Consider the following 137,766-nt stretch of genomic DNA (forward strand, 5'->3'; position numbering starts at 1 on the left):
TACACATGGAAGTAAAATAGCATTGAAAACAGTTCTGTTTTGTTATCTGGGTTATATGGATAAAAATTGTTTATTAAAAAAAAACCCCAAAACTTTGTAACATAACCAGGAACGGAGCCAGAAGTGCCCTATCATACCTTGGATGGTACTTTTTATGTTATTGGCTTTGAATTGGGCAGTTGTGTTTCACTTTGGGTCCTATGAAATTTGCTAGATCAGTAAGTGGTCTTCAGCCTTTTCAGATGCAGGACCCACCTTTAACACAAACAGGTATTTGGGGACCCATTTCTTAATCTTATACCATGCATTGCAATGGTGGCTGTGCTCCTCTTGCAACCCACCTTAGGTCAGGCTGTGACCCACCAGCTGAAGACCACACAGAGGGTTCACATGTGTCGTAGTGACTCAACTCTTGAAATGGGGATATGGCTTCACTGCCCTAGAATTCCAATCACTTACGGACATTTTGTGCATTCTATAAATTCGCTGTCAGTTTAAGCAGAATCGTATTCTACATAACAAAGCAAAGTCTGGCGTGGTAAGGTGAATATAGTCTTTTTATTGACTACTGTGAGTAGAACAAACTAAATACATCTGTAACAGTTTGGGTTCCTTTATACAGTACATTAAATAAGTTATGCACATAAAATAGGTAACAAAAACTCCTAGTATAGAATCGAATGGCAAAAATCAGATAGAAAACAGAATCCAAGGAGTCTTCCCGTAGTAGAATTCCACATACATTTTCAAAAATTGTTTTAAAATCATGAATGGTAGCATTCATTTATGTACATTGGAGTTAGTGTGTTTTCCTCTTAATACATAGCAAGCCATTGTAGTTGCATGGAAAGTTATGGAAGACTGCCTATTTACACACAATTTCAGAATGCCATCTCACTTTCTCTCTCTCTCTCTCTCTCTCTCTCTCTCTCTCTCTCTCTCTCACACACACACACACACACAGACACCCCCCTCCCCCCACCCCTTAACTCTTTGGAGCAAATCTTCTTTTCATTTCTCTGCAGAAAATAACATGGCAAGTGGGGGTTTACAAGCCAATAAGTAATTTCAACACCACAGCTTTAATTATAATTTCCATATTTTTCTGCAAAACCAAATTAGTATTCCTTGCAGTACGAGAAAAGTTTGAGATTAACAGGGCTGCTTCTTTTACTGCTTTTTTTCTTTTTTGCATGTGGCAGAGAAAGGTCTGCATCCAATAGAAGTGGCCATTTTTGATAATTTTAAAACCTTGATCCTCTTCACTCATCAATAAAACTGAAGACTTCCCTCTTTGGCACTGCATCAAAAAGTGATGGGTCGCACATGGAATTTTTGGCTTTTTTTTCTTCAGGCAGTTTAGTATCTGGGAATGTGAATGGATGGAGATGTGCCTCATGAGCAAAACCAAAGCAGCTCTCAAGCAGTATTCTAGAAGATCAAATTATTACCTTAAAAAATTGGCTACCACGGGACAGCCATTAGAAATAATGCTAAATCACATTTGGGCACCAAATGAACACGCCCTGTTTCTCATGTGCTCCTTCATCTTCTGCACTCGCAATTTCATCTCCCACAACAATAGTAGCAAAATATAACCTTCAAATGAGGCAAAGTATGCTTCTGCTGCTAAACCTCAAGTGAGTTAGGAAATTAGAGCAGAGTTGCTTCACATGGTATACTTCTGAATTAATCCAATGTCAACCGTATCAGAATGATAACCTTTCAAACACAAAAGCCTTACATAGCCGCTTTGCTAGCAGAATGCAGCTTTGGGTATATCTACACCCTCAATTTTGGGGGGTGGGTGTGTTTAAGTCTTTCCCCAATCCAAATCCTTACCCCCTTGCTCCCCGGGAAAACAAGTAAGGCTTTCCATGTGGCTGCATTACATATTAACTTTAATTTACTTTTTAATCTAATTCAACCATCAAGTTAACTTCAGTCTAGTTCAATCATATAATTTAATGGTTAATTTGGCATGCTCAAGATTTAGCATCACAACTTAATGGATTTAAGTTCTTAGTGGATTTGAATTCTTTTCAAGTGTCCTCCCAGTGACATGCTTTCAAATGCCCTGAAGTGAACAGGCAGGCTGCTAAAGACGCAACAGGGAGGCCTCACAACTCAGGAACGTAGCCAAATGCGTTGGTAAAGTCACATTCCTTGGTTTTCAATGCACAGGATCCCTAGCTGGAGGCATCAGTTTAAAGATATATACTGCTTAGAGAAGCAAAAAGATCTCATTGGCCTTGGATGTTCATGAAATCTGTTATTTGCAACTTGAACTTTGCTCACATGCACTGAGAGACCAGGTGATAGAAAACCTGTTGGAATAAACCATGTCTGGTGGGGTGGGGGTCCAGTTATTTTATTTATTTAATGTATATACCACGTCAAAGCAGTTTACAAAATTTTTGTATCAATGAATCTCAAACATTAAAAGCCAACAACTTCTCTCTCTCTCTCTCTCTCTCTCTCTCTCTTTGTGTGTGTGTGTAAGTAAATAATATCTTGGTGTTACGAGACAAAGCAATTAGATCTGAGGGAAAGACCACCAATCCCTTTTGTAAAAATCTTTGGATGAAACATTTCAATCTGTTGCGGCCCATAGACAGATTCTTAAGCAGCTTGCCCATAACTGTAAGGAATTAAAATGGATCAACAAGTGGGATAGCTGCTGAGTCATTATATGAAGTAGTTTTAAATCTTCCTTTCAGCAAACAAAAAAAGCATCCTTCTACCTCCCCCCTTTTTTTCCATGTGTCCAAATTGAGAGAGAGATGGGGGAAATGGAAAGGGGGTGAGGGAACCAATAAATATAGTCTTAGATAATGGAAGGAGTGGAAATAGCTAGAACTAAGAATCAAGCTTACTTACATCTCATTTCACTTGTTTCACTTTTGCCTGAGAAAGAAATTTTCAAATAATGGTCAGATTGCATACCAAAGATGAGAGAAGAGGATGCCCAGGCAAGCTCTGCTTTGTAGTAAAACGAACAACCATCTTGTTAGAACCTCGGGTGAGAGTACCATTTTGAGAAAGTTCGGATAAAATGAAACAATAGGCCAAAGTCCTCAGGGTCCCAGGCAGACCGTTCTGAGATCCCACTAAGGAAGGCTAACATGGACTCCTAAAAATGACATTATAATGGTATGGAAAATGCCCCAGAACAACATAAGCCTGAGCGCCAATATGCTGGAGTACAAACCTTCTTCAACATTTTGAGGCATCTGTTTTTCAATGTAGAAAACTAATAAACTGTGTTGAGCGCAATCCTCTCTTTTTTTAGAGTGCATTACTGTCTATTGCTGTCACAGAGGCTGGGGTGGAGGATCGAGAAGTGGCGGCCGACGTTTTCTCTAGAGCCGGACTTGCTACCACATCGACTGCTTTGAGGGTGGCGGCTGCGGCTGCGGATCGGCCTGCTGGTATAGGGGCTGGTTTGACTTGGCTGTGTAAGCCCTGCCCACAGATTCGGTGGTGCCTCTCCCAATCTTTGTGCTGGCAGAAGGAGCCACAGTAGCGGGCAATGTTGCAGCCGCTACAGGTCTCGCTGGCTTTGCGCCCACAGTTCCAGCAGCTCTGGAAAACCAAAGAACAAGCATTTCTCTTAAGCACAGCTCCGAACGAGGCTGACTATTGCGCATCCCAACTGAAGCCATCAGAGGAAGGTAACAAACGGTACCCCACCCCCTAAAAAAGTGCTATCGACCGACATTTCTATAATGCAGAGATTCATAGCAATCCATGCAAGTCCTACCACCCGCACCATTAGGAGAACAGCACCACGTCGTAAGAAGCCTGCAACAAATTAGCCGCACAATAGGTTTAAATGGGTTAATTTTAAGAAGCAAGGTTTTTCTGAAAGCCCATCCAGCATGTGGAAGATCTTCCCAAGGCATGGGGGTTCCAACCTGGAAGTTGGGCAGAGCCACACAATAACTTTGCCTGCCACAACTAAGCAACATGGCAGAAAAGCAACTGGGAGAAGGGAATTCTGCCGTGACAAAGCATCTCCTAAATTTGCTTTCATTCACCTGCATTTCACTGACTGCCAACACCCTGCAAATCCAACAGATGGCCTCTCCAATATAATTGCTGACATTGTCCTCACTGCAACTGTTCCCAAACAATGGGGGACAGCAAGGTGTGTGGCGGGGGGGGCAATCTCAAAGCCTCATGCAGTCACTGAAAATGACAGTGGAGATTCAATGGCAGCACCAATGAATCTGAATTAGTTGCTTGTTGGACAGAAGTTTCTCAAAACTCTAATTGGCTTTAGATTTTTTGCTCCAATCAGATTAATCAGAATGAAAAACAAGGATGAATCTGGAAGGATTGCATGTCATCTTTAAAGTTCTTGCCTTGGGACTTTTTCCATGATTGCCAGAGATACTCCCTTGGCTTCTCACCTCTGTAGACTCCTCCTGCTCATTGATGACTAGGAAAGCGTCTTCTGTAGCCTGGCGTTTTGCATCGGCAATGGTCTGCTCCATGCGGGCTCTCTCAGATGCAATCATTTCAAATGCCTTCTGCTCGGCCTCTGCTACAGCTTTTTGGACTTCAGACATGGCCTGGCGCTTCACTTCATTCACAGCTTCTTCTGAAGGGAAACAAAAGCCTCATCAAACGGCTTCACATTGGAAGGCAAAGTATATAGCATGGAAGTACCCAGTGGTCATAGGAGTTAAGAAAGTGAAGCTTTTGCATAGCACTTTAGCCTAACTTATGACAATACTACTAAATTGATGGCCATACTCTGATTTCTTATGCCCTCTACTGCATCACATAGGAGCAGCAGCAGCAGCAGACTTTTTGATCACATTTGTATCCAAAGAATTCAGCATGCTTTGGGTTACCTTGAGCCTCTGGAACTGAGCAAACTACAAATCCAACTAAATGCATTGAGATAGTTACCCTTTTAACAAAGTTGGCAGTCCATACAGAAAGTTAGGGATGCTATTTGAGTAAACTAAGCAAGGCAGTAGAAACTCTAGCCTTGAAAATGAATGCAGTCTCTTTTCCTGGTGCCATTTCACTCCTTTACTGTCCTTGACCTCGCTTGTTGGCCCATCCAGCAATTTAATTCTACTGGCTACAGAGACCCTTGTGATTCTGTTTACGAGCACCCATGACACCACATTAAGGGTGGTTTTGCTGCATCAGCATCATCAACAGAGAATTGGATTAAATGGCAGTGTCAGCAAATGAAGCAGAAGCCAATGAAAGGAGGGAGGGGGCACGAAAGGGAAGCACTAAAAAGAACAGTATCAAACAATGCAAATTTGTAGGACTCAGAAGGTCGCAGAGAGGTCAGGAGGTACTTTTCAACATGCACAAAAATTAACACAGAATGAAGCAAATGGTTTCATCCAGCCTCTACTTAAAGCAAACCTTCAAACATTGTTCAGAACCCCAAGATGAACCCCATTTTTAGTAGTGTTATCCTTTTAAAATTGATAATGAAAGACAATGGCCAAAGTCCAATAGAACTAGGTATGCTTATGCCAATGAATTTACAGTGTGACCTATGTGTAGGACCTATATTTCCATAGTGTTTTCCCTATGGAACTATCTTTTTAACTATTAAAAACATACTAACACAGACACACTTTTCAATATTTTTCCCCAGAGAAGAGGAAGTAGAAGGTTGTCTACCTTAGAAGCCAAACTCTACATAAACAGAAGGACGACATGTCTTTTAGCTTGCTTACTTGATCTTGCCAGTTTTAAAACAGTTTGTAATGCTAAAAAGAATTTGAAAATCACCATCTTTTCATAAGTAGCAGACTGCTTTGGAAACTGTTTTTAAAAGTATTCTTGAAACATTTGCTTGCAGTTGTGGTGTGTTGTTAACAGAAACACTCCTATGATTTTTTTAAAAGGGATATAGAAAAGTATTCCCTTAACATAAAATGGGATTCCTTTCCCTCTGCCTTCTCCTTTGCCCTATTTTGTCTCAAGGAGCAGCACAAAATTCCCTTCCTTTCGTTCTGCTATGCCCTCTTCCAGCTTCTGCCAGAAAGGCAAACTGAAAAACCAAGTGAACATTGTCATTACCGCCATTTACCCAGACAACCCCCAGATTAAACATGCAAGGAGCAGTGGCACATGTGGGACTCTCTATCAGCTACCTCCAAGGAAAAGAGGCTCAGGCACCCCTTCTCCCCCCACTCTGTCTGGGGAAGGTGCCAGCCCTGCCTGGCTGGCTGGCTCAAATCCCTAGGTCAAATGGACAAGCAGTGATGGGTCCAGATGGGTCCATCTGCTGGAGGCCCTGGTTGGCTCTGGCCATTATCACTCTCTAGGCAGTGAGACAGCAGCATATTTATGAGGCCTTTCCCCAGCCAACCTGTGGTGCGTAAGGCTTTCCATCTTCTCAAGAATCTCTTGTAACATTCCACAGCTTCTCTGTGTGGCACTTCTCTGAAGGGGGCCTCCTTACTTACCAGCCTTTTTCCATATCTCTTCGGTGACATAACCGGCTGCTCCTGACCTGCCGCTGAACTCCCGCTGAGAATCTGTAGAAGGAAGGGTGGTGTCGACAGTATTAGACACAGAAATATTCTCCCACCCAAACTCTAAGAATTGATAGGCTGCATCTGTTCAGCAAGAAGTAGCATGAAGAGAACAGGGTAGGATTAATTGCTAAAGACCAAGCCAAGAGACTTCTGCAGTTTAACAGTGTTCACCAAAAGGCAAAATGATAAATGGCCACTTTTAATTTAGTGTTCTGCATAATTTATTGGACAGCGAAGCCAATTTCCATCTTTTAATACTCTGTCATCACAGGCTACACACTTATAAATATGTCTTGTCAAGCATCGGTTTTGCCCTACTGTAATGAGCATTAATCCTTGCTAATGGCGTCTCACGTTTTTACAGCGCGCCTTGTATTCCCAAGGATTTCAGGCCACTGGAGCACACGCTATATTTTAAGGAGTCCTTTGAGAACAGGAACTCAAAGATACACAGTGCTACACAGAAATCAAGGAGGATTAACAGTGGAAATTTTTCTCACATACATTACATTCTCACTGTCTTCAGTTGCATAGTTAGATGAGATGCTGCATACCTTCAGACTGAAAGCAATGCATTTCTGACAACCTGATGTAAGGGTAACCTTATGCGCCAGATGGGGAAAACCAGAGGATACAGCATTTCTCAACCCAGAAGTAAGTCTCCATTCTCATCTTGCCCCCTTCCCATAAATATAGCTCACTTACAGACGTACTGCAGTATTCATTACAGAGTGCTTCTTTGTTGAATTCAACTTACTTTTTACTCAAAGTGGATGTAACTGAAATTAATGAACCTAGGCGAGTCTTGTCAATGTAAAATAAAAAAATAGAGGGTAACCAATGTAAATGAACTTAATAATCAGTCTATATAAGCACAAAATATAATAGATGTGTTGCCTAACATTTTATTACCAAAAACGGAGTATAACCCTGAACTAAAAAGGCATATACAAATACACAAATTTAGAAAACTGAATTTAGAATTTAGAAATACCAAATATAAAAGCTATGTGCTACAATAACTAAAAAAGAAAAATCTATAAACAGAACCTATATCTCCAAAACATATAACCATACAAGAAACTCTACATTGCATGGGTTATACTTCATCTGAAGGCAGCCCTGTTTAGGGAAGCTTTTAATGTTTGACAGACTATTGTATTTTAATATTTTGTTGGAAGCCACCCAGAGTGGCTGGGGAAACCCAGCCAGATAGGCGGGGTGGGTATTTATTATTATTATTATTATTATTATTATTATTATTATTATTATTAAAAATGCTATTCTTTATCACAGGATGTTCTTAATGTCCATCAACCAGATTTTCTGGATGACTGAAATATCAATACCATACATGTTCAGCTTACAAGCCTTCTTCAGTGGTTTATTTTGTTATGCTGCATCCTTTATGCATGAGCTCAGCCAAATTATGTCCAAGTGTCCCTCATGCTTGGTCAAGGTTACAAGCCAGCATCTCCAGTTGCAATCATCCAAGTAAAAGTCTAAGGCACGACATGAAGTTTTTGGGGCTCCCCCCTTCCTCCAGCATTCACCACTCAAGAGTGCTATTCCATACTTGGAATCTTCTATCTATATCTGAAGAGCCTACCTCCACTAAGCCAAGTTTTGATGGGTTATGTAAGAGGTTGGTTATTTTGCAAGCACACTTCCTCGTTCCAGCTGCCATTGGAACTTCTCCAGCCCCCAATCCATAATTAAAGCATTTGAGATGGCAGATAAAGTACCCTGGCTCAACATTCTGTTTAATGCATGGTTTTGCATGCACCCTCTACTACAAAGTAACATTCATATACTTTGTTATGAGGAAGAGATATAGAAATGCCTCCCCTGTCATATCACCAGGATATGGTGGAATACAAAAATCATTACCAATATTTTTTTACTGTTCCCTGCCCACAGGTTCACAATCCAAAAAAGACAGGACATGCAAAGAAAAAAGGACTTGTGGCAAAAACTACAGCACTTTCATTTCCATCTGGCATCATTGTTTTGAAATCAAAGTCAATGGTTGCTGCATCGGTAAGGATTTAGAAGCATTATGTAGCTGGTTTTGTACAAGGTGTAGCATCATGAAAGCAGCTGGTAGGGGATAGGCAGGCAGAGGCCACAGAGAAAGAACTGCGAATGGAGGGGTTGCCATCTTTGGAACTCCTTGGGAAAATCACCAAAATAAATCTGCTGAAACCTGGAACTGGGTGTGTGCAGCCCAGCTGATTGACAGCTGAATGGGACACAGCTGTGAACAGCCTGAGGAAGCTCTGTCCACCTTGGTGCTGCCCATGAAAGCAAGCCTAGAGGTGAGAGACTAGGGTGATGCCAGCTGGTGGCAGGAACCTTCTTTGTTGTGAGATTCTGGGGAGGTTTGTGTGTTTGTTTGGGTCTTGAGTGAGAGCCAGGAGACTGAGAGATATTGACTGGGGAAGTGTGTCGAGGAGAAAGAATTTACATGGTCTATATTTATTCGTAACTTGTATCAATTGATTTATTAATCCTGTCTCCCTGCAATAGGCTTGCTTTTGACACTATCCTATCCACCCCAGAATTTCAGAAGGTAGTTATCAAGACAAATCCTCCACCTGGATCAGGGATCAGCAAACTTTTTCAGCAGGGGGCTGGTCCACTGTCCCTCAGACCTTGTGAGAGGCCGGACTATATTTTTTTGGGGGGGGGAATGAACGAATTCCTATGCCCCACAAATAACCCAGAGGTACATTTTAAATAAAAACACACTTTTTACTCATGTAAAAAAACCAGAAAGGCCCCACAAATAACCCAGAGATGCATTTTAAATAAAAGCACACATTCTACTCATGTAAAAACATGCTGATTCCCAGACTGCCCGTGGGACGGATTTAGAAGGCAATTGGGCCAGATCCAGCCCCCGGGCCTTTGTTTGCCTACTACCCATAACCTAGATGCATGCCACAGGTTAAATATTAATGTGTGGTAAGCATCCTGTCCCATGCTGTCCCCATTTTACATGTGAATTTCTAATAAGGAAAGTCACTAATGTATAGTATAGTATAATGGGAGTCTTAATTGATTTCGTTGCAATGTAGTGTAGTGGGGGGGGGGAGAGACAGATTCAGTGAGAAAGACTGCATTGCATTTTTACACTTAAAATGCTAGAAGCAGCAGCAAAAGGCAAGGATTTCACAAATAAAAGAAATACATGATTTCTATTTATTCCTTTTTTGTTTCTTTTGCATACAACTCTACTTGACATCCATTCAGGTTCAAACTTCTGAATACCCAAGGCACACAGAGGAAGGGAAGGCACAGCTTGCTCAATTTCAGATAGTTCTATTTTTGTGCAGAAGTTAACTCAGAAGTAAGGTGCATTGTACTTAATTAATTTGTGTATAAGTAATTTGTGTGTTGAAGATTACAGACTAAGCTGCAAAAGCAAAGGAGCCCGTTGAAAAGAATGGGGACAATCTAATACTTTGGTCTTCTGGCACACTAATAATACACAGCCACTTTCTGAAAATGGTTGTTAAATGTTATTCCACTTCATAACACATATGGAACATGCAGAGTTCCATAGCTTACCACTGTTAATGGAGTCTGAACTCCCTGGGCTATGTTGCCTTGTGATCAAGTCATTCCCTCCTTTCCGTGGCTCTGTGGTTTCACTGCATCGCCTCTTCCAATAGTTGAGCTCTTCTCTATCAGCCTCCTGACAACGGCGGAGAACGGCCATAGAGCGCCTGGTCTTCTCGACCATTTCCATGATGCAATTCAATGCCTTCCAGAGAGAGGAAAGAACAGCGTTTGAAGAAGCTGTTAGAAAATGTATTTCCTCCTGCAACTTTAAGAAAAAGAAACTCAGGGGCAAAACTACAGTATCAAAATTAACAGGGCGAAGGTTTTTTGGTTTTGCTGCAGTAAATGGTTTCAAACTGTGATGTTGCATGTTGTAGTGACCCTCTTTTTAAAAAAAGAAATCAAGCCCAAACTCCTGTATATAAAAAAATACAAGCATTATGGGAAAGGGGGCTGGTCTAGTACAGTCATTGACGTGCTAGTTTTTTACATAACTGAGATTCTTTTTTAATGGAAACATTTAAATATGCAATTCATCACATGAAATGGTACAGTCCAGTACCACATTATGATGCTGGTCACATAGCCTGGCTCTTAATTAGCTGCAGGACACTCTTTTGCATGATTCTCAATCTGTACATTTATTTGTATCAAATTCTACTGGAGACACCAGGAACTGAATCTGGGACTTCCTGTATGTAAAAAGCATGTACCCGATTACTGCATTCTGGCTCATCTAGGCTAAACAATTACATTCTCTCTCTCTCTCTCTCTCTCTCTCTCTCTCTCACACACACACACACACTTGCTGCATGCACACATGCTGTTACATTTCCACTGCTCCATGGCAGTGCACACACTTTACACGCAGAAAGGCCCAGGTACAATCCATAGCATCTCTAGTTCCAAGGAACAGGCAGCAGGAAATGAGAAGAATCTCAGTTGGAGACCCTGCTACAGCCACAATACACAATACTGAGCTAGGTGGATAAACAGCCTGCCCTGGTAATCAGGTTTTCTGCAGTCCAGGTTTATTTGGGGTTTTTCCCCCATTCCAGTCTCTCACATGATCAAGATGCTTCCATTCATCAGCCCATTCTCTCTCTGTTAGACGATGGTCCACGAGTTCATCCTGATAGCCTCCATTTAACCCTGTAATGCATGGCAAGGAAAATGCTACGTCAGAAAAAGAGCCTTGACAGTTTGATGCAATACAAAGATATGGGGTGGGGTGGGTGGGGAGAAGAGCTATTATTCTATAACAGGGGTGAAGAACCTCTGGCCCATGGAAAAATCCCCTGCCGGGGAGTCAAATTCTGTCTGTAAGACTCTTTTCCCCACCTTCAAAACCACAACCATCTATTAATCCTGCTTGGTCACTATCTCCCCTCACCACCACCCACCTATCAAAGTGGGCCCATAGGGGTGAGGAAGAGATAAAAGATCTGGACCGCCAGGCCAAAAAGGTGCCCCACTCCTGCTCCAAAAAAACACAGCCCAGGCTTCTAAAACCCCAGAGAGCTACCAGATCAACGAAGGAGCTGTGTAGGTTTGTGTGCCATTGATTTTGCTATGCGAGAACTGAATCTACAGAGATTCAAAAAGCGTTGAATTTGTAGCTTTAACAGCTAAGGGAAATGCGTTTGAAAAATACATGGGACTCCTTACCTATACCATGTCTATCTCGTAATTCTCTATGCTCCAATGCCTTGCTTGGGTCTCTGTACAAATGGGACGTTGCAATGTCTTCCAGGGTGTAATGCTGGAGTGGGGGTGGAGTAGGATGAAACTGTCCCGCTGGATTTATGACGGGCAACATCAGAGCCGGGCTGTGGCGAGGGGCTGGACTAATGGTGCACACCCTCTTGGCAGGAGGCTCTGACGGGAGCGGCTCTCTCTCGAAGCTGTTTTCTTCCCTCCTGTAAGCAAGTCAAGAAAGGAAATTTTCCCTTAGTACTAAGAAACCAAATGCAGAAAAGGAGAGTGAATAAGTCTGTGTTGTGCTAGCAGTGAAACCAGTAATTAATGGGGAAAGAGATATATAGAAGTGAACTCTTGAAAAGAGATGCAGTAGAAAGCAATTCACACATACGGACGGTACACAAGAATCATGCTTCTGGATCAATCCAATGGCCTATAGTCCAGTATCCTTTTCACACAGGGAGAAAGTAGATGTGATACGGAACATGAAATTCAAAACCAGGTCAGGGTTTTCAAATAGCAGGTATGGTGATCCACAAACAAAGATGAGGGCAATTTCCCTCTCCCATTGTTGGGTCTCTAGTGAAGGGAGAGACATTAAGCTGAAAAGTGCGGCAAACGACAGATGCACCAATTCCAAAGCTCTTTTTCTAAATCATCCAGGCTATACTGAAAGCCACAACGAGTCAAACATTCGCAGAGCCAACCTAAAAAAGCCACACGTAGGCAAGTCTTGAACTACCAGATGCCTGAAGAGGTCACAACAAAAGGGACTTTCAATAGAAAGCAGCTTATAAGGTGCCAGGTTGTTAGGTTTTTTTTAATGACAAATTTGTCTGTTTTGAAACCAGCTCCTGCTACCTGTCTGGACTGTGCCTCTTTCCGTTTCCATTCACTTCCATCAGCAGCTCTGAAGAGTCAGCTGGGGACGCAGTGTTTGTGTTCAGCAAGATGTGCTCATGCTGGGCCAGGTATTGGGACGGGGTCTGTTTGGCTGCCCGAGCACAATGCAGCAGCTCCCTCTGCAGAAGGGGAAGGTTGGCCTGCAAAACAAAGTTAGGGTTGCCATTTAGATTTATTCAGCTGCTGGGATACCTCTTGCTGCTGACCATCTAATGAGCCATAGGAGCAAGCTACTTGTTAAAACAGGGTTCCTTTGTCACAGAGACACCCCACCCCCCAAAAAATCACTGTGAGCCTCCTGAAGAGCAAATAAGACAAAAGAAAGTAGAATTTGCTAGCAGTGCCTATATTTGTGATAGGCTGGGCTATAGCTTGCAGTGCTTGATGTTTGATCTTTTATCGTGTTTTTAGTATTTTGTTGGGAGCCGTCCAGAGTGGCTGGGGAAACCCACCCAGATGGCGGGGTAATAATAATAATCATCATAATAATAATGTTATTGTTGTTGGTGCTATTATTATTGTTGTTGTTGTTGTTGTTGTTGTTGTTGTTGTTGTTATTCCCATGTCCCAGACAATAAATGTCTTCTGGAGGGATGAGCTCTCATGCAACTCTACTATGAATAAATGGGAGATTCAGTCCCTTCAAACAGAAGGTGGGGAAAGGGCTGATTCTTTCCTATTCTTGCCAGGTCTCACAAAGTTCAGAATTCAGCTCCCCCTCCTGCTTCCCTGTGTAGAAGTATCCAGCTGGATCAATGGTTAAAAATAAAAAAGGAAGGAGGGAACACATGGGCCTGGGCATGCTGTAATGACGGAGGCACACTGTACAGAACACCCTCCAGAGAAAGCAAGTTTGTAAAAAAAATATCCAGTTGCTTTCATCACATCAGCTGAAACACTGAAGGTCAGGAGCAGGCACATAACCCACTTAATGGTCAGAGGTTATGTGGTGGTAGAGAAAGGGGGCTCTTGAGCATTCCTTGGCAACTACTTTTGGCTACACATTACATGTAAAAGGTAAAGGTAAAGGGACCCCTGACCATTAGGTCCAGTCGTGGCCGACTCTGGGGTTGCAGCGCTCATCTTGCTTTATTGGCTGAGGGAGCCAGCGTACAGCTTCCCGGTCATGTGGCCAGCATGACTAAGACGCTTCTGGAGAACCAGAGGAGCGCACGGAAACGCCGTTTACCTTCCCGCTGGAGCGGTACCTATTTATCTACTTGCACTTTGACATGCTTTCGAACTGCTAGGTTGGCAGGAGCAGGGACCGAGCAACGGGAGCTCACCCCGTTGCGGGGATTCGAACTGCCAACCTTCTGATCGGCAAGCTCTATGGTTTAACCCACAGCACCACCCGCGCCCCATACACATGACATGACTTTCTCTCAAATAGTCAGAATCCTCCTCCTATCAAAAATCATTGCTTGGTGAGTCTTTCTCTAGTGTGGCACACAGAATTTTTTTCTTACTGGCTCACCAGCCAATGCACAGTATTAAGCAATCACCTTCAAGAATGGAATCACAAATGGACGAAGAGGAAAATTGGTAGCCTCCTGGAGTTTGCAGTGAAATTCCTCTATTGTCACAGTAGAATTCTGTAAAGACAAAGGGGATTGACGTGGTTATTGATTCTAATTCAACAGAAATTCTACAAGGCCTTTTCTCTCTGAGAATCTGGATTTGCATGTACCGTGTGGAAAGAACCAATATTCCTTAGTGTCCAGGCCTATCTGATCTGCCTCCTCTCACATTTGGCTAAGAACCATGAGCTACAAATTCTCGCACTCAATGCATAATTTATACATTAAGAATTTATTCATTTAACTTATATGCATTTATAGGCCCCTTTCACCATGCAGTCTTAAGGTGGGTTACAAAGAGATGTAGATATAGGAGGCTGGGGTGGGGGGCTGACATCTATCACTGCATTGTGATTACTTAAGAAGATAGCTACTCCGGTTTCATAAGCTGCTTCTGCACCTTTTCAAAGTGTGACCACAGTCATTAGAAGTTATCTGGAATCGTAGAGTGCTAATGCTAGCTAGACAACCTCCAAAATATAAAGTAAATAAATAAAAATCCGAAACAGGAAAATTGGGTGAAATGTCACGTGTCAGTTCTTAGCACTTAATCAATTTTTGACCATGTATAATCAGGGTATGAAAAGCCTTGCAATGTGTAAACAGAATTCTCGAGATTACACTGAGACAGAATTAGATGAAAGTGCACCCCAGTTGTGTGTATGACTGTAATATATATGTTACACACAAACACAAATATTTCTCCTTTTATAAACTGGTTTGAACTCAAATCAACAGCATCAGAAAATTATTAATTCACCATGCTGCAATTAATTATGACAAAATGGACACCCCAATTTCTGAAAAGTTATGCAATGAAGGTTTGGGGGGAGCACACTAATCCTAGACGGGGGAGCAAATATTGTAAGAGGTTTCGCCATTTACAGAAAGCCTACTGACAAAGTCTGAGCAGGATCAGAAGGGTCTGGAAACCAAGCCTCATGAGGAACGGTTGAAGAATTTGGGTATGTTTGGCCTGGAAAAGAGGAGATATGATAGCCTTCTTCATATATATAAAGGGCTGTCACATGGAAGATGGAGCAAGCTTGTTTTCTCCTGCTCCAGAGGGTAGGACCCAAACCAATGGACTGAAGTTACAAGAAAGGAGATTCTGACTCAACATCAGGAAGAACTTTCTGACAGTAAGAGCTGCTTGACAGTGAAATGAATTCCCTCAGAAGGTGGTGGACTCTTCTTCAATGCAAGTTTCTAAGCAAGGGTTGTATGGCCATCTGTCATGGGCACCTGAGCTGAGATTCCTGCATTGCAGAGGGTGGGACTAGATGCCCCTCATGCTTGCTCCCTTTCCAAGTCTATGATTCTGCATTTCTTTGCTGTATTTGACTTACTAATACTCACCACTAATGCCAGAACAAGGGTGCGGACTTTCTCCCCTATCTCTGGTGAAATGTCGTTGCCAAACTGCTGGAGGGTGGTCAGGAAGCGTTTGAGTTTGCTGAGCTGACGGGCCCCACAGGTAGCTGGAAGCTGCTGGTTGGTCAGTGAAGATGAAGAAGATGAGGCAGGGCCATTGCTGAACCTCTGAGGCGGTGACGGTGCTCCATTCAGCGTCGGGGGAGAATGGTTCATTCCATTGGGTACTACAGTGGGGAGGGGGAAGGCGAAAAGCAATGAATATGTTAGCTTTATATTTTGAGGTTTAGCCCCAAAATGCTTCTTTTTTACATAAATTTATATACCACTTAACTACAAATAGTCTCCACGTGTTGTACAATAAATAAAATACAGAAAAGGTAAAAACCAGTTAATGCTATAAAGCAGCGGTTCTCAACCTGTGGGTGCCCAGATGTTGTTGGACTACAACTCCCATCATCCCTGAGTTCTGGCCTTGCTAGCTAGGGGATGATGGGAGTTGTAGTTCAGCAACATCTGGGGACGCACAGGTTGAGAAAGGCTGCTATAAAGTAAGTTAAAAGCAGGGATTTAAAAAGTACATGCCAGAAGTTCAACAGGGCGGGGGCCTGTCTGATTTCAACCGGAAGGAAGTTACACAAAATAGGAAATATTGAAATGCAGGCACAATTGCTGAGAACACAATTCAGGAGTTGACATATTTGCTTTTGATACTGGGTGATGGTGTTAAAAACTATTTAATATTTTAGGAAATAACATCTAGTGGGGTTGAGTAGTGGAGTACTGTATAAGCTTTGCAGGTTAAAGATCCCTTGTTAATTTCCTGGCCCCTCTGGTTTTTGTTTTTAAAGGGAGGAGGGTAGGGGAGCTGGTGGTGGGAAAGACTTCCATCCACAGCCCTGGAGAGCTGCTGCCAGTCAGAGGGAGCATTACTGGGCTAGATGAGCATTCAACCTGACCAGCAGAAGGCAGCTTACATTCCCGGGACCAGAGTGCTCTTTTTCTGTTTCTTGCAGGATGTCTGCATTCTGTACCACCCTGTACAGTACACAATAAAATTTAAGAGACCTAAGAAAACCCTAGCACTCCAGAATCTGAGAATAAATAAAAAGTTAACACACCAGATGTGCTGACAAACACACCTCTTATTAATGAGAACAGAAAACACAGATGCAAAGAACTTGATGCTCTCGAGAAATTAAACATTTTTTAAAATCGCTTCCTAAATTAAAACCCAGCTTAAACCTATATCTATATCTATATATCTATATATCTATATCTCTATCTATCTATCTATCTATCTCCCTCTCCCTCTCTCTCTATATATATAATATGCATCTCAGGAAACCTGCCTGCTAATAAAGCCACAAAAGTGTCAAGGTAATTAGGTACTATCCCAGCAATTCACCTCCCCGGACTGAAACAACAGTCCCTCACTTCTGTAATGTCTGCATTAGAAAGAAAGAACTCGTGGTGGCTTTTTGTTTTTCCCAGAAAGCTGAACAAGCCACAGCCTTACATGCTGCTGGGGTAAATGAGACAGGCCGAGGTCCACCAGGGTTGACAGGCGGCAATGGCGGCATGCTGGATGGCGAGGATCTTGACTGTATCTTCACTTCCACAGGGGATCCTGGCATTACTGGTACCCTCTTCTCACTCGCAACTGAAATGGAAAGTAGAAGAAAGAATGTTAACAATCCAATGGAACTTAGGAATTACACGGTGCTTCAGTGTTCAAACCACGTCATAGTCAGTATCTGAGTAATCCATACAAGTAATGTCAGTATTCTCTCCATGGGGGATGATAGCGAAGTTTGGCCTAAAATCCAATTAGCAGTTCAGTGGCAAAGGTGAGATCTAAAGGGTGGAGGGACGTCCTGGCTTATGGGTGGCTCTTGAAACATCATTTCAAGCTCAATTGTTTCAAATATTAACTAGAGTTTGTCAGTCTCCGATGACATGACAAGCTCTGGTCAAGAGACAGTGGCAGCTCCTACTTGCAACCATGCCAGGGACGGGGGACTGTGCAAACCTAAGGCCTGTCCCACCTTGTTTATGTCACACTAAACTATGGTTTGGCTCTATTCAAGATCATCTGCTAGTTGGCTACATTCAAACATAACACTTAAACATGGTTTTGCATTATGAGAATGAGCTTATCCTTATTCCTCCCTCCACAACCTAGTTTGCATGCTCCCACTCCCCTCTCCTGCCCAGTGAGGATACGAGGAGGGGACCAGAAGGTTCTTGGCTTGTTCCATCAATTGTAGTATGCCTGAGATTGGATAACATGGCAAGCTGCATATTATTATTATTATTATTATTATTATTATTATTATTATTATTCCCTGCCCATCTGGATGGGTTTCCCCAGCCACTCTGGGTGGCTTATAGCATATCTAAAAACATAAAAATCTCCCGATATAGGACTGCCTTCAGATGTCTTCTAAACGTTGTGTAATTCTTTATCCTTGTGGCCCCAGATGTCATGAGCCCTGTGGGGACATCATGGCTAGGAGACCAAAGGAGCACACGGATTAGTGAGCTGGGGACGGCGGCAGGGCGGGATCCTGCATGGCCACAAAGATCACTTTACAAAAATGGTTTTAGTTCAGAAATTACCAATATAGTTAAGTAGTGATAAGGAAGTCTATTAAGAAGTCTTTTTAAAAAATGGGTGGAACGATTTGCAATGCTTGGTCTGGAGCATCCCCAGATCAAGGTGGTGAGCTGCAGTACAGGATAAATGGGGAAGGGAAAGAAGCTATCTTGCAGGTGGGGTGTAAAAATGCTGAATAATTCCCAACTGCGAGTCTATGATTCCCTCTGCAACAGTGAAGGACAGAGAAGGAAATACTTCCAATGTAGATAATAAAATAAACAGATTACCCAAGAGTCACAAAACTGTGCAGGTGCCCAATGGGATTTTTAACCACCAGTATAATATTTTACTAAATATTTAAAATACTAAATAAAATATTTAGTAAATATTTTACTAAAAATAAAAAGCTTTAAATAAATTGCTTTCATCTGGGTATAAAACAACCCGCTGCGGTGCAAAACAACCTGTTGCAAGCATATATATTTTTATAAATGTTGTGGTACAAGATATATGTTCTCCATCTCATTGAACAACATATGGACCACTTATTAGTTCCTAAATAAAGGGGTGCCTGTCTTATTTGATTATTTCACAAGCAATCTGGGACTACACTGTAGCATGTCTCCATAAACATATTGACAGGTTTCCAACACATCCATCTGTGTCCCATCTCCGCTCGCCTCCCAACCTCTCCTTTTGTTAAGGGGGAGACAACTAGGAAGGGAAGGAACTGACAGTTGTCTTTCACGTTTGTATGTTGTGCACAGAGTGTGAAAGCCCAAAGGGAGCCCTCACTTCAGACCACCTGCTTTTTCAGTGATGGGCGCCAAGAGGCCTGGAAGAGATCTTAGCAGTTAGACACGTTGCAACCTTCAGGACTTGGCATAATGCTGGAATTCAGTACAGCTTACCAGCAGGCATGCTGAAATGCCTACTCAAAAGTTTAAACAGAAAACTCTCAGATTCTCCCTCCTGTTGAGAATTAGCAGTTCCTATGCTTCCATAACCACTGAAATAAGCTTCTGTGCAAGGCTTTAGGAGCTAAGAACAATAAGAGACTTTGAGAAGAACCCAAAATTGGACACAGTAGTAGAATAAACTGCAGGTCCTATTAGTACAAATAAGCTGTTACTTTCTCAATATTCTCCAACCCAGCACACTGGATGCTGCTTCATGACTGCTAACATTCAATTTTGGATTCCATGAGCATCATTAATGAGTTATCATAAAATCCCATAGACCATGTTTGGATGATCATATATCGGTTTAATAAGCAGAAATATGAGTGTGTCTTTTGGCTATGCGCACAGCCCCTTTGGGCCATTGCTTTGCATGAACAAGCAAACCAAGAAGTATTCCATTAACAAAAGGTTCTTGTTTCATTCAAATTGGGAAACTATGATTCACAGATCCAGAACAAGCAAGAAGTTAGCTTAATCTCCTGGTTTGTTCCAAAGTTATTATCAGAATGGGAACTCACAGTAGAAGACCTCCTTGCCTGTGTGGGTGCTCATGTGAACAGAAGCACAAAGGGGCTGCATGCGCAACATAAGACTCATTCATAGCTTGGCTTATTAAGTCCCAGATGTATTCATTCAAATACTCCCATAATTAATGTTAAGACTTCACTGCTGTAAGATGTGGTAACTATAAACTAGAGTAACATTTTTTCCAAAAGGAGTTAGATAAATTCATGGAGATTAGGTCTATCAGTGGCTAAACAAAAAATCCATGATTATAAAAGACAATGTGTTGGGGATCCAGGGTTAGTCGTGTTTGGCACAGAGTCATAGACCATCTGAAAATCAGTGGGACTTAAGTTAGCAATGACTAATATAAGTCCATTGATTTCAATGGGCATACTCTAAGCATTGCTAAATCTGGCTCCAACCCAGTGTCTCTAGGATTACTAGATGGAGGGAGGCAAATATGGTTATTCCATGGTTATCTATCGGTGGTTAAAGGGAAGAATTAATGTAGCAAGAAAAAGTTCATTCTGTAATATTTATTAATAAAATGAACACAGACACACCCTGCTTATGTAGGGTAATTCTGTGTTCAGTCTCCAGAAGTGCCAAGTGCTCTTATAGATACAACTATATATTCTCATAATACTTTCTTATTCTGAATAATAAAATTTTCAATGTACAGTACCCTGGTACTCTTTTAGGGTTGAACAAACTTGTGGCACAATCCTATGCATGTATACTTGCTAATATCTGGCAAGTGTGCATATGAATGCCGTTTCATTCCAGTAATTCAGCTCTAATTGATGGGATTTCATTTCCTTTCTACTCATAATTTTGAGGAGTTTTTCCTTTTTTGTGGACAGATACGTGCCCATTTGTGTTTTAGGATGTAGGTACACACGTGTATATCGTTCACACTACGTGCTGAGAGCAAATGCGCTCTCTGGAAAAGCAGGTGCATGGATAGCTGGCCATTGTCTCAATATGCTTCTTTCTGCAATTCTGTGCATCACTGCCAACATATTCAATGGACATGTTTACTTTTATGTTAGAAAGAAACAGACTCTTAGCGCACTTGGGAGCCCTGAGCACAATTTGCAACAAAAAACCACAAAATAATAACTAAAATAGCCATGAAAGCAGGGATCCAAAACTAATGATACAACTGTATATCAAATCTCAAACACATCCTGAAAAAGACAACATTATCTAAAGGCTTCCATATAATCCCCCAAATAACAAGGCTCCAATAGAACTAACTCAGTGGACCGCAAGAAATGAAACAAGAAAACAACTCTTCTTTATAAACAAAGCTTCAGAGGGCAAAAATGTCTACAGCAGGACCTCACCTGAGAATCTATGAGCTAGCAACATGAACAAATGGGCAATGCAGCTAAGAGTGTTGTATCGCTTTGAATAAAGGTCAAGGGTAGCATCTACAGCACTCCTGAGATCGTCACACGTTACAATCGGGGGCGGGGAGCTCTGAAGTCTGTTAAGTGAGCAGAACAGAAGGCCCCAAGCCAAATAAAAAGGAACTTCAGGTTTTCGCTGAATTACAATGACATGTCCCCCCACCCCCCAAAAGCCACTTCTGTTGGCAATCTGTTCACCCAAGGGGGGAGGTGTTAGTGTGTTAAAACATGTGAAAATCTGAACTAGCACAGGAACCCTTCTGCGCACAGTGCTGAGCCGAGCTCTGCTGTCCTTCACCTGAAATCCCCCGTGGAAATCTGAAGCACCTGTTTTTTCAGACACACTGTGCCAGAGTTGGCTGACTCCATTTCCATGGGGGAGGGGGGGCAGAATGGATAACAAGGCAAGAAAACTTGTTTTGGGTTCTCTCCAATGACAGTATTTGCGACAACAGTATCTCATTAAGGTTGTGTCATGTAACAGATGCCACACACACATATGGGGGAAACCAGTTATTTACAAAAGCACAAACAAAGAAGGGCATCCCATATCAACAGCACACTGGCTGCATTAATAATAATAATAATAATAATAATAATAATAATAATAATAATTTTTTATTTATACCCCGCCCTCCCCAGCCAAGGCCGGGCTCAGAGCGGCTTGCAAGCAATAATAAAAACAAGAAGAATGATTACAACTTAAAAACAAAAATAAAATACAACATTAAAATAATGGAACATTAAAATATTAAAATGTAGCCTCATCGAGGGAGAAGGAAAAGAAAAAAGAAAGAGAGGGAGGGAGGGAATCAAATTGGCTCCAAGCCAAAGGCCAGGCGGAACAACTCTGTCTTACAGGCCCTGCGGAAAGAAATCAGATCCTGCAGGGCCCTGGTCTCATGAGGCAGAGCGTTCCACCAGGCCGGAGCCAGAGTTGAAAAGGCCCTGGCTCTGGTTGAAGCCAATCTAACTTCCTTAGGGCCTGGGACCACTAGGGTGTTGTTATTTATGGACCTTGAGGCTCTCCGTGGGGCATACCAGGAGAGGCGGTCCCGTAGGTACGAGGGTCCTAGACCGTGAAGGGCTTTAAAGGTCAAAGGCAGCACCTTAAATCTGACCCTGTACTCCACCGGGAGCCAGTGTAGCTTGAAAAGCACTGGGTGAATATGCTCCCATGGCAGAGACCCCGTGAGGAGCCTCGCTGCAGCATTCTGTACCCGCTGGAGTTTCTGGGACAGCTTCAAGGGCAGCCCCGCGTAGAGCGAATTACAGTAGTCAAGCCTGGAGATGACCGTCGCATGGATCACTGTGGCCAGGTCGGGGCGGGAAAGGTAAGGGGCCAACTGCTTGATGCGGCGAAGGTGGAAAAATGTCGCCTTGGCTGTTGCTGTAACTTGCCCCTCCATGGAAAGGGAGGCGTCAAGGATTACACCCAAACTCTTAACAGAAGGCAATGGCACTAACTGGGCCCCCGCAAGAGAAGGGAGTTGGTCCCTCATCCCCATGCCATCCTGACCTAGCCATAGGACCTCTGTCTTTGAAGGATTTAGTTTCAATCGGCTCCCACGAAACCATCCAGCTACAGCTTCCAAGCATCTGGTCAGTGTGTTCGGGGCCGAGTCGGTGTGGCCATCCATCAGCAGATAGAGCTGAGTGTCATCAGCATATTGGTGACAGCCCAGCCCAAAGCTCCGGATAATCTGGGCAAGGGGGCGCATAAAGATGTTAAAAAGCATCGGGGAGAGAATTGCGCCCTGCGGCACTCCACACACCAAGGAGTGGCGTGGCGACATTTCCCTCCCTAATGCCACCCTCTGTCCCCGACCAGAGATAAAAGAGCACAACCAGTTACGGGCTATGTCCTGTATCCCCACGTCTGCGAGGCGGTGGTCCAGAAGATCATGATCGACCATGTCAAAGGCTGCTGACAAATCTAAAAGGATCAGCAGTCCTGACCCGCCTCGATCCAGTTGTCTACGGAGATCATCTGTTAGGGCAACCAGAGCCGTCTCCGTCCCAAAACCAGGACGGAAACCGGACTGAAATTGATCTAATGCCGATGTTTCCTCCAGAAACCTACCAAGCTGTTCAGCAACCACTCTCTCAATTACCTTACCCAGGTATGGAAGATTTGAAACTGGGCGGTAATTGGATAGGTCTAAGGGATCTGATGAAGTTTTCTTTAAGAGTGGACACACCACTGCTTCCTTCAGTTCCCCTGGGAATGTCCCCATGTCAAGGGACAAATTGATAATTTCAACCAGGGGGGTCCGCGCAACATCTGGACACTCCCTAATCAGCCAAGACAGGCACGGATCAAGGAGGCAGGTGGTGGGCCTACCAACTTGGAGGAATCTATCCACATCAGTAGGGAGTATCCAATCGAAATGGTCCAACACTGGACCTGAAGTCAGTCGAGGGGCCTCCAGTTTAGTCACTGTATCTAAATTGGCAGGGAGGTCACGGCGGAGCAACAGGACTTTCTCCGCAAAAAAGCTTGTGAATGCCTCACAGCTGTGGGTCGAATTTGTGCTTAAATTTGGTTGTCCTCCTAAGGAAGTTATTGACCTAATTAGTCTAAAAAGTTGTGCCGGGCGAGAACTAGCGGATGCAATGGAAGCTGCAAAGTAAGATTTCTTAGCAGCTTTCTTAGCCATCTCATAGGCTTTCATAAGCGTCCTATAAGATATTCTTGAGGCTCTGTCACAAGTCCGTCGCCATACTCGCTCTAGCCGTCTGAGATCCCGCTTCATTTTCCGGAGCTCCTCAGTAAACCAAGGGGCCCAGTTTCGACGGGGTCGCAGAGGGCGCTTAGGCGCGATCTCATCAATGGCTGCCAAGAGCCGGTTATTCCAGTCCTCAACAAGGTCATCTAATGAGTCGCCAGGAGGAGCAGGGTTCCGCAAGGCTCGTCGGAATCTATCAGGATCCATCAGTTTTTGCGGACGAGCCCAAATAGGTTCGCCACCCGAGCCGGGGAGGAGCGGGAAGTCAATCTTGGCTTTCAGAGCGTAGTGATCAGATCATGGCACTTCCACAGCGGGGAGCATGATCACATCTATGCCAGCCCAAAAGATCAGATCCAGCGTGTGGCCTGCTTGATGAGTGGGGCCCAAAACAAACTGGGAGAGCCCTAGTGTTGCCATGGAAGTCACTAGGTCCAGAGCCTGTGAGGAGGGAGCGGCATCGGCATGGACGTTGAAGTCTCCCAAAACCAGTAGGTTTGGGAACTCCAAGGCCCAGCCCGCCACCACCTCCAGCAGGTCTGACAGGGTGGATGCAGGTGTGCTGGGTGGTCGGTACACCAGCCAGACAGCCAAGCTCTCCTTGGTGCCTCACACGAGACCAACACATTCAATGCCGGAGATCGCCGGTGATGGCAGAGCTCTGAAAGAGCAATCCTCCCGGAATAACAACGCTACTCCTCCAAGCAGATCACAAGGTAGTTTACAGAAATCAAAAAATGCAAAAAAAACCAACAACAACAACAAACAGTAAACCCTATGCAGTTATTTTAAAAAAATAAAAATCCAGTATTTATTCCTTTAATTAATTGCCTCTGGCCTTCCTGCAACATGGTTCTTTAAGAAAGTGGCTAGCAAACTTATGTACTTGCATGAACGGACACTGGAAAGAAAATGCTGAATTTGTAAATCCCTTTGATGCCTTAAGACACAAATACATAGTGATGGCACTCTCAAACTATATAGATAGTTCCCTAACCGAAAGTAGCTGCTTGCTTACAACTGCAGACTACCCAAAAGAAACACTATTCAAGAAATCAAACCAGTTAGTTTCTCCATCTCTTCAATGCATTCTGAAAACACTATTTCCGGATCTAACAGCATCAGCTGTACCATCAGAGGCTTAGCATGGTATATGGGGTGCCTTTACTATGTTATGAGCTGCATATTTCTGTACACATTGCAGCATGCAGAACATTTATTTACCTGCATAACCACTAATTTAATATATGAAATCTGACAGCAATGCCTCCTGGCGGTGGAAATGGAAGCATGAATGATTCATTTCAAAGGAAAGTAAGAACGTAAATATGAAGCTGCCTTATATCAAGGCAGACCAAATGGTTCATATAGCTCAGTATTGTCTAGACCAGAGGTAAGGGCCTATCTAGGCCTCCCATTCTGGCAAAGCCACCTGCACCTGCCCTACCCCTAGTGTCATACATGTTGTCAAGTGCTGGACAGGTAAAAACCTGGTTCACCCAAAGCAGGTAGGGGGTTGCAGACACTGCCATCAGCTGTTTGGCAGTGCCTGCAAAGCCCTATGCCAAGTGCTGTGCAAGACAGCTGGAGACTGAACTATCACTGAGCTAGACTCTTCCCATCCCTCCTGTTCTTTGCACTGGTTTGCGATATTTAAAGGGCAAGGTCTCTGTGTCCCTCTGCAGTCAGATGTGCAAGCTGCCAACGCAGGGACACATTGCACATTTGACCATGAGGAAAAAGTATATCCTTTCTTGCAATACTCAAAGAGCATAACAAATAATGCACATAAGCATTATTAAAGAGAACACACGCTGCCCCATGTTTCCCTTTCAAGCCTCTCTCAGGAAGCCCTGTGCCACTCAAAGCTTCAGGGGCCTACAGGGCTCCATTAGCCCCCAGCAGCCCCATCACAGCCCACTCAAGCAGTTCAGGGGACTTGCCATCTAAAACAACCCACAAATGTGCCCCCCTCAGAAACCTCCATTCTCTTTTCTACTCTATTTTTCTGTCTCACTAATCCTTAAGCAAGTTGGAGCTATCCAAGAGCAGTGCCACTGTTTATTTTTTCTTAACTTGCTCTGAAACCTAATTTAGACCAGCCTCCACTGTTTCCCACACATGATAGCTGGCATTAGGACCCTCCTACCTAAGACCTCCTTATAGATTTAACCCCATACTGCAGTGTAAAGAGACAAATCCTTGCCTCTTCCAGATGGACGGAAGGAAGGAAGGAGACGGGGAGGGTGAAGGGAAGTAAGTGTGCCCTTATTCCTCGGCCTTACTCCTTCCTTGGGGCTACCAGGCTGAACTGCTGCAGTGAAGCAACAATGGGAAGGGTTCCCTTCTCAGGATCTCAGCTGCTCCTGACTCTAGGCCCTGTACATACTTTGTCCCAGTAGCACTTTCTCCTTTGCACCTTTGTTCTTCTACCTCATATCTTCACCCTCAGCATTGTCTGTTCGGGCTCCTCCTTTCCAGATTACTATCAACTTTCCTCCACTTCCTTTGTATCCTGACCAGTCTCCCTAGCGCTCTTTTCCTCCCACTCCACCCAAAAAGACCAAAGGTTGTAAAGCACTGAAGGGTCTCTTCAGAGCCCTCTGACAATTTTCTTTTCCCTCACAGAGACAGGACTGCGAGAGGGTTTAGAAGATGCTTAAACACTGAGCTATCAACATCAACTTATCTGATCGGTGACAGAGGCTTCACTGCTACAAACCGCAGTGACACACACAGACCCCTTTTACATAACACTATCAAAGAAAACACTGACCTAGCTAAATGTGTGTTGTTGCTTTTCAAAGCTGTCCCCTATCTTAAGAAATTCTACTCTTTGTGAAAGATACCATTCAACACCCTATCACCTAGTAAGACTACCATCTGCTTTTTTCAGGATTTGTTCTTAGGTTATTGCCACCGGAACTGTATTTTTTCCAGTAGAAAGGGAAGCAGAAACAGTCAGCGCTGCTACCTTAAATAACAGACCATTCTGCCATATGTTCTTGCCTCTATAATAGTGTGTGCATTGGTGGTGGATTGATTCTGCTTTAGTTTGTCCTGCAATGCTTCCCCAATCCCACCTCATTACTGCTCTCCAGAGGGACTATAGTGAAACCAAGGGAACAAAAAAAAATCAGAACATTTGTGGTATAAAAAGCTACAGGATCTCAGCAGGAAGATGTGGGATATGCACAGAATGGAAATGAAGCAGCGTGACTGCCCCCAAACGTTTGCATGTGCAAACAATATTGAAAGAAGGAGCATGTGTGATCGTCTCAATTCCATCTTGAGAACAAATCATGAATGCTCAATAAAAAGGATGTCTGGAGGGGCCCTTATATACAGTATATGAAAATGTCCATGACCTACTTAGATGATTTCATAGGAAACCACTGTAAGCACCACTTGTATTCCGGGCATGTATAATGAAGAGGTTCCTTGCTACGTTGCTATACCAGCATCCCAACCTCTAGCAGGAAGAGGCCATGCCTACATAATGGAACACATGGACCCTACAATTTCACTTATGGTGGTTGGTGACTCATTTCCATTAATATGATCTTGTTTCAAGGTAAAGGAAAACTGCCTCTTTTGTAGATATTGTAATTTAAATTTTTAAAACCAATGTTCCTATTCTAACCCACTTTGCTAATAGTACCACACCTTTATTAAGAAGGTGCATCAAGAACAGAAATCTCCTTTGAAAAACATCCTAATGCCTCCCATCCAAAGCCACTACAAACCAAATGACAAATTCAAGACACTCTGATCCAACTACCAGGTGCCATGGTACAGTGGTACCTCGGGTTACATACGCTTCAGGTTACATACGCTTCAGGTTACAGACTCCGCTAACCCAGAAATAGTACCTTGGGTTAAGAACTTTGCTTCAGGATGAGAACAGAAATCATGCGGCGGCGCAGCAGCAGCAGCAGCAGCAGGAGGAGGCCCCATTAGCTAAAGTGGTGCTTCAGGTTAAGAACAGTTTCAGGTTAAGAACAGACCTCCGGAACGAATTAAGTACTTAACCCAAGGTACCACTGTACTAGATATGCAGGGGGGAAAGGGCACTCTGGCCCCATCCATCAGCCAAAATAATGGAGCCATCAATTGCTATTCAAGCAAAAACCACCAGCAAAGAAGGGTCAGCCTAGACTGAGCTAGACATTAATGACAACATAAAGCTCACTACTTTATTCTGGCCTTGAAAAACTGGTGTCCCTTCTCTCCCTTCTTCCACATGCCTTCCCCTTATCTGTCTTACCTATGTAGTTGGTATTCCTGATGGAAGGGCTAGTTTCTTGCTTGTTTGTTTTTAATTGACGTGAGCTGCTTTGGGAGATACTTCTCTTAAAATGAAGGATCAAAACACAATGTAATACATAAAGAAGGCAAGATAAACATTTGGGGAGCAGCAAACATCAAGATGGGGGGGCATTTACCCCTTTAAAGTCCCTAAAGCAGACAACAGACTAGATCCATTTTGCCCAAAATTGTAAAAAGCCCTTCCCACATACATCGATCAGCTTGTGTTTTCCAGGTATCCTGTGAATTAATTATTTCAATACAGCTAAAAGTAGCATCACTGTAAATGGATGAGATATTGTAAACATGGCTTTGTCACCTCCCCAGCCTGAGTAAATGCTTATTTTCAACAACACGCTTATCTACTTCAGCTGCTCGCCATCTGTTTCAGTCTCCACAAAGCTAATATTTTTCACATTGGGAACCAGAAAAGGTGGTGGTGGGGAGATTATCTCTCGTTTTATAATTAACAGAACTATTTCAATTTGAGGTCATACTGCCTGAACCCCTTCTCTGCCTGACGAGGTTTTTGTTGTTTTTTAAATGTGCAAACCTATGCCCATATGCACTAAGATCCTCAACTGACAGTGGAAATAATACATGCAAGCATTCACAACAGACAAGCCAACGTGGAGAGGGTTCCCCAACAACAGAACTGCCCTAGCCTGGTTAAGAGGAGAATGATATGATAGCCATAGTCGAGGGCTGCCACATGGAGGCTGGAACAAGCTTGTTTTCTCCTGCTCTAGAGGGTAGGACCTGAACCAATGGATTCAAGTTACAAGAAAGGAGAGTCCGATTAAACATCAGGAAGAACTTTCTGACAGTAAGAGCTGTGTGACAGTGAAGCAGACTCCCGCAATAGGTGGTGGACTCTCCTTCCTTAGAGGTTTTTAAGGTCAGGAGGCCACCTGTCATATGTGATCTAGCTGAGATACCTGCATTGCAGGGGGCTGGACTAGATGACTCTTGGGGTCCCTTCCAACACCACAATTCTATGATTCTATACTCTTGACTAGTTCTGCCCTTGGGGAACTCCATTCTTCTGCAACTCTGGTGGGGGAAAGAGCAGCACTGGTGTATGCTTTATCAGAAAGTGGAAGCCACTGAGCCACATCTGGGTTATTAACATGGGGAGGGGGGGAAATGGGACACTTGTGAAGCATTTTGGAAACAGCTCCCTTCTCTGAAACAAGCATTCATGTTGAAACAAAAAGATCATGTCGAAAAGACACACTCCCATTTCCTTGAATGCTTTGCTAGGGTGTACAAAACACTCAAGGAAAGATGTAAATGACACCAACATTTAGATAAATGGAAGTTAAGAGTACTGATGAAAACCTGTCCTTTGGAGTTTTGATTCTGCAGAATGCAGTGGGAGTGGAAGGGATTTAACACCTCTTCTGAGCTCTCAGCAGCTTGTAGGATTGAACCCCCGAAACATGGGCCAGATACTAGATAATTCAAAAATAAATACATGCTTCTCCCACACACAGCTGTTTCATTTTATCTTCAATTTAGCAGCAAAAATAAGCACACAAGTTTGATATAACAGCGTATTTTACCATTCAAAGCCAGTTTGAAAAAGCATTTAATCCAGGGAAAATTGAATACAAAGCTTTTTCTTGCTGCAAATGCATAGCTCTTGTTTGAAGTTGATCCAAGCATAGCACTGCATCCACCATTAACATACACTGAAAATTCACAGTCTGAACATTATGATGAGTTGACTTCTATCACAATTATGATGCATTGTCAGCTTCTGCCTGTTTTTTCTGCGAAGAGCATGGTGCAATGTCTGAGTGGCCAGCCCAAGTGGCATTTCAGTCTCACAATGAGCCCAGGCACAGCAAAGCTTGTCATTAAGCAACTTCTGCAGTTCAAATTGTAGTTCACTGTGAATTCAGTTTAGCGAGTCTCTCTGCAAAAGTAGAATGGATCCACATGGTAGGAATCTATGCTTCTTTTTGATGGGGTCTAACACCAAAAGCCCCACCTGAGTTGGGGTGTTGAGAAGTGCAGGCCTTTGATGCCCCCAGTAAGCCAGCTGTTCCTACTTTTAACTTCAGAAAAGGGAGAACCCTTAATCAACAAAGAGAAACAGTGTGGGGAGTGTTGAAGAAAACAGGCCCCAACGTAAAAACAAACAAAAAGCTGCCTCCAAAAGCTTGGATCAAGTCTACACTGTTCTATGACTCTGCAGACTGTATTTTGACTGGGTAGCAATTCAATACAAAAAAACCTTCCTGGAGCAAATGGGAATCCCCTCCCCCACAATACAAATTACAAATGTGGAGGGCTCAGTCTGAATCAGGACCACAATGGGATGCAAAAGATTAAAGTCCTCTGCACCCCACACCTGGCCTTATTTTAAGCTAGCCACAGTTAATGTTAGCTGTAGTTCTAGGACCAAACTACACAGAATTCTGTGATTATCTAAAAGCAGAAGTGGATACTCCAAACTCTTCCAGAAAGAGGAAAGTAGGGGGAGACTGTGCAAGCCTATGGTTCACTGTAGTTCACTCCTGGCTGCTGCACAATGAACTAAACCACCGTTTAGTGTGAACACAGGCAGTGTTTATAAAGTGCTTTTCCAGTGTGCATAAATTCCTTGACATATATTATCTCATTAACTCTTATAAACAACCCAGTATTATCCATATTAAGGATAGTTGCAAGAGATGAGTAGAGGAAACAGTGGCTTGCCTAAAAAGCCGCAATGAACTCATAGTCAAGGTGAGGTATAACAGGGATTTCTTGCTCACCGCTAAGTTCCAAAGCAGGCCACCTCTCTAGTATAATTAGACTTGATAGTATGACTTGAATATGCCTCCTGGAAAACACACAAAACAAATCCACACCTCGTGCAGGAAAGAGTTTTGCAGCCAATCAAACTGTCCAGTTCCCCAGTTCTAATCATGTTTACTAAGAAGTATGAGCAGGCATACTTGGGACTATATAGCTTTAGCTTGTTAACACTACATACACAAACTTTTCCAGAAGTCTGCTTAGTATTTCAAGAGGTCTATTAATATTCATCTAGGCTACGAAAGTGTTAAGTGAAGTTAAAACTGACAGGAACAAAACATGCAGCAGTGTTAAGTTTCATGCAAAAAAGGAAGCTGGAAGGGTGTGTGTGTGTTCAAGGGTAGCCTTTTGCTTCAGTACTCTAAATGTTCCCGTTACAATTTAAACTATTTCACTGCAACAATGAAGCCTAGAACGAAGTTTCCAGATGTGAACATCTGTTTCTCATTTTCTCCAGCCAAGAAAACATGAGGAAGATTAACGACTCCAAGCCCAGCAGTACCCAGACATAACAAGTAAAACCTAAGAATACTCTGGAGCGATAGTTGCTCACAAACCCTCAAAAGGTGATATTCTGCCAAGTCCCTCAAGCACAGAAGTGGCACACGCACGCACACACACACACACGGAATCCAGGTACACCTAACATGAAAATCGGTGCAACAGAATGCAAAGATCATAGTTACTATTATAGAACTATGTTTTTGACTGAAGGACAAGGGTGGTTAGTATTGCTGGGACACTACCCTGCCACACAGAAATCTAAAATTTGGTACACCTGTAGCCCAAAGCCTCATGATTACAAGAAAGAAAGGAAAGGCAGACGTCTATACATCTTTCCCCCTAAAACACTCTGCGTGGGAGGGGGACATGAGCAGAGCTCCAAAATAGTAAAGATGCTTTCATACTAGCTAGAAAGCTAAGATCTGGTGCGTATACAGTCCCACAATCCTAGGACATGCCTGTGAATCAGTTCTTTTACAACCAACAATTAAAGCTAAAGGACATGATGCTTACCTCATAATTTAGCTTACTGCTCCTGCACTGAATAAGCCAAGCCATAAACAGGAACATGTAAGAGTTCACTGGTCCCTTCACACACTTGAATCAGAATTGGGGGAATTTCCAGTAACAATGATAAATATATTTCCAGAATACAAGTTTGGTTTGTCCATATGCTTTATTCCTCATTGTGCAACAGCGAGATTAGGACAAGATTGCTCAGGAGTGCCTGCTCCAACACTGTGAAGCTCGTTGTGCACATTGGTTTTCCTTGGAGCTATGAGCAATGAAGCCAGCTGCATGGCGAGAGAGGAAGTGGAAATGGCTTAAGGCCCAATATCAAGCTGACCAAACAGCAGTTAAGAGTGTTTAACCGTGTCATGTCATATGGTGATGAAGGTAGTGAAAAAGCCTCCATCGTGCCTTGCCTAGCAGAGCTCTTTCATCCAGTAAAAAGAAGTTGCTAGCACCAACTGTAATAAGTTTGCTGGGCAAACGGGGGACAAAATTGTTCACCTTCAATTAACCCAAAGTGTGCTCACCAATGATTCCTCAGGCCTTGGTCACCCTGATGAATGACCCTTTCCAGGGAACATGCAACCCTGTTGTTCCTGCTGAATCTCAGTGGCTTTTGACACCATTGACCATGGTCTCCTCCTCGACAATCTCGTGAATTGGGAACTGTAAGTATTGTTCTATGGTGATTCTATTCCTACATTCACACCAGGTTTCAGAGGGTAGCATTTGGGGACTCTGTGTTTATCCCCCGACAACTTAGGCGCAGTGTTGTAGATGCAAAGTGTTGTAAGGCACCATTTTAAACCCAGTGTTGTTTAACTTCTATATGAAGCCTTTGGGAGAAGTCATCAGAAGGTTTGGGCCTTTATTTCACCATTAAATCTGAGTCAAGAGAGGATATGCACAAGCTGAAACAGTACCAGGACACACTGGTGGACTGGATGTGGGTCATCAGGCTGAAGCTTGCTAAGATAAAGACACTGCAGGTGAATGATCCCCAGGTTCAAGAACTGAGGACTTTGCCTGTTCTCAGTGGGGCTGCAGTCCCTCTGAAGGAATAGGTATGCAATTAGGAGGGATTTGGTAACCATCTTTGAACAGTACATGAGCCTTTGTGTAAAAGAGTGCCTGCCTATCATGAACTTAAACTGGTGTGACATTTGACTGTGACATTTCCTGGACAAACATAGCCTGCTCACTGTGGTTTATGCACTGGTAATTTCATGTTTTGACTTCTGCAATGTGCTCTATGTGGGACTTCCCTTGCAGCTAGTATAGAGGCTGCAACTGATGCAGAATGCAGTAGCCTGGGGGGGGGGGGCTTGTGGGCACGTATCACACCAATGCTAAGGAATCTGCACTGGCTTCCTACTACCCACAAATCCAGTTTAAATGCAGTGTTACTTAAATACAAAGCTCTAAATAAGTCTGGACCAGGTTGTCTGAAAGATTTCCTTTCCATTGCCCAGTAATGGTATTAAGATAAACAAATGGAACATGATTAGTATTAATTTAAACCAATGTGTGGGAGGACTTGTGTGCCTATGATTTTGAAGAAACTGCCAACTATTCGGTTTATGAACTCCGCAAAACCGGAAGTAGTGTTCTGGTTTGTGAACTTTACCTCGGTCTATGAACGGAAGCCGGACAGTGGAAGGGCACCAGTGGCGGGAGGCCTCATTAGGGAAAGCGTGCCTCAGTTTAAGAACAGATTTGGTTTAAGAACAGACTTCAGGTACGGATTAAGTTCGTAAACTGAGGTACCACTGTAGTGGCAACTGTTCATGTGATCCCAAATTATTAAGAATGCAGATTCTATCAAATGCTAACTTTAAAAAAAAAACCTATTACACCTATAAAATTTACCTGAAGATTACAGTAAAATTGAACCCTTTGTATATATTTAATGCTGACCTCTAGACACATGGATGATTTACTTGCATATTTAATGTTGAACACATATTGGTCTTGATGACAATTCCATGCATGATTTTAAAAAAAACCAAAAAACAAGCCATGTCTTTTTGTACTCTCTATATATTTATAGGCAGCTTTCACATTGACATTTTAAAGTGTTTTCTCCCTCAAATCTCAGAATGTGAGTCTCAAAAGAAAGGCGGGAATTAGATCAAGGTGACTGTCAAATTTGATTTTGGATGATGTCCAGTTTTTCCTTCTCAATTTCTTAACTACCATGGTTCTATAATCAGGCTCCCGTCCCACGACCAACCAATTAATTTCAGCTTACATTGCAGATTGTAGGATATAACCAAATGCACAGGGAAACAGAAGTGCACATGAAGTGCCATGTCAAATCTTGGACCAGACACCACTGCTTATCCTAAACCATGCTTTGAGAGGATAAAACTGGGAGGGGAAGACTGAGCTCCTTGGAGGAAGAATGGGACAAACATTTAATAAAATAGTTCCTAATCAGTGACGTTTGTATATTGCCTCACAGTACCATGACGGCATTATTATTTACATTTTACAGATGAGGAAGTGGAAAGAGCTGAGAAACAGTGATCTTCCCAAATTTAATGACTTTGAGACTAAGCCAAAAATTTGAAAAACAGGCTTTCCTGCCTCACTAGGCACCAAAACACTGGTTTGCTTGCTTCTCTCATCCCAACTCTCGAGTGCCCTTGAGAACTGCCTGCCATCTCCAGGCAGATCTGACCAAGCAGAAGAGAAAGGGCCAGAAAAGAGGAGAGCTAAAGTGTTTAAATTCAGCTACAAATGAATGTAAGTTGTAGTGTCAGGTTGCAAGATCATGGGAGGGGGTCCAGAACTATTTCCCCATCTGTATGCCGAGTTTAATAAAGCTCTTCACTCACATGTATGTTACAAGCATGCCCAAGGGGCTTAATTAAAACACATTTATAAAGCACTTTATAACATTTTCCCAGATATGTAGGTGGTCCTCCCCTAGGCAAGGTCATGTCTCTAGCCACAGACAGACACCCAAATCCAGGAATCTTTTCCATGTGCGGAAGCATTGATACTTAGAAAGCTCTCACAACAGCCTCTCTATTTCCTACACACACACACAACATGCCCCCCCCCAAAGAGCCTGCTAAAGATTGCACACATAGATTGGCTCCCTCCACTGAAATAAATATGAAGCCCTATGCTTACAAGAGATCTATCTGAAACTGCATAGATCTCTGGGATTAGACACAGTGTACACTGTCAAAATCTAAAACTCCCAACATTAGTGCACACAGCCCAGGCTGAATGTGTTATATATGTATATATATATCACCACATCACTTAGGCAGCCAGGATCCATTTAGGTTTTCAGAAGATGGCATTAATATCCTGAATTTCAATCACAGCCAACTGGGAACCAGATGTAAAAGAAGGATAAGTACTTGTTGAGGATCTGGGCAAACAAGGGAAGTGATAATGAACCAAAAGGGTCAAATTTAATTTGCACATTCTAGTAATACTGAAAACATTGGGTTGGTTCCAATGCTAATCCTACTCAGAGTAGATTCATTGGAGCTAATGGACATTACTAACTTAAATTAATTTAAATGGGTCTACTTTGAGTAGGATTAGCATTGGTTATAGCCCATTTAACAAATTTAAACGATGCCTTATACATGTAGAAGTGGAACCAAGGTGCACATTCTCACTATTCTCAATTTACAAAACACCACCTTGAATATACTGAATCAAAATTGCCTGAGAAATCCCAAAATGAAAAGGAAGGAATTTGTATTTTCCCCCACTTAGCTCCTTATTTCTGAATCTTGCCAATTATTCCAATCATATTTTCAAAGATGTATCTCCAAGTATGACTGTTAACAGATGAACACAGATTCTTTGGTATTCTATGAAACCCACAATAATAGTTTATATTTATTAAATGATTATCAGTCTGCTATTGATCAATACCAATTCCAGGGCAGAGTACAACATAAAATTATAAACAACCCAATCAATAAAAATAATCATATCCTTAAAGACATCAGCGAACAGAGGCAACTAATAGTTATTTAACACAGCTGAGAAAGCTAAAAATAGTCATTCATACAAAGACGTAAAATGCGCTAAGTAAAGCATATATGCCTTAACCTGGCACTGGAAGAACAATGACGTCACTACCAGACATGCATGTAAAAGGAAGGCATTCCATAAACAGGGAGCCAGCCACCACAAAGAAGGCTTTAGCCTCCAAACTTAGCCAAGGCCACTACCTCTCACGCTTTACAAAACCATGCTTTCTATTTAACTCAGTCATCTGTCCCTTCTCACCCTAGATCAATTCCTCTAAAAAAAAGGATGGCCAGAAGTGAAAATGGAATCTACAGGTAGATCTTTGGGTGATTTGCAGTAGCTTGCCCTAAAGAACCTGTATTCAAAGTTGAGAAACACTAGAATCATAGAATCATAGAGTTGGAAGAGACCACAAGGGCCATCGAGTCCAACCCCCTGCCAAGCAGGAAACACCATCAGAGCACTCCTGACATATGGTTGTCAAGCCTCTGCTTAAAGACCTCCAAAGAAGGAGACTCCACTACACTCCTTGGCAGCAAATTCCACTGTCAAACAGCTCTTACTGTCAGGAAGTTCTTCCTAATGTTTAGGTGGAATCTTCTTTCTTGTAGTTTGGATCCATTGCTCCGTGTCCGCTTCTCTGGAGCAGCAGAAAACAACCTTTCTCCCTCCTCTATGTGACATCCTTTTATATATTTGAACATGGCTATCATATCACCCCTTAACCTCCTCTTCTCCAGGCTAAACATGCCCAGCTCCCTTAGCCGTTCCTCATAAGGCATCGTTTCCAGGCCTTTGACCATTTTGGTTGCCCTCCTCTGCACACGTTCCAGTTTGTCAGTGTCCTTCTTGAACTGTGGTGCCCAGAACTGGACACAGTACTCCAGGTGAGGTCTGACCAGAGCAGAATACAGTGGCACTATTACTTCCCTTGATCTAGATGCTATACTCCTATTGATGCAGCCCAGAATTGCATTGGCTTTTTTAGCTGCCGCGTCACACTGTTGGCTCATGTCAAGTTTGTGGTCAACCAAGACTCCTAGATCCTTTTCACATGGACTGCTCTCAAGCCAGGTGTCACCCATCTTGTATTTGTGCCTCTCATTTTTTTTGCCCAAGTGCAATACTTTACATTTCTCCCTGTTAAAATTCATCTTGTTTGTTTTGGCCCAGTTCTCTAATCTGTCAAGGTCGTTTTGAAGTGTGATCCTGTCTTCTGGGGTGTTAGCCACCCCTCCCAGTTTGGTGTCATCTGCAAATTTGATCAGGATGCCCTTGAGTCCATCATCCAAGTCGTTGATAAAGATGTTGAATAAGACCGGGCCCAAGACAGAACCCTGTGGCACCCCACTAGTCACTCTTCTCCAGGATGAAGAGGAACCATTGATGAGCACCCTTTGGGTTCGGTCAGTCAGCCAGTTACAAATCCACTAAGTGGTAGCATAGTCAAGACCGCATTTTACCAGCTTCTTTACAAGAATATCATGGGGCACCTTGTCAAATGCCTTGCTGAAATCAAGGTAGGCTACATCCACTGCGTTCCCTTCATCTACCAGGCTTGTAATTCTGTCAAAAAACGAGATCAGGTTAGTCTGACATGACTTATTTTTCAGAAATCCATGCTGACTATTGGTGATCACAGCATTCCTTTCTAGGTGCTCACAGACTGTTTGCTTAATGATCTGCTCCAGAATCTTCCCTGGTATTGATGTCAGACTGACTGGGCGGTAATTATTTGGGTCCTCTCTTTCCCCCTTTTTGAAAATAGGGACAACATTTGCCCCCCTCCAGTCTGCCAGGACTTCGCCTGTTCTCCAGGAATTCTCAAAGATGACTGCCAGTGGTTCTGAGATCACATCTGCCAGTTCTTTTAATACTCTTGGATGCAGTTAATCTGGCCCTGGAGACTTGAATACATCTAAACTAGCCAAGTATTCTTGTACTATCTCCTTAGTTATTCTGGGCTGTGTTTCCTTTGCTGAATCATTTGCTTCAAATTCTTCAGGTTGGGCCTTGTTTTCTTTATCGGAGAAGACTGAGGCAAAGAAGGCATTGAGGAGTTCAGCCCTTTCTGTGTCCCCTGTTTGCATTTCACCATCTTCTCCTCTGAGTGACCCCACTGTTTCTTTGTTCTTCCTTTTGCTACGAACATACCCATAAAAGCCTTTTTTGTTGCTTTTAACCTCTCTAGCAAGCCTGAGTTCATTCTGTGCTTTAGCTTTTCTGACTTTGTGTCTACACGTGCTGGCTATTTGTTTGAATTCCTCTTTGGTGGTTTCCCCCCTTTTCCATTTTTTGTACACATCCTTTTTTAATCTTAACTCAGTTAAAAGTTCTTTAGATAGCCACCCTGGCTTCTTTAGGCACCTTCCATGTTTCCGTCTCATTGGTATTGCCTGACGTTGTGCTTTTACTATCTCCCTCTTAACAAACTCCCAGCCATCATGAACTCCCTTTCCTTTTAGTATTTCTGTCCATGGGATCTCACCCAGCACTTCCCTAAGTTTTATGAAGTCGGCTTTCTTAAAGTCAAGAAATTGAGTCCTAGTATGCTTGGCTACTCCTTTCCGCTGTATAGTAAACTTCAGAAGAGCATGATCACTCGTGCCTAATGATCCTTCCACTTCTACCCCACTAACCAGGTCATCAACATTGGTTAGGACCAGATCTAGGACTATATGGAAAAGTAAACTGAAACTAACAAAAATTGTTTATTTATGTTCTCAGGTTTCCTCAAGACTACAGAAAGCTAGCAAAATTACCAGGCAATAAAATAATATTTCATAATGGCTAGCTTGCTGGGGACCTAGGGAGGGTGGGAAACAGCAGAACACTGGCAACCCACACAAACGTTTTAAGGCAAGACAGACACAGGATATCGGAAACTTCAGTGAAGCCAAGAGAAAAGAAGCTACCATTTGGTGCAATTGCAGTAGTTATGAAATAAAAGCGATTGGACACCAAATCTGGATGTTATCCAACAGAAAATGACCTCTCCAAGTTCAAAAATGTTGGGGGACAAGGTCCTCATTTAGTAGCTAGAAGAGGTACTTACCCAATTAACTATAATCTAATAACTAGGAGACTCATGAAAGAAGTCATTGCAGAGGATCTCTCAATAGAGCACTGATGTCCTCAAGTTCAGAAAGCCTGTGTGACTCATATTCAATATAGCAAGTCTCATCCCAGTCTCCCCCTCGCTTTAGAATTTAAAAAAAAAGACTGAGATGGAAAGAGAACACTATAGATACTATTCAGAAAATGAGGGTAATAGCATATAGATCAGGATTTGCCAAACTTCTGAATTCTTTGACCCCCTCAATGAGTTTATAAAGTTGTCATTGATCCCAACCCAGATTCTTAGGGATATAAATGAAAAAAATCAATAAATATCAATATATAATCAGCATTTATTGATCAGCAGTCACCATTACTAGGAATGATAAAATGTAAAAAAGAAGAAGTAAAACAATAAAGTAATATGGTCTGATAATACTGTTGTATTGTGGGATCCACTTATTAAGTACAGAAATTGCTCACTGGCAAAAGTGGTATGCTCTGAACATGCTCATGTCCCTTATTCTGAGCCTCATGGTTCCTAATTAAATGCTTTGCACTGTATCTTGTAAACTTCATTACTACCTTTTTCACCCCCCGTTCAGCCTCTAGGCAACAGCTTTCCCAACTTTTCATGTTGATGACACACTTTTTAGACATGCATCCCTTCACAACACAGTAATTCAGATTTACTAGCAAAATGGAGGTTAAACAACCACCCTTCCAGCCCCAGGAGGAATACAGGTAGCGTTCGTGCAACACACCTACACACTAACGTGTTGTGACACACAGCTGGGAAAGCTCTGGTCTAGGCCTTTATTCACCCCATGCCCAGTCCCATTGACTCAAGGGGGTCGATAACAACCATTCTGTGAAACGCTGGTCTAGGTGGTATTTATTCTTTGAAGATTCAAGCTGGTATGAAAAGCTGAGAAGTAGCACATGCCCACAGAGAACGTATTATTTTAAAAAAATGGAGAGAGAAAAAGCACAACACAGCTTTTAAATGTACAACTATTTAGAAAGTCGGGTTTAATTAACCAGAGAACAAGCAGTCAAGAAAATTACAGGCAAAGGTATTGACCTGGGATGAGAAAAAAGTTGCACTACAAGGTCAACTTTCCTTGATGAGAACCAGCAGAGAGTCACTAAACATCAAGGAAAATTTGTGCTCTTTGAAAATCCCAGATGTGAAGCAAAGTGCTGCAAGCAAGTCTGCCTCCAAAATGCAGGCTGGTCCACCAGGGGAGCTTCTTCACCAAAAGTTATTTTTGGTGGTGGCCTCATGCAGCAAGCAACAAGCAAAATGATGGAAGATATATAAAAAGGAATATGCTGCGACGGGGTGAGCTCCTGTTGCTCGGTCCCTGCTCCTGCCAACCTAGCAGTTCGAAAGCACGTCAAAAGTGCAAGTAGATAAATAGGTACCGCTCCGGCGGGAATGTAAACGGCGTTTCCATGCGCTGCTCTGGTTCGCCAGAAGCGGCTTAGTCATGCTGGCCACATGATCTGGAAGCTGTATGCCGGCTCCCTTGGCCAATAAAGCGAGATGAGTGCTGCAACCCCAGAGTCGGTCACGACTGGACCTAATGGTCAGGGGTCCCTTTACCTTTATGCTTATGGAAAACACTCTAATGAAATGGAGGCAAAATGGAAACACGGAGAAACAAGAGGGATATATCAGCATGCTTGGACAGAGGGGGAAAGAACACATTCCCCCACCAAAACGAAAAAGCCCAAACAGCCCAATGGAGGAAAGTGGTGGAGGTTCCTAAGCAGAAGGTGGATAGCCATTTGTCGGGGATGCTTTAGCTGCAATTCCTGCATTGCATGGTGTTGGACTAGATGATCCTTGGGGTTGCTTCTAATTCTACAATTCTGTGGCAGCATTCTCAGTTGCCATGGACGAACAAGTGTCATTTTGGGGGGGGGGGGGGAGGGAGGAAAATTGCTAGGGAGATAGAGGTTCAAGAGGAGCATGCTTTGCTGAAAGCTATTGCTGACCCCCAGTAGGGGCATTACCATTAGGGGTTTTTTTTAGTTAGAGGTTTTTAGTTTGGAGAAAAGGCAAGTAAGAGGTGACATGATAGAAATATGTAAGATTATGCATGGCATGGAGAAAGTGGGTGGAACAAGTACAGCTGGTCCCTATCTGGAATGCAGATTTGCATTGTGCTGAAGTGGCTACTTAAGTGTCACCATCAGACACTACATGAATGTGGAAAAAATTGCCTTGGGTCAGGCAGCATTTGGCCAGAGGGTCCTCCTACATTAATTTTATTATCTAATTTTACGGATTGCAGTCTAGGCCCGCCCCCTAGCTGGGATTAGCTGTTGCATGTCCCAATCTGATAGTGTTTTCACCACAAGCCAAAATAGTATGGTAGGTACCTACCTGAAACTTGGTTTCCAATGTGGTGCACCCTACTTAATTGACTGCAATATAAGCTTTTCAGCTTTGCCTTCATGACAATACAGTGGTACCTTGGTAAGAACAGTCCTGTTTAAGAACGATTCGGTTTACAAACTCTGTAAAACCAGAAATAGTGTCCTGGTTTGAGAACTTTACCTCGGTCTAAGAACGGAATCCGAACAGTGGAAGGGCACTGGCGGCGGGAGGTCTCATTAGGGAAAGCGCGCCTCTGTTTAAGAACGGTTTCGGTTTAAGAATAGACTTCTGGAACGGATTAAGTTTGTAAACCGAGGTGCCACTGTATTAGCATCACTTCTTCTATAATACTGGGAGAACCAGGTTTGTGCTGTTCCTGCTGTTGAATAACTACTTGAAGGTTTCAGTGTTGCTGCTGTGCTTTAAGATATTCCCAGCATTATGACTTGAAACCATAAGCTCAAAGTCACATAGTCTACAATGCCCACTGGAGAAATCAGAGACCCCAGGTGGAAGCTATTTTGAGAACACTTTCCCTTGTTACAAGATCACTAGCAATTGCAGAGGTTGATGGTAGGCAACTTTGGATGCTACAAATACAGTGCATAACAGAATGAGCAAGTGACTTGCACTTCCTGTGTACAGTGGTACCTCAGGTTAAGTACTTAATTCGTTCCGGAGGTCCATTCTTAACCTGAAACTGTTCTTAACTTGAAGCACCACTTTAGCTTAATGGGGCCTCCTGCTGCCACCGCGCCACCGGAACACGATTTCTGTTCTCATCCTGAAGCAAAGTTCTTAACCTGAAGCACTATTTCTGGGTTAGCGGAGTCTTTAACCTGAAGCGTATGTAACCTGTAGCGTATGTAACCCGAAGTACCACTGTAATATAAAAGTCAGAAAATTCTCATGTCTCCTATGCAGTAAGATGCAAGAGTTCCAGCTCACTTACACCTTACATAAGCACCACCAAAACAAAAACACAAAACTAGAGCATCTTCTTTCTATGCTTGTTTGTAATGTCCTAATCCACTGTGTGCTAACTCCAAAATGAAACAAGTTCTACTCTTCTACAGCCCACATTAGCCAAATGATTATGTCAGCAGCTGGAAGGAAACAACTTTCCTGATCACTACCAGCTGGGAGGTTTGTCCCATTAATTTGTAAACACAGCAGGAAAAATCAATTCTGTCCCTCCCACCCACCCACACATTCAACAACAGAAGCCAGAACATTGAATTTTTTTCTCACCAAGATATGAGTGCAATGAAGCTACTTCTCGATTTGACAGGGAAGTGACCGGGGGGGGGTGGGGGGAGAGAACTCTGAAGTGACTGTAAGTTTAACACCCAGAAGAAACAAAAATTAGAGCTTAAAGGATCTCAATGTTTTTCTAAAACATGTTACAAAATTGGACAAGCAGAGTCCTGAGGTTTGGGACCTATACACGCTATCCAGAGGAGTTTCTCTCCAAGAAAGAGAAAAATCAAAACATCTGCTAGACATTGGTGGAAAACCAAAGTACAGTATTAATTGTCCACACCCCTGAAAGTTAGAGACAGGAATTAGCAGTATTTCATGGGTTGGCTAAACAGAGGAATTACAGGATTACCGAAAGTTACAAGCCCATCTGCAAGAATAGAATGCCTACAATTTAGCTCACAGCCGGATTAACCACCAGGCAAAACTATTATATTAATATAATGTTGCTATGTGTTCAAAACACAAAGCTACCTAGTTTTTCTAAGTGGCCACTATGCTTTATAATATGCACTTAAGCACAGTACACAGGAAGTAGGTTGCTAAGTGCTACAGTGTGCGATAAAATTGAGGATCTGTATGTGTGATTTAAGATGCTCATTTTGAAGAATTAGCCTTGAACATAATGGCTCCCATTTACATGAGCCTAATCAGCTTCCTTCTTCCACCTGCTCTGCGTGGAAAATACTCGTGTGTTTAAACCTCTCAGTAATTGATGTCCATTTTCTCCACAGGATCTCAAGGTACAGTTTGAATGCAAGACAGACAGATGCACCCCTCACACACCCTCTGTCTGCATCGAAGAACCAAACCCCAAACAAAGCAATAGCTAAAGCCAACCTTTCCAAGAACATCCTGCGCTACAACAACACTAAGCAAACTATTTCCCTTTGAAACTCCTAAAACATATGTGACACAACAAAATTGTAAGTTCTGTTTTGGCAAAGGGTACATATTTTACTTCCTTCAAGAAAAGAATATCCACCTCTTACTAATCCACAAAACTGTTAGCTAGTCATGTGAGGGATAGTGCACATTATCAGTCATATGAGTTGTTTCAGTCTTCCTCCTGCATGAAGACAATGGCTGTGATCAAGATGATCATACCTTAGCTTAATAAGCAGAGATATAAATGAACTTGGTGGCTACACCATCTGCAGCTTTGCTACTCTCGTTGCAGGAGTTTGCAAAGAAACCAGGTATTGTTTGCTGTTTCACCTGCACACAGAAACTACAGATTTCCCCCCCTCCTTTTAAAAACTTGCCTCCTATATTGTGATTGCACAGTGCTCACACGCACACATAAAATTGAGGGGTGGGAAGAAACTTAAGATGTCAAGCTGCATACTATCTAGTGGACCAGCTATCCAGAAAAACAAGTTGGCTAGGAACCAAACAAAATGATTTCACGATCACTAACAAATCCTGATACCACATCATTTCCTTGTTCAAATTATAGGCTGCCCTCTAGCTCTTTCTAAACAAAACAGAAATCCTCTTATTTGTTTTTTTTTTGTTTAACCGTGCATTTTAGCTAGGCTCAACTTTGCAAAACAGAAACATATCTAAGGGTGGGGTGGGTGAGGGGACACACACAACACTTTTGATTAAATGTTAATAACTTATCTTGAGAGGAGCTCAGGCAAACCTACAGGGTTCTCCTTCAAGATCTCAGCTGAAACTCATCAGTCATTTGTTTCAATGGTGCTTGTGCTGGCAAACATCCAAGTAAATTGTGCCTTTAGATGAAGGTGGAATTTGATACAGGGAAGAATACAAATTTTCTTTCAGGCTCCACAGACTTATTTTTAGCAAACTAACAAGCCGTATGTAAACGTTACCACTTTCCTCTTGAGGCAGCACTTCCCTCATGTCATTTATAGGAGTGGTTCAACCGGACAAAAAAGTTCACTGGCTAAATACTTTCCATTGATGATCATCTAACCGCTGGCAGGGTCCTTCCAGCTAGTGAAAAATCCTCACACATTTGGCTATTTCAGAGCACTCCCTCGCTAGCCAACGCTTATTGCGCATTTGGGAAGCATTGAAGGAAGAGGGGAGAGGAGAGGGTGTAATTAGCTTCACTTGTAAAATGTTTGCCATAGTTGTAATGCTGACTGATGGGCAGCCTATGGGGGGAGCCTAATAGATTTCAGGACATTGTTCCTTGCAGATAATAAAGTGTGTGTGTTTCAGGGTGGAGAAATTGGTAAGTGGATACTACTTCCCACCACAAGCCCATATGGATGTAATCAAGCGCAAGGGTGGCAGCTGGGGCCAATAACAGTCACCTGCAGTTGAGGGACACGAGGGGCTTGGGGATCGGTTTTTAATGCTAATTTCCCCTCCAAAACAATGAGCTAGAAAGAGCAAAGTAACAGACGAGATGGGATGAATAGAGACCGGCTGGAACAATAGCTGCACCTGGTGTTAGGAGCAGAGGAACAGAGCTGGCACGCGTCAACAGCACAGGGCACATCTGCTACCCTCACAAAGTAGCCCATCCCCCTCCTTCTCCACCAGCCTGCAAAAGCCATATGAGGCCTTTAAATATTCACAGCTTGCCGTACAAGCAACAAGTTTGAGTTCTTTCAAAGGCTCCAGTGGTGCCTTCTCCGTCTAGCCTACCAGAGTGCGCCGAATGACAGAAGGCGATCACAATTCACCTCACAGAACAGGGCAGAGACCCGTTGAAAAAGCGAGAGAAAGTCAAATTAAGTTAAATGGAAAGCCCAAAAGTCTGTGAATCAAGTCGCTTCCATGGTATGCAGGATGCGTGGGGTTTTTTCAAGATCTCACAGGTTTTGTCTCTCCACCCCACCCCACACAAATCTGTGCCATTAGCCAAGCAACAGAGCGACATAGCAGAACTCTGCCCAATATGTGCCATTTCTAAAAGACTCGCTTCATATTTGGGAAGACAATCACCTACTGAGCTATCGTTAACTTGCAAAAGGACTTGGCAGCGCAACTGGACTGAATATAAAAGAACATGTTAAGTTTCATACTGCAAATATGCCACTCAGAGCAAGAGCCTTTAGTGAGGAAAATGTACACAGCAAGGTAAAGTCCACAAAAGGTCCCTTCAGAAACTTCTTTCCTGGTAGGTCTATGCTACAGTCAGGAGGCTATGAGATCTTGGGAGCATACTATCGTTAAAAGCAGAAGTGGGAATGTTTCAAGATTCAGCTCAGAAACCCACACCCATAGCCTATATTTAAATCCACTTCATCTCAGAATAGCAGAAAACTTATTCTGTGGACAGACCATCAAAGCTTTATCCAATTCCCTCTCATACAGTACGGAGATTTGAGAGGGCGAAGTCACTGCCACATCTAGCCCTTGAGAAACATGAAATATGTTAATATTTAACTTGTGGTAAAGTTAAAATATTTGGAGTGACTGAGAAAAACTAGTTCCTAGCAGTTCCTTTTTTCTTGTTGCCTTATATTCAACTTCTAGGGTGCCTGAATCAGTACAGCTGGCTAAGTCATTTTTTCCTATTTAGTCTCAAAGGTAGTTTCTGAATGGATCATACCTTCCATTGTTGAACGAGTGAAAAATGTAGCTGCCCAGAATGGCCCAGAAAAGTGATCTAGTCAAAAGAAACCACCTTCCTTATCCAAGGACAGCCTTCCCCACCCTGATGCTCTCTAGAAGTTTTGAACCACAACTCACATCTGGGTTGTTGTAGACCAAACATCTGGAGGGTACCAAATTAGTGAAGGCTACCATATACAAATTGAAATTTAGCATGAAGCAATGTATTTCAATCAGCACATCTTAGAAGCTGCCATTGCTCTCCATCAAAATTACACCTGGATTTATTTATTTTAACATTAAAATTTCAATCAAGGGGAGGGCACTCTTTAAGCTTGACTTCAGGTACAGAAGTACCCCAAACTGGCACAGCCCCTTTCTAATGAACACAACCAGAAGCTATACCATCTTATAAAAGAAACAGCGCTAATATTTCTGTAGGATGTGCTTAATATGATTGCACTTGCAAGAAATGAATTAGCATTGGATTCAAATTATTGAGTACCAACATCAACATTTTTAGGCAACTGGGGTAGTATTCAATATTACTCAGAGAAGACCCATTGAAGTTAATGAGCATGACTAACTTAGGTTCATTATTTTCAATGGGCCTACTCTGCATAGAATTTAGCTGAATACCACCCTAAGTCATCAGGAAGTTGGAAACTTTACAATTACTGGGCTGCGTAATTTCAAAAATTTTGTTTGACAGCTTTAACAGTATCCATTCAGAATTCAACCAATTCCTCCATATTTAACCTCTCATCTCCACCCCCACCCCACAAGCAGGTGGCAAAATATCTTTAAACCAACAGACATGGCACTTCTTGCATTTACAGCAGATTCACACCAATGCAAACTTGAATTAGGCTACAAACAACTTGAAAATGAATAGGAACAAAATTCAACTTTGAGTCTTTTGATATTCAACTGTACAGAGCTAATAGCATACAATAATATGGTGTTTATGATCAGTGGACTTTGGGTTACTAAATAATATTTGTCAAACAATTAGATCTGCAGAGGGAAAGGGGGCATTAGAACAACAAAAGCCACATTGGTAAGTTCTTTACAATGGGAAGTATTCATGCTGCAGCTTTTACAGTAAGGAAAATACTCAGGTCTCTTTGTTGAACTGCATTCTCTCAATTGAGCAACAGTTCTTGGCTTACTTTAATCCAGGGATGGGGAACACTTTTCAGCTTGAAGAGCACATTTCCTTCTGCACAACCTTCTGGGGGCTATATGTCAGTGGTTAGCGGGGCCAGAGGCAAAAGTGCAGAGAGAAATGAATGTGAATGTTATGCTAGTTTTGATACACCCTCACGCATCCAAGCAACCATGAAGTGTTATCAGAGTTCATAGACACATTCCCGCCATGCAAAAACACCAAGAAGGGTGAAAGCAGAGCCAATGAGAGATGCGGCCTAGAGAGACCAGAAGGACCACATCTCTCTTCTTATGTTATTCAAAACAGAGTTTGAGGTCTTTCTTCTCCGAAGTCTAGCCTTTCAAGTTACGGAAATTCTTCTCAAAGCTACTGAGAAGCTATCTGTCAATAGCTTGAGTGTCCAGAAATTCTAAAAGTAGCTTTATGCTTTTCACGTAAGAATGAGACCTCCAGTCCTATGGTCAAAAACTTACTGAAGGACCTCACCTCGAGTATTCATATCTGAAGATACTGATAAATATCTACAGGTAGACCAACATGCTTCAGTCAAATGGCTTTCTACAAGGACTTTCTAGTAAATTATATTCATCCAACCCCTAACTCTAATTGTATCTCCTCAAGATGACACACTTATCAAACTCCTGGTGCTAGATTAGAAATAGTACACCACACACAGAGACACACACAACAAACTACTGCTGGTTTCTCCATATAGCCTCACACTTCCAAGGAGCTCATTAGCAACACTGACCACTGCATGAGCCTTTGAGGAAATCAAGCTAGACACACATTGAAGATGATCACCCACAAGACATTTTATGTCATGAAGCAACACCCACTATGTTTTTTGTATGTGCATTACTGATGAGGAAAAAAGCAACACTGCCTACTTCTGTAAACTATTTCTTAGAAGCACACTAACATAAATTGAAAGAAAGGACCAAAAATGAGGTGGGAGCAAAGGGTAAGCTCACAGTTGCAGTCATTTCTTTCAGCTATGAATAATAACCACAACTAAACAGAAGAGAAAGCTTGCTCAAGTCCCTATGTTTTCAGGTTTAGGAAAGCAAATGTTGTTTGGGATGCGAGCATAGGCATTGTTATAATGCAGTATGTCAGACTGGGGGATTTGGCTGTTAGCAGTGAACACATGCATAGTACTATTTATCACTTTGCTAAAAAGGGAAGCCCCACCATTTTGCATGAACCAAACAAAAGCAAGTGGGAATTAGGGAATAAACCTGCCTTGGTCTAGGTGTCCCAAAGGACGAATGCACATCTTTAAACCTTTCCAGTCTGATCTCTTAAGTAACTGGGTGAAGCATTTAATGGAAACACAGAAAAATAAAAACGATAGTGGGTCAAGAGTTTGAATCCTGTACACAAAAAACAAAACAATAATTTGAGGCAAACAATGATTTGGCACTTCCTGGGTGCACAAAACAGAATCCAAGCTCCTGTAGCGACCCATTACACACAAATATACCTTGACAATGAAGATTTTTATAATGAGTGCACACTGCTGCACCATAAACTGCACCAAAGAGTTAAACACCGGCAGCATTAACTGCTGCTTTTTCCAGGAGAGGGAGCATGTTAAGTGTACGCAAGCCTGACAGGAATGCAAACAGAACAATATGCATTTTAAAAAAACAGCATTAAAAATTATTTGAACTGAAAACTAGAATTCACTGCTTGAGTTTATCCCATTACTGCATGACTGTCATTTTTATGCAAATATTTTAAAAAAATAAAATTATTGTAGTGTAAAGTCTATGGTATCATATATATTTATTTAAAAAAACATCCCATTACACTATGAATTACTGAAAGCTAGCATCCTTCCTAAGAAATAATGTTTCCTCATGACAAAAGAAAGACACGGCATTTGCATTGCTTTTTCTCTCAGCTACGAAAATCCATGTAGCAAATCTGCTCATCTAATGAAGTTTTGACACAGCAGAGGCACTGCAGTCAAAGTGAGGGTTGGTTAGGGAGCAGGGAAGGAGCTGTAGCAAAGTACTGCATCTGTTAACATTTTCTCTTGCATGCACACACACACACACACACACACACACAGGCACCAACCTAATGAATAAAATTGTGCTTCTGGTGCAATTTAGGCCACAAAACAGCTTTTTTAAAAAAAAATCCCAGTAAAACTGAAATCGGAACAGCCTTCTTTAAGAGGAGTATTATTTAGAGGAGCTCACTTACCGTATGCACCCAAATGCCAAACAACAACAACAACCAGGCTGCTGTCCAAAAGACACCCGATTTCTTTAAAATATAAATAAAAATGGGTCTTCTTTTGCAGCTCCTAATCTTCAAGCGGAGTCTGTGACAAACCTTCCTTCTCTTTTCATTAGCTGGACATGTGTCAGCTTCCTCACATCTGCGATTTCTCACTGACTGGAGCCGCCTGTCTGATTCCAGAGAAACACAGATGGATCCCAGATGGGAAGGTCCTGCCAAACAGACCAGCTCTTTACCTTGCCAGAATACCCAGATATGCGCTCTCTCGCTCTTGCTCTCACACACGTCTCTCTCTCTCTCTCTAGTACTCCCCCCCCCCGCCCTCCTCCCTGTCACTTGCTCTCTGTTACCAGGACTCTCTGCCAGCTGATGTCACTAAGTACACACCTACTGGTGGCTTTCACATTAAGTCTGACATTAATATGTTAAAGACTTGTAATTTGTTTATAGCCAAATTGGGGGGGGGGGGGGAGACAGCGCCGTGCTAAAAGTATCCAAGATCAACCCTGATGAGTAACGGCAACGACGATGGCACTGCATGTCCAGCGGGACTGACCATGTCAAAAGCCTCCATCTTTATCCTCCTCCAGCTCTTCTTGCCTTTTATGAAACATGCACACTGGAGACTAATATACTATGTCATAAGCTTCCTTGGGACAAATGGACTGGTCATCTCAATGAGTAGCAAGAGAGCACAAGGTGGTTGTTTTTGCTAAGTGGGTTCCAATGAATGCAAGAGGTAGGATTTACGCCACATTGCTATGCAGAGCACAAACGAATACAAAAAACCAATCAAGTGAACATGGAACCCCATCACTGCGCTTGTATGACCTGCACCCAGCAGAGGCCACTTGTGATTAATGGCCATGAGATAGTGTAATCAAACATCTAGAGAGGGACAATACCTTTTAGCAGTGCAGCAGCCACTCCCAATTTCTACATTGCGCAAATTCCAATTAAAAAAATTAAAACGCCTTCCCCCTTAATTTTGCCAAATATACCCTTTTCTGAATAAATCAGACCTTGCCTCCTCCTTTCATGCCCTAGTTAACTCTGCACTTGATTATCATAATGTACTCTACATGGGGCTACTCCATAAAGTATTCTGAAATTTCAACTGGCACAGAATGCTGCCCAGCCTTAAGTAATCAGAACCGTATTAATTTTACCCCCCTCGGGTGTTCCTTAAACAATCTGTGGACAGCATAGTGGGAAGGTATGACTTTCTGAGTGGGAATATATAAAGGACAGTTATAAGTGTATTCTGAGAGTCCTTACAGTCCTCCCCACACATCAAGAAATCTCCATTAATCACAGTTCCCCATCATTCAACTGAATGTGTTTAGTATAGGTGGAGTACAAAGGGGGCTTCTAACTTGGGCAATTATTTCAGGAATCTGACAAAATAGGCCCTGTCTGTTGAAAGCTTATGCCATCATCTTATGCTAAATCTCTAAAGCTACCACAAGACTTGTTGCTGTTGTTGCCGTTGTTGTAATATAGACCAATCTGGTTATCCTCCAAACCTCTCACTGGACTACTGAAGTGTTCATCAAAAGCTTCATCTTAACTTTCAGTTTTGATTTATTTATTTCTAAACTGAATTTGGAGAAATTGTTTGATAAATTAGCACATTAATTTTCTGAAGCTTTCCAACAGCATGTAAAACTTCCCTGTAAACTGTCTCTCATATCTTGGCCACAGGGTCTGCAACAATACAAAATGTGGCATGTGTTAGCAATTAGAAAGCAGCAGCGCGGGGGGGGGGGGAGAGAGAGAGAGTGAAAGGTTTCTGATGTTACAGGAGTGATAAACTAGATCTCAAATCCCCAACACAGGAAGTGCATGTTTATAAGGCAAGCATTCTCACAAGATGGAAGAAATGATCAAAGAAGGGGGAAAGCCAGTAAGAAGTCACATGGTTTTTTAAGTTATGCAAGTGTGCTTCAGATGGCAGCCTCAGAAAAGCCTTCAATTAATTGCCTAGTACATATTGCTGTGGTTCTTGAACTGTTGCAGAAAATGTGTCATGAATGAGAATGATTTGGCCTCCATATTTTTAAAGATGTATGCCAATGCTTAAAAAGTAGGTGTTTAAAATTCCCAGAGTCAAAATCATTCTACTGGATGCTGAAGAGATTTTCAAAAGCTAAACCAGAGAGCTTAAAAACCCTGTGGACAAGCAGGAAGAGAAAAACTCCCAACAAGGTAGCAATATCCCCAAGTTCTCCAGATTTCTAGAGATCACAATATACATGGCATGGGGCTGAAATCCTACATTCTTGTTATCTGCATTCACACACCAGTGTAATCAATGAGGCTTCATAGGAGACATGGGCACTAGCACTCTGAATCACAGGCCTTTTTTTAAAAGATCTTGGATGAGAGAAATAGTATTCCCTGATAAATTACTTTCAGTGCTGTTAAGAATACTGTGTGAAAAAAATGATTAAGAGCATATTCTAAGTCAAAAAGCAGACATTAGTTATTGCTGTCGTGAACTGCATGTGAATATTTAATACATTTTTTTCAGGAAAATTGCTCACACAAGAATAAAGACGCCCTCTTTTTCTGACACAAGTATTATATTCTTACACATATATGAAAAAATATGAAGCTGCAACACACTAAGAATCTATTAGTTGGAATATTCAAGCAAACTGGGAATTATATTGCTCCTTATTAAATAGCTTAAGTAGCTACCCCCATCCAACAGTTGCTTCCATCAACACAGAGCTGTAATAAAGCACTTGCATCTGTTGAATTTCTGCCTGTCAGGCAGCTGTTGAGGGTTCAAGAGCAATGTTCATGTGCCCGTCGAAATGTGATGGGCTCATCTCCTTCATGATAGCTGATTCTTTGGGCTGCTTCACATACTCCTTTTTCCAAACGAACCTATAAATTACTAGACGTTTTAATTTGAGCACACACATGCACACACTGGCAAATACATGTGTCTTGCAGGTACACTCATAGTGCAGCTGGTAGTGGCCACAACTCCAAATTGTGAAGGTGGCATTCCTAAGTAACATCTGAAACAGCCTTCAAAAACAATTATGTGAGTTTACCCTTCCCTTCAAAGATTCACACTTACTTGATTACCACAGGCTCTTTTAGAGAATAAATGTCCTTAGTGTATGGCAAGAATGGAGAGCCTGTGGCTCCTTCAGATGTTGTTGGACTATAATTCCTATCAGCCCTGGGCACTTGCCTTGCTTGTTGGGACTGATGGGGGTTGGACTCCAGCAGTTTTCTGGAGCGCTGTTCCCCATCTATGGTGTATGGCATTGCTTAGTTGCACTAGCGTCAATGTTCCTCATCTATAAAATAGTAATTATTACTTGGTTGGTTACCTGTGATCACATCTTTATGTTCTCCTGGTGCCCTTTTAGGTCTGATGTTAAGAGTTCTGCAGCAACTCAGAAATGAATTTGTACTTGTTATAGCAAGGTTTCCCCAATTTATGGTTTACAAGGTACAGGAATCCATTGTAATCAGCTCTTCCTCCCCTCTCCAGCTGCCATTTTTGGTACCAGTTCCAGTTGGCTGATCCTAGAGTTCTAGTTTGAAAAACAAAAGGTAGATCCTATAAGCTTGAGGTTGGTCCGATTCAGTCCTAAACGGTTATCCTCATCAGCAAACCTCCCACAGAGGAAACAGATTTAGGGCATTCGGCATATGAACTTTCTAACACAGCAAGCTTTTCACAGGAAAAAAAATGAGGCAGCAAACCAGCTTGGAGGAGGAGCAGCCAATGCCAGGATTTTGCAACCCAGACAGCAACAGCTCAGTGGAAAGAAATAATACTGCCTGCAATGACCGGGAAAATGCTTTGAAGCTGTTTTATTTTCTTCATGTAAGAAATTTCCATGCAACAAGCTAGGAAAACCAAAGTTTTGAGCACAGAAGACTATTCATATCTGCATCCTCGATGTGGTTTCCGAGTTTTAAGCCAGAATTTCTGTACCTATCACAGGCCATTTCCACAATTTCCACAGAAGTTGAACTTGTGCTGGCTTTTGTTAACTGTGATGTTGTCATACAACCCTTCCCCTTTTGCTGCTAGCTTTTACCCTGGAAAGAGGTCTCTAACTATTAGCATTTATCAAAATGCTGCCACTGGCATGGAGATTATTTAGGAATGCAATAGCAAACACTCATTGGATATCTTCCCAGCACTTTGCCTAGCATGGGCTTGTCCTTTGCCCTCCCATGCTATAAACAGGCTGTGGGGTCTACAGGACTTTCCATATCATGAGATAAATGGTACCCACTTCCTTTCACCCCTCCCTGTCGCATCTCCCCCTCACTTTTTTTTAAAGCTAAAGCATAAGATGATCCAGTGCAGAGGCAACATTGGTGTACCATTGGTGTACTTACAACATTTATTAGGATCCATACCACTAAAGTAGGGAAGTGATAGAGACCACCTTCCTGGCTGATGAGCTTTAAATACACCTTTATTGCCCTCTTTCTTTGGAATGCAAGAATCATTAGTCCTCTTCGGGCAAACACAATGGGGCAAGCATGAAAACCCCATCTCCAGAGACCCAGGCCATTCTAGTTGCATTTCAGACCTTCCTGTGTTGAGAGAGGGGGTGTGAAGGAGAGTTTTAAGAGCACTGGGTAAACATGTTTAGAAGCCTCATTGTGATAGTCAAACGCCGCAAACGCAGGAAGGTCTGGTGTAAGGTCATGGAAGGGATAGCTTCTCCTCACTTTCTGGCCACAAATAGAAAACATTGTCCACAAATGGTTCGCTGTGAAAGACCAGAAGTATTTTCTGCCTGGGGAAATAACTTCTATTCAGTACGAATGCCTCAGATTGGAAGACCTGTACAGGTATAATTACTCAGTATGCATGAGTCAGCATGCTATTAATATGTTAATACCAGCACAGCAGCAGTTAAGAGGAGGGGAAAGCTGCAACCCTATGGAATTACTGGAGAGTATATCCTAACTTCAAGTAAGCATGCAATGAAATCCATGCCCCATTGATTTTAACGGACTCAGACAGTGTGCAATGTAACTGAATACTCTTGACACTTTTACAACAAGCTGCTGTCAGACTGTTTCTTAAGCAATCTGATTTAGGGATGCAGGGTCAATTTTGCTGTGGTAAGATAGCCACTCCTCTCCTCATAGCATAAGCTCAAGTAGGTCTCTCCTTTATAACTTTTGTGAGTATTTAAACAACATAAATCAAACGCTGAGGGGGCATTTTTACACTTCTGACCCTGATCCAGCACCTGAAGAATAATCTGCTACACAAACTGACCTATTCAAAAAGACTCCTGCTCTGTGCAATAGCTGGGGCCATCTTGCAGTAAGGGTTCTACAAATAAAGCACATGTGTTCAGAAAGCAAGTTCACTGCTTCTGAACAAAACTCCTGAATCGCCACCCCACACTACATTTCAGTTAAGATTTGGTAGGGCTACTGTTAGAAGAATTTTAAGGTCATATATAAAAATGTCTGAAACCCCACAGATTAGGTCCTGAACAAATTGACCTCAAATATTTCTCTGCAAGGTCAAAGTGGGAAACCTCCCCATTGTCTCTTTCCTCACAAATCCTGTCTTAAGGGCACATTCAAGATATGAACAGGGTGTGAGCCTGTGACCTGTGGCCTAGATTCAGGAATTAAGTAGTTATAATAACAAAAGAGTGGCCAAAACACAGATAATGCAATCAGGTAACTTGCCAGACAGGAGATAAACAACACACTCAGATTTCTGTTGTAGACCACCTTTTCTGTGATGTAGGTATGATGTATCTGGGGGGTAGTCTTGGGCTACACCCCTTCTGTGATGTATGATGTTTCTGGGGGTGGTCTCGGACTACAGGGTGGGCAATTTAAAATGTCTATATAAGGGCTTGCACGCATGGCTCTGGGTCCTCCTCTCTCCTGCATGTGGGGGAGCACCCTGTTGCAACAGTTAATAAAGATCAGGCTCACTAGCTGCTTTGCTTCTCAATATTCTCTGGTTGGTCTCTGTTATTTTCTCCTACCGATAGAGAACTTACGAAAGGACTCAATATGGGCTCTTGGGTACCCCATAAGGGAAAAGGAGCTGTTTTTTTACTTACATCAGCTACCGAAGGCCAAATAAGGTCTAATGAATAAATGCTAACTCACCCTCTGTTGCTGCAATCAGAACTGTGAAATGGGAATATAATAATAATAATAATAATAATAATAATAATAATAATAATAGAAAAGAACAAAGTGCTCCCCTTGAAAGAAGCAGTTTGGAACCCTATTCTAGAATATGACTACCTCCAACATGTCTGTCTCACACCTCCAGGCATTGGTTCAACATTTGAACAGTTTTAATTTGGAAATTAATTTGGAAATGGGACACGGGTGGCGCTGTGGGTAAAACCTCAGCACCTAGGACTTGCCGATCGCATGGTCGGCGGTTCGAATCCCTGCGGCAGGGTGAGCTCCCGTCTTTCGGTCCCAGCTCCTGCCCACCTAGCAGTTTGAAAGCACCACTAAGTGCAAGTAGATACTCGTAAATAGGTACCGCTTCATAGCGGGAAGGTAAACGGCATTTCCGTGTGCTGCGCTGGTGCTGGCTCGCCAGAGCAGCTTCGTCACGCTGGCCACGTGACCCGGAAGTGTCTCCGGACAGCGCTGGCCCCCGGCCTCTTAAGTGAGATGGGCGCACAACCCTAGAGTCAGACACGACTGGCCCGTACGGGCAGGGGTACCTTTACCTTTAATTTGGAAATGGTCTGTCATACTGCTTAGGATATTGGATACCATTAATTAAACTGGGATCAGTTTACACTTGAAGTTTCAGCAAACAAATTAATTACTCTCAAACCTCGATACTGCCAGAGAATTGTGTCAGCTGCAGGATATGGGGAAAGAAAGCAGCCACCTCCTGAACTATTACTTGAAAAGAAGAAATATTAAAAATTGCAACCTGAATTAGATAGTTATGTTCTACTCTTCTGTCCAATAAGAATCCCCAAGGGAAAAAATATTGTCACCAATTAAAAAATAAATAAGCCAGCCAACAATACAACAGCAGAAAAAGCAAAAACAAAAAAACTGATGATTTGTAACACTAACCACACATTAAATAAATACAGTATTGGGTTGTATCCAACTAAGTTTTACTCAGAGTAAACTGACTGAAATTGATGGACCTATCTTGTCACACGCAATAATTACAAGTCTACTCCAAACATGGCTGAAACTGAATATAAATCACTGATCCTAAACATCCTCTGAAATAGCAGTAATGTCTAAAACTTAGCACAGAGGGAACCAAACGGCTCCACAAAGGGAGGCTTTGCAGAGCCTAGGTGCCACTATCAAAAAGGCCTCAACTTCCAAGGACATTTACTCTATTTCAGATAATCCAAGGGAGATAAAACAGGGCATCTTTGGATGAGCTCACAGCAAGAAAGTTCATTTCATCAGACCTGTATGCATATTCATGTAGATATATGAATAACCTATCTTCTACAACCCTTTTCAGTGCAAGCTTAAAACACTCTTTATTTAGGCAACCTTATACTTTGTTGCCTAACTTTATTTAGACAACATGCAAACATTGACATATTTTGCCCTTTTCTGCTGTTACTTTTAATTATTTATAAATCTTTTTAACTACGATGATAGAATCGTAATTTATAAATATCTTGTAAACTGTTGAGAGGTTTTGCTACAATGAAGTGGTGTGTAAATTTTGTTAAACAAACAAAAATAACAGGGAAACGTAATATTAGAGTTTTGTATAACTAAGTTCCAAACTTCAATCCCACCTGTGCCTAAATCAAGGGTGGTGGGGGGAGTGATCAGATGAACAGCTTAAGACCTTACTTGGGAGAGGATGTTAGTAGTGAGAAAGATGCTTCTGTGGTTAATTACTCCAATGCAGCAATTTGTTATGCATGACAACAGGGAGTTCATACCTTTGTGGAACCACAAAACAAGGCAACAAAAAGTCTTTGGCTGAATAGCTGTCTGAACAAGATAGGAGAGGAGTGAAGAATCAGATGTTGGTGGCACTACAATCCCTCTGAACTCTCACCACTGGACTCCTAGAATTAGAGTCCAATGACAACTGGAGGGCTTGGTGTTTCAAATGTATGAATTATAAAATTCTAGTTTCAAGCTGCCTTCACTACTAGTGACACAATAACATTGGTGCGAATCTCCAGATTTTTAGCTTTAAACCTAAATACATTTTTCACACACATTAAAAATAACACCTAAGGTTCCCTTACATTATTTTCGAGGTGTGCGGATGGTCTTCACATGAGCTGTAATGCAGAAGAGAAGCAGAATGTGCACTGGTACAAATAAGTAAATGTGCTTAGTCTTTACTGTTTTGGCTCCAGGAGACCTACATATTTATTGCGGCATAGGCTTTTGTGGACTACAGTGGTACCTCAGGTTACAAACACCTCGGGTTACAGACTCCGCTAACCCGGAAGTAGTACCTCGGGTTAAAAACTTTACCTCAGGATGAGAACAGAAATTGTGCGGCAGTGGCGTGGCGGCAGTGGGAGGCCCCATTAGCTAAAGTGGTACCTCAGGTTAAGAACGGACCTCCGGAACAAATTAAGTTCATAACCAGAGGTACCACCGTTTAATCAACTTCATCGGAGGCATGAAGTGTTATCTGGTGGCAGGCACACGTATGCATGGTTGTGGGGAGGTGGGAATGATAGATAGAAAAAGTCCAGAGAAAATGAAATAAGGAAAGTAAAGATAAAGGTAGCTCTCTCTTCTCCCCCCACCACTAGGAAAAACAACCCAAATTGTGTATTCAGGGTAACGCCTCATGCATGCAGTGCTGTTCAAGAAAGCTTACTACACCATAATGAAATAAAAAAATTCCTTCCTGTAGCACCTTAAAGACCAACTAAGTTAGTTCTTGGTATAAGCTTTCGTGTGCATGCACACTTCTTCAGATACAAGTTCAGTGTATCTGAAGAAGTGTGCATGCACACGAAAGCTTATACCAAGAACTAACTTAGTTGGTCTTTAAGGTGCTACAGGAAGGAATTTTTTTATTTCGACTATGGCAGACCAACACGGCTACCCATCTGTAACTACACCATAATGAATTTGCTAATTTCTAAGGTGCCAGAAGACTGCTGTTGCATTACATCTTGATCAGTGCTTTTGTTAAGCAGATCCTGTATTTATATTTAAACAAAAACCAACTTAGGATGCAACCCTATACTGACTTACCCAGGATGAAGCCCCATTGAATTTTAAAGGACTTTAAGTACAGGATTAAACTGTTATTCTATGAGTGTGTTAGTATCGGTTTTAAGGGGCTCTTCCAACAATTTACATAGTGATCCTCCTTGCAGCCAATATTGTATTATTCAAACAAAAAAAATATTAATTTGCAGGTTCAATACTGGAATGCTTCCCTCTCATCCTTTCACTGATCACAACCTTCCAATTTGTACAGTATCACCAAATATAAGTGTGCAGAGAGAGAGAGAGAGAGAGAGAGAGAGAGAGAATGAATATGGCCAGGGGAGGAAAAAAGACAGACCTTTTTGTGCCTGGCATTCCAAGCTCTCCACTCGTGGCTCCATGAAGTCTGATTCAGCAACAGTGCTGGGAGCTATTAGTTTACGAAGGACCAGCACGCCCACCCAAGCGCAGACGACTGCGAGGGGCTCCTCTTACACCACCACCATGTGCCTTTCATTCTGCCTTAGAGGAGGCCTGAAAGGTTGTGGTTTTCACTTAAGACAGGAAACCAATCAAAAGCCAGAATGGCCAGGGGAGAAGGGAGCAGAGGTCAAAAGGAGAATTACAGGATCTCTTCCAGACTGCGTGGCTGGCACAGGAGATATTAATTAATGTGCAATTTATTGGGAGGATTTGGCACCATCCCTATCCATTAGCTTAGTTCAATGTAAACTAATGTGCATTTCGTCCTTCCTTCTTTGCCCTTATTCCACCTCTCCCTTCTGTTTATAGATCTGGGGATCAGCCACTCTTGTCTGCAGTCTCGCTTTTCCTCTGCAGCCATTCTCTTTCCTTTCCCCATAGGAAGTAGGTGTCAGTAACTGCATGTTGACGTTCCTTACACCATCCTGTTCCAATAACTCTTTCAATCTTTCTCTCATATATATATATATTATTTAATATATATATATAAATGAATGTTATCTGTTGACAGAACACAACAATTCTGTTGCAGCAGTGATGCAGATACCTGCAAAACAAACTACAGCACTTCTATAGTTTTAAAACAAACAGCAGGTCTAAATACGTATCAAACAAACTAGAAACTAGCATTTCTAGCACAAAACAACTTTCAAATGACAAGCCTCTATGGAATGTAAAACCATACAATATAACCACAACTCAGACCCATGGCAACTTGAAGACCATTTGTGACCCAGGCAACTTTGTGGCAGTATTTCCTAGATAGCCTTTTTTTAAAAAGTGCTCCTGCACCTTCTCTCACCTTCAGTGTTTACAGCAGCATTTCCTCATTCATACCAGCCTTTTAATTATATTGGGTAAGCTGCTTTTGAGAGACAGGTTGACTTAATCAATGCTATTTCTATTTATTTCCACAAATTTATATCCTTCCTATCCTCCCAATGGGAATACAGGCCACCTAACGATGCAAATTATAAAAACAATCAAATCCACTGATATGCAAAGTAATCATAACAAGCAACAGAATGAGCATGGGGAAATTGTGCAGCCCAAGGTCATGGCAGAATAAGAAGTGTTTACCGTAAGTTTTAAAACAGCTGAAGGAAAAAAATAGGAGAGTTCCATATCTGGTAAAGTAAAAGTAAAGGTAAAGGGACCCCTGACCATTAGGTCCAGTCGTGGCCGACTCTGGGGTTGTGGCGCTCATCTCCCTTTATTGGCCGAGGGAGCCGGCATACAGCTTCCGGGTCATGTGGCCAGCATGACTGAGCCGCTTCTGGAGAACCAGAGCAGCACACGGAAACGCCGTTTACCTTCCCGCCAGCGCAGTACCTATTTATCTACATGCACTTTGACATGCTTTCGAACTGCTAGGTTGGCAGGAGCTGGGACCGAGCAATGGGAGCTCACCCCGTCGCGGGGATTTGAACCGCTGACCTTCTGATCGGCAAGTCCTAGGCTCTGTGGTTTAACCCACAGCGCCACCCGCATCCCTTCCATATCTGGTGGCCGGTACCAAAAATGCCCTTTCGCATGCCACCATCCAGGTATCTCATAGGCAACAAGTGCAAAAATTGGAGTATCAGGGCAATAGGATCCTCACCTTGCTGCCTCTGATAACGACCAAGCAATGGCACTCTGCACGAGCTCCTGAGTGTCCTCTCTGGCATTTTGGAGCCTGAGAAGCTCCTTGGCTGGGTCAAGACAGGAGAACAAGAGGCACAAGTCTTGCTTTGAACACTGGTAAGAACATATACCGGTAATTGTCCCTACCATGTGACAGTGGAGGCTGTGAAAAAGACTCGTCTTGCAGCTCACATTGCATCCTCTACCAGCCAGCCGTCTGATGGTCTGGAGATTACTGACTCTGAGCATGGGAGAAGGAACCTCTTGAGCACTCGAAGACCCACAGTGACCAAGAAGCTTATGCACTTTTGAGGATAAAGTTACTTGACTTCCGAGCGATTTTACACTCGTGGCATGCAGTTTCACTGCCTATTTCTACCTATTTCTACATTTCCTCAGTCTTTTACAAAAGTGTGCAAGGCCCACACTGCTCTCTGACAGCACAAAACGGAGCATAGCACAGTCTAGCACTGTGACGCCTCAGATGGCACCAGTAATACAGTGGAGCGTTCTGCCTCAAGGAGCCCAAGGAGTGCCCAGCTTGAGCAGCCTAATCATCCCTGGTATCACTGCAGAGACTGCCAAGTAGGGGGACCAACTGTGGCAGGGACACCTGTCCGATAGGAAATAGACTAAAACCAGCCATTCATTTCACACAGGCCAGTAAACAGCTGTCAGATGGTAATAACTTCATCAATGCCAACCTGGGCTGCAGCTGATCCAGTGACCTCCAAGTGAAAGGCTCCATATGCCATTCCTAATCTCCTATAAGCCATTTAGCGTTTGCAAATAATTAGTCAAGCTTTTTTTCCATTTCTTGTCAAAAATGCAGTTTAAATACAGCTGGGGGGGGGAGGAATTAGTCGATCAATTGCAACAACTTATCAATTGATTCATTAATACATTACAGCGGCAGAGGCACTAATTAAAAAGCATTGTACCCTAAAGGGAGCCATATCTACAACAGTGCTCTGGTAGAAAGGGAAGCAGGGGCATGAACACTGCTGGCATTGCCATTAACAAGCTTGATGCATGTCACTTCCTTTCTCCAAAGTTAAGCAACTGGGATGCTTAACATCTGGGCCAGAAAACACAACTGGCAAGAGGAGACAGGTTTCTAGCATCTTTTTTAAAATCCTGTTTTTACTTTATTGATTTCATTTTATTACTTACCAAGGCAGTTGTTTCTGTTCAATGTTGGGGTTTTTTTTGGTTGTATATCACCTTCTTTTCAAGAGCATGGGGGAAAGAATCTGAAGAAATTCCTGACTTCGAGAATATAACTTGTCACAGTAAAAAATCCAGTTAAGAAGCAACTCTCAAAGATTCACAGGTGTAGAAGCATTACACCTGGTTGCTCTCTGACCACACAAGTTGTTTTCCCCCCTCTTCAGCCATGAACATTAAAACCTTTTAATTAATTGAAATTAATTGCATTTAGCTCTAGAGTAGAACCAAAGGAGGAAGTTTGGAGAGGACTGTTATGTGTGAATGCTGCTGATCATCAGTTTGCTTGCCTCAAAACACTCTCAGCCTTTCTGGACAAAGAAATGACTTCTGCATGGCGTTGCTGCAAACTTAAAAACTGGCGCATGCTGAGTGTGTCAGCCTGTGTGTCAGAAGAACATGTGGCAGCCCCAGGTGGCCTTCAGCAAAATCTGCCTGCCTACAAAGAAGTTCAACAGCTTGATCTCATCTTCCTCCCTTACAGTTCCCCACAAAAGATGGTTAGCATCCAGCCACATTAGCATTCAGCTACATTAATGCTAATGTAACAGCACCTCCAGAGGAAACAGGGGAGGGGAGGAACGTTTTAATAATTTCGTAAGAACACTGGGACTTCCAGATTCAGCAGACTTGAACAAAATACTAGACTTGAACAAAAATCAAGGCTTCATTAGATATGTCTTAGGGGCTTATTTTGCCTCAGCGGCTCAACTTAAGATGACTAGAATTCCAACAAAAGAGTTCAAACACGCTGATGTAAAAACACTCTGATTCCTGGACCATCCATGGGCTGGATTTAGAAGGCGATTGGGCCACATCCGGCCCCCGGGCCTTAGTTTGCCTACCCATGCTATACAAGCCTGGCTCTGAGAGTTGCTAAGCCAGAGACCATCTGGGAATCGCATAGAAGCTGCTCCAAACAATCTGAAGTGCCACACCACACACAATGGGCAGTACACAATTTCCATTGAAAGTAGGCAGACCTACATCTGCTAAGCAATCCCACTGAGTCTGAGTATCAAACAAATTCATGACACACTCTAGCAGTGCTATGACGCAGATGCAACTATAGTTTGTCAAATACCCTGCCACACAGTTGCAAATCCTAGTTCCTATTCACCACAGCCACAAGTGCCTTTTTCGTGGGCTTTAAAGAACTCATATAATCCTGAGAACTTTCAGATCACTGATCTTTAAAAAGTTGTGCCAAGTCAAGGGTAAATGGCCATTGACACACAAATGCTATAGAGCTCAGAAGCAAAGATACCGTTTCAGTTTTTCTGGAAGCAGCCTTGTAACATAATGTTAGCTGTTCACCAGTGAAAAACCATAAATTACATCTCAGACATGATTTAGCACTTTGGAAATATTTCCACAACACAATATCCAATCCACAGGCAAACGAGAAATAAATATATTTTCAGATGGCTGTGTTTTAATGCTGAAAACTAAGCTAAAAAAAAAAACATTTTATGTATATAGGGGTTTCATGAATTAGAGCAATTGCGAAATTTTGAGCCTTTCTTCCAAAATTCTGTGGCATCAGACACTGAGAATAGATCCAACAGAACACAACTCATGCTTGCAACCTAATATTAGCACACACCAACACCACGACCAGTCCATCATAAGTACAGGATGGCTGGCAAGAACAAAGAAAAGTTATGCAGGAAGCCAGCCAGATAAGAGTGCATTCCAATTCACCCTTCCTCATAACTCTGAGAGAGAGAAAATGCCCAGCAGGAGCTGGGTGGAGGATCTCTCCACCTGGCTCTGCCATGAGGTGACAGCCGGGAGAATCCTGTTGTTTTCAGCATAGATATATTATTTCCCCCAGTGAATTTCAGTCAAAATCCATGTCAGAATCACAATTTGCCCCAAAGAACAAGCAACCTATAAATGGTTCAGCAGCATAAATCTTCTCTCTAAGCTAGTTGGATGGAATCACCATCTCTTTGACCTGTTTGAAAAGGGTATATTTCCAAGGAGCCCAGGGCTCAAGAAGACCGTGACTACTTGCCCGCTTTCTCAGACAAGCCTCGCTGAAGATTGAAAGACTGGGTTTTGTCAGATTCTAAGTGTTATGTAAAACAGGCCCAGGTATTGTCTTTTACATTTCCCTTGTGGCCTGTGCAACAGTCCACTTGTAAAAAGGGGGTCTGTTGAATGAATACATGTACAGTGTACAAAGATCTTTTTTGCTCAGGACAAATTTGCTGTTCAACACATGGCCAAACTCTCACACAATAAATTAACTGTTTGGCAGCCGCTGAGCTATTTGCTGGAGCCAAACCAATTAGGCCTTTAATGTGATCCCAATTTCCTTTTTCTGAGAATAAGAGGAAAGGAGGGGAAGAGGAAAGGAGGGGAGGGTGCATAAGTAAGTAAATCCCCTCTTGCTTTATAAATCCTTGCCAATCATTCCAGATAAACCTGTCACCCACAGCTCTCAGATCTACATTCACACTCCTAAGCTCACAAAGAGGGCATGGGGCTGATCACACATGGCGTTCAGCATGTCCGACTACCAACATGTGTTTTCCATAGTTTCAAAATTCAATCATTTAAAAAATATTTACTGAGCTTTGTCTTTAATCAAAAAAACATGGCCAGAGATAAAACAAGCTTAGCACGAGTTACTGTTTCGGTTTTTGGAATGCCAGAAAAGCCAGTGATGTCACCAGATAAAGCTCAGTTCTGCACCCTGGAGAGTATTATGGTCTGCTCTAGGATTAAAAGAGGTGAGGCAAGACCCTTTAGGCCCCAAAGCCCAGAGACACACATGGAAATGGCTTAAGAGACAAGAGGGGGGAAGAAATGGGTACAGTTACCTTTCCAAGTGTGACAGAATAGAAAGGGGAGAGGGGAGAATAATTATCTTTCACGCTTCATTTGGCAAACCTAACGCAGCTTCCATGGGGTTTGTGAAAAGTCTGCCAGCCAGGAGCTAGTCCACAGCCTTGATGAGGTTCAATAAAGTGTGGAATTTGTTACCACAAGATACAGTGATAGCTGCCAACTTGGACAGTTTTCAAAAGGAATTAGCTTTATCCTCCATGAATTTGTCTATCAATAGCCACTTGTCATTTGTGGCTATATATTAGCTCCAGTATCATGGTTGTTAAGCATTACATCTCAGCATACCAGTTGCTGGGGGATGAAACTGGGAGAAGATGATTAAGCTCGTGTTCTGCTTGTTCCAAAAGGCTTAGTCCAGGGCAGCAGGATCACCAGGGAGGAGCAAAGCGCCCATCACCTCCTCTCTGGGAACCTATTCATTCGGGTTTGCAATAAGCCATAGTTTAGCTTAGCACGGCATGTGAACCAAGTCAGTGTTTCCTGTGAAGTGTATCGAGCTCCTGTGATCCGCAGGGCAATGAAGGAGGAGTCCACCTCCTCCTAAGAGACCATAAAGAGAAACGAAGTAAGCAAGGAGCAGAAGAACACACTGATGATATCGAGTGAACATATATTGTCCAATAAAGCCCAACATTAAGACGGCTCTGCTGACATTGTAACTTGGCATTTAGAGTGCCAGGAGGATTTCTCCACTGTATTTCAGATGAAACATTTCGGCTCAGTAAAGCATGCAAAACATTTACTCAAGCTAGCTACTTCTTAAAGGATCAGTGGAGAAATGGAAAATACTAACATTTTAATCTGCCAGTTAGATTTCAGATCCAACACCCAGTAAGATAATATTATGATGGCAGTAGGTGGAGTGCCAAGATCCAAAGTCAGAGCAACTGTTCATCATCATGGATGTTTTAGCTGAGATTCCTGCAGTGCAGGGGGTTGGACTAGATGATTCACTTGCTCCTTTCTGTACCTCCCTGAATCAACTTTTAGTAGGAAGCCTAGGCAAATAATCTCCCACCACCACCTTGCATCTGCTATTATTTTATACTGCTTGAAATCAATTAAGTATTTTAGAAGTACTGTAAAACCCATCCCTGCCCAATGCAGTTTGCAATTTCCAAGGAGAATACTGGCAACCGACCAGGGTTATTGCAATGAACAAGAAATTGTTACCAGAGACAGGGCAGTATATAAATCTAAATAAAAAGAAATACTATGTATTTCAAGACAGTTTGCCAGACGTAGCAGGGGGGAGGTTATTAAAAAAGTATTTAAAAAACTAAAATAGTGGAAATGTTTTTAAATGCTTGCATGAATAATAAAAAGTGGGTACCCAACACCTAAAAGATAGCAAAGTTGGTTCTGCACATAGTTAATTCCATGGAGGACAGACCACTACCAAAACAGCCCCTTTTTATGCAAGCCTCATCTCCAGCAGAGATGTTTATATAGAGGAAAGCCCCATCTGTACTATACATTTAAAGCAGTATTCATATCACTTAAAACAGTCATGTCTTTCCCCCTCCCCCAAGAATCCTGGGAACTGTAGTTTATTAAGGGTGTTGAGAGCTGGTAGACAACTCTTATTTCCTTTACAGACCTACAATTCCCAGAGTGGTTTATCAACCAACCCCTCTTCTCAGGAAACTCTGGAAACTTCAGTTCTGTGAGGGGAAAGGGGGTCTCTTAACAACTCTCAGCACCCTTAACAAACTGCCCAGTTCCCATGATACTTTCGGGGAAGCCAGAACTGTTGAAATTAGTATGATGCTGCTTTAAATGTATAGTACAGATGGGGCCAAAGTTACTTGTCAATGACCTTAGTATGCAGGCAGGTTGGTATGGAAGGAATTGCTCCTTCAAGTACAGTGGTACCTCAGGTTACATACGCTTCAGGTTACATACGCTTCAGGTTACAGACTCCGCTAACCCAGAAATATTACCTCGGGTTAAAAACTTAATTCGTTCCAGAGGTCCGTTCTTAAGCTGAAACTGTTCTTAACCTGAGACACCACTTTAGCTAATGGGGCCTCCCGCTGCTGCTGCACCGCCGGAGCACAATTTCTGTTCTCATCCTGAAGCAAAGTTCTTAACCTGAAGCACTATTTCTGGGTTACAGAGTCTGTAACCTGAAGCGTATGTAACCTGAGGTACCACTGTACTACGGTCCCAAGCCATTTAGGCTTTTATAGTTAAGCACCAGGCTTTGAACTGGGACCAGGAACAAATGGGTAGTCAGTGAAATTCTTTGAAAACAGGCAAGATGTGAGCCAAGCATGTTGTGCCAGTCAAAACTTGGGTGGCTGCATTCTGCACTAACTGAAGCTTCCAACCCATTTTGAGAGGCAGCCTTATATATAACACATTGCAATAACTCAGATGGGCATAGCTGTCAACTTTTCCCTTTTCTTGTGAGGAATCCTATTCGGAATAAGGGAATTTCCCTTTAAAAAAGGGAAACATTGCCAGCTGTGCAGATGGGATGTTACAAGAGGATGACTAACTTGTGGCCAGATCTTCTGTGTCCAGGAGTGGTCATAGCTGGGGAACCATAGCTAGATCAGGGAGTCCTGTTCCTTCAAGAAGAAGAATATTCCTGGATCTAAAGAATATTAATCTAGTACAGATTGCTGCTCCTTTCTACAGAAGACAAGAACTTTGTACAAAATGGATATTTTGGCTCTTTGAACCTGTAAGCCAGGTTGAATAGTCTTCTTTCCCCCCCTTATCAATACCAACAAAACATTAAAGTCAATAGGTTTATCTTAGTACAAAACCATTATCAGCAGGTCAAGCAGCTGAACTGCATGAACTCAATGTATTGACTCTATTAGATCTTAAAAGTTGAAGTAACATCCCTACTTATAATGTACACTCACTGCATTTCTGGAGTTAGAATTATAACTTCGGCTAAACCTTATATATACTTAAAAGGAGACTGCACTGACCAAAATTATCACAGTTTGGAATAAAGATCCTTCCAGAAAAAGTTACATTTTTTGGTTTAGAAAAATGGCTACCAAGAGGTAAGCAACATTTAGCCTAAGTGCTAAATGGAAAACTCTTTGTTATTCATAGGACTTAAACCTTCTGTTATAAAGAGGTGACAGCCTTCACAGTTTTTGGAGTGCAGATTGAAAGAACAAGACAGCCGAAATGCAGAAGAAATCAAATGGCTTTTCTTATAAATAATTCAACAATATGGGTTCTATCCAACTAAGGTTTACTCAGAGTAGACCCACTGAAATTCAGGGGCTTTTCACAATTAGCATCACAGTTTCCCAACCCTGAAGACGGTCATCACCCCCTCCCCATTCCATCCCGCCCAAGAAAGGTATAATCCTGAACTCAGCATGCCACTTAAGGAACTTGCAACACCTTTTTAAAAAGTAATTGTCCTTAAGTAGCCAATCTCCTTCAGTAAAGAACACAGTTAGATCCTAATGATGGTCCTGCAACTAAACCACAAATTGTTATTCAAGGGATAGGCAGGTTCCTTGAGATTCCTGCATTGTAGGGGGTTGAGTCTGACCTAGATGACCCTCAGAGTCCCTTCCAACTCTTGAAGTCTATGATTCTGTTTCTACAATCAGCACAACCATCACAAAGTGAGACACATTTCAACTTCCTCTATATTCCTCTGAATATTTTACAAAGGACAGTATTCTGAGCCCAGAGGCATTATCTTTTCAAGTGCATCAGGATTCATTGTAATCAAGAAGCAGATCTCCTAAGAGAATGTAATTTACTTTGTTCTTCCAAACTTACTCCCACATTCTTAAGGGAGGACAATACATTTCCATATCTCTTCCAAAATACAATGTAATAAGTCATCAGAAAAAGGCTCATAAATAAGCCAGTCTGATGAGGAGGATAGAATGTTGAGTTTCAATAGAGGAAACCGAATTTCCAATTCCCACACTGCTTTGAAGCCCATTAGATAGCTTTGGGTAAGTTTACTTAACCTACCTCCCAACTTCTGTTCAGTTCAGGGTTCAGTGTGGCATAATGGTTAGAGTACTGGACTTTGACCTGGGAGACCTTGGGCCAGTCAGAGTCTCTTAGCCTAACCTACCTCACAGGGTTGTTGTGAGGATGATATGAGGAGGAGAAGAATCATGTATACCACCTTGAGTTCCTTGGAAGATAAAGGTGGTATATAAATGTAAATAAATAAATAAATAACACATTGCTTCCTTTTCCTCAGCAGGAAAACACAACGCAAAAAAGATGTCCTTTGCTGCATTACAGTCCAGTAAGATTCACTGGTTTTTCTTCTTCCCATTCCTCAAAGCAGCACAGCCCATTTGAAGAGGAGGAGGAAGGGGCAGGAAGAAAGACATTGCACAGATACAATGTCAGTACCTTACTGATCAAGGGACGCAGGTGGAGCTGTGGTCTAAACCAGAGCCTAGGGCTTGCCGATCGGAAGGCTGGCGGTTCGGATCCCCGCGACAGGGTGAGCTCCTGCTGTTCAGTCCCAGCTCCTGCCCACCTAGCAGTTCAAAAGCATGTCAAAGTGCAAGTAGATAAATATCTTCCGACGGGAAGATAAACAACGTTTCCGTGCGCTGCTCTGGTTCGCCAGAAGCGGCTCAGTCATGCTGGCCACATGACCTGGAAGCTGTCTGCGGACAAACACAGGTTCCCTCGGCCTACAGAGCGAGTTGAGCGTCGCAACCCCAGAGTCGTCTGCAACTGGACCTAACAGTCAGAGGTACCTTTACCTTACTGATCATGGTTAGCAAAACTGTTATCCCAAAAGATGCTCCTAGCTACAGAGGCCACTTCAACCTCCAGTAATACTGCTCAATCTAGGAGTACTCCCAAACTATGCACCTGCCACTTCAGAGGCAGTGCAACCTCATGTAGAACAGCCTATGTCAGTGGTTTTCAACCAGTGTGCCTCTGCCCCTCTTTCCTTCCCTCCCTCCTCTGATGCCCTCTCGCATCTCTGCCTCCCAAAGGCTTGCACAGCTGTTTGTTGCACCCCAGGCGAATGGTGCCTCATGGGCTGGCCAAGGGTTCTTCCCAGGCCCCTGTGGGGCAGTGTCAGGAGGCAACTCTCTTTGGGGCAGGGGGGCAGCTCAGAGACAGGGGCGACAGCTGCGGCTGCTCAGAGGACTCCCAAGCAGAGGGGAGGCTGAGGGAAGGGAGGGTGTTCGAAAAAGGGTGAGAGGTTGCCAGCTCTGCAGGCAAGGGGTGACATAATTGGGTTCCTGGGTCCCACAGGGGTGCCGCAGAAAGAATGTAGTTGGTCAAGGGAGCCAAAAAGGTTGAAAAACCCCTGGCCAGGTTTATGAAGCCCTCAAACACAGGACCATTGACTTGTCATTGGTTTATTGGCTCTCATCCAGCCTACCAATGTGTCCAAGCAGTAATCCGGGATGTGCCCAGCCTCACCCAACGCAGATGACACAGAGAAATAGAGCTCCACACTGGCAACAACTCAGGGGGTTGCGGCATTTTTAAACATTATTATAATAATCATCACCACCACCACCAACATCTTAGAACCATTTGCAAATACACTTTTTAATATGTTGGTTAAGAAAGTAAACTAGGCTATGGTCCTTGCAGAAGATATTTCTGGGGTTATCGAAGAAGACTTGGAGCCATCTGCTAGTCAACAGGAAGGGCTGGACCAAACCCACAGTTTAAGTTCACTATCTTGTTTCCAACAGAAACAAAACACCAGAGAATAGCCAGACCTCTATGCCACAGAGAAATTGGCGCGTAATCAGACCTCTGAGAGCCTCAAGCCACTCACTCATGACAGGGGAGAGAACCGTTTTTTAACAAGAAATAAAACTGTTAGAATTCATGTGGAAAGCACACGAATATAGAAAATGCAGCCATGGTGCAAAAAGAGTGACCAAGAGGGTTACAGAGTAACATCAAAGTACTCATGCACACCTTAAGTAAAATGAATTCACTAGGATGATAATAGGAGCACCCACAAACCTGAAAAGAAAATGTGCTGATAAAAAGAGATGGTTGGATCTCTCACACTTCGTCTTTTACTACCATTCTCTGAATTCTCTTTGCACACATTTCTCCTGCATAGCATGGGGGCGGGGGGGGGGGGCTATTTTAAAACATATGGATCAGAATACTGGACAAAGAAAAACACTATGGTGAAGCAAGCCACAACAGAAATGGGAATGTTTTTGTGGATGTTGGGACAGAACAGGCAAGGTAGTGAGAAACAGATGTGACTTGACTGAACTGAAAATGCATTGCAGAAAGCAGTGCTTAGGAATGTGTCTAAGAAGTTCCAGAGGGGTAGCTGTGTTAAGTCTACTGTAGCAAAAACAAAGAGTATAGCAGTACCCTTAAAGGCAAACAGATTTACTGTGGCATAAACTTGCATGGACTAGAGCTCATTCCTCAGATGTGTGAAGTGTCACCATCAACTGTCAGATAGCATGTGTGCATGAGGGTTTATGACAATTTTATGCAACTTTAAATGTATACAAGAGGAGTGCGTGGAGAGTTGGGGTCAATGTACTGGCAAATCTCTGGGCAATTTACAGTAGACAGGCAAGGATTTCTGACTCCAATGGTCTAACAAAAACTAACAAACTAAAACTAAAAAAAAACTATTTAAAAATTGCTGAAAGAGATAACACTTGGGGAAAACCAGGAGTGAATTCACGGGCTGAGCTTGTCACCCTATTCCTTCATTCTTATGAGCATGTTTGCCTGCCCAAACCACTATTTTACACCTGGTCTACCTGGTGGATCTTACAGTTCTGCTTTAAAAAACCAAAAACCAAAGTAGATCCTGAAAGTCTGGCATCGACTCTAACCCTGGCATACAAGATATGCACAGCTACTATTTCAAAGTCATAACAGGTGATCTTCCTAGTTTTGTTATGCTTATTAGCACTGCAGTGGGAGAAATAAAAGCACTCATTTGACTTGAGACCTAAGCAAATAGCTTCATGTTTACTGATAAATTCTAGTTCAGCAATTTCCTGCAGGGGACAAAGATAAAGGATCAAGAGGAAGGCCCAAAACATATTGATGTATATCCCCCAATTCTTCACTGGGCCTTAAAACATTTAACAACATGCATGTTCCTTCCAAACCAAGGAGTATTCTTCCTACCTGCCTGTTCTTCACAACTGCACATTCACTGACCTTCTTCGGTTCCTCAGTAGTGCAAACTCACACATACACACTCAATATACACAGAGAGCCACTAAAAACTATTTAATGTAACCATATACATCAGCAATGGGGAAGCTGTAGCCCGACATCACCTGAAGGGACACAACCATGGGCGTAGCCAGGATTTTTGCTGGAGGGGGCAAAACAGCTGTGAATTGGTCAGTTAAGTATTTCTACTGTTTTACTTTATCTAGGGGGTCAGCTGCACTCCTGACATCCCACAGACACAACTCCCATCATCCCTGACCATTAGTCAAGCTGGCTAGGGCTGATGGGACTGGGAGTCCATCAACTGCTGGAGGACCAGAGGTTCCCCATCCCTTACATTCAAACTTTAAAAATCAGAGCCTTGGCCTAACCCATAACATGAGATAGTAAGGTTTACAGTGTAAACTGCACTGTAAGCAGAACACATTTCTTGTGTGTGTCCCACATCCAGGATCTAACACTTTACTTTTTTCTAATGACTTCTATTGCAAAGCCATTCTACAGTTTAAATTAAGACGGGCAGTATAGTGATGAATATATACTTTTTCTTTCCCCAAAGGACATATGCAATTTCTGTATACTAAGGATACATTTGCAAAAACATGCAGATTCTACCCAATTATGCTACCATGATAACTTTAGTTAACTACTTTGCATCGGCTGGGTCTGCACACATAGTTCCACTGAATACAGAGTTATATAGAACACCACTACAATCCAGTTTTCTAATTCTGGGATACCCTCATAGTAAAAAAGAAAATATCATCTTTTATTATGTATGCTATTTATCACAACGAAGCAACAATCCTTTCAATTGCAGACAAAGTACTAAAGGGCAGCTTTACTAGTCTTTAAGAGTCAGGGGCGTGGGGAATGGTTAAAATTTCTCAAAAACATAACTTATTTTAAGACAAACCTTACCACCACCCCTATTATGGAACGAACGGACACCACACACACATAAAGCTGCACAGAGAGCGAGAGGGAGATGGAAAGAAATTAAAGGTCTCCTCCAGAAGGCGCCACTTCTAAATCCCAATGAAACTAAGAAGAATAAGCGAAATGCGAATAAGAGAAGCATAAGAGGCCCCAGGTTAAATACAACTGGAGTGGTGGAGAAAAAAGCATCCCGAGACCTTGCAGAAGATAAGAAGCCCACGGAGTAAGAAATGGGGAGGAAGAGGAATCACAGATGGGAAGCCAAGAAGCCTCCTGGAAAAGCGTGATAAGGAAGGGGAAGGCGAGGAGGATCTGACTTGGGAACGGGAGAAGGCAGAAGAAGCGCTTGCAAGAAGGGAGTTTGGGAGAATGAGAAAGGGGAAAGACATAACGGAACTGTAATAGGAAAGCGCCCCATCCCTCGAAGTCCTCCTTCCCTCCCCGCCCGGGGCCCCGGGGGCAGCTCTCCCGGGCGGGACGGCGCTCGCTCGCTCGCTCGAGCCGGAGGGGCCCGCCAACCCCCGGAATGGGGAAGAAGAGGCGCGCCTTACACTGGGAGGTTCCCGGGATGCCCACCATCGCGCAGCCGGAGCGGCTCCTTCCCTTTGTTCCGTGCTACTCGGGGCGACGAAGGCGGCGCGGCCACGACGGGAGCGCAGCCGGGGAGGCGGCGAGGGCGGCCAGCGCCGCGCTAGGCCCTTCCGCTTCGGCCCCGCCCCTGCCGTGACGTCACGCGGCTCCTCCCTCCGTAGGAACCGAAGGGGAGGAGGGCTGCCTTGGAGGAGGGAGGAGCGGGGGGGGGCGGCCTGAGTCGGCGGGCCATGTGCGCTCCAGACGCCGCATCGGCACCTCCCTTCCCTTCTTTAGGGGAGTTTTCACTGGGGTTTACCCTCAAGTAACAGCCGGAGTTTTACAGCGCGATCCGAGGCATGCTTACTCGGAAGTAAGCCCCACTTGTTGCACCGCTGGGTAGACGAAATCGGCTTTTGCTACTGCTGTTGGCAGACGCTAAGAAAAAGCATCCCAAATAAAACCGACCATTTCATCATCTGAGGCCCTTCTTCTTGTGCCCGCTCCATGAGAGGTCCAGGGGGTGGCAACATGAGAACGGGGTCTTTTATGCGGTGGCTCACCACTTGTGGAAGGCTCTCTCCAGAAAGGCTCACCTAGCCCCTTGTTTAGTCCTTTAGTCATGTCCGACTCTTCGTGACCCCATGGACCAGAGCACGCCAGGCACTTCTGTCTTCCACTGCCTCCCGCAGTTTGGTCAAACTCATGCTGGTAGCTTCGAGAACACTGTCCAACCATCTCGTCCTTCTCCTTGTGCCCTCCATCTTTCCCAACATCAGGGTCTTTTCCAGGGAGTCTTCTCTTCTCATGAGGTGGCCAAAGTATTGGAGTCTCAGCTTCACGATCTGTCCTTCCAGTGAGCACTCAGGGCTGATTTCCTTAAGAATGGATAGGTTTGATCTTCTTGCAGTCCATGGGACTCTCAAGAGTCTCCTCCAGCACCATAATTCAAAAGCATCAATTCTTCGGCGATCAGCCTTCTTTATGGTCCAGCTTTCACTTCCATACATCACTACTGGGAAAACCATAGCTTTTACTATACGGACCTTTGTTGGCAAGGTGATGTCTCTACTTTTTATCTCTACTAGCCTCTTAGTTGCATATATTTAGGTGCTAGGCAAAAGCATTCCTCTTCCCCCAGGCCTTTGGCTAATTAAACAATCCATGGCCTATTAAACTATAGGGAGAATGTTGTTTTGTTTGTTCCTATGGTATGTACAGTGGACACTCAGGTTGCGAACGTGATCCGTGCGGGATGCACGTTCGCAACCTGCAGTGGTGTGTCTGTGCACACATGGGTTGCGATTCGGCACTTCTGCGCATTCGCAAAGCACAATTTAGTGCTTTGCGCGACCGCCGAAACCCGGAAGTAACCCATTCCGGTTACAGGGGAAGGAAACCATTTGTCTGTTCAGACCGCTATATCTTTATACAAAGAGTTACATGACACAAAAGGAAAAATGATTGGGAAGGAGGAGGAAGTGAAACTCGAGCACTATTTCTTAGTTACGTGGTGCTTTGTTAAACTATGGAACTTCCTACCACAATATGTAGTGATAGCCACCAGCTTTGACAACTTTGAAAGGGGAATTAGAAAGATAAGGTTATCCACACCTACTAGTCATAATGAATATATATTGCCGCCAGTATCAGAGGCCATATGCTGCTGAACACCAGCTGCTGGGGCAGAGGGTAAACGGCAGGAGAGGGCTAATTCACTCACGTCCTGCTTGGGGCTTCCCCTAAGCAGCCCATTGGCCACTGTAGTGAAGCCGAGGACAGAATGGTGGTTTACATGGGTATATGGTCTGTTCCAGCAGAACACTTCTTAGATTCAATGTGATTTACTCTATTTAAATGTGCTGTTTTAGCCAGGGGCGGATTTAGGTTTGATGAGGCCCTAAGCTACTGAAGGTAATGGAGCCCTTTATATGTCAAGTTGTCCTTTGTCAACAACAATTGTTGCTATTTTTTGTGTTGAATATATGCTATATGGTAATTTATGGACCTAATAGGTATCTAAAGCCATTTGCACATAACAAAATATGCATTTTATCAAAGTAATTGTTGAACTGAAATACAATTAAGAAGTATATTAATAATGAAATAACAATTAAGAAGAAGTATATTTGGGGAAAGGCCAAGAGAGTGGGGCCCTAAGCTATAGCTTGTTTGGCTTATATGTAAATCCAGCACTGGTCATAACCATTAACTCCTTTTTTTGTTATTCCTGTCTCTTTCCCCCTCCAAGCCTGCCACACAGCTCATTTTCTTTATAAAAAGTGTGTTCTGGAGAAGTCGCTGTTATGGTCACCAGGTTTGATGTGCTAGTAACATTTAACTCCTTAAGGCAAACAGCTGGCATCCTTGCAGTCCAACCTTATCTTGCTTACCTGGAAGCGATTGCGCATAGGATTACAGTCTTATAGCACAATTGTTTGCCTGTTTGCTCAGAAATGTTTGTTCCGAAAGGAGCTCCCCAAAACTGAGTGAATGGGTGGTAAAATGGCAAATGCAATTCCATGTAAACAAATGTAAAGTGATGAATGTGGGGGGGGGGGGATTTCACATATATACTTGTGGGATCTGAACCAGCAGTGACTGACCAGGAACAATGTCACAGCATTGTAGTGGCTAGCTCAGTGAAGATGTCTACCCAATGTGCAGTAGGTTTTGGACTTGTTCCACTGCCCGCAGAAGCTTTGGGGTGGGGCCTGACCCAGGAGAGGGCATCCTCTATGGCAACCTCTAAGTTGCCCTCACCAGAGAGTTGTGTCTGGCCTTATACAGCTTTCTAAGAATGCTGAAGTCACCTCTTTACCCTGGCTTGTGACACACACACACACACACACACACACATATATATATGTGTGTGTGTGTGTGTGTGTATATATATATATATATATACACACACGATGCACCCTATTTTTGATTGTAGGTTGTTTTAAATTGTTTTTAACATTGAGTTTAAATTGTTGTAACCTGCCCTGGGATCTTAGAGCGCAGGGAGGGTAATTAATAATTATTAGTAACAACAACAACAAGCTATATTCCCCAGATTCTCCATGAATATTAAAGGAGTAAATAGTGCTTTAAACAGGTGGTGTGGCTGTGACCTTTAACAATCCCTATGTTTTTTTCACTATCAGAAAGCTTGGCCACACCTTTCCCCCTTTCTCTTCTATTTTTTTTTTTTAATATTTTTATTGGTTTTTTTTGACACTTAATTAAGACATACAAAACACAATACAATAACAAACAAACACATAAACATGTAAAATTTCAATTCCTTCTTTTCATAACCCTGTTCTCTCCGACTTCCCCGTACCCTCCCTTTCTGCATCCCTGTTTTCAAATTTCTTCCAGCAAATCCTCTCTTCAAATTTTAATTAATTGACCTTTAAACCCTCTTGTCATTACCAAATCAATACAGCAGTAACCTCATAATTTCCTAACCTTGGCGTTTTAGCATTCATTTACTTTATAATAGTTCTTAAGATAAACTTTAAATTTCTTCCAATCTTCCTCCACTGTCTCTTTTCCTTGGTCTCGGATTCTGCCGGTCATCTCAGCTAGTCCCATGTAGTCAATCACCTTCGTCTGCCATTCTTCCAGTGTGGGTAGTTCTTGTGTCTTCCAATATTTTGCTATAAGGACTCTTGCTGCTGTTGTGGCGTACATAAAAAAAGTTCTGTCCTTCTTTAACACCAATTGGTCAACCATGCCCAGGAGAAAAGCCTCTGGTTTCTTAAGAAAGGTATACTTAAATACCTTTTTCAATTCATTATAAATCATCTCCCAGAAATCTTTAATCCTTGGGCAAGTCCACCAAAGATGAAAGAATGTACCTTCAGTTTCTTTACATTTCCAGCATTTATTGTCGGGCAAATGATAAATTTTTGCAAGCTTGACTGGTGTCATGTACCACCTGTAGATCATTTTCATAATATTTTCTCTTAGGGCATTACATGCCGTAAACTTTATACCGGTGGTCCATAACTTTTCCCAGTCAGCAAACATAATGTTATAACCAAAATCCTGTGCCCATTTAATCATAGCTGACTTAACCGTCTCATCCTGTGTATTCCACTTCAGCAACAAGTTATACATTCTTGACAAAGTTTTAGTATTGGGTTCTAACAGTTCCGTTTCTAATTTGGATCTTTCCACCTGGAAGCCAATTTTTCTGTCTTGTTTAAAAACCTCCATTATTTGATAATAATGGAGCCAATCTCGAACTTTAGGCTTCAATTTTTCATAGCTCTGTAGTTTTACCTTATCTCCCTCTTGCTCTAGAATTTCCCCATATTTTGGCCATTTCGATTCCATATTAAGTTTTTTCAACCCTTTAGCTTCCATTGGCGACAGCCACCTTGGGGTTTTGTTTTCCAACAAGTCTTTATATCTAATCCAAACATTATATAAAGCTTTCCTAACAATATGATTCTTAAAACCTTTATGGGCCTTTACCTTGTCATACCATATATAAGCATGCCATCCGAAGGTATTATTGAACCCTTCCAAATCCAAAATGTCTGTATTCTCAAGGAGCAGCCAATCTTTCAACCAGCAAAAAGCTGCTGATTCATAGTACAACTTTAAGTCCGGCAGGGCAAACCCCCCTCTTTCTTTTACATCCGTAAGTATCTTAAATTTTATTCTGGGCTTTTTGCCCTGCCAGACAAATTTAGATATATCTTTCTGCCACCTCTTGAAACAGTCCATTTTGTCCAAGATCTGCAAAGCCTGAAATAAGAACAACATTCTAGGCAAAACATTCATCTTAATAACAGCAATTCGGCCTAACAAGGAAAGCTTCAAATTTGACCAAACTTCTAGATCTTTCTTAACTTCCATCCAACATTTCTCATAATTATCTTTAAATAGATTCACATTTTTAGATGTCATATTAATCCCCAAGTATTTCACTTTCTTAACCACAGCTAATCCTGTTTCCTTTTGAAACTGCTCTCTTTCCATAGCTGTTAGGTTTTTCTCCAGCACTTTAGTTTTTTGCTTGTTTAATTTAAAACCTGCAACTTGACCAAATTCTTGAATTAATTCCAAAACCCTTTTCGTACTAGTGTCTGGCTCTTGCAAAGTTAATACTAAGTCATCTGCGAAAGCCTTCAGTTTATAATGTTTTGCTCCGACCTGAACCCCCTTAACCAACTGGTCTTTTCTAATCATATTTAACAAAACCTCCAGGACTGATATAAAAAGCAGTGGAGATATTGGGCACCCCTGTCGTGTCCCTTTTTCTATCTGAATCACTTCAGTTACCACGTTATTTACAATTAATTTAGCCTTTTGTTCAGAATATATTGCACCTATACCATTCTCAAAACCTTGGCCTACCCCCATCCCTTGTAGATTCTTCTTCATAAAACTCCAAGAAATATTATCAAAGGCTTTCTCCACGTCCACAAATATCAAAACTGCCTTAGTGTTTCTATTAACTTCTAATAATTCCATAATGTCTATTATGTTCCTCACGTTATCTGACAAATGTCTTCCTGGGAGAAAGCCTGCTTGGTCCTTATGAATCTCACCCACCAACACTTTTTTCAATCTTTTTGCTAAAATGTCTGCAAAAATTTTGTAATCCACATTGAGTAGTGATATAGGGCGGTAGTTCTTGATCTGAGTCTTTTCAGTCTCTGTCTTTGGTATCAGTGTAATATACGCTTCTTTCCACGATTCAGGTGCCTGTTTCCCCTCTAATATTTCATTACATACTTCCTTCAAAGGTTGTATCAACCACTCCTTCAAAGCTTTGTAGTATCTGGAAGTCAGTCCATCTGGTCCTGGAGATTTTCCCAGTTGCATATTTTGAATGGCACCCTCTATTTCTTGCTCAGTTATTTTCTGATTCAGGTCTATTTTACTCTGTTGTGAAATTTTTTGTAATCCATATTTCTTGAGAAACTCATCTATTTCTCCCTCATTCACCGGGCCCTGTGAATATAATCTTCTGAAGAAACTCCGAAAACAGTTTCTAATTTCATTTGGCTTGTTGATACTCTTTCCTTCTACCTCTAAATTGGTAACCGTATTTAATTTTTGTCTTTTCCTCAATTGCCATGCCAGAAGCTTCCCACATTTATCTGCAGATTCAAAGGTCCTTTGTCCCATTTGTTTAATTTTCCATTCTATTTCTTGATTCATCAGTTCCAAATATTGTGTCTGATACAACTTAATTTCTCTCAAGATCTCCTGAGACTTTGGTTTAGACCTCAACTTTTTTTCCTCTTCTCTTATCTTTTCCAAAATTTTATCCTTCTTCTCATTTTGTTTCTTCTTCTTTATAGAGTTCTGTTGTATTAGGAAGCCTCGCATCACAGCTTTACTTGCATCCCAAATTGTTCTTCTTTCCACCTCTGTTTTCAGATTTATCTCAAAATAGTCTCTCAAAGTCTTTTGGGCCTTTTTATAGACCTCTTAATCTCTAAAAAGGGTGTCATTCATCCTCCATCTAAAAGAACCAGCTGTTGTTAACCTCATCTCCATCTTTACGGCGTTATGGTCGGAGCACGTCTTTGGGCAGATTTCCACTTTCTTTATCTTTGGAGCCATTCCACTAGTTACCCCCCCCTTTCTCTTCTAACCAGGTGAATGGGGTCAAGGTGTCGGCCTCCTCTCTTTCAACTGTCTTAGCTCCTGTAGAGACATATCAATTGAATATGATGTGCTGTTAACTCTCTTTTGTCAAGTCCTAGATACTGGCCAAGTGTCCTCTCAGGCAAGCCACACCTGATAGCCCTGCTCTCAGAAATATAATAGAACACTAGTTTTCTGCTAGTACAAAAACACGGAATTTTAAATAAATAAATAAACCCACTTAAAAGGATACTCTGTCCGTCATAGGAATAAAAGAGTCCTATGGGGGGGGGGGAGAGATTTAGCCAATTGCTGGAAGTAAAAGTAACATATTCACCATCTGTTTTATTGCATTTTGCAGAAAGAAAGTGTCATGTCAGTATGAGATTGTAAGCAAGGTATACATGTTTAAACAAATAATAATAATAATAGGACAGAGCTAAACATTTCCTGTCTATTAAACTGATATTTTGCTGTATTGAATCAACCACATTAAATTGTTCTGCTTTGCTTGATAATGCAACCATGTTTGCCTGTTTAAACAAGGAAATGCTGGCCCATAGAAAGGTGAGCTTGAGGGATGTTTTTATTTTCATTACCATATTTTATATAAAAATATAGTTTGATAGTGTTTTTAAAATAAATAAACACATAAAGGGATAGTGTCAATGAATTGAATTAGGGTCAGTGAAGACCAGCCTGTAATTTGCATATTTCTTCTGGACACTATTGATAGCATTAGAAACACAGATGTAATATTAATGCAGGGGGTGGCTTCTAAATGGGACTTAATTTGCTGCAAAGTATTCCCCCCAAAACCCCTTGCATGAGGAGTGGAGTACCAATCCCAAAACAAACTTCCATCTAGAAGCACTGACCTTTTTATTTAGCCCGATCCATAATTATACAGTATTTAGTTCTGGCCAGCTATTCAAGCATAGTCTCTGATTGGGATTTAGCATCAGATAATTGGAAGGGACCCTGAGCATCACTTAGTCCAACCCACTGCAATGCAGCTGTCCCATATGGAGATCAAACCTGCAACCGTGGCGCTATTGGCACCACGCTCTAACCAGCTGAGATATCTCCCTCCATTCAAAGTTTGTTTGAAATTGACTTCCGGAGGTGGCGCCAACGGCAATGGCGGAATCCCTCTAATCCAGAGGGAGACCGCTCCACAGAAATCGGGTCTAAAACCGCTTCGGCGCAGCGGGGACCCTTCAAACCACAGGCGGGTGAAGCCTGTGACCCTGGGACTCGGCGGGCACTGTTTGCGCCCCCCCAATCTGCAAAGGAGCCCGGCAACGGGCTCCGGAACAGAGCGGGGAAGTGAAGGCGCTGTGCTGCGAGTCGTCTGCTTCTTTTGTGGAGTGAAGCCGCGTAGCTGTTGCCGGAGAGCGCTGCCTTTTTTCCTGGACAATTCGGACTTTAAAACAAATATCCGTGAGTACCCAGAATTTGAACAAATTGGGACATTAAATGAAGACTAGTGAAAAGGACAGAATTGGACTATAAAAAAAAGAAAAATCGATTGAATTTGGTACGGAGCGGTAAGGGCTAAACAGGAAGTCACCCTTCCGTTCTTTTGTAAATATAACAAAGCAAAGACAACTTATACTAGAGCTTTGAAAATTGCTTTTAAAAGAGTGGATTCCAACATTTCAAATTGGGAATTTTTTTTTTTTTTGGACTATTTGAAGCAGTAAAAGGAAGTTATTTTCGTCCTGATCCTGGAGCGGGGAAGTCAGGACTGACGTGAACTAATCAAGGTATCTGTGTGTGACAGATAGTTAAAAGAAGAGAATTTTCGTGACTCTACTGTTCCCTTTCGCATTTTAAAGGAATATATATGGATAAAGTATTTTAAGTAACATGGAAATGTATCAGAAACAAATATAAGTCTTCTCCCTAGGGGGAGCCTTAGAAACTGTAACTAATGCCAAGGACTTGACAGCTGTTACAAAGAATCGTGGGAGAGTGCAACAATGTTTTCAGAAGTTGTGGTTTGCCTGCTCAATAAAACAAATATTCTACTGGAAGAACTACATGATAAGGTGAACCAGATGGCCAAGTCGACTGGAAATCTCAGACTGGCAGTGGAAGGCGTTGATCAAACTGTGGGAATATATGTGGAGTCTATCCAGGACTCAAACCAGGAGTGTGTTTTGACAGAACAGGGGTTTGTGGCATTAAATCAGGAGTGTGGCTTGACAGAACAGTCTCAACAGGAGCTTGATCCTTCGGATTTGATAATGGAACTTGGAAAAAATCAGATATGGGAAGGGAAAGTTTGGTGTGGTTTGGAAATGGGGGGCTGGATTGACCCCCCTATGTTGGGATATCTGGACTTTTTAAATACAGTAACAGGCTGCGACATGTTTGGAATTGTGGGGGCCCACAATTTCGGAGGGCCCTTGAAGTATGTTCTTAAATACTACATGGAATGCAGCGATGAACAGGGAAAAGGATCTGATCTGATGAGAAGGGTTAAAAACACTATTAAGTTGGAGCTACTACGAGCAAGTGACTACAGCCACAAATATGAAGAAAAGCTGCGGAAGGGCCATGGAAGTGACTTGAGGGCCTCGGACATAAGGTCACCGGGTTAGATTGAGGAATAAGGACTGACAAATCCCGAAACCAGGAGGAAGGGACGTTGGATTAAGATTGGACTTGTTTATATGCTTTTTTCTCTTTTTTCGTTGTTTTTTTTAATTAATAGAATGTTTGATAAAGTTGATGAATGATAGAATGATAGAAAAATGAATGATAGAAAAATGTTGGAAGAAATTACCTGGTTTTAGTAAAGATGTATAAAGAATTATGAAAGAACATTATGAATATAAGAAGCTGGTAAAGTTAAGATCTAAATTTTAAATTTTAAGGTTTATTTTATAATAGAAAGATGGAAAGGATTTGCTGGGATAATTAATAACTATTAAAGAATTATGAAAGAACATTATGAATATAAGAAGTTGGTAAAGTTAAGATCTAAATTTTAAATTTTAAGGTTTATTTTATAATAGAAAGATGGAAAGGATTTGCTGGGATAATTAATAACTAGAATACAAAGGAAGGGAGGAGGAGGAGGTCTAATGTTTTTTCTTCTTTACTATTATTTTTCTTCTGTATTTTTCACTCTCTCATATTTTTATTTTTTACTTTTGTATCTTTTTCTTATCGTGTGTAAGTTTTTGTATTTTCTATTTTTTGTTTTTATGTAATTTTTGTATTTTTTGTTTTTTTGAAATCTCAATAAATATTATTAAAAAAAACAAAAAAACAAAAAACAAAGTTTGTTTGAAATTATCATAACACAGTAACCAATGGGCTGTTTTACAGTGCAATTCCTGTATGTGTCTACTCAAAATTAAGTCCTGGCATTACACCCGGGTAAGTGGGTATAGGATCGCAGCCTCGTTTCCTTTAAAAGAGTCATAAGCCTGTTTGTACCTGCAGCTGCTAAAACCATTTATTTCAGAGACTATAACTCTGCATTAAACTGGACAGAAAGTAATGGTCTCCGCTGGGGATGAAATCCAATAATATATTAATGCAAATCATTTGTCATGGCAGTTGCATGTTTCAGGTAGAGGCACAGACTGAAGTGCAGTGAGTAAAACAGTTTTCATTAGGCTTGGTTAAAGAGTTGGGCACTGTGGTGTCTACGAGCTGTGAACCAGGAAATACCTGCTTCAGTCACATGACGAACTTATAGGATGGCCTTGGGCAAGTCTTTATCTCTCAGCTGTCCTCTCCTATCTGGAGTATAGAGCTAATAATACTTAGCTATCTCTCGAGATTGTTGTCCTAAAGATTACTGAGATAATCTGTGTGAAAGGCTTCCGAAAATCTCAATTCCAGTAGACCAAAAAAGCACCATCCAGACATCAGCAGGCTTCAGGGCAAACTACATTTTGCTGAATTATGACAAATCTTCAAGGTGGAACCAGGGAGAGGGGACAGACAGACCCCATGCTCAGTGAGTGGTGACAGACCCTGGAGTCCCAAATTTCAGCAGCACCTTGTAAGACACCAAAATTGAATGCCCTCTCTGCTTCTCATGCTCCATTCTAAATCATAGTTGCAGCATCCCCTGCAGCACCCCAAAGGCTTAGTGCTCAGTGAAACCAAATCGATTGTGCTCCCCTAAATCTGCCTCTGTGGTGAGCATGAAATGCTGAATCTTGCTGATTGTGTATCCTGCAAGAGAGTTCCATGAACAGAACCACTCAATGCTGCAACTTTTTTGTTGCGTGTCTCATTTCAATGCCGTATTTGACTTTCATAGGCAAATTGAGAGCAGAGCATGTCTGAGGACATCCACTTGAATGAGGGGTAGGCAACCTAAGGCCCGGGGGCCGGATGCGGCCCAATCGCCTTCTCAATCCAGTCGGGGAATCAGTGTGTTTTTACATGAGTAGAATGTGTCCTTTTATTTAAAATGCATCTTTGGGTTATTTGTGGGGCATAGGAATTCGTTCATTTCCCCCCCCCCCCAAAATACAGTGGTACCTCGGGTTAAGTACTTAATTCGTTCCGGAGGTCCGTTCTTAACCTGAAACTGTTCTTAACCTGAAGCACCACTTTAGCTAATGGGGCCTCCCGCTGCCGCCGCGCTGCCAGAGCACGATTTCTGTTCTCATCCTGAAGCAAAGTTCTTAACCTGAGGTAATATTTCTGGGTTAGCGGAGTCTGTAACCTGAAGTGTATGTAATCTGAAGCATATGTAACCCAAGGTACCACTGTATAGTCCGGCCCACCACATGGTCTGAGGGACGGTGGACCGGCCCACAGCTGAGAAAGGTTGCTGACCCCTGACTTGGATGCTCTCTCTCTGGCTCGCGAGCAATCGTGCTAGCTATAGGATGAGGGTACTTTTTAAAAAAAACCACCACTACCAAAATATCAGTAATACTTTGGGTGACTGGTGTTTGCTAAAACAGTAATGGCACATCCACAAGCTGCAGTACTTCACAACTACAGCCTTGGCTCTGGAAACTGCACACCTGGTTCATTATAGGGCTTGTGAAAATTCATAACTCATAATCTTAACAGGGAAGGTAAGTAGGCTAATCTTGGCAAAGATTGCTCTCCAGGGAGCGAAATGAGGCCAAGCGACCAAAGAGGAGGAGCCGATCTCTGTTGAGACTAATGTCCCTTAAGTATAGGGGTGAAAAGGTTCTGAGGGTTCCTGCCGAGAGTGGGAGACCCACAGTGGGGCTTCTTTTATTTCTGTAAGCGTGCATCTGTTCAGAATTACCCAGGAGGAGGGAAGGTAGATTGAGGATAAAAATAAAACTGAATAGAAACATTTCCAACTCTCTCTTTAAAGAACAAACCAAAAAAAACCAAAAACCCCTCTCACATGTGCTCTATATTATTAACTTTTTTTTAACACTGACTGCAGCCAGAATATAACATTCAGCTTTTTCACAGCTTGGTTGGATGCATCTTACCCATATTCAGTTGGTCAATAATCTACATAATCAAAATAACAATGTGAAGCAAAGAGAACAGTCACTGTAGAGTAGACTCCAATATTTTCATGGTGATGTATATTGCAGTAACTTTCTTGCTCTCATGGTTGAATGGAAGCATTTTTGACAATTTATTCTAAGCATCCTAAATATGTGTCTCTTTCTGAGTCATTATCTTACAGAGGAAATATGCAGTCTAGATTCTAGATCCTATACATGATCTCTATTCATGTGTTTTCCTGTCTGACCCACCTTCTGAATAACCCACTGAGATGCTTCTCCCTCAATCTGCGCTGCGCTCTCTAAATGTTCCAGGTTCAGCACAAATGTCACTCAGCCAACATAAAGCATGCTACTTATGCACAATATCTTTTTTTTTTTTAAATAATCTTTATTAAAGTTTCAAAAGGTTACAAAAAAACAAAACAAAAACACACACAAAAATAACACAAAACACGACATAAAAAAAAGATTCCACCTTTTAGGTCTCATTTTCAATAACTTCTTTTCATGACTTCCCCACGCCTCCCCTTATTGTATTCCAACTCCGATTGTTTATTCAAGCAAGTTTTTATCCTTAATGTCCTAATCATAATTTATTAATTTACTTAACCATAAATTATTAATGTGATTCTTTATAATAATTTTAAACCTTAATTCATTATTATCCATTAATTTAGATTATTTAGCAATTTTTAGAATATATACCTTAATCATACATAAAAAAAGATAGAAAAAAGAGATATAAAAACAAATAATAAAATACCTTCCCTAAGATTGTCCCTAATTCCCATCCACAGATTCCCCATTCTTATAATAATAAAAAGCATATAGTTTTACACTGCAAAATAAAAATCAGGCCCCCTTTGGACTTCTAAACCCCACCCTTCTCTTCCCGGTTTCAATCCCAAACCAAAGTCCAATTAGTCCATCTTTTTAGCCTGGTGACCTTACGTCCGAGGCTCTCGGATCTCTCTCAGTCCCTTTCCGCCGGCTTCTTCGAAAATCTTTCATATTGAACGCCCCAGGTCGGGGAAGTACCTTCTCCATGTTAACCATATTTCTTCCAGCAAGGCCTACTTGTTTAGAGGTGGAGCTCCAACTCTGTTTCTTAAGTCTATATGTCCCAAATAATCCAGTTTTCATCTTAGTCGAATTGGAATTCTTCTTGGCAGGTCTCCGGCTCTCTTTTATCTTCTGTAACTTTTCAGCCACCCCTTCTTTCTGCTCCTCCTGTTCAGCTGATGTCTTAGTCTTTGGTTTCTTTTCTTGTCCAGCTGCCTGTGTTTTGAGCATCAAGTCCCTTTCCAACTCAGTAGGTATATTTTCTGTTGACTTCGGTTTCGTAGGACTTGTAGACAAAACATGGCCTTGCTCTATCCTCTCTTGCAGCTTTCCCATGAGAAAAATAAGCTCTTGCAAGTCAGCTCGTATTTCCCGACCTAGTTCCATTCTTGTAATATCCAAGAATCCCCTCTAGAGGGATTCTAGTTACTTAGTATTTCTTTTCCCTTCCGATCCAAAAATCAAGTTTATTTGTATCAGTCTTTCTTTACTTTCAATATTTTGTAGCAGTATAGCCGGTTAGAATTCAAGCTTTGATTTTTCCGACTTTGACAGCTAATTTGACAGCTGTCAAAAGTTTTCTATAAATCCTCTGCAGGCTCTTTTCACGGGTTACTCCCGGGCTTGAGAAAGGTGGTACTTAGTCCAAATAATTAAACTTTTGTCCTCCGGCACATTAGCTTAGTCCTTTAAATCTGTGGAGTTTATATCTTTTATCGAATTACCCCAATTCTTCACGCAACCTTAGTTGACAGCTCCTTGCTTCAAACTGTTTACAATAAGGGGGGGGGCGGACTTCCCTTTTTTTCACCTCCCCCGCTCGTGCCAAATTCATAATCAAATTATTTGTAATCCAATTTCCCAATTACTCACGGGTTGTTGTTCTTGATTTTAAGTCCAAATTTTAATAGGAAGAAGTCAGCGCTCTCCGACAAATGGCATGCGGCTTCGCTCGGCAGGGGAAGCAGAAGACTCACAGCACCACGCCGCTCCCCGGCACCCGTTCCGTAGCCTTTAAAAAGGCTCCTTCGCGAGTCGGGAGGGCGCTTAACGATGCCCGCCGAGTCACCATGTCCACGGGCTCCTATGCCCGTGGTTTTTGAGGGTCCCCGTGTCGCCGGCACGGCAAGACCCAGCCCCTGTCAAGCCGATTCCCTCCGGAGCTCGGAGGGAATCCGCCATTAGCCGATCGCGCTAACCCGGAAGTCCTTATGCACAATATCTTGATTTGCTTGATTTATTTCTGCCAAAGGAGCACCTATAAGAAGGCTTCAATTGATGATCTGAGTGAGTGAAGATTAGAATTCCTCCTGAATTCAAGGAAGATGAAGGTGAACAGAAGAAGCACATATGTGTGATTAGCTTGTGTATGGGAAATGTACCCGGAAGACAGAAATGTATTGCGGAGTTAGTGATCTGACACAGTTTCCCTTCCTGCCTCTGTTCCCTCCCCCTCCCTCACTCTTGTTAAGTTCTTTGAAGGTGTGAGAACAGTCTTTAATGTCCTGAGAATGTTGGGAGAAGGTGAAGCCCCCCACACAGCTGCCTTAATCAGTTGTGGATAGTGCCTGCTACCTTCTTTGATGTTGGACATTGTTTTGAGAAAGTGAGGCATCGGGAGGGGTGGCTAATGGATGATCTGCACGTAGCCAGCCTGGCAAGCCACATCGGCTATCTATAAAATCGGACGGTTTGGGCAGAGTTTCTTTGAAGCTCGTGCACGGACTGATCGACCGCAGGGCCGTGCAAACTGAGGCTACCTGGGGGAGTTGCTTCGCCACTTCTTGAGGGCTTCCAAGTGGCAGATTGAAGTGCTTGCTTGGTATGCACCATATTGGCCCAAATATAAGCCACACCTTTTTTTTCTAAATTCGGGCCGTGAAAAGTTAAAGTATAGCTTATATTCGTGACCTTACTGCGTGACTCCCCCCCCAGGAAGCAGTCCAGGAGTGCGGGGCAGTGGCGCCCCACTCGCCTGCCACTCCCAAACTTCCCCCAGCTGCCTAAGGTAGGGGGAAGGTTGGGAGGCCACCGGTAAAGTGGCGTGGCTCTCCCCCCAAAGCAGCCCGGGAGTGTGGGGCAATGGCACGCGGTCCGCCCAGCGCTCCCAAGCCTCCCTCGGTGCCGGTTTGGGGAGGTAGTGCCAGGAGCGCTGTAGTGCTAGAAGGTGGGCCGCACCCGCAAACAAGCCTTTAATTTTAAAGGTGCAGCTTATTTGCAGGTGCGTCTCATATTCGGGCCAATACGGTATTAAAATATTTAATCTTCTCACTCACCTGTGTTTTGTATTGCTTCTGAATCTCATTTTAAAAGAACCACCTTGCATTTGGCAAGACAGCTTGGAGCATGAAATTATGTTGTGAGATGATATAACAGGATCTCTGATATACCTGACGACAAAGGTGGCGATTGGGCCCCAGCCCATGGGTGCTCAGCGGCACGCATGCAATGTGACATCAAGGGGGAGTGGGGCCCCTTTTTTCCTGGGTGATAGTGGGCAGAGGCAAAGGCCAAGTTTAGGGTTTCAGCACTGAATGACTGAGACTGGGGGGACATCCTTGGAGTCGGTTAACAGTGAGAAACTGAAGGAAGGGCAGAACTTAATGGGAGCTGGGGATTACAGGCTAGAACTAAGAGACACAGGAGATGGTTTTTTGCTGTCCTTTGAATCCAACGCTGCCCTTAAGGGGGAAGCCAGACCTGCATAGGATCTGAATGCTCTGCAATCCCTCCTTCTAGGTGCAGGTTGTATATACGTGCAAATAAAACCATAGATCATAAAGACACCACAGTCTCTGCTGTGCCTAATTTCTGAAGGAAACATGAACTCTGGATAAGCTCCTGCAATCCCTGGAATCTCACACCACTTGGAGATAGGGTGGCATGTATCAATATTCCAAGAGGCAGTATGCTTCTGAATACCAGTTGCTGGAAGCCACAAGAGGGAAGAGCAATGTTTTACCCAGGTCCTCCTCGTGGCCTTCCCATTGGTGTCTGGTTGGCCACTGTGAGAACAAGACGCTGGATTCAATGGGCCACTAGCATGATCCAGCAGGCTCTCATTATGTTCTGATGTTCATGAGCAGACACACAGCCTTCCAGGTCTTCCTTACTATGGTGAGATAATTTATATTTTAAATTACATTAATTATCTCTAAATATGCATCAATATGTATAAATTAAAGGTAAAGGGACCCCTGACCATTAGGTCCAGTCGTGACCAACTGTGGGGTTGCGGCGTTCATCTTGCTTTATTGGCCAAGGGAGCCGGCGTACAGCTTCCGGGTCATGTGGCCAGCATGACTAAGCCGCTTCTGGCGAAGCAGAGCAGTGCACAGAAACGCTGTTTACCTTCCTGCCAGAGCAGTATCTATTTATCTACTTGCACTTTAACGTGCTTTCAGAGCAGGGACCGAGCAACGGGAGATCACCCCGTCACGGGGATTCGAACCCCCAACTTTCTGATCGGCAAGCCCTAGACTCTGTGGTTTAACCCACAACGCCACCCGCGTCCCTATGTATAAATGAGTATAGGCCAATTTTATGCAAACCTCTCTCCTTTTCTGGTGGGGCACTTCCACTTTTTATTTAACACACGTGCCCACCTTAATTGGTGCTAAGGGACTGTTAGAAAGATGACTCCCTTCAGACCAGACATGTGATTTTGCTTTGGACACTTGCTGAGTCTCTGAGACCAGCCTATTAGCACAGCCTGATGATTTTTAGTAATTGCCTGGACTTGGAGGTCATCCCTGCACCACGAAGATAACTGCCTTTGGCTTCCATTACCACAATCAGCAGCCTTCAGGTACCCATCTTCACATTTGCAAACAGACAGGTTTATCGGTTTTGTTCAAAAGCAGGCTGCATCCCAGTCTCTCATTTTCAGAATGGCAGCAACCTATCTCAGTGCCTAGCCTAGCAGACTGCTTGCCATCTGCCAGCAGCAAAACAACATACAGTTAAATGTTAAATACACAGCAATGCCATGTGACACCCAGAAAAGAAGGCAATGGCTTAAAGCTATATGGGCTTTGTTACATAAACAGCATCCTGAAATTAGTATTTGCTTTTTGAAAAGTAAATAGACATTCTGAGTGTTCTGCCTAGCAGATGGTGGGAACAACAGTTCTTTCCTGGGGGGAAATTTGCTTGATGACCCGAGGGGAACTGAAGTCCCTCTGCTCTCCAGATTGGGGCCCAGAGACAGTTTGTTTCATTAATCAGCTGATCAGTTTATATCCTCGCCCTCTTTGCCTGCCGGCTGAGACTTCCAAAGGGTGATGGGCAGTGAAGCTAAATAGCCAGTGAGCAAAGGTTAAAATAGTAAAAGCCAGCAAATCAGTGAGCAAGGTTATAGCTCCCTGCTGCTAGTCAATAAACCTGATTTACAAGTGTATTCTCTATTTCTGGTGATCACTGGTCATTATATTTTACGTATATTTCCCAGCAACGTTTTTCCTTGCTTGATGGTGAAAGGGGATAAACTCTAACCCAACCAAAAATTATGGAAATGCTACTACTTATTTATGCCAACACATTGGTAGATAAATGTATCTTCACCACCCACACTCATTACAAGAGGTGGGTGGTATAATCACTTGCTTGTCACTCAAATCCTAAAGGTCCACATAGTTGTGACAGTCCTTTAAAAGAAGTCACTACCAGATATTGCATATCGTTGCTAAGTATGCAGTGTCCCAGTCCATTTGGGATGACCCATAAATGAATGATCCAAGAAAATAGGAATATACTGAGTCAGACAAGTGGTTCATCTAGTTCTATACTATTAATTGACTAGCAGCAGCTCTCCCTGCAGGGGCCTCTTCCAGCCCTACGTGGAGATGTCAGAGATTTAAACAGAGACCTGCATGGCCAACCTGTGATCTGTCATTGTTCAACTGTCCTTCTCCTGCCCTGGCTCATCTTTTCCCATTTCTGCACTACTTTATGTTGTGCCCTGCCCTTGAATTCTGGGCACTGAAGGCTATCTTTTGTAACGCGGCCATCCCATCCTGATCTGCTACCACTGGCACCAACATCCTCTTCCGGTGGTGGCACAACGTCACAGGTCATGATGTTGCAGAGGAACAATAATAATCATATATATCCTATCAGCAATGTTGAAATAATATTCAACTGCCAATCCAGCCAGGTTTTTTGGGGGGTGGGGAGCTTGTTTTTTTTTTACTTTGTTACCAATGCTTTTAGGACTGGCCCTGGGTGTAATTATCATCTGTACTTGCTTTGATCTTACAAGTGGAGTATATTACATATGCAGGTCAAGATTCTGTTCATCAGTGCCAGGATATTAAAAATGAAAGCACCAATATGCCATTGTTGGCTTTATTTTTCCCTTTAAAATCTCTTTATTTTCTAGGAATTGATGCATGGCCTAAGCCAGTGGTTCCCAATTAGCTAAATACTGCAGACCCCCCATTTTGCAAAGTCATGGACCCCCTACTTTTGAAAATTTTGATATCTCTATGGTAGTTTTTGTTATGTGAATGGTGCCATGGACCCCCTGAGTGGGTTACACAATCCCCCTGGGGTCTGTGGAACACCAGTTGGGAACCACTGGCTTAAACTATTCCAGGTTTCCTAGGCCTGTTCTAATCTGGATTTCACTGTAGTTTTTAATCCAAGAAAGTTGGCACCTCTGTCAATTCCTTCATTTTCATTATTGCTCAGCCCAGCAATGGGAAAGGTTAAGGGGAAAAGACTGACAGCCTGAGAGTATAAAGGCTTATTTGGACCTGCTTAAAAGTCAAAAACCTTGCTAGTAACAGAAAACTTCTGTCTGTGCAGTTTTGTAATTTGTTCTGTAGTTATTTGATTCATGACTTCTGTGTGAATCTCATTTCTTCCTTTTCTTTGTCTCTTCTCACCCTTGGCTCATTTTCTTTTCTTTTTTTGGCCAATCAGAGCCTTCTGATGTAGGCTTTCAACTATAAGATTTACTTAGGGATTCCAGCATGTAATTGTCAAATTTCAACTCTTCAATGAAATCCCAAACACTTGTTCTTTTAAAAGAGAGAGAGAGAGAGTGCAAATCAAAACCTGGAGCAAAAATATTCAGTAACAAGCATCAAACAACTTATTAGGTGCAAAAATTAGTTACTGGAATTCCTTGGAAAAACATGCCTCTTAAATAGAATAAACAGACTTGGCATGAATCCAAGGTCTGGTGTCACATGATGTTTAATCCGTCAATACAGGACATAGTGAACTCATGAGTAACCTCCTCCTCCTCCTCCTAGTCCTGCCTCCCCTCCAATGCCTTGCCCTTGGCTGCTGGGCTGCCACCTGCTCTCTCTATCCCACCCCACAGCTGCTGGTTTAGAATAACAAATTAACACCCACTTGCAGAGACCATTACCTACTAGGCATGACAAAGTAAACCTATTAACCTGGGACAGTGTGTCAGCTGGGAGTCTAAGAGGAAATACAAGCCTTCAAGAAGGGGGCAATTTTGCTAGACCAGCTGTAATAAAATAAAATAAACACTGGACCCGGAAGCGGTTTATCTAGGCCTACAAAGTAAAGAGACAAATCCGTAAGAAAGTAGGACTAAACTGCATGTCTCCCTCCTTAACTCAAAAGAGAATGGGTGGAGTTTTGTTTGGAATGAGGGGTGCTAGAAGAATAAGTCCTTCAGCCGAGTTGTTTCACTGTTCCTGTTGAAGTGAAGGAACTGAGAATACACCCTGCCTGGAACCCTGGAAAACTTCTGCCAGTCGGCATAAACAGCATAGACCCTAGAGCAGGGTAGTCCAACCCCACATGCGCTCAAGACCTGTTTTGGTGGCCCTCACTAACATTTGGTGCCTTCCCAAAGCCTAGTTAGCATTTCCCCATCTTTGAGAAGGAGGTGGGAGGGCTCTAGGACCCTTGTGCCTCCTTCCCCAAACCCAGCACCTTGCTTAGTTGGCTTTGGGAAAGCAGCATGAGGGCTGGTGAGCCAGAATTTTTTGTCCTCGCTCTCCACCCCTGATGCGACAAGGCAGTGTGCAGCCCATGGGTTCCATGTTGAAGTAGTCTTGTGACCCACTCGGTATGCAAAATTGGACCACGTTGAACTAGGTAGATCTACTGGCAGTCTTCCTATGTTCCCGAAGGTTATGCATATGAACAGTGTAGCTATTCATCACATCAGTGGGGCAGGTGAAGTATGATACCAAGAGACGCAATAGGACTTGCAAATGACTAGATTTGGTTAGGGTTAGGATGGCACTGTTAATGTGAGCCTTGCCAGCAGCCTAAGAGATAAAAAGCTTCCTGGCTATTTCCCCCCCTTTCAGGTCAGTTGCCAACAATGCATGGGGCACAAGGCCGGTTTCTCCACCCCCCCCCCTTCAGACCTTTAATTTTGGAGGGCGATACATCTAAATGAATAGAGACGGGTGCACACTGAGTTCCATCCTGCTGGGGCCCACCCCAGCTCCACCCTAATCCTGCTCTGAGCTTTGCCCCCAAATTTATGGGTTGTTGTTGTCTTTTAATTGAAGAAAAACCCTAATTGCAACGAAATGCAAGCATGGGTGCATTTAGTAACATTGATTTATTTTAATTGTGAAATACAGAGCAGGAAAACTGATAACGAATGTTTAATAGTCATGATAGCCACTTATTATTCCATGCAGCTATTTCAGGCTTCACAGCAGGGATGGCAGACAACACAGTGACACCATGCATTATACTTCTGCGCAACTACTTGCACTTATTTGTGTTCTACACAGTTGCTTTTTAAAGCGTACTTGCTACTGTTTTTTTCCTACCTGTGAGTGTGGTGTGGTGGCTAGAGAGTTGGACTAGGATCTGGGAGACCAGGGTTCAAATCCCTAGTCTGACCTTGGGTCAGTCACTGTCTCTCATAGAATCATAGAATCAGAGAGTTGGAAGAGACCACAAGGGCCATCGAGTCCAACCCCCTGCCAAGCAGGAAACACCATCAGAGCACTCCTGACATATGGTTGTCAAGCCTCTGCTTAAAGACCTCCAAAGAAGGAGACTCCACCACACTCCTTGGCAGCAAATTCCACTGTCAAACAGCTCTTACTGTCAGAAAGTTCTTCCTAATGTTTAGGTGGAATCTTCTTTCTTGTAGTTTGGATCCATTGCTCCGTGTCCGCTTCTCTGGAGCAGCAGAAAACAACCTTTCTCCCTCCTCTATGTGACATCCTTTTATATATTTGAACATGGCTATCATATCACCCCTTAACCTCCTCTTCTCCAGGCTAAACATGCCCAGCTCCCTTAGCCGTTCCTCATAAGGCATCGTTTCCAGGCCTTTGACCATTTTGGTTGCCCTCCTCTGGATACGTTCCAGTTTGTCAGTTTCCTTCTTGAACTGTGGTGCCCAGAACTGGACACAGTACTCCAGGTGAGGTCTGACCAGAGCAGAATACAGTGGCACTATTACTTCCCTTGATCTAGATGCTATACTCCTATTGATGCAGCCCAGAATTGCATTGGCTTTTTTAGCTGCCGCATCACACTGTTGGCTCATGTCAAGTTTGTGGTCAACCAAGACTCCTAGATCCTTTTCACATGGACTGCTCTCAAGCCAGGTGTCCCCCATCTTGTATTTGTGCCTCTCATTTTTTTTGCCCAAGTGCAATACTTTACATTTCTCCCTGTTAAAATTCATCTTGTTTGTTTTGGCCCAGTTCTCTAAACTGTCAAGGTCGTTTTGAAGTGTGATCCTGTCCTCTGGGGTGTTAGCCACCCCTCCCAGTTTGGTGTCATCTGCAAATTTGATCAGGATGCCCTTGAGTCAATCATCCAAGTCGTTGATAAAGATGTTGAATAAGACCGGGCCCAAGACAGAACCCTGTGGCACCCCACTAGTCACTCTTCTCCAGGATGAAGAGGAACCATTGATGAGCACCCTTTGGGTTCGGTCAGTCAGCCAGTTACAAATCCACTGAGTGGTAGCATAGTCAAGACCGCATTTTACCAGCTTCTTTACAAGAATATCATGGGGCACCTTGTCAAATGCCTCTCAGCTTGACCTACTTTATAGGGGATGATAATGGAAGGCTGAAATGAGGAGAGGGAAAACTATGTACACCACTTTGAGCTCCTTGAAGGAAAAGTGTGATATAAATGTAATAATAAACAAACAAACAAACCCCTTTCCCAGTAAGTCACTAAAATAATAAAAAAGCTGGAGGCACCAGCTAATGAAGTTTGTTCAAACTCATTATTCTGTTTTCTCCCCAAGTACTGAGAGTCTGCTATCAGTAAAAAGCTTTCTCTATGTTCGAGCTCTCGAACTATGAGCAGTCCATATGAATTATGAATTGCTGATAACTTCGCATGTGGTACAATAGCTATCCTTTGTGCAGCTCCTTGCCTTAAGCACTTTAATGGCAAAAGCCTCAACAAGGCGCGAGGGAAGGCAGTGCTGCAGAATACATTCTCGCCCAACAAGCCAAATGATGTAAAAGCTGCCTTGGATTCCAGACAAATGAGGGGACTTGTTTCAACTGGAAATGGAATGGAATTCCCTTGCAATGCACTAAGTTCCTCTGCTCTCTTGTCAGAAGAAGAGGTAGATTGATTGTGCTAAAGATCTGGTCTAAACTTAGCTCTTGGAACTGCAAATTGGTTCTTGTTGCAAAATGGGTAGGCTCTAGCTGGCAAATCCTCCTTCCAAAAATTACTAGACTCCTAGCCTGAAAGGTAGGCAGCTAGCACATCTCCTAAAATAGGTTAAGCTTTGAATAGGCCTGCCTGAAAAAATGAATAATTTATCAGAATCACTGCAACATAAGCAATTAGTTAAGAAGCCAGAGGGAGTAATACTTGCACATCATCTGTCATTCTGACTGTTTTACATAAGACACAATCCTGTACGTACTCAGAATGTTGCTGGACTGCATCTCCCATCATCCCTGACTACTGCCCATGGTGACCTGGACTGATGGGAGCTGGAGTCCAGCAACATCTGAAGGGCCACAGATTCCCCACTTCTGGGCGTGGCAGAAGCCCCACTCCACTGGCAGAACTTGAATTATGCCTAAACACTAAAAATAAACTGATTCAACTGCATGGATGTGCTGGCACACCACTATGCCAGTATATTGGTAGCACTGATACAACTGCTGCAATATGCAGCAACAACCCAAGCAGGATGGAAATTATGGTGATTGCAAATTCTATCCCGCCTTTCTCCCAAGTTGGGAGATGGGGAAGAGCAGATTAGGCCAAATCTTATAGACTCCAACCATGTTCCTGTCAGTGGTTCTTGTCTGAAAACAAGAATGGCATGAGATAAATAGTTCAGTACTCTGGACAGATCCAAGAGAAGAGACAGTTGGTTCTGATAAGGGTTGGTTGCCGACTGAGCTCCTAAGGAGTGCTGGTTTGGCTCCTTGGCTGAGACTGTTCTGAACCCCTGGCATACCTGATGGCAAGTCAGTATGTCAAAGTACATGCATCTAAAGTCCCATGGAGGTCCAGCAGCATCCAACATGGGCAGTTGAGCAGACACAGCACCTCAACTCTGCTTCCCTTTTATACCTTGCTTGCTGATTGCAGCATCTGTGCTTGAGGAGTCATGTGACCCTCACCATCAGATTCACTTGCTGCTGCAGCTGCAGCTGCCATTTTCATGCCTTTTTGCAATTTAAATCACTTTATTAATTTTCCGCCACAGTGCACATACGTGGTCGCACCTTAGTGGGAAGACACCTGTAATGTACTATGCAAATAATGTTCAGGAATCCAAGTGTGAGTTGCTGTATCTCCATTATGGTATATCACTTGCTTTGTATGTAGATTTTTTTCATTTTCAGTCGCCGATATCTCCAAATAAAGGATCATAGGGGCCTGAAGAGACCACTGACCCAAGTCCCAGGAGAGCGGTTTGTCATCTGAATAGATGGTACTGGTGTAAATGCACCAACGGTCTGACTCAGAATGGACATTTTATCCTTATAAGCTTATTAACTTTTGCTTTCAGCCAGTAGTCTGCTGAGCAGAAACTGGGTTGGGATCTCATTATTGATAATCATAGTGGCAACCAGCCCTTGCTTTCTTCACCATGCTGTTTTTAGACAGCTTGCTTCGATACAATTTGTGTTTCACGGAAGGAACACAGACTATGTTTTCTGCCATGTCTTACAAGACTTGCATATACATTTGCGGAGGCAGCAGCAAGGCATTTATTCTGCTTCATTGGTGTGACTAGGTTATTCTGGTGCAAACAAAATGTAGCAGTGATCTATCTGATCAGGCTGCCCAGTTACTCAGAGGTAACAAAGGCTTGTAGTGGGAAGGTGCGATGTTAAGCATCCAATTTCCTTTGCTCAAAAGGTGGCATAAATCACACTGAAACCGCAAAGCAGTACATTAGCTGGTGTCAGAGGCATCAGCACAAATAGATGGTGTAACAAGAAGCAGCCTTGTTAAATCAATACTGTTTTAACAACTTGGGAGCCTCAGAATATTTTCCAGCCCGCTCTTCCTGGGGGCATCATCAGCCCATGTGGAGCTAGTTTCTGATGGTGGGATAATTACATTATTTCTTCCTTTCATCTCTTCAGTTGCTACTTCATAACTCAGATGCCTGAAAAGCTTTTTCCATATGAGATTGGATAGAATTAGATAATGTGCATATTTTGACAGCTTTTCTCTAAGCCTTCAAATAGTTTTCCCAGGGAGCTTTCAGTACATTATTGTTAGGCTAATCCATCTTTCCTGATTTAGATTTTAGGGTGCAATCCTGTACTAATGATCCACCAGTTTGGGGAGTCCTGGAATGTGGCAGATGCCAGCTGTGAGGGCAAAACTGGAAATAATTGCTCCATCCAAACTCCCCTAACATGTCAGTGGAACACTCCATGGACAGAGCTGTTCCTTGCACTAGTGGAGTAGCCAGAACTGGGTGGAGACAGGGGCAGAATATGGGTAGCATGGAGGAAGAGCACACTCAAGCCAAATATTGTATATTCCAGACTACATTGAGAGCAGGCCTTTGCACCACCCTTGGATATGGTATAATGAATTTCCTTCTCCTTGGTTTCAATGTGAAGGGGAAATAAAAAATAGTCATTGTCCCCATCTTCCACCTCACCCACATTGCCATGACATACTATAGGACATGATGCGATTCAACATCCGATCACAGCACATCGCCAACAGTATATAAACCCCATATATGAAGACCACAAGTCAGATGACAGGGCACATGTCACAGGGCAATATCTTGGCGTCCTCATTGCATACACACTGTGTGCAAGGGGAAACCATAGAGAATGAGCACTTTACACAACAGGGAGCACTTTGTAGATATAAAAAAAAGCCTGGACTCATGACACACATGGAAACCTCAGCACATTGCCCACAATTTTGTGTCTAAAACCATAACAGTTGCCTCACCTAGGGACTTCAGACAATGTCATCTTCATAGACTTGCATGGGGGAAAAGGAAGGCGACATCCCCAAAAATGGCTGGGGGGGGGTAGCTTCTTGTCAAGGATTCATGGGGCAATAAGGTCCTTGCTGGGGGTAAAATCCCTCCTTCCAGCCATTTTCAGGAGGATGCCGTCTATATTTCTCTATTTTGGGAGCTGCTCTGAAGCATGTCTGAAGTTTCTGGACCACTCTACTTCAACTTGGACCATTTATTTGCTTTAAATGATGTCAAAATACCTCCAAATCATCCTGCTTCAGTTCAGTATTCAAGCGTAGTGCAAAGTGGTTGCAAATCTCAATTGTTTGGTCACAGGATGGCATTCGTTTTAGTTGTACCTGGGTGGAGTAAGCAGTTTGCTGTTGCTGTTCTGTAATTGTTTCTCTAAATAAAGGGGAGGGAGAGATGTGTGGATACTGTCATTATAAGGTTTAGCCACTAGGTGCCACTGGTCAGTTTCCTGTCCCTGTTCAATTCTTGTTGAACAGAGACAATAAAGTTCTTGTTTCACTTCCTGGTGGTGTGTCTTTTAAGCCTTCCACAACAGTGAAGATGTTAGCACACAGCAGCAGCCCTTCTGCTGATTAGCAGAGTCCTGCCCTCTGGCAGTTGATGAGACTGTCCAGGTTCCAATGGGCAGAAGGAGCTGCAGATGGCTGGTACGGATGCCAGCCCCTCTGTCAATCTGCAGAGTCTTTGGATCTTGACCAGTATGCTTCACACTGTAGCATGGCAGTGTAATGTTATACACACATCTACTCAGATGTAAGTGAGTATAGAACTGCAGCCTTAGACCACAAACTCTTTTACATTGCATTTTAAATGGGAAATGTTATAAATGCCAAAAAATGTATTGTTTTCTTTCTTCAGATTCAAAAAATGATGCTATTTCGGAAATGGAAAATCAGCTGGGCTGAAAAAAAGAAAGAACTATAACTATGGAACAACACAGCTGATCAGTGACAGATGCATACATACATTCCAAATGCTTACATTCAGGGTTTCTCAGCACTTTTTAATTGCCCAGAAGTTGCACACATTTTCTGGTTTCCTGTGGAGGATTGTTGCCCTGAGACACAGGGCTAAGCACATGGCTTTTGGTCAAGGTAATTCCAAGAAATACAAAACCTTCTGGAAAACGTATCATGCAGAGCTGTAAAATGAACCCATTGTTGCTCCTGCACCCGGCTATCTCTTGACATCATTGCTGTGTACACAGCGCTCATTAGGACCCCCTCTGGCCACTCAGAAAGAAAAGACCAAACAGGGCAAAACAGCTGGTTAGTATATGTGCAGGGGTGTGGTGCCTGTATGCAAACAGTGCTTCAAGGAGTCACAGATGAGAATAGTGTGTTGGAATTAGTCCAGATTCAATTAAGTTAAAGGGGAAGGGGGCTAACCCTATAGACAAATATCCTGTCCTGTTTCAGTGAGGCATGCTACCTATAAAACTTATACCTACTCACTCTAGTAGCAGGCCCCCTCCTTGAAAATACACATTGAGGTGGAATCATACGGCTGCTCTTATGTGCGTTTGTGTGACGACTGCAAGTTCCAAGTGATAAATTGGCCATTTGAAGCTTCCACTGTATGGCAGCTGTCCTGAACTAAACTTCTCCATAAATGCTGTTGATCACAATAAATTATGTTTTTTACAACTATGTATTGTTATCTGGTGCGTTGTTGAGTGACAGTTTATCATTCTGATCATAAGTCACTTTGGACAGTCACTTGCCCCCCAAAGTGACCTAATAATATTAATATTTGGGAGCAAAGAGATGATCATATCTAAGTATCCTGCCACATTGTAATTGTCATATTGGCTGGCCCTGTGCTACTAAGGTGGCTGTGGTCTAAACCACTGAGCCTCTTGGGCTTGCTGATCAGAAGGTCAGCGGTTCGAATCCCCGCGATGAGGTGAGCTCCCATTGCTCAGTCCCAGCACCTGCCAACCTAGCAGAATAGAAAACATGCCAGTGCAAGTAGATAAATAGGTACCGCTGCGTTAGGAAGGTAAACAGTGTTTCCGTGCGCTCTGGTTTCCGTCACAGTGTTCTGTCGAACCAAAAGTGGTTTAGTCATGCTGGCCACATGACATGGAAAGCTGTCTGTGGACAAACGCCGGCTCCCTCAGTCTGAAAGTGAGATGTGCTGCAACCCCATAGTCGCCTTTGACTGGACTTAACCATCCAGGGGTCCTTTACCTTTTACCTTTCTTACCTTGGGCTTTAGTTGAATTTTATTCAGTTCTTAGAACTTCCATGTGGTGAGGGCAATTTAGGCTGGGGAATCTGGCACCGGGAAAAGAGTTACACAAACCATCCCTCCCATAGCCCAGTGCTGCAGCTTTTCATTTGATTTGGTTCTCCTCATGACTGCTTTTCACTTACAGAAAGTGAGGGCCCATCCACACTGGAGTTTAATGTGGGTTTGAATCTGCTTGTTTCTCTATTTATTTATTTTGCAGAGTCCACACTATAGCCTCCTCAGGTGACAGACAGCCCCTGCACACCACTAAATTCAGATGTCCCCAATCCGTTGAGAATCCCAAAGGAAACACAAATCCAATATAAAATCACATGTTATCTAACTGTGAATGTGCTGAAGTGCATTGTGTGAGAGAGTTTTCTTTTTACATGTGTGGTGATGTTTCGCTGGGTATTGTCTGTTACCACACACTCCTACTTCTGGTTCATTTTAATCCTTGGCAACTCACTTGAAAACATTCTTGAAATGCAAATCTCTGTTTCTCGTTTAACCCCTAAAATATTATTTCTCATTAGAGATGAGGTTTGGAATCATTTATCAGAGATAAGTAAACTCAAAAATCTATTCCCTGCTCTTTCACAAGGATTCGGAGGAATACCAACAGGTCAACATAATTTTAGCCACAAAATGATATTTAATTTTTCCAGCCCTATATACTCTGCTGCTTCTCCAAAAGCCACCTAGTGAACTTTATGGCTGCGTGAAGACATTCCAACCCTGTACTCTAACCACTGAACCTCAAATTATCCTCTTTTATTGGAAAGGGGCAGCTACAACCCCAAGAAAGAAAGAAAGAAAGAAAGAAAGAAAGAAAGAAAGAAAGAAATTTTTCTTCTAGTTTTTTAATTAAGTCCTGAAGAGTGTTGTTGTTTTTTTTACACAGTCTTGATTACCTTGGTGATCTAACCATTTTCCAAACTGTGTTTCAGGCTGCAGTCAAGCAAATGAGATAAATGACTACTTCACGTACCATCTGGCTTCTGACAGGCTGGCGGCAGAGTTCACCGGCTCTCCTGCTGACAACACCCTCTGCATGGCAGTCTGAATTAGAACAGTTTGGAAAATGTAGAAGCCAGGACCAAGAGCAATAGGAGAATGCTCCATTTCATGTTTATGGAGGACACTGGGGCAGCCGAGGTGTGACAGCAGAACACTTCAGATCATTCGCTACCAATTAAACACTAGGTTTGTATTTGGACGCTGATGTATCTGATAAAATTGCTGTCCAGCACTGCATGCTCCTTTTGATTCACGCCCAAACGAAGAGTGAAAGTCCCAGGTTGAAATCCTCTCTAGCTGGAGAGGACCTCAAGTAGGAAGGCTGAAGAATGGGGTTACCTGGTACCTTGGAAAGCAGGTGTGAGTCACTCATACTTTCTCTGCAGCTGGTTTCTGGGAGAGGCAATAAACTGCACCATGTCCCTGCAGATCTATGTGTTATGGGCTCTAATCTGAGACCTCGTTCAACTGATTCCATAGTAAGAACTAGGATCGGCTCAAGTCATTTTGAAGCCTGAGGAAGAACAGCAAAGGCACTGCTCCTAGTTCAGGATCCATACGTACCCAAGGCCAGCCATGTTATTTTCACACTCAAGCCAGACAATCCCACAAGGACTCTTTCCTTTGAGTAAAAATAGGATCATAGGTTCTGAGACAACTAAGCCAGCACAATGAGTCTCTCTCGCACAAGAGGTGGGACTTTGCCACCTCTTCTTCCCCCATGTGCTCCTCTACCTTCCCCAAATGTGCTTGGGAGGGTCAAGAGAACACCCAGAAGGAGGAGGAGATTATTCTGTCTGGCAAGCAATTTGTTGCCCTTCCGTGACACTCCAAATCAGTTGCCTGAAGCAACCATCTCTGTGTGCCAAATAGTAGGGCTGGCCTAAAAGACAATGCTGATATTAACTTTGCAAATTGGCACATAGGCTGCTCAGAGTCTGTTATTAGTGGGAACATGAGATGAATAGTTTTGAAATAAGGAACATCCTTTAGGACCTGTGGGAATATGACCTGAAATAGGAGCTATTTCCTCTAAATATGACCAAGATTATTACCATGAACCAGTTTACACAGGGGTGTAGGAAAGGGGGTGCGGGGGTGCAGTCCACCCCAGGTGCCATCTTTGAGCGGGGGTGACAAAATGGCACACCACAGGGGGTGGCACTTACCGTGGGCCTGGTCTGCGGTGCACCTGAGCCACGCGTCTCTCCTGGGAGTGATGCAGTTGCTCGGGCCCCGTGCTGCCCAAAACTGCAGCGTGGGGCTTGCGTCTGCCAAGTGGACTCTGTGGGCAGCTTGAAGCGCCACCCTCCAGAGTGGATCACCGCCCCCATGCACAGATTGCTGCGCCACCCCTGTGGGTGGATCGCCCCACCCCCGCTGCTCCAAGTGCCAGAGCAGCTAGCTATGCCCCTGAGTTTACACACAGAGAGGTACAGTGGTACCTCGGGTTAAGAACTTAATTTGTTCTGGAGGTCTGTTCTTAACCTGAGACTGTTCTTAACCTGAGGTACCACTTTAGCTAATGGGGCCTCCTGCTGCCGCTGTGCCACTGCCACACGATTTCTGTTCTCATCCTGAAGCAAAGTTCTTAACCCGAGGTACTATTTCTGGGTTAGAGGAGTCTGTAACCTGAAGCGTCTCTAACCTGAAGCGTCTGTAACCCGAGGTACCACTGTATCATGGAAATGAGAAATAATAATAACATCAATAAAAGGTTCCCTTAAAATAAGGGGCATTTGGTAGCTTTATGCAGAAGACACAGAGTAGTACTACTTGAGACCATGGGCTAAAGGTGGCTTTAGGTGTAAAAGGTGCAGCAGTATCCATTCGGATAGTAGTCTTGTATGATTCACATCTTTATTCGGTCTAAAGCATTTGCCATGTGCCATGCTTGGAGTGCTGTTTTATGATGTTGGTTTTATGGGTTTTACGCAATACTGCTGTGTTGTATTTTCACTAATTGCTTGTTTACTGCCCTGGGATCTTCCGGCTGCACAGTGGATTACAAATACTACCACCGCTACTGCTACTACTACTAAAAATCCCTCACTTTTTAAGAGTTGGCATTTTGAGAGCCTCCAGATTCTCAGCAGAAGCTTACGGTTTAGAGAAGCATCTGACATTTACTTGCTATTCTGAGAAATGGTTAAACATCCTTCCTTCAACAGGAATCTAGAGTGTCTCTGGGATACAATAACAACTCAGCCTTTCTCCCCTCCCCACCCACAAATTCCCTGCCCCAAATTGGTTTAATTCCTAATCCTATAAAGCTCATGCATATACCAATCTGGTAGTTTGGCTCAAGTCTGCTTTGAGAGTCTCTTGATATTCTTTTATACAAAAATGATCCTTAACAGTTGTTCCACTGTTCAATTTTACCAGATTTACTGAAAACATTTAGCTCTGTTAATTGCAACATGCTTCCTACTGTATGAAATACAGCAACAGATTGAGGGTGAATAAAGATGAAGAGAGCAGGGTTTTTTTTTAAAAAAAATATTTTTATTCAGCAACAACCAAGTCAAAAATGATTTCCTGACAAACAGTGTGGCTTATTGTCTATTCTCATATACAAACTCCTCCACACCAACCATCTGATATCCATTATTACCATTGCAAACAACCACTAACTCCCCAGCTGGTCAGCTCCATCTCAACACTGCAATAACCATTCAGGGCTGCCATATGGTACGAGAGTTTCCTGAGCTGAGTTGTCACTCAGCTTTATACATTTCTGAATCAATTTCCTTCTGGGGATTTTGTAATATATAATTTGGAAACCCTATTTTCATGCAAGCTGAAAATTTGGTTTGAGCTCTCTCTCTCTCTCTCTCTCTCTCTCTCTCTCTCTCTCTCTCTCTCACACACACACACACACTCACTCACACACACAACCTGATGGTTAATCTACAGCTGTAGATCAATTGTCTAAAAATGGCGGAGGGAAGTTTCTAGCTTATTGCGAGGCTGCAACTACAGCTGAAGAGGCTCCTTGACTTGGAGAGTTTATGTATGTCCAGTTCTAAAATGGATGCTAAAAGAGGTTCTTTCAATGCTGCTGAAAGATCTGTTATTAGGGTGCTTCCCAAAGTCAGGGCTAGGAAGAAAGCCCCCCCCCCAACCCCCAGAAATTATCTAATGATAGAGCTTCTGGGGTAGAGGAAAGGTCAGCTACTGGTGCCATTTAAGTGCAATAGACATTCCTTCCCAATTCTGCTGGTTCATATGGACTAGCAGTGATAAAAATGGAGGACACCTGCTTCCTCCCCCTTCTTTTAAAATTAAATATATAACCACAGAGCCTAGGACTTGCCGATCAGAAGGTTGGTGGTTTGAATCCCCGTGATGGGGTGAGCTCCCGTTGCTCGGTCCCTGCTCCTGCCAACCTAGCAGTTCGAAGCACCTCAAAGTGCAAGTAGATAAATAGGTACCGCTCCGGCAGGAAGGTAAACGGTGTTTCCGTACGCTGCTCTGGTTCTCCAGAAGCAGCTTAGTCATGCTGGCCACATGACCCGGAAGCTGTACGCTGGCTCCCTCGGCCAGTAAAGTGAGACGAGCGCCGCAACCCCAGAGTCGATCATGACTGGACCTAATGGTCAGGGGTCCCCTTTACCTTTACTTAACCAGCTTTTCTAAAAAATAATAATATTTTTTTACTCTAGATAAAATAACGAACACTTTATTTATTTCCATTCGGTGTATTAGCACCAAGGAAGCTAAAAGGAACACTAAAACTACAACAACATTATTTTAAAATAAGTTAATAGGTAAATTGGCAGGAGCACCACCGCAACCTCCTTAATGCTTCGCCCTCTCCCTTCCAGTAAGCACCAGTGACACCCCTCCAGGGAAGTGAGCTTGGCGGCTCTGCCCCACCGGGCAAGACACTTCTGCGGGGGTAGGATTGCTGTGGACAACATCATGATGTTGAAAACATTTCAACTCCAGGTCCTGTGTTTTTTGATGATGCAGATTATCCATGTTGCTCCAAGAAGCTCTCTTGTGTTCTGGTCTCAGGAAATCTGCAGATGCAGAGGGCGCTTGCTGATGTGCCCACATATGGGGCAATGTCACTTCAGCTCATATCACTTTCCTGTGGGGGAGGGAGCTCGAAGTTCAACGCATCCTGTTTACCCCAGTCCTTAGCTTTGCTTCATGTGGGATGCAGCTGCCAGATGTCTGAGCAGCACATCTTTTTTCTCTCTTTTCCTTGAGATGCACAGCTGGTATCCCTGTGGTGGAATGCAGCATATATGAAGCTGGAAGGGCTTTAGAAAAAGTCTGGTCGTCTGTCCTGCCATCTGGACCCAATGCCCATCTTGATGACCGAAGGCAGTTAAATCATCAATCACAGCTCTCACCTAAGTAGCACAACAGCAACAGGTCTCCATCTTCTAAGCTCCCTTCCTGGGAATTGCAGCAACTACAAAACACAGTCAGTGTGGTGTAGTGGTTAAGAGCAATAGGCTCGTAATCTGGGGAACCGGGTTTGCTTCTCCGCTCCTCCACATGCAGCTGCTGGGTGACCTTGGGCCAGTCACACTTCTCTGAAGTCTCTCAGCCCCCAGCCCCACTCACCTCACAGAGTGTTTGTTGTGGCGGAGGAAGGAAAAGAAGAATGTTAGCCGCTTTGAGACTCCTTAGGGTAGTGATAAAGCAGGATATCAAATCCAAACTCTTCTACTAGGGCTAAGTTGACCACTTACAGATCGCCAAAATAATGAGGAAATGTATCTCTTTAATAAATAAAAAAGAGGATGAATGAGGATACCGATTCACATCAAATATGAAGATGGGAATTTATATGTAAAGATGCCAATTTAGAAATAATTGCTAGAATTTAAATAGAAAAACAGTGCACCTCGCCCTAGTGAGAAAAACCGGGGCCAGGCAGCCAGCAGCTCAGTCTGCTATTGTCTGATGAGCAGCATCAATGCGTCACCTAGTTGTAAAACAATGCTGTAAGGTAAGCCATTATTATTATTATCCCTCATATTGCACATGGGGGACTGAGAGAGAGAGAAAGAGAGAAGACGGACTTCCACAAGGTGGAATTCCCTCACACAGAAACATTGGGGGGGGGGGGGCCTGCATGCCAGTGGCTAGAGGCTTCTTGCAGGTGTGTGTATGTGAACACACATTTCCTTCCTCATTTCAAGAATGCAAAGGCATTGTCGCTGTTCAAGGACACCCCCTCCAGACAAAAGTGCTGCAGGAGGACCTGGGCACAGCTGATGAGGGGTGTTGCCTGGGAGGTTGTGTGACTTAGAGAGTGTCTGGATGGCTGCATAGAGAGGCCTGGATGCCTGCAATAGGAGCCAGCTCCTAGGGGCCAAGGTCCCTTCAGCTTCCCCAATAAAATATTCAAGGGGGCCACCCCCCAAGTTGATGGGCATTGCCATTCAAATGGTGAGCTTGTGCCGCATCTTGTGATCAATTATGCATGGCAGGGCTTATCTTGGGTCCCCCAATATTTTATTTAACTTGGTACGCCTGATGACTACATTTGATTCTCTGTGAAGTGCTAACTAGGCTTTGGGAAGAATGTAAGAGGACTCTAGGACCCTGTCAGAGCCCCACACCTTCTTCCCAAAACCCAGCACTTCATTTATCAGGCTCTGAGAAGGCGCCCCCCTCAAATCAGTGCCCAGTGCATGAGCACTGCTCACACAGCTTTAAATCTGCCCCTGCCAAGGCTACCTGGTGGCATAGGTGAGCCTTGAACAGGGGACATCCTGAATCATTGCTTTAGCTAGTACACCTTTCATTACTTAAGACAGGCACAGGCAAAGTTGGCCCTCCAGATGTTTTGGGACTACAACTCCCATCATCCCTGACCACTGGTCCTGTTAGCTAGGGATGATGGGAGTTGTAGTCCCAAAACCTCTGGAGGGCCAACTTTGGGGATGCCTGACTTAAGATGTGAAACATGCATAGTATCATGGGAAGCTGCCTGCAAGGTCAACCTGTTTGTTCATCTAGCCTAGCATGGTCCACACAGGTGGGCAGCAGCTCCCCAGAGACTTGGGCAACAACCTTTCCCATCATTGGCTACTGGATCCCTACTTTGTCTGGGGATGCCAGCAGCTTACCCTGGGACCTTCTGCAGCAAAGCAGAACCTCTGTCCCCTGTTTGCCTAATCTTGCTTATGACATTACACCTGAACCAATCTCTTTAAAGTGCCCATTTGTCCTGGTTGCAAAACTGCTGTGACAAGCAGAAATAGCACAACCAATGGGCTGGGGCTGAGCTGGATGGATAAAAGTGGGGCTGGGTCAGGTGTGCGTAGGAGGCAAAATGTTTGAAGCTTGTGGGAGGAAGGCTAAGGAGGCAAGGTTCTTGTCCAGAGCCTAAGAAATCCCAGAGTCCAGGCTATCAGCAGCCAGAATTCTGGAACTGTGCTTTGAACTGAGTCTTCATGCCTAACCTTTTGAGAATTATGAGTGTAAGCGGGGAAGCCAGCTGGATAATGAAAGCACTCACAATTGAACAGGTGCTAATGAGCCCAGGCCTGCTAAAGATCAAAAGGTGAGCCAGGTGCACAGGTTTCAGAAATGAGATGTTGAAGAAATACCAGCTGCAGGCACAGCAGGCTTTGGAAGATGCCTTCAAGCTTAATTTATTTATTCACAGAGTGTTCTTCTGGTAAGAAGTTGTTCCTTACCACTCTGGAAAACTATGGCCGCAATAGCCAGGTACAGGCTTTATTATTTTCTCCAAAGATTGTTAAGATTCCTGTGAAGATTTTGGATAAATACTATTTGAAATGACTGAGGTATCTAGAGCTTTGGCCAGTCCTGTGCTATGACTTCCACTAGCACAATAAGGCTCCTCTCCTCTTTTCTCCCCATGCACCCACAAATTGCCTCAGGAAGGTGGGTGGGATAACCCCCCCCCAAAAAAAAAAACATGCAGGAGGAGGAGAAGGAAGATTGTTCTATCAGACAAGTTGAAAGAGATCCCCCCACTACTGCGTATAGAGTCAGTGGCCATTTTCAGACAATTATATACTGATTTGTCAAGCTATGACAAAAACAAGCCTTTTGCCTTTGCTGTGAGTTGCAATTAAATCAGGAAGTCTGTAATTAGTTTCCTGTTGCACCTCAACTGGGAAATTATGGTTACCCGCTTCAGACATGGGTAAACCATGGTGTGAAGTTGGGTAGATATTGTGGCTTGTTCCAGAGCTGGTAACCATGGCTTCCATGGCTTCCAGGCTCAGATAGAATGGGAAACCATGGTTAATTAGAAGGGACCCAGTCAGGATCAAAAGGCTTGTGCAAAGCTCAGCTTAATATGTGGATACAGTGGTACCTCGGGTTAAGTACTTAATTCGTTCCGGAGGTCCGTACTTAACCTGAAACTGTTCTTAACCTGAAGCACCACTTTAGCTAATGGGGCCTCCTGCTACCACCGTACCACCGGAGCCCAATTTCTGTTCTTATCCTGAAGCAAAGTTCTTAACCTGAAGCACTATTTCTAGGTTAGTGGAGTGTGTAACCTGAAGCGTATGTAACCTGAAGCGTATGTAACCCGAGGTACCACTGTATATGATCACTCACTTGGGATCACTCTATTTGCAAAGTTGGGTTCTATAAAAAATATATGAGCAAATGGTTCACAAAACGGTTTTTCCTAGAGCTGCTGGGTGTGTGCACCCTTACAGATGATATTAATATGGCTTTGGAGCGTATGGTTTAAGAAGTCTGGGTATTTTCATGCACAGCTGGCTGTTACCATGTACGAACATTTTTTTTTAAAAAAAGATTGCTTTATACAGTTCATTACCATATCTGGCCGTACATGAGAAGAAGAGAAGGGTCTGTGCACTTATTGATTTTTCTAAACTGGGTTTAAATTATCTCATGGTTTGTGCGTGTTCGTTCATCAGGTTTTACATATGCATGCAGGGGAACATGGGTCATGCTTATTTTGTTAGCCGAAAAGCAAGATTACGATTACTATGAACAAGGCTTTCAAACATTCACTTCTCCTAATTGTGTGGTACATGACAAAGTGCAGCCACAAAGCAAATTTGAAAAGCACTGTATATCAAACTCAGGTTGTTTCCTTATCGGGCTTGTTCTACATTCTTGGTTTCTGCATTCATCATATACAAGAACATTTGTAACAGCAGCAGTCTCGCCCCTATAACAGCATATCCATTTCTCCAAAACAAACTAAAGAAAATCTCCGCAATACTAAACAGGTTCACACAGTCCACGCTTAAAGCATGGAAGGAAAAATAAGGCCCTGGCTTATCACCCACTATTCCAACATGCAGTACAAAACCTCCAAATAAAAACCTGGCAAGCCAAAGATCTACACTATCTAAAAGATTTCTACAAAATCAACAAACCCATACCAACACAAGAAATACAAGACAAACTAGGGGACAGCCAAATACCCTGGATAGCACACCACCAACTATACGCCACCTTAAACAAACCAGCAGTAAAATCAGCAGCCACTAGGCCCTTGACCACCTTCAAAAATCTTCTCCTGACAGCAGAGGGACACAGCAAAGGGGTGGTATCCACAATATACAAAATACTGCTCCAGAATCCCACAAACCCCTTGAAAAAGCAATGGGAAGACAGCATAGGCTATGAAATAACCCTTCCCAATGGACCAGAATGTGGTCTAAACCTCCGTTTAAATCCATCTCAGCCAAAAGAAGGGAACTCACTCTGAAACTCATCTACAGGTGGTACTTAACTCCATGGAAACTGGTGATGATATGCCCAGGAACCTCACCAAAATGTTGGAGAGGCTGCAGCTCCACAGGCACATACCTCCACGTGTGGTGGGAATGCCCCCAAATCCAAACCTTCTGGACAGCAGTCCTACAAGAAATATGCAAAGTAACTAAAGAGGTATTAGAACTCATTCCAAAACTGGCCCTACTGAACATTTTCCAAGATCATAATGACCACTCACATTATAAAGAGCTTAAAACTCACCTATTCTCAGCAGCCAGAAGCCTCATAGCCAGACACTGGAGAGACCTGACAGGAGTGAACATGGACAACTGGTACCAAATCGTATGGGGAAATTGTTGGTTAGCTTCCTAGAAAAGCTAACCAACAGACTGAAACTGACATGGGAACAAATAGAAGAGGATGCCTTCACCCCAGTATGGCTCCCCTTTATCACATATACAGCCCAACAAGAAAAGAACAAGAACCCACTGACAGCATACGAATCAATCTGGCTAACTTGACCAAACAATTTCTCCCCTCCACACACACACACACACACACACACACACACAAATCTCACTGCAGCCAACTAAAAACAATCAACCACACCCTGGGCCCCCCAACTCAACCTCTCTCACTACCAAGGAAATATAATAAACAGAAGGAGAACCTACCCAAATGACGCTGACATAAAACCCCCACATACATACTTCTCCCACCTCCTTTTTCTCCTTTTCCAACCTTATTCTGCATACAACACTAATGTCTCTCATCATATGTAACTGACATATAGAAAAAAAAACTTTACAACCTGAGAAAAGAGACAATGCATGTACTTTTGTAAACCAAGAAAATCTTTATTAAAAATAATTTAAAACAAAACAAAACAGCAGCAGTCTCTTGGTTTCCCAGGCATCTATCACACTTCTTTTTCTGAAATCACAGTCCCTTACCTGCGACATCAGTTTTCTGCTATAGGCATGATTAAGTTGGCACACACAATGGATTAGCTATCCAACCTGGATGAAAGTGAGATCAGATAAAGCCTTCAGAAACAGGGTCAATGATGTATGTCATCATTGGCAAGACACTGGCAAGAATAAAAATTAGAGAAACAAATCAACCCCCTAGAAACTTGCCCGCTTTCAAAATGTCTCCTACCAAATGTGGGCAAACCACAGTTTTGAAACGAGCCTAAAATGTTCAGTTTATACATTCTATAAGCCTCTGTACACGTCCCTGTTGACTCTTGTGTCTAAGCAACAGAAGTTCAAGACACACACACACAATTTCCTGCCATAGTATAGCAGAAATGCCTTTGCTATCAATCTGGCTGCAAATGTGAGTAATTCACAAGTACTGTGTAGATTTCAGACGCATTTGGGCTGCAACGGTCCTCAGAACCTGTGTCAGGAATGTTTTTTTGGAGGCCAGCTATCAAACAGTTAAGACACAACTGTATTATTGGAAGGATTCACTGGAGGAAGTGTAGAAAAGAGCAACTCAAATTATCTGAGGGATGGAACACCTTTCTTATGAATAAAAAAACTTTAAAAGTTGCAATTTTTTTTAAAAAAATAGGGGGAAAATAAGGCTAAGGAGGACCATGACAGATTTATAAAGTTATAAAGGTGTAGCGGGAGGGGTTGTATCCAACTAAGTCCCCTCTCCCCCCCCCCCCCAAATCTGCTCTGGGGTTTTCCTGACCCTTCAGAGCAGTTTTCGAGGGGAAGGGGGTTGACACAGGTAGAGGAATTTCTGTTGTAGGATCAGAAGTCATTCCTCTCATTACAGCAACTTAGAGATTCCAAAAAGAGTGAGCCTGACAGATCTCTCCAGGAAGGTCATTCTAATAACACAGACTCCACTCCTTGCCTACTTTAAAGTGGACAAGCCTTTGCATGAATGGAGAGTTAAATCTGTTACTTCCCCAGGCAAGCAATTATGATGTCTTCACGGCAAGGTGGGAGCCTCATCTGGCTATAATGCATCTTGCAGAGACTTATTTTGCAAGATGCTAAAGTGGACAGAAGCAAAAGGAGGGCAGGGCTCTTCTTGTATGCACCAGAGCTGCACAGAGAATGGCATCTGAAGAAGTGTGCTTGCACACGAAAGCTCATACCAAGAACTAACTTAGTTGGTCTTAAAGGTGCTACTGGAAGGATTTTTTTATTTAGAGAATGGCATTGCAGCAAGTGCAGCTGTGCTTGCTCATGTGTGGTCACATGTGTGTGTTGTTACCAGCACATGCCCTGATTGGTGCGCCGCAGAATTTTTATGGGCATTGCAGCCCTGGGTATCATTTTTATGCCATTTCTGCATTTTATGTGTTGTGTTTTTCCCTCCTAAGCAGTACACACATTGGCTACAGCAGCCACTCCTCCAGCAAAGCCCTCTACAGCGTAATGGGAGTACGTATAGGATTGCTCTGCATTTGGAGAGCTTTTGGAGCCCTGTGACAGATGGAAGATGGAGGTTGGGAACAGATTGGTCCAGCTGACCCTGCTGTCACTTAAATCTGCCACTAGCCCAGATTGTTTTCTCCTTAAAAAGCATGTGTGCAGGATGAAATCCACAAAGCAAATAAATTCTTCCAGAGAGATGTGCCTGTGTTTGCACAATGTTGTCTTCTGCTGTTATTCCCGAACCAGGGTTGCATGATTAAAATGTCAAAAATGAAGGGAATTTTTGAAAAAATGAAGGCAACTTTTGATCTAGGGAATCTGGATCCAAATGAAGTTCGGTGGTGTTCATTAGCCCTGGGGGGTGGGAGAGCAGGTGAAAAGAAAAAAATAACACCTTTCCACTATCAGCTGTGGAACTGAATTGCTATGAAATAATGTCCAAACTATTCAGAACTCATAGGCAAACAGTGAACTATTAGGGCAGTAGGGATAACAAATCTATGAAAATAAATAATCAGTCAGTGGTGGGTGGTGCCCTTGGGACTGGTAGGGCAGAATTCACTGACGCTAGGTGGAGCTACAATCAATGAAAGACGGAGTCAGCTAATTCTAGTTTCCCCCTCACCCTTCTCCCTGCTTAAGTTCTGCTACAAGGGGCAACACAGGGACTAAGGAGGAGGAAGCTGTCAGGCAGAGCCACCCCTTGGACTTGTTGTGTGAGACAGGAAGTTGGGGCCTGGTTAAGAGTGGAAGGACATTGGCTGGGCAATGCCCCATTGACCCAAATAAACCAGCCTCCATTTTCATCAATAACACATCAACCTTTACATCATCGTACTGTATACAAATCAATTAGGCTACAGGTATTATCTCTTGAAATAGAATTCACAGAGGCATAGACTCCAGTTGTTGTCATCCATCTGTCTCAGGAGACAATGGAGGAATGTGCCTTTCGGGGGTGACGTCAAACCGCCAGAGAGTTACACCACCTGCTGTGGCTGTAGAGGCTGATACAGGAGACATGCTTTGTTGCAGCTTGGGCAGATGAAGGTGTCTGGTTGTGCTGCTGCAGATGTACCATGGCATTTCTTCTCTCTGTGCTCCTTCCAGTGGTCATTCCTCCGCTGGTCACTGCTGCAGATACATGACCTGACTGTCTGTCTCCAGGAAGATTTCCACATCTTCAAGGGATTTCCACATGGTGCAGTTGATTTCCAGGGATGATCCCTATTCCTTGGTCCATGTCTTTGGTAAATGATTAGTGACCCTATTTTGCCCTTATTGCTGCCTTTGTGGGTGCCTTCTTTACATTTTGTTAATGTGAATTTACTAGAATTCAATTCAATTCAGTTCAATTTCTGACCCTCCTAATGTTGTTGGATTCAGCCAAAGATGATGGAGGTTGTAGTCAAGTTATCTCTTCTTCTCTGGCAATCACTCATAATCGAGTAAGATTGTCTTTCATAAACATGGTCTTAACAGTGAGTCCGTAAGTGACTGTGGAGGCCAATTCTGAATCCACACGTCCTTCCACAGTGGGGATATAGGTTTCCTAGCGGGAGTTGATCATGGTGAGGGTTTGCCAAGCGTGCCTCCTCTTAGCATGTTTCTCCCTTTAGTCCTGAGTTTGAGCATTTTCAAAGTCCATGACACCTTTGATAAAGCCTGTTCTCCAACTGGAGCACTCGCAGGCCAGTGTTTCCCAATTGTCAGTGTTTATACTACATTTTTAAAGATTTGCCTTGAGAGAGTCTTTCAACCACTTTTGTTGACCACCAGTATTACGCGTTCCATTTTTAAGTTAGGAACAGAATAGTTGTTTTGGAAGACGATAATCAGGCATCCGAACTACATGACCAAATGGTGTTTCCATGCGCTCTGGCACTTGTCATGGTGTTCTGTTGCACCAGAAGTGGTTTAGTCATGCTGGCCACATGACCCAGAAAGCAGTCTGTGGACAAACGCCTGCTCCCTCAGCCTGAAGCGCACCCCATAGTCACCTTTGACTGGACTTAACAGTCCAGGGGTCATTTGCCTTACCTTTAGTCAAGTAATATCTGGTAGGCCGACAGATTGTCCAACTCTGGAGTAGATGAATAGATGTATCTTCCTCTAGTGAACATGTAAGGAAATAGATGCACATGAACACTACAGCACCATGCAGCACACAGACTACCACTTCACATACTTGCAGGAGCTGATAACTTATTGCAGGACAATTATGGGTCTTAGGGTGCCATCAGCAAAAACACTTCTTGACTTTTAAATCAAGTCAAGTTGACACATGGCTACTATAGCATACAGCAGGTAGATGGAATAGTGAAGGGATGAAGCTTGCAAAGTAACCCTTGGCGTGTGTGTGTGTGTGTGTGTGTGTGTGTGTGTGTTGGGTGGAGCGGAGGGCAGGGAGTTAAAATGCATGTCCCCATTTAGGATCATAGTGAGGAAACCCTTCTCATTCTTAAGTTTCCTACTCACAAAGAACAAATACCAGTTTAGGGATCCCATTACCAAGGAAGGATTAGCTGTTGTGAGCAGCTCTCTTCCATGATGGCTGTTTAAGAATGGTTGTAAAACAAGAGAGATTTAAAGCACATTCAAAGCACATTTCCCCCCTCAAAGTATTCCAGGCACTCTCCTTTAAGAGTGCTGGGAATTATAACTCTGTGAGGAGCAAACTGCAGTGCCTGGAATTATTTGAGGGGGGAAATATGTGCTTGAAAGGTGTGTATGCAGCTTAGATGTCAAAATACTCTCCTTGTCTTTCAGACTTGATCAGCTTAAATCAGTTAGGTTCTCCAGCTTTTAGAAACTTTCCTCATGAACTTGGATTACAGTCCTAAACACTCTTATGAGGGAGTTAACCCCAATGAGGTCCCTGGGACAGACTTCCGTGTGTGATCCTTAGTTTCCCCTTTCCCTCAGTATTCAGGATGTCGTCTTTACAGGTGCTGCCCCTGCTGGAAATGTTTCCATTCTCTGCAGGCTCCCTTTTAAGTGCCTGGCTAGGAAGAGCAGATCTGCTGGTATGGCAGCTGCTGCCACCTCTATCCATCGCCACTTCACTTCAAGCTCTCACTGTGAGCTCACCCCACTGCAGCTTCCCGTCCTTCTGCTTCCTGAGCCATTGCACGAGGTCCAAACAAAGCAGGCCTCAGTGACAGGCTCCCTTCTGCAGACTGACAATGGGACACTCACACTTCTCCCATGTGACTGGCTTGGCAGCTTGGAGATGGATGATTCCGGAAGACTGTGGGGGATCGCTTTGGCTTTGCTTTCATGAATAACAAATGTCCCAGATCACCGCAGTGTACTAGTAGCAGAAGTAATAATAATAATAATAATTAATAATAATAAATTTCACAACAATAACTATAGCATTTTACAAAAAGAGAGAGAGAGAAGCGTACAGTCTACAGTAGACTAAGGTTAGGAAGAGATATGGAGATGGGCTAAACAATGGAAGAATACAAGACAACTTTAGTTAGTCATACTTATAGGCTAAGAATGCAATCCCAATCAGAGGATCAAGTGGAAGATGGAGAGCACCCTGGTGTGGCCATGAAAACCTCCTCAGACATAGAACTACTGCCAGTGGAGTCTTTGCCAGTATTTCACCTTGAAACAGAACATTCCAGGGATGGCCCAGAGGTGCTCTTGTATCCATGGCATCCAAAGCCCCTTTGTTTCTTCAGGAAATGTGTGGACATTTTGAAGCTATGGGGCTTTTGTGGAGGGTTGGAAATATTGGGTGGGTGGGTGCAATACTCATTTTTTTGGTATTTGTTGCATATTGACAGTCACTCGGCTACTTTACAAACAAAAGATGTATTATGTATAACTTGGTATACCATGGAAATGTCATGTCTGGTATATTAAAAGTACAGTTTATTCCTAGAATAATTACAAATTGAATTTGTAACAATAAAGAATAATAAAGAGCTGAGAAAAAGAGGCGAGGGGGAACAAAGCTCAAGGAACACTACACAAAATTTAATTAGTCTTTTTCTAAACGATCACTATCAGTTTATTTCTTCACATTTGTCATCATATTTTTTCATGGACCTCTAAAAGCTGAAGGTTTGCCTTAACTGAAACAAGCTACTACCTTTTCACATGCCAGTTTATTTGTTGATTTGGTGTCCTATTTCCAAACACCTGAAGATAATACGTATAGGTCAGTGACATCTCTTGTTAATGCCTTTCTCAGCTTTCCCCAACAACTCCCAACAAGGCCAGGTGCAGGGCCAATGGTCAGGCACATTGGGAATTGTCACCAAAAGCATCTAGTGGGCACCAGGTTGGGGACAGCTGGCTTTAGCAGTTCACTAATACAGTATCACAATTATTTAGGGGGAAAGCATCAGTTTTACATGTGTACAGATACTTGTTAAAACAAATCACACTATGACATCAATATCCCAGCTTTCTTCCAAGCAGCAATACCCACCCTCAATAACAACAACACCCATTTTACTCTCCCAACAATCCTGCGAAGCTGGCCTGAGAGATAGTGGCTGGTCCAAAGCCACCAAGCGAACTTCATGGCTGAGTAGGGATTCAAACCTGGGTCTCCCCTGTCAGGTACTCCAGACACACAGAACAAAACCGATGAAACCAGTTGCAAGGCAATGTGAATAACGCAGAGGGTAACCACGCAGATAGTCAAGCTAAGGGAATGCAAGGCTTTCAAGACAACCTAATGAGACCGTGTCAAGTGGCAATGATAAATCTCTCTCTCTGTGCCTAGTGCTAGACAGGGTGAAGTTAGCCATGAACTTTGGCAGAGTCAATATCTGAATGGCGGCTGTTTGGGTCTCCTGCTCCCGAAAGCCGTCTTCAATAGCAAGGCAGATTGAAGGAGGGGTGGGAGGTTGCATTATACTGCTGGGGGTTAATATCATTTTCATAGAGGGCACAGGGTCTCAAACAAACAAGGGGCCATTGACCAGATGGGGAGATGTGTCTGTTTAATCATGTGATTCAGGCCCCTATTAATCACAACAAAGGAGGGTGCCTTCCTAGCAGCTGGCCCCGAGAAAGAGGTTAAAGAGACATGTGTTGGGGCAAAGCACCGAGGAAGCAGGGTGGCAGAGTGACCAGACCCTTTGTCTCCAGGGTCATTAGCCATCTGACTAGAGGAGCAGGTGGGGAGAAACCTATTCCAAGCATGATCCTCTTTAACTCCAGAAGATACCTAGAAGCTGCTGGAGCTTGGCAGGGATTTGGGAAATGCAAGATTCAATCAAGGGCTCTGGAAGTAAAGGGGTGGGGAGCAGACAGTCTCCGGGGAGGTGGGGACGTCTGGACAATCATGTTCGGTGAATGTGCTGCCTTTGTTGCCCAGGCTGATAATGAATAAATTTGAGTTAAGGAGCCGGATCCTCCCAATTATGCACACTCAGTGTCCTCTTCCTGATCCAGCTCGCAATGCCATGGGCGCTCTTATCAACCCAGGGCCCCTGGCAGGGGGCGGAAAAGCAGCGCACACAATTGCAATCAATAACCACCAGATGAATCTTTTCCTGTGAAGAATGGAGCTCTCACTTGGCTGCCTGTAAGGAGAGAGGAGAAGGAGGACACTCTTTATTCCGATTAGGCGCCAGTGCTCTTCTTCAAGCTGATAATAAATAAAAGATGTCAGCCAATGCCAGATAAAGCAGATCTTTGGCTGCAATGCCTCAAATAAAAAGGGTGGTGGTTTTGAGGTTGTTGTTTTTTAAGGAAACAAGACTGTCCTCTGGAGATGTTACAGGACAGCTAGTTTATAACTTTGCAAGGAAGCACGTGGAAACATTGCCAGTGTTTAGGATCTCATTAACATGTCAGCATTTTACTATGGATGTTTTTAAGCCACAAAAATAACACGATGCATGATAATAGTACCTATGTATATCTGTCTACACTCACTCACCACACTGTAATTCTATTTCCCTTTCATCTTGGAAAATTACTATTAATTATCCGTGTAGCATTAAATTCAGAAAGTCTAAAACATCTGTCTTGGGTGCCCATAGTCTGAGCCGCAGAAGAAATCTCTCCGATTAACTGGGGCTCTACCCTATAGCTATTTTATTCTGCGGTTAACCCAGCGTGAGAAGCTTTATGTTAATAGCAATCACATCACCCAGATGCAAGTGACCAAAGAGGCTATTTCCAGGATGTAGTCAGGTGGCAGGCCTTGGGTGTTGAGAACTTATAACAAGGGTGTGGAACCTGTGACTTTCCATAGCCTGTGAACAATAGTTATGCTGGCTGAGGCTGGTGGGAGCTGCATACCAACAAGTCTAGAGGTTTAAAAATTCCCTGCCCTTGCCCTATAGGCTTGAGAATGTTTGAGCAACTGAATCTTGCACCTCTCTTCCTAAAATGACAAAAAGATCCTGAATCCAGGAAATGAAGCATGCTCCTTGACACTCTTAACATGTAAGTGTCACTTGTACAAGTAAATGCCATGGCTAGGGAAGGAGAGGATCACGTGTGTAAGACTGGGAGGAAGTAGGCACCTTCTTGCTGCCATCCATTGGCCTACTGTGGGCACTCAAACCCAGGCAGTTCTTGAACCGAGAAGGCTTCAAGCTGTGCAAAATACAGCTATTGCCCTAAGTCATGGATGGAGAACCCGTAGGCTTCTAAACGTTGTTGGATTCCATCAGTCCTAGCCAGCATGGCCAAGGGTCAATAATGGAGTTGTCATCTATGGTGTGTTAGGGGAGGGGTGGTACCTCTGGTGGGGAACATGCCGTGCTCCTTCTGGGGTGGTTGGTCCATCTTATGGTAACTTGAAGCAATGGGCAATCAAGCCCTACACCACCTTTGATCCCCACCCTGCCCTGGAGATATCCAAAATTGAGCATCCTTGGGTTCCTTCTGTTTGTGCCTTCTCTGGAAGCATCTCCTAGATTAAGCTGGCTGTGGACTGAGTGAAGAAGAAAAGAGAAATATCAGGGATTCTCTTCCTCTCTCTTTGTCCCTGCCTGGACAATTTCTCACAAGCCTTCATTTATAACAGTGGTTCTCAACCTGTGAGTCCCCAGATGTTGTTAGACTACAACTCCCATCATCCCTGAGCTCTGGCCTTGCTGAAGGGAGTTGTAGTTCAACAACATCTGGGGACCCACAGGTTGAGAAAGGCTGATTTATACCCTTTGAGTTCTCTTATACTTCTTAAATTCCAGCCTAGAGCAATACTCTGTTGCTTCAGTATTATAGTAACCTTGGAATGGGAAGGTCTTTTCAGCTCAAGGAGTGCATTCCCTTCTGCACAACCTTCCAGGAACCACATCCACAATCTAATAGAGGGTGGGAGCAGCAACGAATGTACATCTTACCTTTGTAAAGTTGGCTACACAGGTTCACACAACCCTCTCTATTCTCAATTGAAGCAAGCAACAGGCTTAATCCAAGTTCAAGGACACCACACAACCAGGCAAAAACACTCAAGGAGAAAACAAAGTGATAATTGCTAAGTGTGGCCTGGGCAGGGGACCCAGAAAGAGAATCTTGGGCGAGGGTCACATTTGGACTCTAGGGCTAGGCTAGAAGTTCCTCATCTTCATGCTATTGGTTTACCTTAAACCTCCCACCCCATGTTTGTGTAAACAGACCTATGCCTAGGATGGGGAAACTTTGGCCCTCCATATGTTGTTGGACTAGAACTCCCACCAGCCTTGACTATTGGCCATGCTGGTTGGGGCTGACGGGAAATATAGTTCAGCAACATCTGGAGGGCCAAAAGATGTTTAGATGGTAAATCACTTGTTAAAAAATGGGATGGGGTGGGTAACAGCAATGGGGATTAGAGCATTGCTCTGTTTCTGTTCTGTTTGTTTAATACACAGACATTAAAGTTTAAAAACTCTCAAATGTTAGCTGATTGTGCATACTGCAGCTTTTATTCTTTTATACCACCTGCTACTAAACCAAGCCTGGAAAACTGTTATTGGTGAAAACTCAAAAAGCACCCTTAAACAAAAGTAAACATATTTTATTTTTATATATATCATTATTTAAGCCAGCCTCGTTATTTTGAGAATGGTGGCTCAAACTGTGCTAATCCCACATATCCACCCCTTTGCTTTCCCTGAAGAAGAAAGCATTTTAAAAATAATTCCCCCTCATGAAGCAGGAGACACATCACCTTCCAAGTCCCAGGCATAACCTTTCCAAGCCCTTGCTGTGTGAATAGGAGTAGACTGCAGGCTTGCAGACAGCACCTCATTATCTGGACTAAGCCTTGATTTTCAGCGCCTGCAAATCTCTCCTTAGCAAAGACAGCAGTGGGCTAATTTCAATTAGCTGCTCTGTGCCATATGAATTCTATTAATATCGAAGTAATGAGGTAATTACTGTGATTTGAAGAAATTACTAGGGAATTGCTCTGGATGAAATTTAGTGAGCAGCAAATGAAAACATCTGTTTTCAAAGGAACAAAAGAATATTTTAAGAGGGACTTTTCGCTCCCCCACCCCACCCAAATTCCATTCTTCCTTTTTAAAAGGAATAACACATTCAGCCTCTCTGATATTATCTCTGTGGAGAGTGGCGCATGCTGAAGAAGGGGGAATGGTGCTGAACCTGTTGTACTCCCGTACCTGACTGGAACTGACCATCATTACCTCAGAGTTCAGCAGTGACCTGGACACCGAGGCTGAGTGGTGTTAATGCAGAAGTCACCAGGCCCAAGGGCCACCAGTGAACTGGGCACCCCCCAAGCCCCAAAAGACAGACACCACCCTGAACCGAGGTGTCAGAGACACCTTTGAGAGGGAGTTTGGGAGCACAGGTGCAGGATCCAATGCAGGCAGTGCATGCGGCATAACCTTATAAGGTAACTGTTCCCAACCTTGGTCTCTTCAGGTGTTTCAGCCTACAACTCCCATCCCATCAGCTCCTGCCACGATAGCCCAATGGTGAGGCATGATGGGAGTTGTAGTCCATATATATATATATATATATATATATATATATATATATATGAAAGGAGCCAGGGTAGGAGAGACTGACAGAGTAATGACAGACAGAGTGCTAGGCCAGAGGCCTAGACCTTTCATGCCTACCACTTTTCAAGGGATGGAGAAGACTGAGAGGGGCATTTGGATGTCAAGGCATAAAAGACTCCAGCCAGATCCCAGATGTTTGGGCAGCAAGTTGCTCATTAGGAGATCTCCTTGGAGCTGTGACAACTGCACTGCCTTGTTGCATAGGCTCCTCTACAGGAACAGGACATGTCAAGGACAATGCAGGGATGCATCAGACAGGGCTTGGAGGACACACCAGTTAGGAAGCTAGAGGAGAACCATTTAAAGCACTGTGATGCCTCTCTTACAGTCCTAGATTCCCCCCAAGAATCCTCAGAACTATAGTTTGTTAAGGGTTGTTAGGAACCTCTGTTCCCCTCACAGAGATACAGTGTGGGAGTAGTTTAACAACCAACCCTTTTATGTACTAAAATGCTGCCATGTAAATGAGATCCTCAAGATTGTTGGTGTTTCCTTGGTCTATAGAAACTGGAATTATTGGGTGTTATCTTGGAAGTGGATGTTTCGAATCATGTTCTACACAGGCGGTGACCATTTTGCATGAGGGTTCCGTCCCCGGCCCCCAGGTGTGTCGGTAGGCCAGGTATAAGCAGGCCTCACCCCATTATGCCCCACCCCATTACGCCCCCTGTTCTGCCCCCCTTCGGCCTTCTTCCAGGTCTAAAAGGACCTGCACGTCAGCAATCATGCGTCATTTGGATGCGCCAAAATGCTCACTGCGTGTATATAGTTGACAGGTGAAGAATCAGAAATTATTTTTTTCTTTTTTAATCCCCTTCTGTCTTTCTTCTTTCTTATTCATTTTTCTTTTCCTCCTTTCAGTTTGTGTTTTTATTTAGATTAAGCTTTGTATAATTTCTTTCAAACCTCAATGAAATTTATGGGGGAGGCGGGGAGGACCGGTGATGTTTCCATGCAATTTGTAGGAACTGTCATTCCTAGGATTCTTTGGGGGCCCCATGGCTGTTAAAGTGGTATAATGCTTTAAGTGTAAAGTGCGCAAGTGGCCTAATTATTATCTCCTTCTAACGAGAACTGAATGACGAGAGTAAACATCTGACTCCAATATAATTAAGTCTAGTGCAGCCTAATAACTAAGCTATATAATGACAACACCCACCCAACTCCCTTTTGCTTAAAACAGTTAAATAAATCAGCACTGTTGAAACATCTGTAGCTCAGGTAATCTGTCACTCATCTCTAAATCTGAAGGGCTTCCAAATAACTTGATTGGAACAAACGCCAATCTGAGTGGTTTAACTTTGCTGCCAGTCTTACGAGCTGTGAGACTCAGGCAGAACCTCAGAAGAGTCACTTGGGTTTTCGGCATCTGTGAACCTGATTATGTACTAAGCGGCAATGCAGACATAGGCAACCTTGGCCCTCCAGATGTTTTGGGACTACAACACCCATCATCCCTAGCTAACAGGACCAGTGGCCAGGGATGATGGGATCTGTAGTCCCAAAACATCTGGAGGGCCGAGGTTGCCTATGCCTGCTTGGTGAACTATTCTCTCACAGTTATTGTTTTCCATTTATATAACTATATAACAAAATCAATAAAATAGATAGATAGATATTTTAAAAACTTGGGTTTTCAGCTACTAGGTGCCTTCACATTTGGTAATAGCACTTTTCAAGAACCCTGAGAAGTTGTAATCAATTTACGTTCAATAATTAACATTCAGTCTCAGGTGTTTCAGCATCTGAAGTCTGCTGAGCCTTTTCTCAATCATTTTGATATAAATTCTCTCCCCCAGCAATAAATGTAGTATTTGTCTGTCAGGGCCTGGTCCCATGACAGCAGGCTGGAGTGGATCAAGAGCTGGAACCAAAGAGGGCGAACCAGCAGAACAAGCCAAGCATAAGAACCGAAGAGCAATCAGAATCAGAGCAAGGCTAGAGACACCTAGAGTGCAGGTAGAGCTTGTTGCTCAAGCAAAGCACCTGAGCCAAGAAACCTCTTATATTCCTTCCAGCCCAGGAGGAGCCAATGGCCATTCTGGGTGGAGTCAGGTCTTTCCTGAGAAGCTGCAGGGCTGCTGATCATTGCACAAGACAGCTATTGTTCTCAAGGTGGTTAAACGAGGGTGGGGGTCTTTGGTCCTCCAGATGTTGAACTGCATCTCCCACCCACATGGCCAATAGTCAAGGCTGATGTGGGAGGCGTTGTAGTCCAACACAACATCTGGAAGGCTAATGTTCCCCATCCTTGCTAAAAGAAAAAAGCCTCTGCATTATTTGGAGGTCTGTTCTAAATCTGTACTCTCTCTTCAGGAGTTGTGCACTCAGAGAACTCTTCCCACATTGTTCTGTAGTAGAGTACCCAGCAGTGACAAACATCACTGTTCCCAGAGGAATAGGCTCCAATCTAACACACAGGCTTTTCCCTCTTGACTCACAGAATAGCTCTTGGCCGACCTCTGCTGGCAGCCTTAAATGGTGCGCTCAATCTCTCTCTTCCTGCCTCCCTCCCTCTCGCTGCACCAATGCATTTTGGCGTGTTACATAGGTCATTTCCAAGGTACGATCCCCCTCTACTGCACCCAACCATACCTATGCACCACCCATAGATTTTAGATCATTGTCGCTCTAGTCTCCTTAACCTCCCCATGTATTTCAACCAGGACCCTGTGATCCTGCATTGCAGGGCATTGGACTAGATGACTCTCAGGATCCCTTCCAGCTCTACAATCCTATGATTCCTTAATCATCATCTGAGGCCCTTCTTTGTGTGTCTTCTTCTGGGGTGTGGCAACAGAGGATGGGCCTTTTCTGCGGTGGCTCCCTGCTGGTGGGATGCTCTCCCCAGGGATGCTCGGCTGGTACCTTCATTCCATGTTTTTAGGTGCCAGGCGAAAACATTCCTCTTCTCCCAGGCCTTTGGCTAATTGAACGATCTATGGCCTTTTAAAGGGATGCGGGTGGCGCTGTGGGTTAAACCACAGAGCCTAGGACTTGCCGATCAGAAGGTCGGCAGTTTGAATCCCCGCGACGGGGTGAGCTCCCATTCGAAAGCACGTCAAAGTGCAAGTAGATAAATAGGTACCGCTCCAGCGGGAAGGTAAATGGCGTTTCCGTGCGCTGCTCTGGTTTGCCAGAAGTGGCTTAGTCATGCTGGCCACATGACCCGGAAGCTGTACGCCGGCTCCCTCGTCCAATAAAGCGAGATGAGCACCGCAACCCCAGAGTCGGTCATGACTGGACCTAATGGTCAGGGGCCCCTTTACCTTTACCTTTACCTTTACCTTATGGCCTTTTAAACTGGGACACAGGGGGCGGTATTGTTTTCATTTGTCCCTATGTGGCACGTTTTCCTGCTTTTAATATTGCAAACAGCCCCATGATCCTCAAATGAAGGTTGGTATAGAAAATTAATAAACAAACCAGGGAAGGGAAGATGCAGCAGAATTCAGCTCTCTTACTCTGCCATCACTAGCCAGGCCCACGGGATTTCCTGGCCCTATCTGGGTTCTTTCTCTGGGATCTAAACACAGCAAAGGGGCAGGCTGCAGACAACCTCTTACACCGTTTCGTGTTTTCCAAGTACCTGGTAGTACCACAGCCACCACTCTAGGGATCACTTACAGCCCAAGATACCAAGAGTCCTACAATCTCAGTTATTACTGGAGACGAAATTAAATTTCACACAAATTCAAAATCTGGCAACATCCCAGCATTGTAATTCGGTTGTTTGAATTCTAAGAGTGATCCCACTTTGCTTCAAAGTTCTGCTTTCAAGGCAACACATGCAGGTACACACACACAAACACAAACACATATTACAGTATGTATAAGTCTTGCCAATAAATTCTACAGCATTAATGTAGGGTTGGTGAGAGCACCCTTTAATTCTCTAGCTTGCTGCTGCGAGCCCTAGGATTCTGACTGACTCACGGCAGGGGTGGCAATTGCTCTCGTATGAGAAAGAAGAGGAGGAAAGTGTGAAGTACATAGGTGGGGAGCAGCCCAAGAGAGGGGACAGCACCTCCCCCCCTTACCTTTAGAGAGCCACAGAGTAGACAAATTTCCTAGCAATGGGGCATCAACCAGCTGGGGGGGGGGAGGCTGGGCAGCTGGAGGAGAAGGACTCTGAGGAGCTGACTCCTGTTTCATCACCAATAACTGGGTTTGCCTCTGCTCTTGGCATTGGACTCCACAGAAGTGCATGCCACCAAAAGCACAGGTCATAGTGTGCCTATCTTGTCTTTAAAAGCTGGCAGGAGGGGCATGACCAGTTGTTGAGAAATATTTACAACTTTCATTCAACCTTAGACCCCTGATGTCCTTTTCATATACCGTCCCCGCATGCTTTATATCAGACACCCCCAAACTCGGCCCTCCAGATGTTTTGGGACTACAACTCCCATCATCCCTAGCTAACAGGACCAGTGGTCAGGGATGATGGGAGTTGTAGTCCCAAAACATCTGGAGGGCCGAGTTTCAGGATGCCTGCTTTATATCAATAAAATATAAAACAATACAATCACTGCTATTTTCTGAAAAAAGCGGTGCTGGAACTTGTGAACACCTCCCTCGTTCTCTTAGAATGGCAATAGTGCCCATTTGAGAGGTGCTGAAACTGTGAGCTCCCCCTGAGAAAAAGCCCTGATTACAATAGAATAAAAATCAAAATGTAATACAACATGCAGGAAAAAAGGCAGAATGAAATTATCCACTGATTTCATTAAAATTTGAATGCAAAAAAAATGACAGGTAATAGAAGCATCAATAGTATATAACTCTACATATTCACAGACTATAGCCTGAAAGCATATTCTTGAAGCTAAGCAGGTCCAGCTTTAGTGAGTATCTGGATAGGATTCAATCTCCAAACACCAGGTGTGCTGTCTTAACTTCCATGATGGAAAAAGTCAGGGCATAAAATCGTAATTTTAAATGTCTCCCTCCCTGCTTTTATTCTCTTACACACACATGGAAATGACTCCCATTTTTTTCTTACGGTAAACGTGGTTAAAAGATTATTTCCTCAACATGGGAAGCATTAGAGATCCCTGAAGGGATTAGCTGGTTCTGATTCTGAACACCAGCAAATGGATCCCACTCAGTATTTATGCCAGTAATGGGATGAAGGCCTTCTAATTTAATAATCTAGATAATGTCAAATTAATCCTATCCCACAAGAGGTTATGACATCCCTCACATTCTGACTGGTAGCTTGAAAGGGTAATTATGCCCAACAGCCATCTCTAGACAAGAAGAGAGGAAGTGCCAGTTACACACGCATGATTAGCTGTGTAAATAAATCTAAAAAGAAATTTACCAAGTCACTGGGCCATTAGACTCTGGTGTAAATGTCTGAAACATTTGCAAAGGCCACAATCCAATGCAGAGTTAAGTCAACAACAGGCCCTGCTTCTTTATCCTATGAAATCCAACAACTGTGAAGTTTTTCTTATTCTTTGTGTGTTTTAACTCATAGTGTGTGTGTGTGTGTGTGTGTGTGTGTGTGTGTGTGTGTGTGTGTTGTACAGTATTCCCTAAATGATTCCTAAAGGTTTTCCCCCCCAAGATTAAAATTAGAAACATACTTCACCCTACAGAGAGAGAGAGAGAGAGAGAGATTTATCTGGACCAAACTAAACACAAGGGGAAAAATGTGATTCTGTTTGCAGTTTTGAGAAAGTACCTAATCTGTCCTTCCCAGACTGACACAGCTTGCCCTACACAGTCATAGTCCTCTCTTCAGAAGTTCACCCAGTGTGTGGATAGCAGCGTTGGGGATGGAAGAAGACAGGGCAACAGTGATAGTACAGCCCAACCCTTCCTCACACATGGCTGTTAATCATGAGAGAAGCAAAAAGCGAACAAGGCCAGGCATGGGAATTCTGGTTTGGAGCCACACTAAGGCTGCACCATGGGATTAGTTGGTTTCTTGGGAAGATGTCTCTGCTCATACCTGATATTTTGGCAGGTGATGGAGCAGAAGACTTCCCCATGCCAAAAGTATGGAGCATGCCGGACAAACTTATCATATCTCACCCCCTTCTGTGCTCTGGCATGCATTTTGTGACTCGGTGCTATAATGGTTGTGTATAAGAGGGGATTTCAAATATTTGCAAATATTTATTTTGGTTCTACTGCTTTCCTACATCCTATTGGATGACTGGCCATTCCTTCCCCAGCAGCACAGCACAAACAATGCCAATGAGGGGAAACCACGCAAACTTCACATCTGCCACAAAGTTTCTTGGACAATTCAATTTTAGTCTGGGTTCTTTATTTGTAACAAATGCCGCCTGTTTTTTTTTATATCATACCCTTCCTCCAAGAGGTTAAGGAGGTTTACATGAAACAATCCCATTTTATTTCCACTACAACCCTGTGAGGTAGGCTAGGCAGGACATACTAATAGAACAATCACCCAATAAGCTTTGTAATGGAGTGAGATTTGAACTTAGTTCTCCTTGTTTCAACCCCATCACTCTGTCCACTGAATCACGCTGGCTTTTATTTAAAATACTAAATACACACTTGGAATGGGTTTTCATGTCACTACAAAGAAAACAACATGATGTTCTGCACAAACCCCAATGGATTATTAAACTATTAGGCATGTGATGTATATATTTTATAATTGCCCAGATTTCTAACGGTATCAATTATGATGAACAACATAGGGAAAGAATCACATCCAAATCATACTGGGTAATCAATCATTCTTCTCAAGCCTATCTTTCTCTGTTAAACATTGTGTTTTTGACCAGCAGGGGGAGCCTAAAGGCTACAGCGAAACTTTATGGGTTATTGAATGCTTCCACACCTGAACATCATCCTGAACATATTTTGTCCAGAACAGAGCATGGAGACATTCCACCTGATACAGAGACACTCTTTATAAAGCATCTGGATAACAATGGTCATTCTATATATTATGTCAATACCCTTTAAAAATGCTCCCACACTTATTACAGGGTAACCCAGCCAGATAGAACCAGCCAGATAGGCAGGGTATAAATAATAAAATCATCATCAGTGGTTCATCACACAAAATATCATGAGAATTGCCTAGCTGGGTGCCAGTAGGAAATTCACACAATGTTTTCGTTGCTCAAATTTTGTGTGTCCGTCCCACTCGTCTGTCCATTGATTAATATCAGTTTGCTTTACTATCATGTTCAGCTCACGGATATCGAAAAAGCATGTTGGCTAACAGCTAATTTGGATATTCACAATGGTGATACTGTGAATCTGAAACCAGCACAAGTGGCCATGTTTTGGTTCAGATACTGACCCAGTGAATACTTCAACATACAGTACATCAGGAAATACATTGAGATCACTGCTCACTAGTAATACGAAAACATCCAAACTTTGAGATGAGGTGGCACGTTTGCCCTCACCTGTCGGAGGTAGTATGCTGTTGCACTCAGATACTGCTTGCAGGCTTCCCATAAGTATCTGGTTGGCCATTGTGAGAACAGGATTCTGGGCTACATTGCCTGACAGCCTGATCCAGCAGGCCCTTTTATGTTCTTATCTTCTTATGCTAATGATCTTGACACACATTGGAGCATTCACACGAAATAATGGCAACTAATGTTGCCATTCACAAATAATCATGTGAGTTGACAACCCTCCAGGCATAAGAATGTTGTTTAGTCGTTTAGTCGTGTCCGACTCTTCGTGACCCCATGGACCAGAGGACGCCAGGCACTCCTGTCTTCCACTGCCTCCCGCAGTGTGGTCAAACTCATGCTGGTAGCTTTGAGAACCCTGTCCAACCATCTTGTCTTCTGTCGTCCCCTTCTCCTTGTGTCCTCCATCTTTCCCAACATCAGGGTCCTTTCCAGGAAGTCTTCTCTTCTCATGAGGTGGCCAAAGTATTGGAGTCTCAGCTTCAGGATCTGTCCTTCCAGTGAGCACTCAGGGCTGATTTCCTTCAGAATGGATAGGTTTGATCTTCTTGCAGTCCATGGGACTCTCAAGAATCTCCTCCAGCACCATAATTCAAAAGCATCAATTCTTTGGCGATCAGCCTACTTTATGGTCCAGCTCTCACTTGCATACATCACTACTGATGCATAAGAATACAGTAATGCAATCCCCATCCCCTGACCTCTGGAAGAATATTTGGTCTCTGAATGCATAAAACTCCCTTGAAAGTTTTGTGACTTTTGAGAATTTCTTCTCAGTGGGAACATTTTTCCACTCTCTGATCACAAGCTCTTCATTTCATGTCAGTAGCAGTTAATTTAATTAATGTTACTAGGGGGAAATGTCTAGCCCTTTTTCTATAAATACACATGAGGTTTTGAACACAGCTCCTTCTCTGTGCCTGGAGTCTTGCAAAGAAGCAAGGTGCTATAACAGATCTGGGAGTAGCAGAGTTTAGGGGTGCAAGGGCATTCATAACTGCTAGCGTTAGTGAATGTTAGAAATTAATGCAGGGTAGAATTTAGATAAGATTTGGAGTTTTGAAGGAAAAATGTCTGGCCAGAGCCTTACCTGCGATAGAAGTCATTAACAGTGACAAAAGGTGCTGGAATTAAGTCATTAACACATCAATGAAAACCATGAAGAGGGCAAGAAATTCTCTGCCTGTGGACAGAGGGGCGAGTTCCCATGGTTACTGTGGAAGGAGAAAGGTTTAGGATTTCAGCTCCAAAGTCTAGGAAAACAGGGGAGGGGGCAGGCTGAGCCCACAGGAGGAAAAAGGGTTGCATTACACGAGGCTTGGTTTTTTTCCTAGCAAGTGTTTCTGGGAAGAAGGGGGTAGAGCCAGGACTCCAGACAGAGGCCACATGAGGCAGAACCACGATCCTGGCTGGGTGGGAGAGAGGCACAGAGATGGCGTGCAGGATGCCTTGAACTCCAATGCTGCCCTGCTGTGGGGAACAAAACCCTCTTGAGATGTGATGCTCTGAACTCTCTCCAAAGAAGACCCAGGTATAAACACGTGTGCAATAAATCATATTTCTTAAAGCCCCTGGTCTCCACTGTGCCTTGACTTCCCAACGGAAACACAACCCTGGGTGTTGTCAGGGCTTCAGGAATTCCACTCCTTCCTGTTGGCAGCAAGAAGCAGAGAAACAAGATAAAGGCCCTTTTAATGAGTTTATTCATTCATAACAGCAAGAGACAAAAGAACTCCGTCTACCCTAATCATGGCGTTGCTCCAAACTGGGCTCCTCCTCCCTCCTTCCTAGCAACAGTATCTCCCTTTATGGTGGCCACTCGTGGCCAAATGTCTCTGATTCCTTTGTTCCTGCACTCTTAACGAACGCCGAGTTCTGAGAGAAGGGGGATCAGAAATACTTTCCAGTGGCAACATGTCAGCTGGCTGCTCTGCCAGAGTTTCCACCCCCTCCTTCTTCTAACACTTCCCAACTCTTCTCCTCGCCTATCTCTGAGCTGTGACTTCCCTCAAACCTCTGCTGTAAATCAATGCTGCATTCGCCTTCTCCTGCGGCGTCAGGAAAAAAGGGGGGGTCATCTCCACCATTCCTCCTCCTCTCTCTCGCCCTCTTGAATCCAATCCCTGACAGGTGTGTGCCTGGAACCCCCCACAATCTTGCAACCTTTGTAACAAGTACTTCAATTAGCCAGAAGGTGAAGCCTGTCTTTGATATGACCTTATTTCTTATTGGCCTGTGTTAAGATTGGATGCTGTTAAGAAGCGCATGCTTGGAGCAGAAATAAACCAGGAAAGACGTGGGTTGTATACAGCATTAGTCATCTTCAGAGTAGACCTTCCAACATTAGCGGATATGAGTAAGTTAGGTCCATTATTTCCAGTAGGCCTAACTCGGTTGGAAATAGCCTAATGCTCTGAAAAGCTGTATCACAGCCTTAACGGCTGCAGTTAAATATTATCATTTTATGAATTATGTTTGCTCTAGGGAGCTCCAGGCGGCGTTTGTAGGGCTCTAAGGCAGCCCAGTGCCATCCAACCACAGCAACTGACCATAGCCAAACGCAGGCTGCGTTCAGAAGTGGAATGTATTGTGTTAGTTTTACTGGATGCAATGCTAGTACTCCTGTCTCGATATCTTATGTTCCTTTTACATCACAGTATCTGTTTACTACTGGAACTGTGGCTTTGTGATCAATATACGTACCATGATGTCGGACTAAATGATGAACAACAGGAAAGAACTACATGCTAGATACTGCCTCAAATTTTGTCACGTCACATTACAAGGCAAAGCTGCTGTTTATCTATCTTAATGGGGCTGAAAATGGATTCCCCCCGTAAACAATTAACATGGAAATTAGCACTAAACTTCTACTAAATTCCAGAAGTTGCTTTGATATCATGTGAAAGATCACATAAAACGTGGAAATTAACAGGCAAAGAAACATCAGAACGGCAGAATAAAGTGCCAGATCTGAATACAGCCCCACATAGGATAAGGGAAATTGCTGCATCAGGTGCCTTCAGAATGTTTTGCTTTAAGAAGAAATTCCTGAATTATTACAGTGTTCTGCTGGGAGACAGAACAAAAGGAAACTGGATGCCAGTTCTTTTCCCCCATCAAAAATATTCTCAGTGCTGGGGACAGTAGATTATGGCCAGAAACCACTTATGACTGGGGAGAACACCATGCACAAATGATGCAGGCATTATAAATGCAGAGTTGCTAGCAGAACAGCATGGCTTGGGTGCACTGCAGGCCCCGCAGGGAGTGCTGCCCGCCATTTTGTCACCCCCCTCAGTGGTGACACCCGGGGCAGACAGCACCCACCACACCCTCCCCTCCTCCGCCCCTGCATGTAGCATCAGAGAGTATTAAATGGAAGAGGTCTTAGTGCAATGTTGGGGAGCCTATGACCCTTCAGCTGTTGTTGGACTCCCATCAAGCCAATGGTCAGGAATGATGGGAACTGTAGTCCAGCAACACCTGGAGCCCCCCAGGGTCCCCATCCCTAAGTTAGCAAAAGATTAGTCCCAATTATTGCCATCTTCAAATATATCAAGGGCTGTCACATGGAAGAGGGAACAAGCTTGTTTTCTCTTGCTCTGGAGGGTGCGACTTGAACAAATGGCTGCAAGTTACAAGAACGGAGATTCCAACTAAACATCAGGAAACGCTTTCTGACAATAAGAGCTGTTCAAGTGGAATGGTTTCCCGCAGGAGGCTGTGGACTCTCCTTCCTTGGAGGTTTTTAAGCTGAAGTTGGATGGCCATCTGTCATGGTCGCTTTAGTTGAGATTCCTGCATTGCAGGGGGTTGGACTCTTGGGGTCCCTTCCAATTCTACAGTTCTGATTCTAATTAGTCTAGCCCAAAAGTGACTCGCTTCTATCTTCCAATAGTTCCACACAGTGCTCCAAACACCAGTTTGGGGCAACTCTGCAGTTGGGTAACATTATAAGGTAATGTTAAAGATAAAGGTACCTTTGACCATTAGGTCCAGTTGCGGACGACTCTGGGGTTGCGCGATCATCTCGCTCTACAGGCCAAGGGAGCCAGCGTTTGTCCGCAGACAGCTTCTGGGTCATATGGCCAGCATGATTAAGCCGCTTCTGGTGAACCAGAGCAGTGGACTGAAACGCCATTTACCTTCCCGCTGGAGCAGTACCTATTTATTTACTTGCACTTTGACGTGCTTTTGAACTGCTGGGTTGGCAGGAGCAGGGACCAAGCAATGGGAGCTCACCCTGTCACGGGGATTTAAACTGCCGACCTTCTGATTGGCAAGCCCTAGGCTCTGTGGTTTAGACCACAGCGCCACCCGCATCCCTTGGGTAACATTATACTCTGAGCAAAATGGTCTAACAAAGGCTCCCCTCTTTTGATTGTAATGCTTTTGCTTCAAAATGTGGGAAGCCAGTCCTGTTGCACTGGGGGACCCCTCCACCTCACCCTGCTGAGCGGGGCGCTGGACCTTTGTCCTAAAGCCCTGTTCTGATGGGACCACTGGTTTATGGGGCTGAACAATCCAACCCTCTCACAGAGGACCGAGGTTTGTGTAATAAAGTTGGCAGTCAGCTAGAAGCAAAGTACAGGGAGTGCAGATGTTCAGATGTTGAGAGGTTATTAATTTGTGGGGGCTAGGAGTTATTGTACATCCAGGCAGGGGGAATTCAAGAAGAGGCAATATGTAATGATCCTTTGGCTTTTCAGAATATACAATAAAACCCAAAACCAAAGGTGGTTTGAGGATCAGATCTGGCCTGTGAGCTGCTGATTAGTTGCCTCTAGTCTAGCCTGAAAGATGTTTTGCTCCAAGCAAAGAACATTGGCAGGTGGGGAATAGAGCCCATGGAATAATCTTGAACTTGACAGTGGTGGTCTTGTAGATGTCAAATATATATCTAGCCTCTTTCCTTCTTTAGGTTGTGCTTAACCACAAAAGTAACTTGTTCTATGCATTGCACAGAATCTATCTATCTATCTATCTATCTATCTATCTATCATTTGCAGCATTCATATTCCACTCTGCGGTCAAAAAGACTGTCAGAGCTGCTTACCATTTCTGAGATGGTCCCTGCCCTCAGGCTCACTGTCTGAAAAGACATGACTCATGAAGAAAGAGGGAATGGGAGGGAAGAGGGATATGCAGTGGTCTCTGGCCCATGAAGTCTTATGTCTCAGTAGATATTGTTACTCTGTAAGATTCTCAAGACTCTTTGCCGTGTTTGCTTTCCGCTAATCTGTCAGCCAGCTTTGGCATTTAAATGCTCTCCCATCCTAAAAAAGATATGCATCCATTTCACTGGATTAGCGTGGCAGAGCAATTTCATGATAGGAGAGTTGGGCGGATAATACGAATAACTTATGACAAACACTTCAGCAGAGTCACCGCAATCGCATCAGAGGGCAAAAGAGCTCTGAGTTAATATGGAGAAATGGAGCTTAATGAAATGTCACTGCTGAAGTGCCTGAACGATCTTTTAGCTTGATATATAAGATACACAGCAGAAGCGAGGATGCAGAAGGGAGCCTTTCTCTTAGCAAGATGTGCTTCATGAGCATAGCCAGTTCCCCCTCTCTCTCCCCCAGCTTTTTAACTAAGAGAGAAAGAAAAATAAAAGCTGCTTCTATGTGCAGCCGAAAGAGGATTTAGTAATTATGCATCCTTCTCATCCCGCCTGTCATTATGGTGACAAACAGTACCTTCTAATAATGTGCTGAGCAACATGACAGCCATCTCTTGCATCTTCTTCCTCCAAGGTGACAGGAGCACAGGTCCTTTCTGTCTGGGCAAAGCAAGGGCCATTCACTCACACCTTATTCAACACTGACTTCGCCACTGAATATAGATTTGGTAGAGGAGCTGCAGCCAATGTAGATGAAACACAACTCTCCAAATGCATGCCACCTGCTTTCATGAGTTCATCTAAAGCCACCTCAGGTGTGCATGGTGTCTGAAATGGCCATATGTGAGGAGAAGGCCTCCAGTGATTATTAGTCACGAAGGCCATGCTGTCTCCATATTACTACCAGCAGCAGAAGTGTTGTGCTTCTGAGTACCTGTTGCTTCAAATCATGAGCAGGAAAGCACTGCTGCATTCATGCCCTGCTTTGGGGCTCCCTGCAGGCATCTGGTTGGCCACTGTGAGAACAGCCTGCTGGACTAGATATTTATTTATTTATAAAAATATTTATCCACTGCTGCATCATAAAAAATATATCACAGCGGATTCCAACAATAAAAAAACCAAAGACAGAATGAATAAATAGATTGGGTGGCAGTCCAATAAGTTTTACTCCAAAGGAGACCCACGGAAATCAATGAACATGACTAAGTTGTGTCGATTAATTCCTCTTAGTAAAGTTTAGTTGAGTACCACTAATTATATCCCCATGTAACATCTTTAGGTATGTACGCTTAAATAATCTAAGGTACAAATTTGCCTGACACCCTGAAGAACCGTTGCTCCTCACAATAGAACGAGGCTAAGGAACCTGTGGTGACAGCAGTCACAAAATTAAAAGACGCCTGCTCCTTGGGAGAAAGGCGATGACAAACCTAGACAGCATCTTAAAAAGCAGAGATATCACCTTGCCAACAAAGGTCCGTATAGTTAAAGCCATGGTTTTCCCAGTAGTGGTGTATGGAAGTGAGAGCTGGACCATAAAGAAGGCTGATTGCCGAAGAATCAATGCTTTTGAATTATGGCGCTGGAGGAGACTCTTGAGAGTCCCATGGACTGCAAGAAGATCAAACGTATCCATTCTTAAGGAAATCAGCCCTGAGTGCTCACTGGAAGGACAGATCCTGAAGCTGAGGCTCCAATACTTTGGCCACCTCATGAGAAGAGAAGACTCACTGGAAAAGACCCTGCTGTTGGGAAAGATGGAGGGCACAAGGAGAAGGGGATGACAGAGGACAGGATGGTTGGACAGTGTTCTCGAGGCTACAAACATGAGTCTGACCAAACTGCGGGAGGCAGTGGAAGACAGGAGGGCCTGGCGTGCTGAGGTCCAGGGGGTCACGAAGAGGCGGACACCACTAAACGACTAAACAACAACAACAAGGAACCTGTGGCCCTCTAGATATTGTTGGGAGTATAATTACATCAACCCTGACCACTGACTATATGCTTGCTGGCCTGTGGCTGTTGGAGTCCCGCAACTTCTATAGGATCACAGATTCCTGCATCCCTGCAGTAGACAATACTGCGCTAGACAAACCAGTAGTTTCATTCAATATAAGTCAGTTTCTTGCGTCAGGAGGTGGTGGTGCAATTACCCAGTTTCATCTTCCTCTTCCTCAATTTATGGCAGCAGCCTTGAAACAAAGCCAATTACTTGGAAGCAGCTCCACTGATGGTGATTTGTAATTGATAAAACAAATGGCCAAAGTACTACAGGAGTGCTCCTCTGCCCTTGTGATTTTGCTTTTTAGTTGAAGTCAACAGTAATTCTTGTGAATAAGTAGTTTTCAGGGCCGCAGGGCAAATGTCTTCTGTCCTGTCCACGTGACAGCATGAAAATATATTATTTCTTTGATCTAGGGAAATTGGCATCAATCCCTGCAGTAACTGTTCCAAAAGTGTTTTAAAGTTCTGATAATTCATTTGCATCTAACAAGGATGTCATACTACCTGCTACCCCAGGGATGAGGAAGCTCTGGCTCTCTGGCCG

The 137,766-nt window shown here is 43.3% G+C and overlaps 1 protein-coding gene across 4 annotated transcripts; it reads right to left on the minus strand.

The window, feature by feature from the left end:
- Positions 1-539: 539 nt before the first annotated feature.
- Positions 540-73,859, minus strand: CBFA2T2 (CBFA2/RUNX1 partner transcriptional co-repressor 2). 4 transcript variants are annotated; one of them, XM_081010263.1, is made up of 11 exons: positions 73,705-73,859; positions 17,169-17,312; positions 15,635-15,876; positions 14,201-14,290; positions 12,654-12,835; positions 11,760-12,010; positions 11,158-11,243; positions 10,098-10,293; positions 6,453-6,524; positions 4,416-4,603; positions 540-3,585 (listed from the first exon to the last, which is right to left on the minus strand). In XM_081010263.1, exons 1-11 carry the CDS (start codon positions 73,730-73,732, stop codon positions 3,289-3,291), a joined length of 1,776 nt encoding a protein of 591 aa, XP_080866389.1. In that variant the 5' UTR covers positions 73,733-73,859; the 3' UTR covers positions 540-3,288. The 4 variants fall into 4 exon arrangements, with proteins under 4 accessions (XP_080866389.1, XP_080866388.1, XP_080866390.1 ...); XM_081010262.1 differs by having other exon boundaries at positions 4,416-4,606; XM_081010264.1 differs by having other exon boundaries at positions 4,416-4,606; positions 73,730-73,858.
- Between the last annotated feature and the right edge of the window lie 63,907 nt (positions 73,860-137,766).

Source organism: Podarcis pityusensis (genome assembly GCF_964106645.2).
Source record: "Podarcis pityusensis genome assembly, chromosome: 6".
Lineage (NCBI taxonomy): Eukaryota > Metazoa > Chordata > Lepidosauria > Squamata > Lacertidae > Podarcis > Podarcis pityusensis.

Excerpts from the sequence above, each read along its gene's own strand:
- CBFA2T2 (XM_081010262.1), bottom strand. The coding sequence starts at position 73,732 with ATGGTGGGCATCCCGGGAACCTCCCAGT. Across the intron at positions 12,836-14,200 it reads TTGTGATTCCATTCTTGAAG|GCCAACCTTCCCCTTCTGCA; the intron begins GTGATTGCTTAA and ends TTTGTTTTGCAG. Across the intron at positions 12,011-12,653 it reads AAGAGGCACAGTCCAGACAG|GAGGGAAGAAAACAGCTTCG; the intron begins GTAGCAGGAGCT and ends ACTTGCTTACAG.